Source organism: Quercus robur, chromosome 11 (genome assembly GCF_932294415.1).
Source record: "Quercus robur chromosome 11, dhQueRobu3.1, whole genome shotgun sequence".
Classification (NCBI taxonomy): Eukaryota; Viridiplantae; Streptophyta; class Magnoliopsida; order Fagales; family Fagaceae; genus Quercus; species Quercus robur.
In genome coordinates, this window is record NC_065544.1 from 11,058,742 (window position 1) to 11,202,920 (window position 144,179).

General features: G+C 34.6%; 5 protein-coding genes and 2 long non-coding RNA genes across 20 annotated transcripts; 1 reads left to right on the plus strand and 6 right to left on the minus strand.

Moving 5' to 3' along the window:
* Positions 1-6,219: 6,219 nt before the first annotated feature.
* On the minus strand, positions 6,220-7,879 carry LOC126705798 (homeobox-leucine zipper protein HOX17-like). Its single transcript, XM_050405009.1, has 3 exons — positions 7,418-7,879; positions 6,849-6,928; positions 6,220-6,762 (listed from the first exon to the last, which is right to left on the minus strand). The coding sequence occupies exons 1-3, from the start codon at positions 7,748-7,750 to the stop codon at positions 6,477-6,479; spliced, it is 699 nt and encodes a 232-aa protein (XP_050260966.1). The 5' UTR covers positions 7,751-7,879; the 3' UTR covers positions 6,220-6,476.
* A 10,373-nt stretch (positions 7,880-18,252) lies between these two features.
* Positions 18,253-28,812, minus strand: LOC126705796 (uncharacterized). The gene is made up of 4 exons (XM_050405006.1): positions 28,436-28,812; positions 28,009-28,245; positions 21,775-23,046; positions 18,253-18,865 (listed from the first exon to the last, which is right to left on the minus strand). Exons 1-4 carry the CDS (start codon positions 28,690-28,692, stop codon positions 18,262-18,264), a joined length of 2,370 nt encoding a protein of 789 aa, XP_050260963.1. The 5' UTR covers positions 28,693-28,812; the 3' UTR covers positions 18,253-18,261.
* An 886-nt stretch (positions 28,813-29,698) lies between these two features.
* LOC126706938 (uncharacterized) lies at positions 29,699-110,725 on the minus strand. Of its 3 annotated transcripts, XM_050406531.1 has the most exons (4): positions 110,607-110,725; positions 32,335-32,644; positions 32,068-32,215; positions 29,699-30,197 (listed from the first exon to the last, which is right to left on the minus strand). In XM_050406531.1, the coding sequence occupies exons 1-4, from the start codon at positions 110,690-110,692 to the stop codon at positions 29,971-29,973; spliced, it is 771 nt and encodes a 256-aa protein (XP_050262488.1). In that variant the 5' UTR covers positions 110,693-110,725; the 3' UTR covers positions 29,699-29,970. The 3 variants fall into 3 exon arrangements, with proteins under 3 accessions (XP_050262488.1, XP_050262487.1, XP_050262489.1); XM_050406530.1 differs by lacking the exon at positions 110,607-110,725 and having other exon boundaries at positions 32,335-32,873; XM_050406532.1 differs by lacking the exon at positions 110,607-110,725 and having other exon boundaries at positions 30,049-30,197; positions 32,064-32,215; positions 32,335-32,875.
* LOC126706936 (TMV resistance protein N-like) lies at positions 50,917-98,918 on the plus strand. Of its 12 annotated transcripts, none has more exons than XM_050406517.1 (9): positions 50,930-51,427; positions 65,785-66,009; positions 67,000-68,104; positions 68,202-68,486; positions 68,572-69,654; positions 69,731-70,672; positions 71,195-71,362; positions 74,262-74,427; positions 75,069-75,475. In XM_050406517.1, the coding sequence occupies exons 1-6, from the start codon at positions 51,171-51,173 to the stop codon at positions 70,460-70,462; spliced, it is 3,687 nt and encodes a 1,228-aa protein (XP_050262474.1). In that variant the 5' UTR covers positions 50,930-51,170; the 3' UTR covers positions 70,463-70,672; positions 71,195-71,362; positions 74,262-74,427; positions 75,069-75,475. The 12 variants fall into 12 exon arrangements, with proteins under 12 accessions (XP_050262486.1, XP_050262485.1, XP_050262484.1 ...); XM_050406520.1 differs by lacking the exon at positions 50,930-51,427 and adding an exon at positions 71,499-71,813 and having other exon boundaries at positions 65,287-66,009; XM_050406519.1 differs by lacking the exon at positions 50,930-51,427 and having other exon boundaries at positions 65,287-66,009; positions 71,189-71,362.
* Positions 88,338-90,612, minus strand: LOC126706939 (uncharacterized). The gene is made up of 3 exons (XR_007648770.1): positions 90,439-90,612; positions 89,781-89,855; positions 88,338-89,255 (listed from the first exon to the last, which is right to left on the minus strand). It is a non-coding gene; the product is annotated as an uncharacterized LOC126706939 (long non-coding RNA).
* On the minus strand, positions 106,778-110,562 carry LOC126706943 (uncharacterized; the record flags this gene model as incomplete). The annotated part of the gene is made up of 4 exons (XM_050406534.1): positions 106,778-106,781; positions 108,178-108,292; positions 110,036-110,183; positions 110,296-110,562. Coding segments are annotated over 4 exons (534 nt in total), but the record flags the coding sequence as incomplete, so codon positions are not given.
* Positions 110,726-125,469: 14,744 nt separating the features above from the next.
* LOC126707212 (uncharacterized) lies at positions 125,470-126,471 on the minus strand. Its single transcript, XR_007648864.1, has 2 exons — positions 126,153-126,471; positions 125,470-125,830 (listed from the first exon to the last, which is right to left on the minus strand). It is a non-coding gene; the product is annotated as an uncharacterized LOC126707212 (long non-coding RNA).
* Positions 126,472-144,179: the final 17,708 nt, after the last annotated feature.

Consider the following 144,179-nt stretch of genomic DNA (forward strand, 5'->3'; position numbering starts at 1 on the left):
TTTTGACATACCAGAATAAATCAAGCTAATAAATTTAAATTAAGTCCCATAATCTAAAATGAATCAAACTACGAATGAATCTATAATATATGCATTCGTTAATTATTAATAACCTAAGTTGGGTCGGATTAGTCGAATTGAAAAATTTGCCAAGTCAAACCCAAACCGAGTCCAACTTATAATAATATTAATAACAGTTCCCAACTCAACCCATCAACTCACAAAAGCTAACACAAGGCATCAGGTTAGACTATGTTAAATCGGTTTTAACAAGTTGGTAGGTTAAATGTATATCCACTAACGTAGTTTTTGGGTTTTGTTATCTGGTAGACTAATCTTTTGACCTTGTCTTAAGTCTCAACATATTTGCTCCCTCTTTTTTAAAAGAAAAACTTTTTTCCCCCACAAGTGTGAAAGGGAAATCAAAATCCAAAATTCTCCTCTTTAGAAAATTTGGGTGATGGAATTGAGCTCGAAAGCTCTTGACCTTCAACTCTATCCGTACCTCAAAAGATGATAAAATAATGCCTTTGCTTCGTCTATAAGATATTAAAACTTTCGCTTGAACCATTAAACACGGGTCCACCAGATAATCATGAGTGAAGAATTTATCTTGAACCGTTTAGTCAAACTCTTCAAAAACAAAATTAATTAATCAATTAAAAACGGTTTAGTCAAACTGACTTTTGAGTCATTGATAGGTATTTGTGCTTGTGGAAAGGTCCAAAAGTTAATTAAAAAAAATGATTATTATTGTTATTAATTGACTTGGTTTTGTTGCTATACGAGAATCCTGCAATTGCTGTAATTGTCCTATTGTTTCTATTTTAGGTGCAAGCTAAAATAGAATCAAAATAACAAAAGTATGAAATGAATACCAGGAGTTAATCATCACATCACATTTCCCACTCATTTTATATTATGGGTATGGTTAATGGGTGCTTTTACGGTATTTATTAATGGATAATTTTAAAAAAGTTTTAATACTAATTTAATGAAAAATATATACAAAAATTGTCCAAAATATTAGTTGTTTGTTTTTTTTTTTTTCCCTATAAAAGTCTCTAAAAATAATTGCTAAATTAAACTAATATCCTTAGATTATCTATCCCTAGCGAAGAGTCTTTTGTTAACTTTTTCCTTATCTTATCTATCCATCATAAAGAAATGAGTGAAAGATTCAAATATGATATAAGAGAGTTTAAAAACTGCAAAATGAATAGTCAAGAGCCTTATAAGTCAATGTCATAGTCTGGTATTTTCAATAGAAATGTCTAGGGTTTGAATCCCCTTCGTCCATGTGTACCTATTGCTTTGAAGCTCATAGAAAATTTAGGCCTAAGTGTACCCTTTCATATAATATAAACCCGTACACCTCAGAAAATTTTTTTTATACAAAATAACAAATCAAAAAGGAGAAAAAAGACAACAAAAGAAAATAAGGTATGGAAGAAGCTTCCTTGCACCACGAGGGTGGAAGGTTGTCCTCTCTTCTTTCTTGGTTGGAGCCTCAAAGCCTCCACTATGGAAAAGATTATGGATAGAAAAATAACAAAAAGTTTCACAATTTAGACCGTTCCCTTGTGTAATGATTACCGAGGCAATCATTTCTCTCACACACACACACACATATATATATATATATATATTTATTTATTTGTTTGGGTAAGTATATGTGCCATCGGATTTGGAAGAAAGCTTTGAAAAACTATCATTTTTAAACAGCAAAATATTGACTTAACTGTTCACTCATAAATGGTCAAATAAGATGTTGAAACTTGAAACTCCATCCATAACCTTATCCTTATTTCTAGAGAAGGGGGGGGGGGGGGAAGAAACATTTTCCATATTTTATTTTATTCATTAAAACTCTATTTACTATGAGTCTTATTAAGGCATGTTTAAATGTTTAACTCGGAGTTATAATTTACATTTTTTGAAAGAAAAAAACATTATACCACACAAAAAAAAAAATATTGAATTGACTTTAACCTTCAAATTAATGAACACTCATTAATAAAATCGTTTAATATTTTAAGCAGAAGATAGAAAGTTTAATGATATTCATTATGGTCGCCGTTATGATACCTACCACACTAATTACGCATAGACTTTGCATAATGCTTTGGAGTTTGGAGGCTACATTAAGCAATCAATCCTTTTTAGGACGGTTGAATTAATGCTCAAGTCAAATTTCACAATTTTTTTTTTAAAGAGACATCTGTGAGTCAAACCTATGGTGCATATGTTAATTTTGTTTTTACTATATGTCTTTCTCTAAGGATGCTTGGGGTTATTGCCTTCCATAAATTTGAATGATCACCGCCTCTATAACTGAAAATCTCTAACGGAGTACTTTTGACTATTTAACAAATGTATTCAAAGATAAATAATATTAATAGTGGGCCTAGATGAAAACCAATAAGAGGTTGAACACATCAATATATTGTAAAAATGTTACTCCTATAAAATAGTTTGTGACTATAATATTACTCTTAATAAAATCATTTAGTATTTAAAGCAGAAGATAGAAAGTTTAATGATATTCATTATGGTGGCCGTTATGATACCTACCACACTAATTACGTGTAGACTTTGCATAATGCTTTGGAGTTTGGAGGCTACATTAAGCAATCAATCCTAGCTTTCTAGGACAGTTGAATTAATGCTCAAGTCAAATTTCACAAGTTTTTTGTAAAGAGACATCTGTGAGTCAAACCTATATGGTGCATATATTAATTTTGTTTTTACTATTTGTCTTTCTCTAAGGGTGCTTGGGGTTATTGCCTCTATAACTGAAAATCTCTAACGGAGTACTTTGATTATTTAACAAATGTATTCAAAGATTTGAGTAAATTATATTTTATTTTTTCATTATAAGACCATTAATTACTAATTAGTAATATTTCTCTAAATTTTAAATTTGAGTAACCATTCTTTTGAAATTATAGAATTAGTTGCAATTTTTTTCACCATTGGGATGTGAAAAGTTCCAAGTCTACCAATACAAGATATTGTAAACCTTAACTAGTATAATGTCCTATTTCGAATTAGGGGTGTGCATGATGTATCCAACCCATCAACCCAACAAAACTGACCTAACTCTGACTTTGAAGCACCCTTAATTAATAATTTGTTTAAATTTCTTTAGCATCCATCATGTTTAACTTTAAATTAAATGTACTTGCCACGCAGCCATGGACAAAATAAAGGAAAAATAATTATAAAAATAGAAAATAAAAAGAAAGATTCTCATTTGTTTGTAAATTCACATTTTGTTTTGAGAATATGCAAGCGAAGAGTTCTTATTTCCTATATTATTTATCTTATTGTTTCTTTTTATTTTTCTATATGATCATTAGATAATTTTTCATCATAAATTGACACTATTTATCATCATAGATCGATTTCATAACTTGGGCCCTGATAAAAAAAAAAGGCATAAATTGAAAATTCCTTAATTAATTTTAATATTTTATTCTCTGAGTATAATTATATGCTTTTGTACCGAGTTGTCCTTTTGAAATTAGATAAGGGTCATACAAGGTCGTCCCTTCAAAACTTCCTTTGCTCAGAACCAAGACTATCATGAGTCAATTTAACAAATTCTGACTGTGGAGGTAATGCAGTTAGACAATTCACTCTTATTCTTTTGAACCTTATTGTGAATTGTTCAACAATTTTCTCTGGCCTTAGTTTCAATTTGCCTTATTTTCTAGAGAACTTGGAGAAATCTACGACCTTAAATCCTTTAGAAAGCTTGACTTCCCTACCCATTTAGGGTATGACACTGTTCTTAATTCCTCAAGGATTAGGAAACCATTCAAGACCAACTAATTGATTTGATTAAGCGAACACATGGTCAAGGGATAAGGAGAAGCACTGTTCTTCATTCCTCGATTATTGTTGCAGCTGTTACCCATGTTAATTTTTGGTTATTTGTAATTGTTTGGTTAACAAATACTTGGTTACCACGTAACATATGCATATATTTTATGTATGCTAGATTGACTCTTTGATTGTTGGACACGTGTTATGTCTTTTTTTTACCACACGTCACTTAGCAATAAAATTACCTATAAAACAATTCGGAAAATCGTATTACAAGCTTATTTTTGCATATTTTATACATAGTACTTTTTAAAATTGTGTTTTAAAACACAATTTCAATTAAAACTATAAAATTATGTTTTAAAAACACTATTTCAGTCTATGTGATAGCGTGCATATGGTGAGTGTGAAATAGTGAGCATATGTGGCTATCATTAGTCAAAATAATTAGTTGTACGTTATGCTATATAGATTAGATAATTGTGGTGGTCACTCACATCATTTTTGTTGAAATAAAGATATTAAGATAGCAAATAGCCTTGACTAGTAAGAGATGAATTTTTAAGAGTGGGTACTAATTGGATCAATATGTATCTTTCATCTTTGAAGAAGAAATATTGGATTGAATTCAGCCTAAAACCAAGGAAAGGAAGATTTAAGGGAACTAGGGAAGGGAGAGGGCCACCTCCTCTTGTTACATGACACAGCTTATTTAATGGATCTCAAATGGACTGAAGAAAAGACATTAAAAAAAAAAAATTGGTTAAAATGTCCTGGTCATATGCAATTAGGGTAAATTTTATTTTTGAAGTAACAAATTTGGATAATTTGAGAGCAATACAAATGATTGGTTAGGCTCAAAGTGAAGGAGCTAATATTATATGCATCAAGTGGAAGCCAAGAACAATCACTGAGAATCATATCACAAAATTATGGAGAAATATACGGGCCATATGGCTGGTGATTTCTTAAGAAATATGTTACTATAATTTGTTATGAAAAAAGATGACTGCACGGCCAAATTACAAGTAAATGGCTTGTGTAACCTAACCTTAAGTAAATTATATATATACACACACACATTCTTTAAAAATCTTCTGTCTCAATTATTGATATTTTATTTTAAAATATTTTTATAGATAATAGAATTGGTTTTTTTTATTTTATTTTATTATTTTTATAAAGAATTTGCATCATGATGATGATGACGATATTATAACTATTACAATAATGCAATAACAGCCACACAAGTACCGCCGGTGATAGCAAAGAACGAAAACTCCCTTAGCTCATTTCACTTTAATGAAAAAGACATTCACTTTGTGAAAATACATAAATGATATATATATATATATATATATAAAGTAAGAATATAATTGGTGCTATTTAAACAAAATAATAAATAAATATTTAAAATACTTTATTTTATGATTTGCGACATGATGACACCTTAATTTGTAAAATTTCTCTAATGAAATTTGTAATCCTTAACGTCACATATTTAATATATTCAAAGTTGATTTCACAAGTGACATATATTTTTGTGACTTTCTCATGACGACTTTGAGAATTAATGACACCTCAGTTTAGTTATACTAGTCAAACTTCTCTTATGTTAACGGAAATCATGGTCCAATCAATGGTGGAAAGAAATTGTTACTCGAATGTATCAAATGGGAATGATTGGAAAAAGAACAAATGACCAAACAAACCAAAAAATATATTTGCTTCTAGTTTAGCTTTCAACTTCAAAGTCCCCATGAAAGTATCTGATATTGTGCCTAACCATCCATTAAACTTTCAACAATTTATTCTACCCTAGTTTCTGATAAGTTAAAAACTTAGGGTAACTCTTGAGGTACCTAACCATTCAAGAAATACTTGGTTTTTTTAGAGAGTTTTAACCTATGACGTTCGCTCTTAATAATAGCTCTTTATCATCAGATCAAGACATCAACCAGTTTGTTGATATAGGCGGCGATTGAATCTTAGGTATCTTATTCAACTCTCAAAAACTTTACCAGTTGAGCTAACTGAAACCCGCAAGAAATACTTGGTTTGAATCTAAATGACTACATTTCATTCTGAGTATTCAAATTTATATTTCACCAAATAATAGTTGTTAGATGTCACTTTTTTTTTTTTTTTTTAATAAAGTAACCGATATTAAAATGGAAAAAAAATTAGACACATGACATCTTATAATTGGAGTACAATATGAAACACTCATAATAATGAGTATTCAACTTTATACTTTATCAATTACTGTTAGCTAAACGTCATTTTTTTAGTTTTCTTTAAAAGTAAACCAAAAAATAAAATGAGAGAAGAAAAATTAGTCAAATAACATTGTAGTTGATGAAACATAAAGTGAAACGCTGAAAATAATGAACTTTTAACTTTAAGCTTCATCAATTACTGTTTGACAAGCATCATTTTTTGTTTTCCTTAAAAAGTAGCCAAAATTTAAAATAAAAGAAGAAAAATCAGACACATGACATTGCAATGGGTGAAACATAAAGCAAAACGCTCATAAATTGATTTGTAACTGTCTGTATTACACATCGACAAGTATTGTTATGTTGTTGTTGTTGTTGGAGTCGCACCTATATGGCTATGGCTATGAATGAAGCAATTAGAATCTCTCAGTTTGAGCCATCCAAGCCGCTCTGCAATTTATTATTATTCTTCCGGACCACATCAAAGACGGCCTCATTACCCTTCACTTCATTAGCTTTTATGCTTTTCTCACACGATGTGCACATTGTAAGAGTTGCAGCCTTTTGGATCTGAATGTATAATGGTGATGGTCCAACTTTTAATGATCGTAGCTCCTGTAGTTCTTTCTTCAATCTTTTATTCTCTTCACTCAAACTTTCACAGCATTTCTTCAAGAATTCACAGTCTACTTCTGTTTGCTTCAGCTTGGTTCTGCAACATGAAATTGTCTTTCTTGTTACATAATTACAAAAAATAAAAAAAAAAATAAAAAAAAAACTTTTATGAAGCAAAATTACCTTGCTCTTCTGTTTTGAAACCAAACTTCCACTTGTCTAGGCTTCAGATTCAATTGCTGAGAAAGTGCCTGTTTCTGTGCCTGCATGTTTTTTCCAATACCCATTAATGCACTCTTGAACGCATAAATATATAAATGTAAATTAAATATATACAATAAATAACACATGATATGTGCACCCAAGGCAGAAAATTTCATGCAATGAACTCATTGTGCCTCTAGAAATTATGTTAAATCCTAACACAAACGAGAATCCATATGGGATTTTTGCAATGCCCGAGGAAATTTCTCTGTGCATCATTATATATATATATATATATATATATTTAAATATAATAGGATTGAAGCCTATAACATCAACAGTATAATAATTATTCTTTATAACCAGTCAAAACATCATTCGGTTTCTTTTCAGTTTAGTGAGATTTGAATCAAATCATTTTATTGATTGAATTAATTGAAATCCAGTGTGAATCAATATGTGGGCACTTAGATTAATTTTCTTTAAAAAAACATAAAAAAAGATTAATCTTTCAAAAGAAAAATGAAGAAATTCATTGAAAAAAGTACCGGAGTAAGGGTGCTGTGAATTTTGAAGCTATCTTCAAGCAAGGAAGATTGCTCTTTTGAGAGCCTCAGTTTCTTTCTCCCTCCATCCTTCTTGTTGTTATTGGAACCATTTTCCTTACTTGGGTATTCATGGTCTCTCTCCATTTTCTTGAAACTTGATCTATCTGCCTTATGATCAACGTTCATAGCTTCTTGTTTTGGGCGCATAGCAAACGCTAAGTCCAAGGAAACCACAGGCTTAGCCTTCTCATCATGTCTCTTTTTCCTCGGAACATAGTCACCCAAGCCAAGTCCAAGACGGAGCTTTGTGTTGCATGCTTCATCATCTTCCATGGTTGAAAGAGATAGATACAAAGAAAAAGAAAAAGAAAAAGAGAGAGAGAGAGAGAGAGTCAGAGGTGTGAATATAATTTTATCAAATGGGATAGTTGGAAGGAAATAAAAAGGAGAGGATTTGATAGAGATTTTAAAGAGGGAGGGTATTTAATATCAATCAGTTATTAGTGGGAATTTGATTTTATGAATATTTATGTAATATTAAGTAATTAGTACTAATGACAACTATGAGATGTGAAAAAGAGTGAAGGCATGCGTTAGAATTGTGACTCCTTTTAGGAAACCAAAACTACCTTAATGCCATGGCAGCGGCTTTGACTTTATACACGAATTCCACGAGATTTTTTTTTGGGCCAACTTTGTCTTTGAGTCCACCATACCATATCTTTCCAAACACCTTCCTATCATAGTGCTTTGTCATACATATATATCTAATTTATAACTTCTTTAAATAAATAAAAATATTAAAAATAGGATAGAATTTTAGTCTATTGCATAAGTTTTGTTATGATTGTTTTTTATCATTAGTCCAATATATTAATTAGTTTTTTTTTTTTTTTTTTTTTTTTTTTTTTTTTTTGTGTAGTTAGGGTTAAAACCTAGATATTTTATTTGATGACAAAATATTTTATTAGTTGAGCTTATTGGAATCTACTATCTAAGTAACAACTAATATTTTTCTCACCTAAATTCCATATTTTATAATAGGAAATAGTTAACCGATATCCTAGGAGTATTGGTTTAACAAATGCCCTAATTAAGGGCACTCGTTAACAAAACCCTTTTTTTTTTTTTAATATTTGGTTGTCAATCACATTTTCTTGATATTTTAGCTCATGAATTAGAGAGTATTTACAAATAATCCATAATCATTTCATAAATCGGATATATATTTTCTTCGATGATGGGTCGGTTCTATAGCTAAGTGAGACTCACATGGTGTAAAATGAGATATATATAGTCAATACATGAGATGCATTTTTCCAAACAGTCCTTTCAAAAACGAAAATGAATTAAAAAATTTATTAATATGGTGGTGTTTTAATTTAATCAAGGCTTTTGTTAATGGATACACTCATACATACGTTAAAGAAGCATTTAATGGGTCCCTCCCATATTGATAGGTAACAAAATGAACAAAAAAAATTAATAAAAATATAGACTATTATAATATTGAAAATGTACGAGGTTTGACTGTCCATAAAAAAATAACTCAATTGTAGTGTTTCCCATCCTTATCGTTAACTAGACCCTTTAATCAATAGTTTGGTTTTGGAGAATAATCTTAATGTATTGGAAAAAATGTGTAAAATTAGTGATGATTGTGCGTGAAGACTACTCTTTTTAGAATTCCTACGTGAATGCACGCGTAGTTCTTGTCCCTATTCATGCAGTTGTAGTTGGACCAAAGAAATAACGTTTTGTAGTAATTTTGAAGAAGATTCAACTAGAAACGGCAGAAGATGATGAATGATCATTTTGTGAACTGCCCAGTCTTCTCAGCATTCAATTCCATCTTCTCCTTTTTATTTTTATTTTTTTGAGAGTCCCTTCTACTCTTGAATATATCATTCTTGTTCCTCTTCTTTTTTTGGTCCTATATGGTATTTATTTATGGAGAGAAATTTATACAAAGTATCATCTTATTTATAACACCTCATGGTCCATTCTCATACTTCTCATTTACTAGTGAAATTTTGTAACAAGTATAGATATTTTGATAACTCAAAAATTTCTTATCACACCAATAGCTCTGTAGCCCAATTGATTGACATCTCTTAGTGTTTTCAATCGAAATATTTAATTTTTAAATTTCCTCTTCCCCAACTATATATCAATGTATAAAAAAACAAAAATTCCTATCATTGTTTGAGAAAAGTGCAAACTATATGTGTCTTATATCCCCAAAAATTATTCAAGTTATAAAAAAATAAAAAGTTCAATATTATTACTTACATAGCTCAAATCTACCTTTTATATGCCTGATATGTGACTCACAACACAAATTCAAGGGTGGATAAAAACTTAATCTTTGGATACTAAAATATTAAATATGAACAATATATCTTTTAAATTTTAAGAATAAAAACAATAATAAGATTCAAGGCCAACTCTTAGGCTAGGCCATTGCCTAAGAGCCCCAATCAAGGAATGGCCCAAAATTTTAGGTTAATAAATAGTTTTACTAAAAACATAAGAATAAAAAAAAAAAAAAAAAAAAAAAAAAAAAAAACGGCATAGATGAGTTCTGGCTTCTCTCCCCCACCCTAAGAAAGCCTTAAATTTATTGGTCAATAGAAATTCAACCCAATTAAAATCCTAAAATATTTCCAAAAGAAAAAAATTGTTATGTGTCCATGATAATTAGTTTCTTATAATAACTCGAGGATCACTAATTGTTGTAAACACGTCTACCACATTGTAAATTGTCAATAATGTTAGTCTCTCTTTGATCAACATCAAAATCAAAATTGAAAATCAGATTTGTGATTTCCTTCACCATGCATCACCTTATCCATCGTAAATTAAAACTCTTTTTTTAATAATAATAATAATAATAATAAAAGCTTCATCCTTTTCTATTAAAATTTATGCTCGACTATGACATTTAACTCTAGATATGAAATTAATATTTATTTATTTAGTATTAATTCATTGAATTATGTATTTTTTTAGGCATGTTAAGGTTGTTGAAGTGATTCCAATATTAAGTGAAATTCAACTAGTAACTTTAATAGGATATATTCTATTATTCTATGCTTTGAACTTTATTTTATTTTTGTCATATTATCTCAAAATAAATCAACACAACGATATAGTTACTACTTACAATGGGAAACCCTTGAGGAAAAAATCCAATAGGTAGTTTGAAACTTACCACCAAATTCTACAATATAATTCTGTATATAAACACAATCATAATAATAAACATATCATAATTATCGAATTTCATATTTAGACAAAAATAAAAATAAAAGTGAAAAGAAATTATATTATGTTAAACTTTCCTGTGCATTGCACCGATTACATGACTAGTTTTTTTTTTTTTTGAGAAAGGATTACATGACTAGTTAGTGTGTGTGTGTGAACACATAAGAGAGAGAGAAATGTGTTCTAACAAAAAGGCACACCAAAAACTCCATTTAAAGCTATGATAATATATAAAACTAGTTAAAGGTGTTTGACTTTAATTTGGTTGGTCTCATCATAATTTTATGTTACATAAACTTTTGAAGTCCCACAATTTTACACGTTATTATTCTAATATATTTTTTAATTTTTTAAATTTTATTTTATATTTGAACCCTCAGCCATCCATTAAAATTTTGGTAAATTATATTTTCTTTAAAACATGAAAATATATAATTTCATATACAAACATATATAATCATAATAAATGCCTAATGGTAAAATATATAGTTCCATGTACAATAGAAACGATACAAATACAATAAAAATAAATATCTATTATTAATAATTACCAATTTACCATAATTTTCAAATTTCATAGAAAAAAAGAGAAAAAAAAAATCATATCATGTTAAGCTATATGGTAAATAACCAAATTAATTTAAGAAATGTGTCAAGTATTTATATCTGCCACTCCAAAAGAGGAAAATTATTTAAACCTCTTAAAAATCCAAAGACATTTCAATTACAATAAAGTTAGAATGTGTGTTATATGGGTTTCCAAGTAAGGAAGCCGTATCAGCATTTATTATATTGCTTACAACAGATACTCTGTTCATACTAATAATTATTAGTATTAATGGAGAATCTGGAACTCTGTATATTAAACTTAATAAAACTCTCACATTTTTTTACAATACTTGGAGTCTTGGACAGTAAATTTTACCACTTTCTTCTATAGAATAAAATATTTTTTTAGAAAATTGAAACTAGAAGTGTGAATTTAAGAAAATAAATTAATAAGTGGACCGCAAGATTTGAAACTTGTGACCTCGAAGGTCCAATGGTGGAAACATAATATTTTTTTGTTTTTTTCTATATTCTTCAAATACTACTTTTTCTTACTATTTATTTTCAAAATTTGCAGTAAGTGCAGTGGTCATCTCTGCCATCAACAACACGTTTGAAGCTGATTGGGATTATTCCAATGTTATCATCACCATTAAACCGAACCTTTTCTCAGTTTGATTTTTGTGACTTTTTTATTTTATTTTATTCTGTTTGTAGAAGACAGGCCAACTCTTCGGCCCACTTTATTGCAATCTGGGTTATCTCTTGTAATACCGAAAGGCCCACCCTCTTCTGCCATTCTCTTCTTGTTATAGATGGGCTTGTCCCTTTGGGTATTTTCTGTTTTATTTTTATTTTTAAAAATATGATGAGATATTCTAAAATTACACCATTTCTCAGTTGTATGTCACTTTTTTCATGTGGACCCATTATTTTTTCTACATTATTCACAGTCAATCACATAAAAAAGTTTTTAAAAAAAGGTATGTGAAAAGGTGCAACCTTAGATTTATTGTAATATAATTTCATTCTTTTACTTAGGAAAAAAAAAAAAAAAAAGCCTCCTAAGCATTATAAAACCAATTTGGAAAACAAATCGCATAGGAAAAATACTTGTATGTTCGGGTCAATCTTTATGTAACATGTTTTTTACTTCATAGTTCTTACTTCTAGTGAAAAATTGAAACTTGTGCACATTAGTTAGTACTTAGTAGTGACTGGCTCTCTCAGAAAAAGAAAAAAAAAGATAGTAGTGACAGGAAAATAAATTAACTTATTTACTTATTTCTCAGAAGTGTGAATTTATGAAAATAAATTAATAAATAAGTAGAACTTTCATTTTCATAAAACATTAAAACTTGAAAAATAACAATATTCTATAATATATATTTATATATAAAATAGATTCATTGGAATTGCTCCAACTTATCTTTTGAAAATAGTAATATTATATACACAACATTTTTTAGGAGGTGGTATATTGATTTTATTTTTAATTTATTTTTTATCATTCACAATTTATCACTTTCATTGTTTTGAAAAAAAAAATGTGTACCTACGCTAATTGTTGAAAAATTAGTGTCTTCACACTCTTGCACCCATCCCAGAAATGGGCCACTTGAAATCTACTAGTTAAATTGTGTGAACATTGAGGTGCTCTGATGGAATCCGATGTATTACTGTTGGTATGATCGAACCCAAAAATATCAAGGTACTAAGATGTATATAAATGTAAGAGACAGAGCCTTCATAGGGTGCCAATTAGTGTTTGGCCCTATCTTCTTAAACTTTGTTGTAAAAACGCCCACAAATGTAGGTACGTTAAAAGTGTTATTTGATTGACAAGAAAGAATTTTGAAGTAGCTTTGTCTTTAAAGAATAAGTTAAATTATACTAAAACCAGATACAAGATACAAACGGTACAAACCACAACGCAAACACTCAGCAGAATGACTGCAGAACACAACCAACACAGACAAAAACAAAACATAGCACAAAATCCTAAAGACACAGAAAAAACTACTGTTCCTTCGACATAGAAAAGAAATATTCCACCAATGTTACTGAGGGAATTAAGAACTTTTTTTTTTTTTTTCCCAGGAGCAAACTCTATGATTTTAATGCAAAATGGCCTATCTGATAAGATTTTGCATTTAAACACCTTTGCATTTCTTGAATAGAAAGATGGTTACAGAAGCAACCTTGACTGGCTTACACGAAGAATTACGTAATTATAGAATAATTTATGAGACTCACTATTTATGGTGAGACTAAGTAAATTTATGGTGAGACTCACTATTTATGTGAGATAGGGAGTATGCCTTTATTGTACTCCCAAAATATTAGTATATAATTTTCCGAAGTATTAAAAAGCTCCTATGTAGGTTATTAACGTTTGTACTAAAATAAAATTACAAGTGTCATTATATGGACACAACACACATAGATAGGCCTAACTGCTTAAAAAGCTTGGAAAAAACAATTTTTAACCGATGACAATGTGTATTTTCTCTTCTCACATAATAGTGGATTTGACTAAGTAAATTTATGATAAGATTCAATTTTCATGTGAGATGAAGAGTATACATTCATTTTATTCCCAAAATTCTATAATTTTTCAAGAAATTAAAGATCCTATGTAAATTATTAATGTTAGTACTAAAATGAAATTACAAGTGTCATCATTCAAGGGAACACAACATGTGGAGAGAGGCCTAACTACTTAAAAGGCTCGAAATCATCATGGTTAACATGTGGCATTATTCTATGAAGGATGCAGGTAGCAAAGCAAAATTCAAACAAAGAAGTCAGCACCTAAATTGGATAGGAAGATAGGACGGCTGACAAGTTTCCTAATAGATTAAGGATGACATGCCCCATGGCCTAAGTAACGAGAAGATATTTGGCATCAAGTGATACCATGTTAACGATATTAAAATCTATTAAGTTTGAGACATGTCAGTAAAAAATAACGAACTCACTCATGTTAGTGGGTAGTTATTTTTGTACACATTTGACACAAAATATTTTTTTCTAAAAATAATTAAAGATAATCATCGAAACTTCAAGTATAAATGGAGACTCTCATTGCAAGCAAAAGACACAAGCACTCACATCTATACTCAGTACTCTTGTTATTCTTAGAATAGGATACTCTGTTATCTGATTGATGTGTTAATGCAAGTTATTTTATTTTAATTATTGTAGTTTAAATGCATCGATGGTAGTTGTTTTATTATAATTTTTGCCTCACAAAGTCACAATGTAACATCTTTAGTTTAATTTGTTGTCTTTAATTTTGTCTTACCTTTACTGCACTTTGCATCAACATACTTAATTTAGTAAAGTACGCTTCATTGAGGCAATTACCGACCTATAATTCTTTGTAAACGAAGTTAAATCGTGATATTAGAGTGAACTGAGACTAATCAAACTACGTGTTCAGCTCCTGACCATTATAGCTTCCTTTTACTTTTGCTTGCTTTGTATCCTTATGCCACGGGGAGGCTTTGGTTATTAGTCCTTGTCTTTTGTATACTTAATGGGGGTCTTTTTCAACCCCAATATTCAATTAAATTTCTATCTTCACAGTCAAAAAAAGAAAAAAAAAAAACTCGTTTGTTTGCTAATCTTAAACTAACCATGAGCTAACTTAAGGTTATAAAACTTACACTACAAAGTAAGGATTACCTGCAGTCTAAGATTAGGATTAGTTTTCTTGCACTCAAGGTAAAATTAATTTCAATGAACATATACTAGAATTATATAACAAATTTGAAAGCTTGCTAAAAACAAAATACTTGTTAGTTCAATCTGTCTTAAAGAGAGAATCCACAATTTTAGACTCTGTTGGGGGAGGATTTGCCTGCTTCAGCTATAGTTCAATAATATTTTCTCCCATCTCTCATGATGCCATATTATGTTCAATCTATCCGTAATTCCAGGCCACTATTGCTGACAGTGAAAATGCACAATGGGCCCTGGCATCGTTGAAAGAATATTGAAACCAGTCATTTGTACGGCTAGCACATAAGATTTTGCACACAACATAGGAAATCTCATACTCCTTTCATATGATATAACAACATTATTAGAAAGAGAAATTCTCAAAATATGTAAAGATTGATAATAATTGCCAAAAAAAAAAGTCCCGTTAACAAGTTTTAAAGTGCATTGGGGTTAAGGTTGAGTTTTATTATTGCATTTGAATCATTTGACCAACTTTTTTAAGGAGTTGAACCACTTTCAATTAAAGAAGTATTTGTTTATTAGTTTTTGTTACTTCTCAATGTAATGTGACCCATTAGATTCTTCGTTAATTAGTGCACTTTGCAAGATTGCCAAGGGTCAATGCTTGGATTGAAATGTAATATTCTATACATTGTCAGATTTATAAAATAAATTTTAAATATGAAATGAATTCATTTCAAATAAAATGGAGAGCACATGGAGAAAGAGAGAGAGGGAGGCTGCCAAAAGATGACATAACCCAGTGGAGTCCATATTGATGAGGACAAAACATTGATCAATGATTTAACAGTGACCGGTTTTGTTTGTCATGGAACATGCACATGAAATCAATTTTTTCAATTTACCTGGCCAAACAATGCCCAAAGGTGAATATGAATTGGTCCACTTTAATACATCAGGAGTCCCCCAAGAGAGTTGATTTGGAAAGAGCATGGGACATTGCTTGTGTTCAGTAGGGCTCAGAGTTTTGGGTTGGCCTTGTTTCTCTTTCATTTTCATTAGCATCAGAATCATAGGCATGGGCTCAGACATGTTTCCCCAGCCCCTTTAAGCAATAATAGACTCTCTCTCTCTCTCTCCCCCTCTCTCACATGTTTTGCTCTTCTATATATACTTGGCTAAGATTTCTGCCTATTTTACTCACTAAGTATTAGGAAGTTTATATTTTAGCTATATCAATAATGAAATCTTCTTCTTATATAATTTTCTTGTGTGTCCTTACCACCATTTTGTACCTCTTCCCTCTGACTATCAGCACCTCCTCTTCCACCATTTTACTCCAAGAAAGGCAGCCCGTGAGGAAACTGAGCATGTATATGACTCATGACAAGCACAAATACCACAAAATCAAGGCAAGTTATATATTCGCTCTTGATGTTTAGTGTTTCAAATGGTTTGTCAAAAGAAGCATGATGAAATTATTTGATGTAGATATGGTTCTAATTGTTTTCACAAACATGATCATTTCCACTTCAAAAGGAAATGGGTTCATTTTATGGTTAAGATTTTATTTATATAGAATGTCACATCATTTAAAGTTTAAATTGATAACACTCAATATAATTTTAGAAAAATTCAACATTGACAAGTTAATAATACCATTCAATTTAGCATAGTGGAGGATGATTTAGTACTAGTGGCTTTGAAACTATGAAAAGGAGAACCAAAATTCTGTTTAGATTCATTGGAATGGAAACATTGGAAGATAATGTTTCCTATTTTAATATTTAATTGAACTGAATTGAATGAAATATATAAAAAGTATTAATTTTTGAATTGATAAATTTATTGTCGGATTTCAACCTTACTAACGTATAGATTTGAATTATTTATGTGTCGTATGTTTCAGAGTCAACACAAATGATTTATTGAAACAATTCGTTTGTTTTTTTCTTATCAACATGATTTGGATCTAATGCTCCAATGTATTGGACCTAAACCTTGCCCTTTTCTTATTGCTCAAAAGAACCATGTATTAACAAGCAAATTATACTTAAAAATTGCTACTTAGATCCCTTGATTTTAAATTCTTACATCAAATGCAATCTTCAGCTTTTCATTCCACTACTCTACCTTGATTTGTTTACATTTGAATCATAGTACAAGAAGCCTTAATGGTCTGTGAAATGCAGAATGGTAAAGAGATGAAAGGATCTACCATCCAAGAAGGTTCCATGGCAAAGAAAAGTACAAGCAGCGGGTACAATTTAGATGAGCTTGTCTACCAAGTTGATTACCATGGGGTGACAACACATCCAACTCCAACTCCTAGACACCCTAAACCTTAAAAGACTGCTTATTCTCTTTTATGAGGAAGTTGTGTATTATGTTTGAATAGATTAAAAAAGTAGAGACAAAAGTATTTACTAGTGATATTGTTTTTTCCCCCACCTTGAAATAGGATATTGTTTTGTGCACTTTATCTATGCAAGTTTGTAAATTAAAGTCAGTGTTATGAATTTAAAATGACATCTTACATTGAATAATTTCTTATCTACATATTAATATCAATAAGGTTTGAACCCTTCCATGAAATTTATCAATGGAAAAAATTGTACTTTTGAGACTTTATTCAAAACCAATAAAACTGACTGATATTCAAATCCTTTTTCTTCAAAAGTTCAAATACTTCAATAGTTCTATTCAAACGAACCATTATGATATTTGAATATAGATTTAGATGAAAATCCCAAGTTCAAAAACCTACAAATTTTATGAAACAGCTGTATTATTAATCCAAACAAGGAAAATCAATATTGAAAATTCTCAAATGACAACTTTGAATATAATCTCACTTAAAAATCTTCTCATCCAAACATTGCACAAAGTGTCCTTGCAACAATATAACATTTTGCCCAAAACAGACAAACTTTAATATTTCATCTTCTTTAAGTTCAATGAAACAATGTACCGTTGCCATTTTTCTCAAGTGACAGAATTAGTGCAGCCATAAGTCAATGAATTTTGTGTCCAGTAGCTTACAAAAACAACTTTCAACATAATAAACGTCCTAATACCATTTTCAAAATTTCAATAGGGAAGTGTCCTATCAGAATAATCAGATATCAGATCATAAGAAGGTAATGAGGAGGGCAAGAACATTCTGTTTTTATTTTGGCCAGAGAGGTAATAAACTACCTTTGCCAACGGCATTGGCTGCCTTTGGACACACTCCTTTACCTAAGGAAAGCAGCGAAACCTGTTGAGAGAGAGGAAAAAAGAAGAAGAAAAAAGTGCACAACATCAAAGAAGAAAGTTTGAAACATAGGTAAAAGAAATCAAGATGTGCATTGCAGTGAAATCATTCCATTCATATATTGCTTTCTGGCCTTCCTGTACTTTTCAAGCAGCAATTTATAGCAATCTAATACATCCCCAAATGACACCTCATCACAAAACCTAGACTTTACATGCATAAATGCTTCCTCTGCCTTGTCTTTGTGTTCAACGCATAAAGGGAATAACTTAGAGGCCTCCATAAAAGAAAAATTCCAATCATGTCCAGTGGTTTCTCCATCTGCATTGAGAAGCTGGAGCCATCTGATCCGTTGAAAGGGATCTTCATTTTTCTGCATTGCAACTTCTATAGTCCTCAGAGAATCCAAAAACCCGGACTCTGTATCGATCTTATTAATCAAGTGACTGAAAATGGTTTTCTGATTCTGATCAAGCCTATAACTGGTGTCTGATGGCAAAGACATTGCACCAACCAAACAAGCCTTCCGGAAGGTAGGATCAGAATCTCCTATTTGCCCAATTGCAACATGCAAGAGATTCACAGAAATAACATCAAGAAATTCTAACACAGACTCAGAAGAAGGGGCATCGTGAGGTTGCCTTTGGTTCCAGCAACAAAGCGCAACATGAGCAAATCCTTCCCACCTAGGTTAAATAAAAGAATCAATATAGGGATGATAAAGCACAGTTATATTTTACAGCACATTCAAGTTCAATGTTAATAAACTACAATTTGTCCAAAAAGCTTAAGCCTATTGGAAAGGGTGCACACTTAACCATTATTCTAACACATCCCTGTGGGCTCAAAGTCCCCCTCAATAAGTGGGACCCAACACAGAATTTTTTAAGTTTTAAATAGGAGGTAGAGTGGAGATGGATTCAAAGCTCACAACCTCCCACTCAAATACCATAATAAACACCACTTGCTCCAAAACATTCAGCTGATAGGACAGGATGAATTAATTTTTAACCTTTATTCTAAGAAATGTAATCTTACAAACCCCTTAAATGTAAAATCAAATCCAGCTCTTAATCATATCAAGACCAACACTTTTATTTTGCTTCATGTGTTTAAATTTTTATTTTTAATAATTAGTAGCCGTAAGTCTGTTTTGATCTTAATCGTGGTTGAAAGTGATATCATAGCAAACTTTCTATGAACAAATCATTTGTGGGCACAAGTATAAATGATTTCACATTGTCAAGCACAGTTGACCTCTAAATTCACTTATGTCAATCCTTTAAATAATATAACCATAAGTGAATTAGCCTATACTAAAATAAATTCAAATCCTATCACTTTACACAAATAAACTCACACGTCACATGTACACAGGTAAAAACAGACAAATAATGCAGACCATTTCAATATACTATGTAAAGTAGATCACTATAACATCTTGGAGATGATTGGCATATGCTTGATTATTACCCTATTAAATTTTAAAGGCAGACCATAAATCAGCTTTCCAAAAACATTGGGTCCTAAACCCTGTCTCTATGTCTCATAGACATATAAATGTCTATATGACATAGCTTGGTCAAGGACATGTGTCAGCCCACATGCACTGTTCTCAGCTTTTTACTCTATCATTCTAATCATTAAGAAGATACCAAGATCCGTATAAAGAATTTGAGAAAAAAACATTGAAATGAATAATGATGTGCATCAATGAACATTCAAAAGCAACCTCTAGATGGATGCTTCTGAGGAGTAGTTGAATAATGAGATACTTATAAAGCAGAAAGTAAAATTAAAAATGGTCCCACAAACATACACTCAGCAAAGAGTTTTTTTTCTCCTTCTTTTTCCTTTTTTTTTCTTGGAAGAGATGGTGGGGGAGGGAGTGCATTTGGTAACGAGAACACTAAGAGTTGGGGGGCATTTTATTTAATTATAGGTAAGTAGTCCTTTAATATTGTCATTCATGAGAGTGTTGGTGGTTCATAGTGTTTGGATTGCAATAGATGGGCTAACCCATGTGTTAAAAAGAGCCTAGATCCATGAATTGACTGACGACCAATCCAATTGAATCCTTTTTTGTGGAGTGGACCAATGGACATGACAATGCTAATCAGTCAAAGATGACTGTTGATATCTAAATGGATAGGGATACCGACATCCAGGCTCAAGCAATTCAATCATTGATTGATTATTTTGGAATCCAAGCATGGTCACCAAACAGAGTGACCCAATATGACGTAATGACCAGAGATATCTAATGAATCATGTATAATGTCTACCAGGAGAAAAATATAAGCATGTGACCGTAGCAAAGTAACCAAGGGTCACTTTTGCCCCCACAACATCAATAGTTATTGAATCATAAATCACATAAGAGCATAAATTCCTGTTCATTGAAATCATTTATTGTCATATCATATATCATTTCGCCTTTTTTTCAATAAAAAATTAATTGATAGAACAGTATATAGAAAACAAAACACTAACTTTATTATGAAAGAGGCAGGAATTGTGTTTATTTACCCAAAAATAATGGGTAGACCATCATCTTTTTCATACTTTGCAGTTAGTAAATAAATTAGGATTTGTATAAGATATGCATTAATTGATATCAATAAGTAGATTGTTGTTTCTCAAAAGAAAAAAAAAAGTAGATTGTTGATAAAAAATTTGGATCTTTTCTTTCTGAAATGTCTATGAAAACGGAAAGAAGAACAAAAAAAATAAACAAATGAACAGAAAAATAATGTGTAGTTCCACAACTATATAACTGTTTCCTGTAATTAAGTGTGATGTGTTCCAAGCTCCTTTTAAATCAAGCTCAGAAAAGTATGGCATATACTTATGTCATATACATTTCAATCAAAAGTATTATCAGTGTGGTGTGATATGCTAAATACAACCATGATACTTGATTGGGTTACTTAGTGACAGGCCTATGCTGATTGCCTTATTGTTCTCAGTAAAGTTTTAAAATACTCAGGGAAAAGAAGTTAATGTTATTTGAATGGTTAAGAACACAATTATAAAAGAAGCATTGCATTGAAAATATTTATTTCATATTTATTTCAGGATGCAGTAGAGGACAAAAGAAATCCAGTATATATACTAGATGTGATGTTAATTACTGGTGTTCTTAAGGATTTAAATTGATATATCTGAGAAATTACCAATTATGTTAAGCTAGTGCATATTTATTTTTTTGATAAGTGTTAAGCTAGTGCATATTTATGTGTCACACCATTCAAATAATGTATCCATTTGTGTCCAAATATACTATGTTTCTTTCCCTTGCAGAATGATTTGTCTAGCTGAGGAATTAGAAAGGTTGTACAAAAATCCAACACAGAATTTTTTTTTTTTTTTTTTGATAAGTCCAACACAGAATTATTATCATCTGTCAAATCTAAAATCAGCCTCGTGATACTCAGCAACCCACCTAAACTTGAAAAGTAGAACATAAAGCAAAATATCCACAAGAAAAGCCACAGCTTCCCACATATAATGACTGAGAAACCATCACCAGTTAAATCATTAGAACCAAATTTGGAAGAGAACTAGAGAGGAAAAAAAATTAACTTTTACTTACTCAAAAGGAGGTTCAACCTCAATACCAAGTGTAAGATGTAAGGAACATGCAGCGGACTCATTGGGACCACCATTATCTGTACATGCCTCATGAAGAACACCTCTGGGAATATACAAAATATCACCTTCCTTCAGCAAAATTTTGCGGCACTTGGTCACTGAATTCTCAACCTCTGCATCATGTAGGTTATCAGGACCATAGAGGCGAGGTAACTGCACATTCGGCTGAGAAAAAACTGTCCATTGTTTAGTTCCAAAAAGTTGGAAAACAAACACACAATGGTCATCAAAGTGACGAGCCAACCCTTGAGAATTGGGTGGTGTCAAATACATATTGACACCTACAGATGGTTGACCAAAAATAGATGCTAATCCATTTGCAATAGCAGCAATACACTTGAAGCGAAATTCCACGCCACGAAGAGCAACTGTATAACCTTCTTTATATGCTTCTTCACATTTCAAAAAATCGTCAATGTTAAAAAATTGACAATCTTTTTTGCAGCAAGAGTCCAGACTCTCCTGAAAGAAATGCACTTCTCTTTTCGTTTTCCTTTCTGTTCTTAAAACTCGAATGTCCTGCTGATAGATTATAGGACAACCCAATATATTTCTCACTTCCTTTAAGAAACTAAGGACATCTAGTTCATCTGAAGCAATAGGAAAACAAGAAACTAAATTTCGAAGGATTGAAGAAAGAAAAGAAGGATCTGTTTCAATCAAACCTAGAGACTTTATAAATGAACTAAAAACATCATCTTTTTCATTTAAAGCCCTCGAAAGTTTTCTTATGAGAAAGGGTGATACCTCCCAATGACTTAACATGAAATTTTCAAAACTAGACTTAGTCAAACCAAAAATACTTCTTTTAACAACCTCAACAGGAAGAGTTGTTGCAACTTCACTACTATTGATAGAAAGCCTAAAGATGCTTTCTGCCAGATTATTAACTCTAATGTTACTCATAACATACTGTCCCTCTTGGCTAGACTTCATGGTGTTGGCAAGCAATATTTGATTATGCACTTCAGCCCATAGATTTTTCAAAAAGGCCAAGAAAGTTTCGGAGAGGTTTCTTGGGATCTTTCCCAATAGCTCAATGTTGCAGGAATTAATGAGAATTATAGATGCAGTAAGAAGTAACACTGGAAGTTCATCATCCTCAAACCCGATCTTGAGACAGGCAACACTTCCATCATCTACAGTTCCATCATCCAAAGTACATAGATATACTTGCATCACTGAAGATTTAGGAACCTGAAGGAATCCAGACCTAATGAAAACTGAAAGTTAAGTCAAATTATTCAATGCCTTAACTCAAATTACCAAATATACTATCAGTTTTTTTATTGGTATTATACATGCACTCCCACCCTCCACCTTGCTCATACAAGGGAAGGAGGCGTCATTTTAGAGCTCATTAGCCAAATATACCATCAGATATTAAACCTAAATTCATTCTGCTATATAGATAAGATGCTAAACCTGCAGAGAGGCCATTTATTTTTCAGCATGGTTTAAAATGGCACAAGAACCAATGTCAACACAAGCCTTTAATTTGTCAAGTCTCATGGCCCAGTAAATTCAGTGTCATGACAATTCATTACTCAAGTAATAAATCACTGGAAGAAAGAAATAATCATAAAGATCAAGAAAGTTACAGATGATTAATATGTCTAGGTGTTTCCTACACACCAAAAACAACTAATATTAGTGAGACATTATGGTGTGGCCATGAAAGATTGATTTGTTATTACTTCACAAATTTGCCCATTCAATATTTATTTTATGGGACCCATGTGTAAAGTCCAATTAAAGTAAAAGTTGCACATTTTAAAGGTCTAGTTATGCATGTCTTATAGTTAAAACAATTTTTTATTTGCAATTTTATTTGATAGGTAATGGTCAACTTTGTAGCAAGGGGAAAAATTGTGATTTTAACAATTCCTGTGAAGTAAGGGATTTTGGTAGTTGAGTCTAGAATTTTTTAGGAGATCCTAAGTATCTTAGGTTGTAATTTCTTTGAGAAAAATTTAATCTTTCATTAGGAGATCCTAATTACCTTAGGTTGTATTACCCTAAAAACCCTCATACTTTCTTCAACCAAATTGCAATCAAGTAACTCATGAAACCATCTTTTAATTCCTAATAAAACCCCATAACCCTTTCTTCAACAAGTTCTAAACTCTAGATCCAAAAGTCCTCATAACCCTAAACCCACCATAAGCACACATGGAAAAATATCCAAATTTTTCCTACATCAAATAAATAGCATCAAGGAAAACTAAAACCCAGAGTTCAACTAATACATGAGCAAACTCGTAACAAAATGCCAAGAAGTCATTTGCATGACTAATCACCAAAATCCCATTATTCACCAGTTGAACCTCTTCCAGACCAAGACCCTTTTATCTTTTAATTTGCAGATGATAATTAAAGGTGTTCAGCGGTGGTGGATGTTTAAGTTGCAGAAACTGGAGAGTTTTTCACCCATACCCACTTGAGGGAGAAAATAATGTGCTTTCAATGAATGCAAAAAATAAAATGAGGACTAAAGTTGTATATTTGTCATTTGGCAAAGAAATGTATTTGGGTTAAGACTCAATGGAGATATGCACTAATAAACTACCCTTTGAGAGGGTTTAACTGGTAGAAGGGAAATTTAAAATCTTTTTTGGGAACTCTTAATGCATATTTGGATATTTATCTGTTTGTTCAATATAAACCCTCAAGATATACCAACTACTAAGATATCAAGTTAAAGTCAACACAATAAATGAATGATTAGGCTTTTTCTTTCTTTTTTTCTTCTTCTCGGTGCACTGTTCACAGATTAATATTTACAGCAAGAGAACAATCCTGTAAACCTCTATTTTCTTCCCTTTTTAGTTTTTACCACCTGAAATGGTGCAGCCGAAAAGGCCACTGATTTTATTTGTATCAGAAAACCTAACAAACTCAAAACTGGTGAAAAAATAAAGTTGATGTATTGGCAGAAAATTGGGAGAACAATGAAAAGCGGTCCCAAATCTTGATTGAATAGCTTTCTGTTCAAAGATAAAGCCAAGCTTCTATAAAATAGAAACTTCATAGGGAACTAGGCCTCAGCCTTTTAAAAATAAAACTCAGACCAGAGTAAATATTTTAGGAACAGCCCTTTGAGACCCTTAAATAGACTGAAGAGTATCTCTGTAATTCAGAGTCTTATTCTCTGAGATAAAAGGGAAACACAAACATCAATACACTCTTTTACCAAAAAAGATGTGAGATTTCCTTGACTCATTTATTACTTAGACATTAACTTCATTGAATTCTTTTTTGACTGACACGAGACCTGAGAAGAATGGTCTCTTAGTTTTAGCAACAATTGTAGAGCTTGATGCATAATTCCTCTCAGGTTTGTGAAAAAATAGTCCTCAAGCTTCTATATTGTATGCATCTTCAAAGAATTCACTGATTCTTGCCCCTTTAAAACCCAAATTTTTTTAATGTGAGGCTTCTTGTAGTTCCTTGTCATCATAGTCTTCTGCTTGTTGAAATATTCTTCCTTTTTCACTTGCACATGTGGCACTGAAAAGTTAGATGTAACCTGCCCATACTTCTCCTAGAATTGGGATAGAACTAGCTGGATTCTTTAAAAATCTTTCTCAAGTAAATGAATATTGTCTCTACCATCATGTATCACATCTCTACCAAACTCCCTCAGTTGACAGAAAATCATATGGCATGTTTCTAAGGGAAGAACATCACATTTGATTATGTCAAGATATGCCTTAATCCTTACCAATTGAAAATTCAAGCAAACATGAAACACCTATTGGTGACCTTTAGCTCAATTCTCCTTTTAAAACAACTCATGAAATAAGGTTTAGGACAGCAAACCAACTCACAGAATAAGATTTAGGATATCCCCAATTTCAAGTTCAATGTTGTAACAAGGTCTTTGGAGATAAAATTACTTCCACTTCCTGAATTAATGATGCTGTTGCAATATTTACCTTTCACCTTTCCTCAAGTTCAGACAATTATGTCATTCTGTTTAAGATTAAGACCCTTCAAAATGTCAGTGCCCTTTACCAGTAAAGCCATGCTGGTGCCAGCGCAAGTGAGTTCCTAATTTTTACTCTCACTTTTTTCATTTTTCTTTTTTGATAAGTAATCAGAGAAATGATATAAATGAGGAAAAATACAAGTACAAGTAGTTCATGATGATGAACAACAAGAAACAGAAAAAACAAACAACAAAAACCAAAGCTAAGGATATTAGAAAGATAAACTAAGGGAAAACATAAACTCTGAAAGAGACGAAGAATCAGTAAAGCCCCAACAACGAGCCCACTCAAAAAGACTACGCTTGCATAAAATCTTTAACTCATCCAACGTCTTCTCCATGTTCTCAAAGGAGCGACGGTTACGTTCCAACCAAACAATCCACATTAAGCACCCTGGAATCAAATTCCAAATATTCGAGTTGTGCTTCCCAAGCCATTGATACCAGCAAGATAACAAACCCGCCGTCGTTCTTGGCATAACCCAATGCACACCAAAAGCCTGAAGCATGAAGGACCATAAAGAATGTGTAACAGGACAATGAAGCTTGTCATAACTTCTAACTCATCTTTCTCACTTGTCATAACTCTTTGTGGACTAATATGTGACTTATGACCTGGCTTTGGACACCCGAAACACTTCAAGCTTTCACCCTTTCCTTTTAGAAAAGCTTGTACTCTTTTACCCCCATGGCATAATTAATTGTTGCTTGCTCCTTGACATAATCTCTTGATTCTATATTGTATGTTCGCTAAAAAATCTCATTTTTCCAGCCTTTTTGACATCATTCTTACTCTTTCTTCAGGCCTTAAGCTAATTGGTAATATCATTAACTCAAACCATGAGAACAAACTTTCTCTTAAACATGTGAATTCAACCCTGTGATGTATCTTACAATCACCTGAATCTCCATTCCCATGAATTTGATTCATGAAAGCAACTCATAAATTCAGTTGTATGCTCTTCAACACTTCTCATGCCTTGGATTATACGATAAAACTAGAAAAGAAAATTCTGGGCATAGTCTGGTGGAAGGAATTTTTGGGGCATTCTTTCCCTCATCTTCTCCAAATTATCAACCCCCTTTCCCTTTCTTTCTCACACAGTCTGAAAACCCACCAGGTTATAGCATGTCCTTGAAGCCTGATTACAACATATTTGGCCTTCTTGTGATTAGGTAACTCCTTCCATCCACTAAATTGCTCAACCCAAGTAGCCCAATTCAAAAATTCATCTGGATGCATTGAACCATTAGATTCTGGAACTTCAACCTTTAACCCTCAATCATAAGTTCTTCTTTGTTTATTTATTAAATTTTATAATATGTGGGGAAGAGGGGGGGGGGGGGGTGTTCAAACCTTGGTTCTCCCTGTAAAGGAGACGGGATAATTCCACTGACCTACAAGGCTCTTGACAACCCTCAATCATAACTTTGACCTTCATTTCATGATGACGTAGAAGAAGGGTTGAAGAAGAAATTCTAGCAACAAACATGACATAAGTCTGCTTACATCTTCATGTAGGCCAGGCCTTCAGTATGATGTAGAAGAAGGGTTTAAGAAAAAAATTCTAGTAACAAACAAGATTAAAGCAAAGAAATCTTTGATAATTTATAAATTAGCAAATGACATGAATATGGATATCACCACCAAAACACCACAATGGAATTGAAATCTTTGAAAATTTATAAAATTAAAAAGAAAAAAAAAAATATACTTGCATATTTCATATTGATAATATAGAGAAACCATTGTAATTAATTTGTTTTAGCATACACTGAAATAACCCAAAAAAAAAACAATTTGAATTAATCCACTTGAGTCTTTCCTACTACTGAGAAACCAAAGACCAGATACCATAATTCTAAAAAACAGATCCTCATTTATTTTCCTCATTTATATCGCGGGTCATTCTATGGTACACACTTTCTTTTTCTGGTATGTACCATTTCTACTAAATTTTAACCATTCATCTAATTTTATAAAATAAATGTATATTAAAGGCAATATCCTCCTCACATTACCAACAACAAAAACAGTTTTTAGCAAATGGGTGTGATCAAAGAAATTCGTTTCCTCATTTATCAAGCAAACCAACCAGCAATATCATAATTTTCAATTAGAAGAAAGGAAACAACAACTACTCAACTAGTAAAAACATGATAAAACTTCAAATAGACACTCACATTAGACTCTCCAAAGCGAAAAACCTCAGCAGGCATTGCCTAGCAACTGGGGTTGTCGCCATATCCAAAACAGCATTGCAGGCAGCCATCAACACTCTCCTTTTCTTCCAACTCCCCAATGCCAAGACCAAACTTTTCACAATCTCACCATCCAAACCAACCTGTTCGTTCAACTCCAGCGAGTACAGAGACAATGCCCCCACAATTTCAGCACTGTAACACACTATTTCTGCACTTCTGCAACAAAAAAAAAAAAAAAAAAAAAAAAAAAAAAAAAAAACCTCAAACAATTAGCTAAAATTCAAAATGGGGTTGCTTTATTTAATCGAAAAGATCACTTCTGCAACAAAAAACTCGAAGAAATATCAAAATTTTGAAATGGGTTCGTGTTATTTAATCAAAAAGATGAAAGCTTTGAAGGGATTACTTGGAAGTGAGAAGGAATGGAAGCAAAGAGAGGATGGGGTTGGGGTTTGGGTTCTGTGAAAGAAAAGTGGGTTTGAGTTTGATGAGGCATTTCTTGATCAAAGAGAGGGAACTGGGTGTGTCAGAGTTGTGGATTGCTGCGAGCAATAGAGAGAAGATGGTGTAAGCATCGGCATGTTGAAGAAGTTGAAGGCTTTTGTTATTTTCGGGTTTTCTTTTCCTCTTTCGGTGTTCGCTCTTCTTCTCGCGCCTCTCCATTCTGTGCTTTCTGTCGATGCCCGATGGTGTGCTATGGCTTCGGGGCTATGTAGTTAAACGAGCAATCGTTTGGCTTGGCTTGCTTTCCTAGGTGTAGTCGTTTAGGAAATTTTGTGCCTTGTGACACAACTTGGTGATCAATACAACTTTTTCCACGACTCAAAACTTGTTTGAATAATTGCCCATAGATGGTGGATAATCACTCAATACTTTTTTTTTTTTTTTCACAGTCACTATATATATATATATATTTTTTTACAGTATTGACCACTTCATATAATTGTGACAAAAGTTGTGTTTTTATTGAATGTTATTATCGAGAGTAACCAAAATAATTTATGGGACTTTAATAGTATAATAAATAAATAGAACTTTTTAAAGATAAGTATAGTTTGTTGATTCAGGCTAGAAGACACCAAGAGCAATGGAAGAGAAACTCGTCATATAAGGATATGTTTGGAACAAAGAGAGATGGAGGAGAGGAGAAGGAAGGATAGACAAGATGAGGATAGTTCCTTCTTGATTACACAAAGGGGCTCATCTTGCTAAGACCACAAGATTAGAGTCTCTAATTACATGGTTTGCTGACCAAATTGCAAAGGAGTTAAGCATGTTCATAATGTCTTGTAATAAGTTGGTGGAAAACTTTGTCAAGGGCAATACCATGACTCCCTCCTGTCATCTTCAAAGCCATTAGCCTTCCTAGACTCCTTAGGTCTTGCCATAACTTTATGAAATAGCTTGCATTTATCACATATGGGCGGATTCGCAAGGATACTCAATGGTAGCTTCCGTGTATTTCTAATTCCCCAAATCCACAACAAATAGCGGAGCCTAAGTGCATAACCAATTCTTTGTTGGTTCTTAGTGATGGATCAGAATAAATGGGCTACCAACTCCGATATGTTGGATTTCAATATTCAATCCAAAGAAGAATAATCTTAATCCAAAATGGAATTTTAAAAAGAGAAAGCTTCAAGCTTATTTAAAATGGATGAGCAGAATATGATAGATTCCAATATTCAATCAAAAGAAGAGTGATCATTTATATACACTACTTTGTACACATTAATATGCACAATTGATATGAAAATGTTCGCATTTTAAAACATGAAAATGGATGTGAAATAACAGATGTGAGAGTATAAAATGTCCTAACTCTTAACTTATTGCAAGTGGGATCCAATCTTAAGCCCATTCAACCAACTAATATCTACAATAACTACATAATTGTTGTTATCAAAAAAAAAAAACTACATGATTGCTTTTAGCATAAATTCATCTATACTCGAAGGCTAGGAGGTGTTCTTTGGTTGCATTAAGGATCGGAAGCTTTACCCTTGGTGCCATATTGGTACCATAAGACCTCTGGGGGCAGAACATAATGTACACTATTTGATTAGGGTCACTTTGAAGACTATATAGATGTTGTCCAGCGCCGTAGCCCCCTAGAAGTTGGTATGATCTCTCTGATCGATCCATTGTAAGACAAAGATCATCAGTGCCTGTCAAAATCCAGGAAATATAATTAGCCATTTGCTTCATACCAATAAGATATTAGTGTTTGATTTATTACTACAAAATAACATAGATTGATTAGTTACAATGTTAGGAGAGTATCAATTGTAATATGTCAACATGCAATTCCAACAATGTGTCCTAGTTAGCCCAACCACAACAATCCACATCATTGGTGCTCTTCCTTTGTTGTAGGGATCAATCACTGAATAGCCATTGAATTTGGTCTATATACGATAATAGATACTTTTCTTATGGTACTTAAGCACTAATATATATCCACTATTTCACAAACATATCTATAATTGATGTGGGAATGTTTATATTTTAATACATAAAAGTGGATGTAAAAAAAATTAATTATATTCACTATTTCACAAACATATCCATAATTGATGTGGGAAATGTCCATACTTTAACACATAAAAGTGGATGTAAAAAAAAAAAAAAAAATTGTAAAATAGTAGATGTAAGATAATCAAAACCCTAATAAAAAAGAGCCTTTGAATTCATTATTGAGACTTGGAGGATGTGGAAAGGAGTTGAGGTTTGTACAATTAGGCTGTATGCAGGGTTCTCCATTGAGTTATGACTAAATAACATGGTAAGAACAAAATCCGATTTAGTTAGATGCTCTATAAATATATATATATATATATATATATATATTGTGTAATTATCTATTTCCTTCATATCATCTGTTAATGCTAATTACACAACATAAAATGGTTAATTACCAAGATCAACCATCTTTAACTCTCCATTTAAGCTCCAGTTTTATTTGAGTCCCATATCGAAGAAACCAAAGATTAGACACAGATTGACAAAGAAAAAGCCCAAATTGACTCAATACAATCGGAATTGCCCGTAGTAACCCTGGCCCATCTTACCATATACAGCCAACTTATTAAAGCCCAATCTTTTAATTTCTACTCGTTCTCATTCCACCCCACTCCCACCCACCCCCCTAAATTTTGAAAGACTTCTTCTTCATTTTTTTTAAAAAATTATTTATTTGAATCACCTTAATCTTTTTTTCTTTTTTTTTTCCTGTCCACCTTAATCTTTTTAGTTTGTTTGATAAATTCAATCTTCTGAGATTTTATTGTTTAAAAATATTGGTAATCACTTTCTCACTCTTAGTGAAACTTCCTCTTTACTACTCTTTCTGATCAATGGTTATCAAATTGATTTATTAACAAGGGTCTAGGTGAAATGCAAAATTTAATAAATGGTTTTTCCACTTTTGTCTGCTCTGTTACTGTTTAGATTAATAGAAATAGATAGAGGTCTTAAATTGAAATGATTTAATTCAAGTCTTTAATTGGCAAACATAAATACTTAATACCTACTATGAAACATTGTATAAAGTTCAGGTCTTTTATGTGGTTTCTGATAAATTAAGACAAACACACAATAATGAATTCAAGGCCAAGGTTTTCAAGGAAGACAACTAATTTGTGTATATTCATGTTCACTGCATTCCTCTTGATAAAGAAGGACCTTAAAGCTACAATTTCAACTGTATAAGGGACTTGGGTTTGAAACTTCGAATCTCATCTATACTAAGAATTAATTGATGTCTTAGTTTTATGATAAACAAAATTGATTATAGAGTGAATGTCATTGGTTAAAATCCTATTGTTTTTGAAAAAGATAAATAAATAAAAGAGCTAGAATTCCAAATGAATCCCAATTTCTAACCAACTAGTCACAAGACTCACAACCATACGATTATTATTTATGTTGTTGTTTATCTAATGGGAAGCCTGCTGCAATAATAACTTAAACCTAAACCATTGGAAATGGGATATATACTTATTAGCCAAAAAAAGAAATGGATATAGACTCACTCACAGGCAGCTAATTCAATCTGGGTCTGGTAAATAAAATCAAGAACTGCAGAAATCTCTTGCTCAAACTGATGAAATGGTCCACTCACAAAATTCATTTTTCTTAGCTTACAGAGTCCCTCTCCTAGCTCCATCATGGCTCCTTTATGGTTCTAATTGACCACAAACCATCAAAACCCAATAGCCAAATTTTGAAAAAAAAAGAAAAGAACAAAGAAAATAAAATAAACCAATGAATTAATAAAGCTAAACCTACAAATGAAGTACCAACCTGGTTAAAGAGGTGGTGAAATCCTACAGCACATTGTAGAATGCCATGAATAAGAGTTCTGGTAGGCTCTTGGGCCATATTCCAGAGAGCTTCAAGATAGTCATGGCATTTATAGTATTCTCTGTCATTGAAGAGCATGACAGCTTCGTCAAAACTACAGTTATCACTGGTGTCATCATCATCATATTCGTCTTCTACAGCAGAGAATCGATATGAAAGGCGAAAGGAGGAGTTGAAAGAGTTTTTTATGAGTTTGGAAGGCTTTTCAGAATGAGTCATGGGGACATATGGAGATGGTGATGAAGAAAAGGTGGAGGAATCATGATCAGGTTTAGGAGGAAAACAACGAGAGAACGATGAAAGAGGAAATATCTTCAGAGATGATGCACATGGGATCGCCATTGAGGATTAATGGTAGAAGAAATATATTCTGAGTTTGGTCATGTTTTCTTGATTTTGTTCGTGTGGTGGAGGCTCAGTGTTCTCAAAAATCTCCCTAAGAGCTAAGATATTGGACTAGCTAATTTATCACCTATCTTCGTGTGGTTTTGATATTGGCTTGCAATTTTTAGTAAACCAGGAAAGTTTTGATAACATTTTTAACGGAAAATATAAAAAGTTATCAATAAAATTAATTATCAATTTCTTATAAAATATTTTTAAAAATAAATTTTAAACTAATACTTTTAGAGTATTTATTAATATTTTCATTGTTAAATATAAAAGAAAATATTTTTAAATGGGATCTTTAAAAAAAATGTTCATTTTAATAGATACCTTTAGGACATTTGTTAATGGACCATTGCATGAAAAATATTAAAAAAAATGTCAAAAAGTCGATTATCCTTTTCTTTTCCATAAAAAGTTTTTAAAAATATGCTCAAAAGAAATTTAAAAAAATATTTCTTAAACTGATATCTTAATGCATCCGTTAACTTTTCTCTTAAAAAAATTCTATTACCTTTCTTAAAATAATATATAGGTGTATATATATTAGGAGAAATTACACTTTATTTACCTGTGATTTACTTGAAAAAAACTTTTTCTACCTGTTGTTTAAAAATTGATATTTTACCCACTTAAGGTTAACTTCATTTATCTCCCGTTACTCACCTCTATTAAAAACAGGAGTAAATTTGTATTTTGCTACCCCTTTACGTATCTCTCATCTCAAAATATAAAAAACTAAAAAATCAAAGGAAAAGAAAATCTAAAAGCTAAGTTTTGTAAAAATCAAAAATTAACTTTTACATCTTCTTTTATGTATCAACTTTTAGATCTTCTATTTTAAAACCTTCCCCCTCTTTATATAAAACTACTAATAGCCTTTAATAATTGTGGTGAATTTTGTCACATAAAATCTACTCTATGTTAAGAAGAAAATGCTGATTTTGTGTTAGCACTCTCGCGAAAAAGTGACGTGGAAGTGTGTCACAAACCTCAAGAGTTTGGTTACTTTTTTTTTCTTTCTTTCTTTTTATTTTTATTTTTTTATTATTTTTTTTTTTAATGTGGGTTTATAGGAAATCAAAAGGCTATTATTAACTTGTTAAAATGTGGCTGCTTTAATTTTTGTAGCACTTAGCGTGAGAGTTTTGGAATCCCATGCATTTTAAATGAGGAAATTTTGAGATAGGATTTGTAATAGTTTTTTTCCAGAGACATTATAAATTTAGGACAAATTACAGTAAACCTACATGTGGTTAGGTTCATTTTCATGTTACTATCTATGGTTCAAAACTTAACACTTTACCCACTTGAGATCTGAACTGTTAGAACTTTGTTACTCATATTTGTTAAAAATGAGAGTAAATAAATATTTTTACTTCTCTTTTATATCTCTCTCCTCTTAAGACAAAAAATTCATACAAAAACAAAAGCAAACAAGATCAAAAAATGTCATTTTTGTAAAAATGGTAAAAAGTTGCTAAATAACTTCAAAAACACAGAAACTTTAGGAACTGTTCAGTAGAGAGAGGCAATGTAATCATAGGCACACCATAACAAACTCCTTCCAACATAGAGTTCTGTCTTTGAAGGTCTTTTGAACAACCTAAATGAATGAATAGTTGGAAGCCTCAATAGTATGAGCAATCCCAACAAACTGTCCCAGCGCAAAATTGGGTTTGCTTCTAAAACTAATATAAAGAACCAAATTGGGCTATTTCTTAACCTTATTAGATGGCTCATCCGAATCTCTTGCTCTCGTAGGCCCGGGCCCAATAGGTAAAGTGTCACTATAGTCATGTCTAGATAGAAGATGCCAACTCAAGTCGCCCCCTTCTATCCATTTTTCTTCTAAAAAAAAAAAAAATCAGCCTTATAAGTAATATTTGTGTTATATGATGCTAGTCCTACAAGCAAAGCCTTCTTTCCCATCTTTCTGACATAGTCTGCATAAGTTAGCTCTAATTTGTAGAAACTATTAACCAAAAGCCCAAAACTTTTTCTTCGTCATTTGACATCTTTATCAAAATGGCCAGATTTGTCTCTCTCTATCGTCCTTCTCTCTCCCATCCATCAACAATCACCATAACCACCTTCAAAACCCAAACTCAATCACAAACCATAACACACAACCACTGCCAAAATCAAATCAACAACCACTACCATGCCAAAATCAGATCAACCCACAACCTATAAAGCCACACAAAAAAAGAAAAAGAAAAAAAAGAGAGACCCATAAAGCAAAAACAAAGTCATTGCAATCCGATTTGAGATCATCGTTGGCTATTGTTTGGGTGTGTGTGTGTGAGATGAAGAGAGAGAGAAGACAACAAAACTTAGTGAAGCTTTGGCCATGGGTTCCTTGGATGAGATCAAAGAGAGAGAAAGGTTGAAACTGAGATCAGCAGTGGATCAGCCATGGATCTAAGATTGTTGGTGGTGATGATTGTTTGTGTGTGAGTTTAGGATTTTTTTAATTTAAGGTTATTGTATGTATATAATTGTAGCTTGTGAATTGTTTTTTGGATTTGTGTGGATTGACTGGCTTAAGAATGTTCATACTAAGAGGTAGTGTGTTCTTTAACTAGAACTTTACCATTTTTACAAATTTGCTTTCAGATCTTATTTCCCTTTTTTTTTTTTAATGTATTATTTTGTTTTGGGAGGAGAGAGATATAAAAGGAAAGCAAAAATACATATTTATCCTTGTTTTGTACAAAAGTAGATAACAGAGTTCTAGCGAAGTGAATCTCAAGAGGACAAAGTGTTAAGTTTGGAACTATGGATAGGCAAAGTGAACAATGGGTCTAACCATAGATGGGTTTATTGTAATTTGCCCATTTTTTTATTAGTTTAATTTACTCTTAGAAATATTTTTGCACTTGACCTAAAACTCACACATTACATTACAATCACAAATTAGCTCATCCTAAAATCAAATAACACAAATCACAAATCACTCACAAACTCTCTCTCTCTCTCTCTCTATGGGCATTTCCAACTCTAAGATCAAAAGGTGAGTGTTTGTGAGTGCCTCTCCTATTTAATTATTATAAATTTATGTTATATATATATATATGTGTGTGTGTGGGTGTGTGTGTGTCTGATACTTATTATGTGCGTTATTATTATTTGGGCAAACTACAATAAACCCGCTTGTGATTTGGCCCGTTTGCACCTTGCCTACCCATAATTCAAAACTTAACACCTTGCCTACCTGAGATTACCTCAGTTAGTCTTCTGTTATCTGTCTTTGTTAAAAACAAGGGTAAATATGTATTTTTCTCACATTTTATATCTCTTTCCTCCCAAAACAAAATAATGCATAAAACAGTAAGAGAAATAAGGTCTAAAAATATTTTTTTTATTGTAAAAATTTGGTTGAAGAACACACTTCCTCTCTATATGAACATTCTTGAGCCAATCAATCCAAATAAATACAAATTCAAAAAAAGTTCACAAACTACACCTATATACATGATTAACCTTAAATTTAAAAAATCCTACACTTTCAGACACACACAAGTAGCAGCTTAGAGAGAGACAGATAGAGGGAAAGAGAGAGAGAAAGAGAGAGAGGATGGCAGATCCAAGACTTCATCGCCATCAGTTGATCCACTACCAACCTCGAAAACCACCATAACTGAAACCATGATGGATCAACCACCGGTCTCCAAGGATACTCAATGAAGCCCATGTATTTCCTAATCCTCAAATCCACAACAACTTCCTTAAGGAAATTCAGAATTTGCATCAACCTTAGCAAATAGCGAAGCATAAGTGCACAACCAATTCTTTGTTTTTTTTTTTTTTTTTGAGAAACAAACACACACACACACAAGGAAGAGGGAAAGAGGTTCTAACACAAAGGCACACCACAACTCCACTCAAAAGCCATGGCAACTTTTAAGGGAGGGTGGGGTAAGTTATACTATACACAACACACTCTTTTAAGCAACGTGGGACAATTACCCATTTTTTTTTTTTTTTAGAAACAAACACACACACACACACAAGTGATGGATCAGAATAAATGGGCCTCCCAACTCTGATATATTGGATTTCAATATTCAATTCAAAGAAGAGTAATCTTAATCTAAAATGTAATTTTTGAAAGAGAAAGCTTCAAGTACTACATACCTAGCTACCATTTGCAGAGTATGATGGGCCTATTGAAAAGGAATGGGTTAAGTACAATTGATTCCAATATTCAGTCTAAAGAAGAGTAATCATTTACCTACACTACTTTACATCAATATGCACAATTGATATGGAAATGTCCGCATTTTAAAATATTTTATTGATAAAGTCGATTTTCATTTCTTCTTTTCTTTTAAGAGTGGGGAGGGGAAGGTTTGGTGGTACCATATTTCTATATATTAAGAGGATTCAGAAAATTAATTATTGCATTTTTTACTTTCAAAAATATCATTTATTTAATTAACTTATCCTTATTCCAAAAATATAAGAAATGGGATTAAAATTGTAAATAAAAAAAAATTAAAAACAAAAAACCTACCCAACATTCAATTAAAAAAAAAAAAAAAAAACCTATACCATTCCCACATTCTATCCAAAAAAAAAAAACTACCCAAGTCACATTAAAAAAAAAACCTTCTTACTTCCCAGTTCCCATTACCTCGTGTTCTATAAATTAAAAAAAAAAAAAAAAAAAAAAAAAAAAAAAAAAAAAAAACATCCTATTCTCACACTATATATAAATAAATAAATAAAACTTCCATTAAATTTTTTTAAAAAAAAAAATTACAACTTCCTGGAAAAAAAAAATTTTTCCTTTCATTTCTTCCTCTCTTCTTCTTTCCAATGTTGTGGAATGCAAGAAGAAAAATTCTAATAACATTAGATCCCACAAACTCCCAAACCCACAATATTCCTTTAGTTTCTTTTTCATTCTATCCTTATATTTCTAACCGACACAATTTTTTTCTACACTTACTGTTTCATATACTGAATTCTCCTCTAAATTGGAAAGCATTTGAACAAAATTTATATACTACTTTCTCATTTTAATTATATTGCATATCGTACTCTCTCAATTACATATATTGTGAATCTGTAACTTTATGACATTCTGTAATGCGTGAACCATATGAAAGGTGTAATAGAAATTTTGGTTATGAATGAAAAATTAGGACACAAAACCCAAAAAAAAAAAAAAAACCTCATCGCATGTGTGAAATGCGTGTAATGAGACTAGTGTCAAAAAAAATTCATGTCTTTATTTTTATTTTTTAAAAGAGAAGAGTTAATAGAAGAGTATTAGTTTAGGAAATATTTATAGAAAGTTTTTATGGGAACAAAAAAATAATGGATTGTTTGGATATCTTTTAAATGAGAAATTATTGTGTATTCCTGGAGTACCATAAATTCGTACTTCCTTCTCTCACATGAATAGTGAGTCCCATCATGAATTTAATTAATGGGACCCATCATTCATGTGAGAGGAGAGAGTACGTATTTATAATACTCTGAGAGTACCTAATAAATTTCCCTTTTAAATTTCTCATGATAGTGATATCAAAACTTTCCTAAAATAATCCATTGACATATGCCCTAAGGACACTTGTTAACTGGATCCTTAAAATTTTTTGAACTTATTAGAAATATTACCACGTATATACCCTATCCATTTTTCTTGGGCTCTAATTGAGATCCTCACGTTTTCCTTGCACTTAAGATGGGCAAGGACAAAGCCAGAACTTGGAGTTAAGGAAGCCGACTCTTCTGCTAGTTACGTGCTACAACTTTGACCTTTGGCTTCCGTTGTTGTTTAGCTGCTGAAGGGGTTTTTTTGTTTTTGTCTTTGATGCTGTGTCTATTGTTGGATATGGACAAAAATCTTTTGTTTTGATTTTTAGGGATGGTTTGTTTGTTTTTGTTGAAATTGATTTATTGGGCTTAATTTTGTTTAGCTTTGCTATTGGTAATTTTTGTTGTTGGATTAATTTTTTGGGGTTTCTATATTTTGTTTTAGATCTTAGATCTATGAATTATTATATGGTATTTAAAAGGAGGAAAATACTATAATTAAAATTTCTTTTACAAATTGCTAATAAGATTAGTGGTTATTGGTAAGTAAAAAAATTATGTAAGTGGTGGGTCCAAATGTGAACCAATAAAAATTTGTTATCTTAGTAATTTGTAAAATTTTTGTAAAAAAATTTATGACTATAATATTACTCTAAAAAGAATGATATAATTAAAGAGACAAAATATAATTTTATAGACAAAAAATTACTAAAATTAGTATTACATATATAGTAATATTAAAAAAAAAAAAAAAAAATTGGGGTTGCCCCAAGAAGCCCATAAATGGCTTTGTCCCTGAAGACGTGGGAAATGCGATCCGGCTCATCTCCCCTAATGCAACTTTTTGGCTTGACTACTACAGGAAACATACTGCATACATCCTTCTTCTTTTTCTTCTTCTTTTTTTTTTTTTTTTTTTTTTTTTTTTTTTTTTTTTTAACATATTCTGAGGTTTGGAGTCTTTGGATTAATGCAAATTTGGTTTAAATTTTTTCAAAACTAGCCAATTTAGTTCCTAAATAGTTTAGTTATTTTTTCTCAACTGTTTTAGAGACTGAATTGACTTTAGAGACTAAATTAGTTAGTTTTAAAAAGTCATGAGTTTGGTTGGTATTAAATCAATCCTCAAGATGTGAATGAAATTCCAACCTTTAGAAATTTCCCAATGACATGCTTTCTTCTGAGAAATAAAAAACTGCCTGCTACACCAAACCTTGTTCAAAAGGAAAGAAAAAGTATTATTATGGTCAGTGGCAGCTATAAGAATTTTTTTTAAGGTGGTCACAATGAAATTTAAATTACCACAATATTTTTATTGGTATAATTTTTTTAAAGAAAAATGAAATTAGAAGTTATTTTTATTAAATAGGTTGAATGAGTTACAAATTTTATCTTTTTGTTTTATAATATGCTTTTTATAAAATAATTTTTTCACTTCTTGTTGTTTGGTCTTGTCTTGTTTTTGTTTGGTTTATGTTTGTTGTTATTTGAACTAATATTTATTGTTGTTATTTAAGCTTTTTTTTTTAAAAAAAAAAAAAAAAAAAAAGGGATTAAGAATTATGTTTGGAGGTAGAATTAATTTTGGAGTAAAGCTACATCCACAATATTTTTACAATAAATTTTATGCAAAAAGCTATTATTGGTGAGTAAAAATATAATATTAGTATTTGGTTCAAATTAGAATCAGTAACAACTTACTACATTAGATTTGTTGTAAAATTATTGTGAAAATATTGTGAATATAGTAGTAATACTCTTATTTTTGTTGAACCCAAATCTTTGTAATTCTCAAGTCAAGGTGATGAGGTGTAAACTCATCAGTCTCAGTAGGCAGATGGAACTCCCCGTCAGCACCTGTGTATCTTCTAAAAGGGGTCACCGGTGTGGTGCCTGCCACAACGCCTCTGATGCCAAAGTTAGAACAGTAAAGCAATTCACAAAACTGGAAAGTAATAGGTATTTTCTTAGAGTCTCAGTATCTATGTACCTTATGCAGCCAATGTGAGGACTTTATATATGTGAGCTTGACTGCTAGCCGTTGGGGTGTTAATGCCTCTCTTTTGTAACGCCTCCAGCCTAATTATGGGGCTTTTATTAGGCTCCAACGGTCTGTTTTGCTGGTTTCGTAACTGCCCAGGTTACTTGCTGGCACCATTGAATGACTTTCCTTACCTCGTCGGTGATGGCTTGTTCGTTGTCAAGGGTGACCTCGTCACTAGGTTGACCTCGTCAAGGTAATGTGTTCTCGTCACTCCCATCAGTTGCCCCCCAGGTTTTGTGGTCGTCAGTGACGTGTCATGAGGGCCACAGAAGGTGAAAGGTTTCTTTTCCTGAGTTGTTTGTGACGCTTGGGGTTTCGTTTCGAATTTAATGTGTGACGGCGGCGCAGTATGGAACGTGGCCATGTGGCACGTGCTGATTGAGGGTATTGATGGCATGACCCTTGGGTTTCCCGCTACTTTTCAGTTTCCTTGGGTTTTTGGTTTAAAAAACTTTTCTTTTTCCTTCATTATGGTTTTTCTTTCTTTTCCTGCTCTGAGTGTTTATCTCTTTTGCTTATTTCTACGATTATTCTGATTCTGCTCCGGTGACTTTGACCTTGCTCCGGTGACGAATTTCTCCGGCCTCGACTGTTCCGCTTTTCAAGGTATGCTACTTCTTCGATTTCTCTCAGATTTTTTTCTTCATGGCCCCCTTATAAATCCCTGATTTTTCCTTTGTCTTTTACTTTTGTTGTTTTTGTGTTTGATATGTGGGCATTTAGGATTGGGTATCCCTTTTCATGGTTAGTTCCTCTGAGGTTTGGTTAGCTTGCCCCTCAGTTTCTTTCTTTTTTGCTCGCTTAGGGGCGGCTTTGGGTGTTTCTGGGGACTTTTTTCCTTTGATTGGGGACTATCTCTTTGAAGGTAGTGGGCTGAGTGTGGTTCTAGGGGAGCTATCTCCAATTTTAGGCTGGTCATTGGCTTGGTTTGAGAGAGAGACGAGGAGGATGTCGGAGGTGAGATCCAGTGAGTTAGACACTGGGTTGTCGTCTAGCGGCAGCCCGGTCGAGGGTGATACAGCCGTTTCTACCCCTCGTCAGGTTAGGGCTTTTTACGCTCTTACCAAGGAGTGTGGGCTGGACGCTGACACAGTGGCTAGGTTTAAGGATAGGTTCCAGTTTCCTGCGCGGGTCCACGTTCATCGGCCTGGTCCTGAGGATCGGGCCTGCCACTTCTTTCCTGGTGAAGTATGCTTCTACGAGGCTGCTTTCACTTTTGGACTTAGGCTACCCGTCCATCCTTTGGTGATGGAGCTCCTGGATCATTTTGACATTGCCCTTGGGCAACTCATGCCTAACTCCTGGAGGATAGTTATCAATTGTATGGAGATTTGGCTGGCTGCCAATGAAGATATGATCAAAGTGAGTGAGCTCGTCCACATCTACCGTTTAAAGGAATCGAAAGAGTATGTGTACTATGAACTGGTCCCTTGGACGAGGGGGACTAGAATCATTAAGGGTTTAGCCTCGTCATTCAGGTACTGGAAGTCACGTTTCATTTTCGTGTCCGGGGATGACTTTGAGACCCCTTCTAGCGAGGCTTGGGGTGATATCCCAAGATTACTTCGTCGGTGGGGAACCCCAAACATAGGTGCGTCCATGTTTCTTCTCGTCTGTTTATTTTTGTCTTGCATGTTTGGTCGTCACTAACCACTCGTTCACTTTCTTTTGCAGTTAAGAAGCGCCCCAAATTGAAGAGCAAATATCAGGGTCGTGTTCAGAAGGCAATCGAATACGCAAAGTCGATTGAGAGTTGGGACGATCTCCTTGACCCACGGACCCTTGCTTTCTACTGCTTAGGCCCGGATCCATCTCCTTACATTTTGCGCAGCATTAACATCGAGGAGAAGAAGAGTAAGTGTTTTACCTCGTCAATACTGGCCTACACTTGCGTACTTTGGATTTCTTAGTTTTTTTTTTTTTTTTTTTTTTAGAGATGACGACCAAGTTCAACAAAGATATGTACACCAAGATGAGGTCCAAGAAGGACGAACCCTTATCTAATATTGGTAAAAAGGTAGTTTGTATTACGGGGAAGGGTTCGTCTGTCGTCCCCTCTGCGGATGCCACTCCCATCGTCTCGGGAGTTAAGGGTACACGGGTGGCTTCGCCGACAACTTCAGTTGAGGAGATCCCTACCCCATCATCAAAGAGGCTGAGACTGTCAGCCAAAGACAAAGAGAAGGAGAGAGTTGGCTCATTCGTCTTTGACGACGAAGGCATGGCTGTGGAGCGGGCATATAACGTTGTGAGGGCTGAAGACCTTAAGGTCTTTTCTGGAGTGCCTATCAATGTGGTTGCAAGTCAGCACGTTCATAAGATTGTGCAGGTAAGGCTGTTCATGTGTTTTCCTTGGTTTCTTCTTACATCAATTTCCCCATTTTTTTTTTTTTACTGATGCACTTATCTTGCTTCGTCAGGTGTTGGAGGAGAGCCTTCACCTTGCTTCTGAGTGTCTCACTCAAGAGGCTAAGGTGGCTTCTTTGACGTCCAGGATGGAGGCTCTAGAGAAGGAGAACTCGACGCTAAAAAAGGACCTCATAGAGTCGATGGACGAGGCTGCCACATTGAAGGAGAAAGTCAAGGATCTGAATTCTGACCTTAGGGTCGAGTGTCAGCTGAATCTAGAGAAGGACGACTAGCTTCAGGCGGCAAAGGAGAAGTTGAAGACGATCGCTGCTAGGTCCGTCGAGGCCTTTCAGCAAACTGAGGAGTATTCTACAGTACTCTTCAGCTAGTACTTCAAGGGCTTCGAGCTCCTTCGGAGGTACCTCGTCAAGCACCCTATAGGGGTTGATCTGCCGAATTTGGATCTAGAGGTGGTAGATCAAGAAATGGCTGCTGACGAGGCTGCCCAGTCTTCTACACCTGAAAGTGACGCCCCTGCTGCTGATGACGCCCCTGCTGCTGATGACGCCCCTACTGCTAAGAATGTTTTTGCTGCTACTGACGATCCCGTTACTGACACTCCAGACACCCGAACCTAATACTTAGGAAAATTTATCCTTTATATTTGCCCGTTGTGTTTTGGGCCTTTTTTGGAGATGTACATATATATATATATATAAATATATATATATATATATTTTTTATTTCTATTTTCAGAACAATGTCTCTTGACCCTCCGTTTTATGGGTCTGTAGGAAGAACAAGGATAATTGCCCTCTGTTTTTTGGGCTTTTTATGATTTAGTACTTACCTGCTTTTGTGGCTATGCTACTGTTTATGACCATGCATATGTTTGTGATTTAGCATAAACTTCTTAGCATACCTTGTACTTAGCTGGTACTTTGTGTAAATTTCTTTAGCCGTGATTTGCTCGTCGTTCTTTATTCTTGATGAGGGTTTTTGTCCTTCTTCTTTTTCTCCTTGTTCTTTCTCTTGCGGGTTCGTCAGTATCCTGAGTTCGTCGAGTGGGACTTTGCCATTTGCGTAGGCTTTAGGATTATGTCAGCACGTACTGGGGACATTCACTTTCTTTTGTGCCTTCGTGAGTGACTTACATCCGTCAGAGTGGAATCTTATCATTTGGCCACTTTTTGGTAATTTACATCCGGTTAAGGAATCTCGTCAGTGATTTACATCCGTCTTGGCGAAATCTTATCACTTAGCCACTTTTTGGTGATTTACATCCGGTTAAGTAATCTCGTCAGTGATTTACATCCGTCTTGGAGGAATCTTATTACTTGGCCACTTTTTGGTGACTTACATTCGGTTAAGGAATCTCGTCACTTCTGGATTCGTCAGTGATTTACATCTGTCTTGGCAGAATCTTATCACTTGGCTTTCACATATTTTGTACCTGTTATGAGGTCGTTAGTAACTTACATCCGTCAGGGCGGAGTCTTGTTACTTTAGTTTGCCTTATACCCGTTGGCGTTGTCGTCAGTAATTTACATCCGTCAAGGCGGAATCTTGTTACGTTAGTTCGTCTTACAATTGGCTAGACCTGTTGGCATAAAGACATCAAAGAACAAAGTTTTTTTTTTTTTTTTTTTTTTTTTTTTTTTTTTTTTAATTAAATTCAAGAGTGACTGTATTTGTCTATTACATCTACTGGTGGTACTTTTTTAAATGCTCGATGTTCCATGGTCGAGGGAGCCTTTGTCTGTCCATGGTTTCCAGGTGATAACTTCCTTGCCTTGAGTAATGAATGACTCGGTAAGGACCTTCCCACGTAGGACCCAGCTTTCCTTGGGTAGGGTCTTTAGTTGCTGTGGTGGTCCTGCGTAGGATGAGGTCTTCTATGTCCAGTTGTCTAAGTTTAACCTTCTTATCGTAGTATTCGGCCATCTTTTTCTGATACTTCGTCATCTTGCTGGATGCGTTGTCTCTTATTTCGTCTAGACAATCCAGGTTGAGTCGTAGTTCGTCGTCGTTGATCCCTTCGTTGAAAGTTCCTCATCTGATGCTTGTTACCCCCACTTCGACTGGGATTACTGCTTTTGTGCCATAGGTAAGCCTGAAGGGGGTTTTTCCTGTTGGGGTTCTGGCGGTAGTTCTGTAGGCCCACAGGACATTTGGTAGTTCATTTGGCCAGGTACCCTTCGCATCATCTAGTCTGGTCTTGATAATCTTGAGCAGAGTCCAGTTCGTCACTTCCGTCTGCCCGTTTGCTTGAGGATGCCCTGGGGACGAGAACTGATTCTTGATCCCAAGGTTTGAACAGAATTCCCTGAAGCCTTGGCTATCGAACTGCCTCCCATTATCTGATATGATCGTCAAGGGAATCCCGAACCTGCAGATTATGTTCTTCCACACAAAACTCCGGATCCAGGCCTCAGTGATCGTTGCTAGGACCTCTGCTTCAACCCATTTTGTGAAATAATCAATAGCAACAAGTAGGAACTTTACCTGACCTTTACCTTGGGGCAGAGGACCGACGATGTCAATTCCCAACTGTGCGAATGGCCATGGGGAAGCTATGGTCGTCATTCTCTCTGCTGGAAGCCGTTACACATTCCCGTATCGCTGGCATTTGTCGCACCTCTTAATGATCTCAACAGCGTCCACCTGCATGGTTGGCCAAAAATATCCTGCTCTTACCACCTTGTTCACCAGGGATCTAGAGCCGGCGTGGTCGCCACAAATTTCTCCGTGAACTTCTTCCAGGATGTATCTAGCCTCTTCCTCGTCGACGCACTTCAAGTAAGGCATAGAGAAATCTCTCTTGTACAAGGCGTCATTCAGAATCGTGAACCTAGTTGCTCTCTTCTTGATCTTTTTAGTTTTTTCTGTGTTTTGAGGGAGGCGCCCGTCCTGGAGGAAAGATATTATGGGCGTCATCCAGGTGTCTGTGCTCTGGATGGTGAATGTTGCAACCTCTTCGATACTAGGGTGTTTTTGGACCTTCATCGCCAGGTCTGTGCTAATCCCCCCTTCTTCTGATGACGCTAGCTTTGATACTTCGTCAGCCACCATATTTTGACTTCTTGGGATCTGCACGAACTCCACTATATCGAACTCCTGAGTTAGTTGTCTCGTTAGCTCGAGGTACTTCTGCATCCTTTCTTCCTTTGCCTCGTACTCTCCCCTGATCTGTCCAATCACTAGCTTTGAATCACTTTGGATCAACAAGTTTTTGGCACCAAAAGCTTTCCCAAGCCTCAGTCCCGTCAGTATTCCTTCGTATTCAGCTTTGTTGTTGGTGGCTGGGAACTTTAGTTGGACCCCATATTTCAGCACTTCTTCGTCAGGGGTGATTATGATGACCCCTACTCCCCCCTTCTTTTGGGCTGACGAACTATCAGTTTGTATTGTCCATTTATCTACCTCGTCAGTAACCCTATCTTCGTCTGGAAGAGTGAATTCTGCGATGAAGTCCACCAGAGCTTGCGCCTTGATCGCTGTTCTAGGATGGTAATCGATGTCAAATTGACTAAGTTCAATTGCCCACTGGACTATTCTTCCTGCTGCTTCAGGCTTGTTCATTGATTTCTTGATTGGTTGGTCCGTCATTACAAGAATGGGATTTGATTAGAAATATTGTCTGAGCTTACGCGAGGCTACTATTAGTGCAAACGCAATCTTTTCGATCCTTGGGTATCTGGACTCAGCTCATTGGAAGGCTTGGCTGACGTAGTAAACCAGGAGCTGCTTCTTGCCTTCTTCTCTAATCAAAGCTGCACTTACTGCCGAGGCTGACATTGCCAGGTATAAGTATAGGTTTTCTCCTTCTTTGGATGGGCTTAGGAGAGGTGGACTGCTCAGGTAATGCTTTAGCCCTTGGAACGCCGCTTCGCACTCGTCGGTCCAGGAAAAAGCCTGCTTCAAAGTCTTGAAAAAGGGCAGGCATTTGTCTGTAGCCCTAGAGACGAACTTGTTTAAAGCCGCTATCCTTCCTGTGAGTTTTTGAACATTCTTGACGGTTTTGGGTGAGGCCATGTCGATGATAGCTCGTACTTTCTCTGGGTTTGCTTCTATTCCTCTCTAGGACACCAAGAATCCCAGGAACTTCCCCGAGGCTACCCCAAAAACACACTTACTTGGATTCAACCTCATCTGGTGTTTTTTGAGGGTTGCAAAAGTTTTCTTCAAGTCGTCCAGATGTGTGAGCTCTTCCTTACTCTTGATGAGCATATCGTCCATGTACACCTCCATATTCCTGCCAATTTGTTGATTGAACATTTTGTTCACCAACCTCTGATACGTAGCTCCAGCATTTTTCAACCCAAAAGGCATTACCTTGTAACAGTAGAGTCCTTGGCTTGTGATGAAGGCGGTCTTCTCCTGGTCTTCTTCAGCCATCTTTATCTGGTTATACCTTGAGAAGGCGTCCATGAACGTCAGTAACTTGTGCCCGGCTGTGGAGTCCACGAGCTGATCTATTCTTGGTAGAGGGAAGCTGTCCTTTGGGCACGCCTTGTTCAGGTCGGTGAAGTCCACGCACATCCTCCATTTCCCGTTTGTTTTCTTTACCAGGACGACGTTTGCGAGCCATTCAGGATAATACACCTCTCAGATGAATCCAGCCGTCAAGAGTTTGGTAACTTCCTCTACAACTGCCTGATCTCGTTCTGGGGCGAAGGTTCTTCGTCGTTGCTGAACAGGTTTCCGTTTTGGGTCTACATTCAGCTTGTGTTGAATGACTTCTGGAGATATGCCCGGCATGTCCTCGTGACTCCATGCAAAGACATCTAGATTCTCTTTAAGGAACCCTATGAGTTTTGTTCTCATCTCGGGGCTCAACATCGTCCCTATCTTGGTCGTCTTGTTCGCATCTCCTTCTACCAATTCCATTGTTTCCAGGGCCTCTATCTTGTCTTCCTCTTTTTCTTCAATCATCCATGTGTGGTTCTCCTTCCCAGATAGGACAGCTTGATAGCATTCTTTTGCCAGGACTTGATCACCTTTCACTTCACCGACGCCATTATCTGTTGGGAATTTCACCTTCAAACAATAGGTTGACGTCGCCGCCTTCCACTTGTTGAGGGTGGGCCTCCCAATGATGACATTGTAGGATGAGGGACAATCTACCACCAGGAAGTCTACTTGTTTAGTCAACTATACTGGGTAGGTCCCTGCCGTCACCGTCAATGTCACTATGCCTCTGGGGTAGACCCTGTCTCCACTGAAACTGACGAGTGGAGAGTCAAAAGGGCGAAATCTTTTTGGATCTTATCTCAGCTGCTGGAAGGCTGGGAAGTAGATGATGTCCGCGGAGCTTCCGTTATCAACGAGGATCCTTTTGGTATTGAACCCTTCTATATTCAACATTATGACCAGAGGATCGTTGTGGGGTTGCTTCACTCCCATGACGTCTCCTTCACTGAAAAACATGTCCTGGCATGTTCGTCGGTGCTTGGACGGAGGTATGGCATGGACGCTGTTCACCTGTCTCTGATATGCCTTTTTGAGTGACTTAAACGATCCTCCTGAGAACGGTCCTCCTGTGATCGTGTTTATCTCCCCAATCACCTGGTGTGGAGGCTGGGACGGACGGTTGTCATCCCGGGAGAAGGATTCATGCTGGATTTTATTGTCGTCCCTGAACTTGCTATATTCTCCTTTCTTCACATACTTCTGTAACTTCCCTTTCCATATCAACTCCTCTATTTGCTCCTTTAGATCTCTACAATCCTCTGTGTGGTGGCCGTGGTCTTTGTGGAACCGGCAATACTTGTTCTTGTCACGGACATTGGGGGATGAGTGCAATGGCCTGGGCCACTTGAGATAATGCTCGTCCTTGATCTGCGTAAAAATTTTGTCAACAGGCATAACCAGAGGAGTAAATCTTACCGTCCGGGGATTTTTATCATCCTTCCTCCTGTTCCCGTCATTGTTCCGACGGTCTGGTCGATCTCTCTTTTGCCCCCTACGGTCGTCTTCCCTCTTGGCCTTGTCCCCTGGCTTCTTGGTATCTTTTATGGCAGCTAAAGCATCTTCAACATTCATGTATTTCTGTGCCTTTAGGAGCATTTCCGCCATCGTCTTTGGGGGGTTTTTAGCGAAGGAGGCCACGAGGTCTCTGGACCTCAACCCCGCTTTGAAGGTCGTCAGCTGCACCTTGTCATCAGCTTCGTCCACCTTCAGAGTCTCCCGGGTGAATCGTTTGATATACGACCTCAGCGTTTCCTTCTCTCCCTGCCTTATGGTAAGTAAGTAGTCTACTGGCCTCCTTGGACATTGCCCCCCTATGAAATGGCGCAAGAAGGCGCTACTTAACTGATCGAAGTTGTCTATGGACGAGTTTGGCAACTTCGTAAACCATTCTCTTGCAGCTCCTTTGAGAGTCGTTGGGAAGGAACGACACAGTATCTCGTCAGGTGGTTGTTGAAGACCTAGAGTCGTCTTGAAGGTATTAAGATGATCCTGTGGGTCTTTTAGTCCATCGAATGGCTCGAGTTGAGGTAAGCGAAACTTTGACAGTACAGGGCATTCAAGTACCGCGACGGTGAAGGGTGAATCTGTAGTCCTTACCATTTTATCTATGCTTCGGTCCGTCTTCTCCCTAATGGCGCTCCTTAGTTCATCCATTTCCTTCCTCATTTCTCGAAGGAAATCCGAGTTCTGCTCGTCTGGAGTAGTTAGCCTCTGAGGGGTCCCTCTCTGGTGACTATCTCCTTCTCCCTCTAGGTTACCCTTGGACCGGTTCTCTTCCTGTTGAGCCTGTTGAACCTGCTGGAGCCGTAGCTTCATTTCCACAATTTATCGCATACAATTTGTTATGAAACTATAATAAAGATATTGTGAACATAACTTTACTTGTGAAAAGTTATTTAATCTACCACTATGATACTAAAATGATACCAAAATGGTAGTTTAGAAAGCATGTCATTGCTTGAAAATTTCTAAATGGTTGGATACAGCTTTTTGACTTGACTACTAAATGGAAACATACATTCTCTTGGGGAAGGAAAAATAAAGCTGTATCCAACCATCTAGAAATTTCCAAGCAATGACATGCTTTCTAAACTACTATTTTAGTATCATTCAAGAAGATTAAATAGTTTTTTTCAAGTAATGCTACATTCACATTGTCTTTATTATAGTTTCATAATAAATTGTATGTGATAAATTATTACTAATTCGAATATGATTTTGCTAAAGGCCTTGTAGGTGAATTGACATCTCCCATGCATAAAGTATTTGGAGGTTTAAAGGGGAAATAATTCTAACTGCGGAGTTAGCAGCATGTTGTAATTATTTCTAAAAAAAAAATTTTCTAATATGGTTCCACTTGTGACATTATTTTAGAGACCTGAAATTGTTTAGAAAATATTGTTAACGTTGTATTATTATTATTATTATTTTAATTAATATTTTCAAAACCACTAACTTTATAATGTTAAAATTACACTTGTTCCTATGCATTGAAGACATGGGAAACATCATTCGGCTAATCCGACCCGATGCAAGTCTTTTTGACTTGACTACTAAAACGGAAACATACTTGATACTTTCTCTTGGGGAAGGAAAAGTAAAGCTGTATCCAACCATTTAGAAATTTCCAAGCAATGACTTGCTTTCTAAATGACTATTTTAGTATCATAGAGGTAGCTTAAATGATTATTCACAAATAATTATTTGCATGTGATAAATTGTTCACAATATCTTTATTATAGTTTTATAATAAATCGTATGTGATAAATTGTTACTAATCTAATCCCATTCTTAACCTTATTTTTTTTATTCACCAATAACTTGTATATGAAATTGTTTTGAAAATATTGTCAGTAGTATTATTTTTTTAATAAATATATTCAAAACCGTTAAATTTAGAATGTTAAAATTACATCATATTGAGGGTTTTGTTTTGTGTTTTTTGGTTTTGGATAAGGAGCTTTTTATTTATTTATTTTTTTATTTTTTTTTTATACTTATCACTTATCAGATATATCAACATTAATTGAGCATGAAATTTCCTGAAAAAATAAAAATAAAAATCGATCATGGACGGAAGATTCGAATAAAAACGCTACATAATGTTATAAGTACAAGATTAAAATTTTAATTTTAAAAAAGTTTCCAAAATTAAAATTTTTATATAAATGACTAAACTTTTAGTATGTGAATGGTTTTTTTTTTGGACTGAAGAAGGTAGAGTATGTGAATGGTTTTAGAGAAAGAAAAAAAAAAGAAAAAAAGCGCACCAACTCCGAAATCTCCTTTATTTTTGCTGTTTCACATTTTCCTTCTTCTCTCTCCTGCAATTTCATCCTGACGCTCTTCCCCCTTTATCTTTGTTCTTCCTCCCTTTCTTTGCAAACCCAATTCAATATCAATCTTTTTAATTTGGTGGTTTTTTTTACGGGCAAAGTGACTGAAACTTTTGGTCATTGATCCAATTGCTTCTATGGCCACTCAAACAGCTTCCTCTTCCTCTTCCTCTTATTTTCCGAAATACGACGTGTTCCTTAGTTTTTGCGGTGTTGACACCCGCAACAGTTTTACAGCCCATCTCTACGCTGCTTTGAAACGTAAGGGTATTATAACCTTCAGAGACAATGAGAAACTTGAGCGGGGAAAGTATATTTCTCAAGAGCTCTTAAAAGCAATAGAAGAGTCCAGGTTTGCAATCGTCGTTCTCTCAAAAAACTACGTTTATTCAAGGTGGTGCATGATTGAACTAGTAAAGATTGTTGAATGCAGGGAAGAGAAGAAGTTGACAATTTTGCCAGTCTTTTACAATGTGAGTCCCTCTGATGTACGGAAATGTAGGTTTAATTTTGATGTACGGAACCAGATGGGTACTATTGTTAACATAGATGACGTGCAAGCATGGAAAGCTGCTTTGAATGAAGTCGGCAATATAGCCGGATGGGATTTACGAAATCGGTAACAGTTTACATTTGTCTTTTGCAGACTACTTTTGTTCATATTATTATATCAATGTCATAATTTTCTACTCTTTAAAATTACTCCGACTTTCCCGTGGATTAACTTGACAAATTTTATTTACTCTTTTTTAGTCCAATAGAACCAGAGAAAATTTTAAATTTGGTCACTTTTATGTATATTATATGACTTATGAGATTATACGCTCAACTGCTCGAGTTGGACTTTGGTTGAAGAACTTTTTTTGAGGCATGGTAGTCTGTCTGTTACTGAATTAATCAATATAGACAATATTTTTTTGATAATCACTTAAACTTTTATTGATAAACAAACTTCAAGACCTGTAAACATCCAGTGCTGAAGCCAAGTCTTGAGAAATGGCGAGAAAAAAAAATGCAAAATTAAGCAGAGACCAGCGAGCTAGAGCATTTGCTGCTGATCTGTTGGCCTCTCTGCCTACCCAACAAAACATACAACTTGGTAATCTGCATTCTATAAGTGAATTGCCGAGTCAAGGAATCTTTTAGCCTCAATCATTGTCTCGCTAATTTACATTTCTTGTAGAATTTCTTTGATGGACAGTCAAAATATTCTGGACAAGTATACAGGCAATAAGCATAAATATATCATAAATAATTCAACTACTACATTTGTTCTTTTTCTTATTGTGAAGATTAAAGAAAAAGAAAAAAGGAGTATGAAAATTAAATCCAGGAATCATACAACAAATGACTTATTAAAATTAAGCACACTCTCAAGTCTCAACTCATTAAAATGTTAAAGTTAGAAGGAAAAATGTGGTTCTCACTTGACTGTATGACGTCAATTCAAACCTCAATTATGATGCTATATTATATACTTCTTGAATTCCCCTTTTGCTACTGAATGAATCTAAGATTGTGTTTTGAATGTTTTGTCTGATGTATTTATGCTATACTCTACAGTCATCAAATTTATTGTTATGCTATCTTCTTTGCAGAAGTGAAGCAATGATTATCGCAGATATCTATAAATATATATTTGATAGGCTTCAATTCTCAAGTAATATATCCAAGGAGCTTGTTGGAATAGAATCCCGTGTGAGGGAAATGTTGGTGGATTTACATTTAGATGAAAGTTCGGGTGTTCACTTTGTAGGAATTTGCGGGATGGGTGGAATCGGTAAAACGACTCTTGCACTAGAAATTTATGAAAGAATTTCAGATAGCTTTGAAGCTAGCAGCTATATTGCTGATGTAAGAGAAAAAACTAAAAATCAGCATCTAGTTTCTTTACAAGAACAACTTCTTTCTAACATCCTTATGAGAAGTGAAATAAAGATATGGAATGTTCGTCAGGGGACCAATATCATAGGGAATAGACTACATAGTAAGAAGGTTCTTATCATTCTTGATGATGTTGATGGAGAAGAACAATTAGAAGCATTAGCGGGGAACCGTGATTGGTTTGGTCCAGGGAGTAGAATCATTGTAACTAGCAGAGATAGCCATTTGTTGAGAAGATGTGGTGTGCATCACATATATGCAGCAAAGGGGTTGGATAAAGATGAAGCTTTGCAACTCTTTAGTTTGAGAGCTTTCAAGGAACCCCATCCTAAAGAAAATTATGTGGATTTTTCCATGTGTTTTGTGAATTACACTAATGGCCTTCCTTTAGCTCTTAAAGTTTTAGGTTCTTTGTTGTTTAACAAAAGCACAGATGAATGGAAATGTGTCATTGATAAACTAAAGGCAGAACCTAATAAAGAAATTTTGGATATTCTTCAAATAAGTTTTGACGGATTAATGGATTCCCAAAAAGAATTATTTTTAGATATTGCATGTTTTTTCAAAGGAGAGAATAAAGGTTGCATAAGAGATATATTACAAAGTTTTGGTTTCTATCCAGACTACAATATTGGTGTTCTTGTGGATAAATCTCTCATAACAATTAATGAAAATGGAACTTTGTGGATGCATGATTTGTTGCAAGAAATGGGTCAGGAAATAGTTCGTCGTGGATCCCCAAAAGAGGCTGGTGGACGTACTAGGTTATGGCTTTATGAGGATATCCTTCATGTACTGAAGAATAAAACTGTAAGTTGACTAGTCTAAACCTAAACTTAGAAATATATTCTTACAGATTCTTTTAAGGATTAACAATTATTCTAATTTCATTTGTCTTGGTTATTAGGGAACAAAGGAAGTTGAAGGCATAATCCTAAACATACCTATTCAAAAAGAGGAGCTTTTGGATGCTGGAGTCTTCTCAAAGATGAAAAAAATGAGATTGCTTAAAATGGGTGATATGGGTAAAGTGAAACTTCCACAAGGCCTTGATTATCTTTCTAATGAGTTACGCATTATAGAATGGCATGGATATCCTTTAAGTTCCATGCCAGCCAATTTCCAACCAAACAAGCTTGTTGAATTGAAAATGCATTGCAGCGGCATCAAACGACTATGGGATGGAATTATGGTTAGATTTTCACTTATTCAATTTTGTATTTTATTTATTTTCATTAAGGCTTGAGTTTATCTAATTATTTATTGGTTAATAACAGAATTTAGATGAGTTAAAACTCATTGACTTGCGTAACTCTCAAAACTTGATTGAGACCCCAAATCTAAGTGGAGTCCCAAAGCTTAAGCAATTGATTCTTCAAGGTTGTACAAGACTGTCTAAGATTCCATCTCTTGAAAATCTCAAACAGCTTGTTCAATTAGATCTGAATGGTTGCAAGCACCTTGAAAGCCTTCCACACAAGATCAACTTGGAATCTCTTAAAGTTTTTATTCTTTCCGGATGTTCAAAATTGAAGAAGTTTCCAGAGGTCGTGGGAAATATGTCATGTTTGTCTGAACTTTATTTAAATGAGACCGCTATAAAAGATCTACCATTATCAGTGGAGCTTTTAACTGGCCTTATTAAATTGGATCTAAGAGACTGCAAAAACCTTTCAAATCTTCCAAATGCTTGTTATAGTTCAATGTCTCTAAAAATTCTCACTTTATCTGGCTGCTCAAAGCTTGATGCACTACCAGAGAATTTGGGGAATCTCGAAGGCTTGGAGGAGTTAGATGTGAGTGGAACTGCAATAAAATACCTACCTACATCTCATCTTAAAAATCTCAGAGTACTGTCTCTTCGTGGATGTAAAGGGCTATCACCTAAACCTTCGAATAAACTCTTCAGTTTTCCTTCAATGCAACAGAGAAGCAGTCCAGATCCCACTGCCATGTTAGAGTTTTCTTTATCAGGCTTATGGTCTTTGACTGAACTAGATCTAAGTTATTGCAATCTTCAAGCAATTCCCAATGCTTTTGATTGCTTGTCGTCTTTATTGAAATTAAATCTAGAGGGAAATAATTTTGTTTCGCTTCCTAAAAGTATGATTCAACTATCTAATCTAAAAGATCTTGTTCTGAGTTGTTGCAAGAATCTTCGATCATTGCCTGAGCTTCCATTAAACATTAAGTATATCGATGCAACACAGTGTACCTCGCTAGAAACATTATCATCAGAACCAGAATATGATTTTCAGCCAGCACTTCGGCTTCTCAATTGCGTCAAATTGATTGAGAATCAAGGCTACAGTAACCTGTTAATAACAATTCTAAGATGTTATTTCATTAACGAAAAGGTCTCTCTCTCTATCTCTCTCTCTCTCTCTCTCTCACACTTGTGAAGTTCTAATCATCATTATTTGCATATTTCAGCATTACCGTGGGCAAGAAAGATTGGCACATTATATCGACATTCCTGGAGGTGAAATTCCGAACTGGTTTCGTGACCAAAATGTGGGGGCTTCAGTGAGTCTGCAAATGCCTTTAGGTTATTGTAACGAGTTGATGGGAGTTGCTGTGTGTGTTGTTTTTGTATTCCGCCAACATAATCCATTAGACCAACTTGATTTTAAGGATTGGGGACTTCATAGATTTACACATGAGCTTTCGTGTTCCATTGAATCCAAAAATAATCAAATTGACGTAGTGGCCCATGGTTTTTCTGAAAAATTTGGTAAGATTGAACGGCATCACCTTTGGCTGCAATATTTTCCCTCTCAATTCTTTAGAAAGGACTGGAAAGACGTGTTGAGTAACAGCTTTGCTAATGGATTCAGTGATATTGAGATTAAATTTAAAACCTGGGGTCTAGGATTGGAGGTTACAAAATGCGGGGCCCATTTGGTATTCAAGCAAGATGTTGAAGATCTCAAACAAACTATTTTTGGGTCTAGCAGAAGCTGCAGCATCACTCCCTATGAGGATGATTTTGACGTTTCAGCCAGAGATGCCATAATTAAGGAAAGCCATGACAACTATGATGGGGAAGGGGCTGGACCTAGTGGAGAAGGTACCTCTAATGACGTAGACGCACCACACCAAAAGTGGATACAGCATCCAAATGGGCCCAATCTAATTGAAAATTGGATTGGGAATTTCAATTAGTGCACACAATGACAAGGTAACTCGGATAAAGAGGCCATGCAATGCCAGCGGCAGAGATGATCGTCCTACTGCCGGTAGCACGGGGTTTGGTGCTACTACTGCTACCACCAGCACCACTGCACCGTCTTTGGGTGTCAGGACTTTATGCTGATGATGATGATGGAGTGGAGCTGGGTTTAGCAACTCAAAAACTGAAAGATTCCAGAAAGTATGTCATTTTCAAGTATGTACTTATTTTCTCATGTGGGTTTTCCTTTTCCCAGAAACTGTCTTTTTTTTTTGGCACACATTTGTTTCTTGTATGTGACTATGTCTCTGTTTGGCTGCAAGGAAACTTGAGGAAAATTAATGTAGAAAGGGTAAAAAACTTATGAATTCTATCTCATTTGATGTTTTAGTTTTGGGGAATTATAATGCTTGACTAATATGATCTGAAATAGTGGAGCTAGACTTGGTTCTTGAGTTCTCAACTTTCTGGGTTCCCTTTGAAACATATAAATTTTGTTTTCTTATCCCATATTTTTAATAGAATCTGAAAGATTGACAAAATGCTGGGGTTTTTTCTTATGGTTTTGTTGTCAGAACACATAAACACGGCTCAAGCAAGCCAGTTGTGTTTGGCTTTGCTGGCAATTTCTTTCCTTCACATAAAATGTAATTTTTTCCGCAAGAAAATAGGAGCTTATTATGGGTTACATTGTTTTGTATATATGTTTTCTGAAAGTACCAGTTGGAGCTAAGCCAGAAAGCTTTGGAGAGAATATAATTGTATATTTGGGAAAAGGTTGTGGGACGACCCACATTGCTGTACTGCTTATACACAAGCTGGCTCACTTGAAAAGGAAGCCCCAGAAGAACATATGCATCTTTTTTGCCCCTACGGTGGTTCTGTTTCTGCTGGTAAGTTACTATTTATCATGTTGGTTTTGTAATTTAATGTTCAGTTTTGGGTTTTATTTAAGAGTGAGTCAATTTTTCATTTGGAACATTGCACAATAACGAAGTGGTGTGCTTCTTGGCTTGGCTGAGGTGGTAGGTCTGTAGAATGTGAAAAGAGGGTTGGGCTGTTGGTTTTTAGTGCCTATGTATGCAATTTCTCACCAAGATTCTAGATTTTAAGAAGGGGCTTCCAGATTCTATGTGTTTCTAGTTCACCTTGAAAGGGAGCTTGGCATTTAATAAATAGAATGATGATTATACTATGAACACATTACTCCTTGAAATATATTAACAAAATCAAAATAAGCCCAGACTACCAGAAAATACATGAGGCTCAATTTTCTAGCATTGAGGATTCAGTTGCAGGAAATTGGCCAACCTTGATCGTGCGGAAGGGCTTACTCTTCTATCAGCATGGTGTTATGTAGAGTTTAAGCAAACAATAAGGCATTGGTGGCCTCTTTATTTGATAATTGAGGTTTCATTTGTCCATTAATGATTGATAATAGCTAATGAAAAATGCAAAACTGTAATTATAAGGCAAGATCTAGTAGAACTTGAGGCTCCAATGAGGAATTTCGCATTGAGAGGTTTAGACAATCCTTGATCCCATTCTTAAAGACGAGGGAAAAAAAGCTTTGGCCGAAATATATTGTTGGTCCCTAAAGTCACTAGTGAGTGCTTTTAATTTGAAAGTTTCAAATAGTGCTATTAGTCCCTAAAGTTTCACAAATGAGCCTGATTGATCCTCTGTCCACTTCCATTAATTTCTAGCCTATATGTCTAAAGGGACAATAAGGTGAAAATTTTTAAATGGCATGGTGTATATGTGTGTGTGTGTATATATATATATTTAAATGACATTGACACATGCATCTAAGGCCTGAAACCTTTTCTATAAAGATCTTTCCCCAAACAGAATGAAAACCTCTTTGCCAAACATTTGGTGTAACTAATTTTGGGCAGTAGAACTTCTTTGTTGGAACAAAAAACAAAATGCCCAACCATATACCAATGGTCGAATAGGAGAAAAGATTCAAGGTTTGGAGCACTAGACCCTTTTATGATTTTTTTTTTCAAATATTATGCAAAACCCAAAGTGAAGATAAGAAAAGTAAAAAAGGTTAATAATCAACATGCTGTATAAAAAGTTCTCTTCTGCTTCCATCCGGTGAACACATATTGTATGAATCGAGAAATTAAAGACAGACTTGCTCAACTGGTTGGGGCAAAATGATGCAGCCAGTAATGTTAAAGTAATTGTAAATTCTGTAATCAGCCATTTAAGTTGGAGTTGGTGCCAAGCCAGATCTGATGATCTGGTTAACATTCAAAGCAAATGCCTTGAAATTGTTTTTTATACTTCTCAATAAGACTCAGTTTCTAGAGAGGCCTCTAGATCTGTAGATTGTAAAATTGAAATGAACTATTCTATGAATGTGGCCTAATAGAAATATTTAGGAAAGACTTCTTCAACTCTGTTTTTTCAATAAAGGTGTTGCTGTGTTGGTCATTGGTATATGGTTGAGCACTAGACATCCTTTTTGGTGAAGAAGATTTTTCATTCAGTTTTGGGAAAAGTTCCAAATAGAAACGGGTTTGCTCTTAGTTGCATATGTGTTATTTTTTTTAATAAAAAAATTAGTTTCCATGTTATTATAAAGATGCTACTGTATTTCTTTGTTAGACGCATGCAAGAAAACTAATGGAGATGGACAGAGGGACCAATAGTGCTCATTTTTTAATATTTAGGGACTAATAATGCTCATTTGAAACCTGAAAAATTAAAACCGTTCGCTACAGTGTATTTTAGCCACAAGTTTTAAAATAATTTCTCCACTACTTGCACAGCTACCTTCATAGCTTCTTTGCTTTTTCTTCTTAAGTTACTTGTAAGCCATCCTCCGTCTAGTCTTCTGGTATAAAAACAATCTCGTTTTGTTCTTATTTTTCTTTGTGATTAGGTGAGAGATAATTATTATTATTTTTTTTTATTTTTTTTTCCGTGGATAACTTTGACTCACATTACCACTGCCTCATTTTTTTCAAAAATGAAACTTGTGTATTTGCTCTGTTTACTTTTTTTTCCAATCAAATTTCCCAAAGTTTAATACTATTCTACATGATCTGCCATGAACTGTTTGATCTCCTATTGCCAGTGATTTAATTTAACAAGAAACAATGCTTCCGAATGAATCAATATTTGAATTTTAGATTGATCTAAACAAGATGTTTATCATTAGATGAAATCCATTTCTAGGAACACTTTTTTGTGTGTTAACTTCTGTAATTACTTTTCCACTGGTTGCCTCCAGGGAGGAATGATGGGTGTAGTAGTTTTGGTGTCACTACAAAGAAAGTCGTTGGATCCATAGGAGGTTTCAATAGTCAGCTACTAGCCAGGATGTATGGTGCAGAAACGTGGACTCCCGTCTTGTAAAAAAGCAAGATGGACAACAGATTTGGCAAATTCAATCCACTGTAAGGCTTCGCTTTATGACAATTGGGACATCATTCGTGAAGATGTAGTGGAAAAACATTTTAGACCACTAAAATCATCCAAACACTCTGTATAAATACATGTTTTCCTCAAAGTGAAATTCCAGAATGGTTCAACCATCAATGCATGGGCCCTTCTCTGGCTATCCAGCTATCTCAAAATTTCAGTATTGATAGTGACTGTAGTATTTTACTATTTCCCTCCTAGCCTGCTAGAACATAAAGTTGCATGGTTTTGGTTAAATTCTTCCATACGGTTGGGAACCTTTGGTTGATGACTACTTGTTTGTGCCTCCCTCGCTATGCAGAAAACTAATATTTATATGCATTGGTTTAATGAGAAATTCTTGACCTCACTTTTAGTGTTGATGCTATCTTGCATGACGTGTTGTAGATTTATTGTGTTTCAACTATATATAATGCAGAATGCAGATTAACTGTACATTGGATGGTGTATTTTTTCTGCTATGGTTGTAGACTTGTAGGATTGCACGACAGATTCTCATGGATTTGGCTATGTGACATTTATATATCTTCTAATTAAATATAATGATCTGATATTCATGCTGTCAGAAAGTGCTTGCAGCTCAATATACCCTTATTGGAAGTACACTTAGGTTAAAGTTGTTACCCCAAAGTAAAGTTCTGTTCCTAGCTTCCTATGTTAAAAGAATTCTTCTCTTCTTGTTGGTGGATATACAATTTTTTGGATTTACAGCTTTCTGTTCCCATTTTCTTGTGATGTAATTGTATAAAGGAAAAAAAGACTACAAATAGACTGGCTATAAGTTTGGATGATTAGGCATGTCCGTATTTGCAGATGGTGGATTTGTTATCTGTCTTGACTCCTTAGTCATCAAAATGAGATTAATAATATCTGTTTAAGTTTTGCCCTTTTGGATCCAAATAAACATTGCATTTTCTGTGTGTTCTTCAAAAATTAATGTGCACATATAGATAGAATTCTTAGAGATTTGGCTTTCAATTCTAATAAGTTGTTGTATTTGTAAAATGTTTTGTTCCTCTCCATGCATAATTCCATTAGATGGCAATAAGAATTAATCTCCTTAAAACTTCCCCCATTTCTCCCCCCCTTTCGATCCCTTTTCAATGGTTTTTTCTGAGGGTCTCAATGTATTCGGTTTTCAAGGTGGTGGCTTTGTTCTTAAGCATTATATATGTGTAATGATTCAAGAATAAAGAGCACAAGGTGGCAAACAAATGATCTAATTCTATACTTTAAGACTTTGTGTTAATGAGTCACTAAAGAGCACTGGCATTGTGTTAAAATACTCAAAATGCTATTTTAGCACACCTAAAAGCAAAATTTGACCTCCATTGGATGTGCCAAATCATGTCTCCAAGAAGGATAGAAGCAATTATGTGATAACAGTGATATTCCATGCCTGTAAGCTTGCTTCAGCATTGAGCGATGATGAGAACAAATGGGAAAATTTCCCAGGGAAATACTCTCTCTCTCTCTCTCTCTATATATATATATATATATATATATGTAAAAGTTGAAGTGTAGTATTTATTATTGCTACGCTTAGTCATCTTATTGTCATGTTATTGGTCACATAATTAGTCTTTTTCGTATTTATTTTTTACCTTTAATTTTTTTACAATATTAAATATATAAATATATTGGCTTTACAAATTCATCTTAGGTGGATTAAACTTTACATATTCATCTACTTAGGGGTGTGCAGCCAACCCGTTGACCCATCAAAACCGACCCAACCCGAGGGCTTGGTGGGTTGGGTTGGGTTACAAAATTTTTTTTGATAGCAGTTCGGGTTGGTTTTGGGTTATAAAGTTCCAAACCCTTCAAACTTGACTCAACCCACCCATATATTTAATAACTAGCTCTTCCTCCTCTCCTATATAAAAACTAATATTAATGTATATTAGTTCATATATTAATGTATAACTGAGTTGGAATATTAGTTCATATATTAATATATATTTTGTTTATTAACTCAGGTGGCAGGTGTGATATATTTTTTTCTGCACAATCTAATAATAATAGTAACCAAAAAAAAAAAAAAAAAAAAACTGTCCAACCTATGGGTTCAACTCGACCCAACCTGATCCATGTGGGTTGGGTTGGACTTATGTGATGGGTTGAATTTTTTTTAACCCACAATGGTGGGTTGGGTCAAAAAATCCCCTTAATCAGACCTAACCCGACCCATGCACATCCCTAACTTTAATTTTGATGTTATAATCTATATAATAAATCATTGGAAAATCAAATAAAAGTATTGTCTATATATATATATATATATATATATATATATTCATCTTGAGTGGTTTTAACTTTACATACTATTTTGCCTCTTCATCTTCTTTTATTTTGACTCTTCTTATTCTCATCATCTTCTGTAACTTCCTTTCTTCACATACTTCTGTAACTTCCTTTTCCGTATCAACTCCTCTATTTGCTCCTTTGGATCTCTGCAATCCTCTGTGTGGTGGCCGTGGTCTTTGTGGAACCGGCAATACTTGTTCTTGTCACGGACATTGAGGGATGAGTGCAATGGCCTGGACCACTTGAGATAATGCTCGTCCTTGATCTGCGTAAAAATTTTGTCAACAGGCATAACCAGAGGAGTAAATCTTACCGTCCGGGGATTTTTATCATCCTTCCTCCTGTTCCCGTCATTGTTCCGACTGTTTGGTCGATCTCTCTTTTGCCCCCTACGGTCGTCTTCCCTCTTGGCCTTGTCCCCTGGCTTCTCGGTATCTTTTATGGCAGCTAAAGCATCTTCAGCATTCATGTATTTCTGTGCCTTTAGGAGCATTTCCGCCATCGTCTTTGGGGGGTTTTTAGCGAGGGAGGCCACGAGGTCTCTGGACCTCAACCCCGCTTTGAAGGTCGTCAGCTGCACCTTGTCATCAGCTTCGTCCACCTTCAGAGTCTCCCGGGTGAATCGTTTGACATACGATCTCAGCGTTTCCTTCTCTCCCTGCCTTATGGTAAGTAAGTAGTCTACTGGCCTCCTTGGACATTGCCCCCCTATGAAATGGCGCAAGAAGGCGCTACTTAACTTATCGAAGTTGTCTATGGACGAGTTTGGCAACTTCGTAAACCATTCTCTTGCAGCTCCTTTGAGAGTCGTTGGGAAGGAACGACACAGTATCTCGTCAGGTGGTTGTTGAAGACCTAGAGTCGTCTTGAAGGTATTAAGATGATCCTGTGGGTCTTTTAGTCCATCGAATGGCTCGAGTTGAGGTAAGCGAAACTTTGACAGTACAGGGCATTCAAGTACCGCGACGGTGAAGGGTGAATCCGTAGCCCTTACCATTTTATCTATGCTTCGGTCTGTCTTCTCCCTAATGGCGCTCCTTAGTTCGTCCATTTCCTTCCTCATTTCTCGAAGGAGATCCGAGTTTTGCTCGTCTGGAGTAGTTGGCCTTTGAGGGGTCCCTCTCTGGTGACTATCCCCTTCTCCCTCTAGGTTACCCTTGGACCGGTTCTCTTCCTGTTGAGCTTGTTGAACCTGCTGGAGCAGTAGCTTCATTTCTTGGTTCTGTTTGGTGAGTTCTTCAATGGTGGCTGCAAGGGCTTGGACTTGCTGGGCCAAGGTTGCTGAATCTGGGTTGGATTCCATCTGAATGTAGAGGGTTGACGGAAACTACGTTTTCAAATATGAATTTGAGAATGTCGTTCCCCACAGACGGCGCCAAACTGATGAGGTGTAAACTCGTTAGTCTTAGTAGGCAGATGGAACTTCCCGTCAGCACCTGTGTATCTTCTAAAAAGGGTCACCGGTGTGGTGCCTGCCACAACGCCTCCGATGCCAAAGTTAGAACAGTAAAGCAATTCACAAAACTGGAAAGTAATAGGTATTTTCTTAGAGTCTCAGTATCTATGTACCTTATGCGGCCAATGTGAGGACTTTATATATGTGAGCTTGACTGCTAGCCGTTGGGGTGTTAATGCCTCTCTTTTGTAACACCTCCAGCCCAATTATGGGGCTTTTATTAGGCTCCAACGGTCTGTTTTGCTGGTTTTGTAACTACCCAGGTTACTTGCTGGCATTATTGAATGACTTTCCTTACCTCGTCGGTGATGGCTTGTTCGTCGTCAGGGGTGACCTCGTCACTAGGTTGACCTTGTCAAGGTAATGTGTTCTCGTCACTCCCATCACAAGGTATTCAAAATTTTTATTAGGGTAGTCACAATAGCTTAGTTTAACATATAATATTTATTTGGCAAGTGTATATATACATTTTTTTGCAAGTTAGGGTGGTTTTGTGACCACCCTGGCTTGCATGCAGAGCTGCCACTGCATATACAAGTTATTGGTGGATAAAAAAAAAAAAATGTTAAGAGTGGACCAGATTAAAATCAGTCACAATTTATCGCATACAATTTGTTATGAAACTATAATAAAGATATTGTGAACATAACTTTACTTGTGAAAAGTTATTTAATCTACCACTATGATACTAAAATGATACCAAAATGGTAGTTTAGAAAGCATGTCATTGCTTGAAAATTTCTAAATGGTTGGATACAGCTTTTTGACTTGACTACTAAATGGAAACATACATTCTCTTGGGGAAGGAAAAATAAAGCTGTATCCAACCATCTAGAAATTTCCAAGCAATGACACGCTTTCTAAACTACTATTTTAGTATCATTCAAGAAGATTAAATAGTTTTTTCAAGTAATGCTACTTTCACATTGTCTTTATTATAGTTTCATAATAAATTGTATGTGATAAATTATTACTAATTCGAATATGATTCTGCTAAAGGCCTTGTAGGTGAATTGACATCTCCCATGCATAAAATATTTGGAGGTTTAAAGGGGAAATAATTTTAACTGCGGAGTTAGCAGCATGTTGTAATTATTTCTAAAAAAAAAATTTTCTAATATGGTTCCACTTGTAACATTATTTTAGAGACCTGAAATTGTTTAGAAAATATTGTTAACGATGTATTATTATTATTATTTTTTTAATTAATATTTTCAAAACCACTAACTTTATAATGTTAAAATTACACGTGTTCCTATGCATTGAAGACATGGGAAACATCATTCGGCTAATCCGACCCGATCAAGTCTTTTTGACTTGACTACTAAAACGGAAACATACTTGATACTTTCTCTTGGGGAAGGAAAAGTAAAGCTGTATCCAACCATTTAGAAATTTCCAAGCAATGACTTGCTTTCTAAATTACTATTTTAGTATCATAGAGGTAGCTTAAATGATTATTCACAAATAATTATTTGTATGTGATAAATTGTTCACAATATCTTTATTATAGTTTTATAATAAATTGTATGTGATAAATTGTTACTAATCTAGTCCCACTCTTAACCTTATTTTTTTTATTCACCAATAACTTGTATATGAAATTGTTTTGAAAATATTGTCAGTAGTATTATTTTTTTTAATAAATATTTTGAAAACCATTAAATTTAGAATGTCAAAATTACATCATATTGAGGGTTTTGTTTTGTGTTTTTTGGTTTTGGATAAGGAGCTTTTTTTATTTATTTTTTTATTTTTTATACTTATCACTTATCAGATATATCAACATTAATTGAGCATGAAATTTCCTGAAAAAATAAAAATAAAAATCGATCATGGACGGAAGATTCGAATAAAAACGCTACATAATGTTATAAGTACAAGATTAAAATTTTAATTTTAAAAAAGTTTCCAAAATTAAAATTTTTATATAAATGACTAAGCTTTTAGTATGTGAATGGTTTTTTTTTTGGACTGAAGAAGGGAGAGTATGTGAATGGTTTTAGAGAAAGAAAGAAAAGAAAAAAAGCGCACCAACTCCGAAATCTCCTTTATTTTTGCTGTTTCACATTTTCCTTCTTCTCTCTCCTGCAATTTCATCCTGATGCTTTTCCCCCTTTATCTTTGTTCTTCCTCCCTTTCTTTGCAAACCCAATTCAATATCAATCTTTTTAATTTGGTGGTTTTTTTTACGGGCAAAGTGACTGAAACTTTTGGTCATTGATCCAATTGCTTCTATGGCCACTCAAACAGCTTCCTCTTCCTCTTCCTCTTATTTTCCGAAATACGACGTGTTCCTTAGTTTTTGCGGTGTTGACACCCGCAAGAGTTTTACAGACCATCTCTACGCTGCTTTGAAACAAAGAGGTATTTTCACCTTCAGAGACGATGAGAATCTTGAGCGGGGAAAGTATATTTCTCAAGAGCTCTTAAAAGCAATAGAAGAGTCCAGATTTGCAATCGTCGTTTTCTCAAAAAACTACGTTTATTCAAGGTGGTGCATGATTGAACTAGTAAAGATTGTTGAATGCATGAAAGAGAAGAAGTTGAGAATTTTGCCAGTCTTTTACCATGTGGAACCGTCTGATGTACGGAACTGTAGGTTTAATTTTGATGTACGGAACCAGATGGGTACTATTGTTAACATAGATGACGTGCAAGCATGGAAAGCTGCTTTGAAAAATGTCGGCAGTATAGCCGGATTTCGTATACAAAATGGGTAACACTTTACATTTGTCTTTTGCAGACCACTTTTGTTCATATTATTATATCAATATCATAACTTTCTACTCTCTAAAATTACTCCGACTTTCCCGTGGATTAACTTGACAAATTTTATTTACTCTTTATTAGTCCAATAGAACCAGAGAAAATTTTAAATTTGGTCACTTTTATGTATATTATATGACTTATGAGATTATACGCTCAACTGCTCAAGTTGGACTTTGGTTGAAGAACTTTTTTTGAGGCATGGTAGTCTGTCTGTTACTGAATTAATCAATATAGACAATATTTTTTGATAATCACATAAACTTTTATTGATAAACAAACTTCAAGACCTGTAAACATCCAGTACAGAAGCCAAGTCTTGAGAAATGGTGAGAAAAAAAAAAAATGCAAAATTAAGCTGAGACCAGCGAGCTAGAGCATTTGCTGCTGATCTATTGGCTTCTCTGCCTACCCAACAGAACATACAACTTGGTAATCTGCATTCTATTAGTGAATTGCCGAGTTAAGGAATCTTTTAGCCTCAATCATTGTCTCGCTAATTTACATTTCTTGTAGAATTTCTTTGATGGACAGTTAAAATATTCTGGACAAGTATACAGGCAATAAGCATAAATATATCATAAATAATTCAATTGCTACATTTATTCTTTTTTTCTTATTGTGAAGATTAAAGAAAAAGAAAAAAAGGAGTATGAAAATTAAATCCAAGAATCATACAACAAATGCATATTAAAATTAAGCACACTCTCAAGTCTCAACTCATTAAAATGTTAAAGTTAGAAGGAAACATGTGGTTCTCACTTGACTGTATGACGTCAATCAAATCAAACCTCAATTACTATGCTATATTATATACTTCTTGAATTCCCCTTTTGCTACTGAATGAATCTAAGATTGTGTTTTGAATGTTTTGTCTGATGTATTTATGCTATACTCTACAGTCATCAAATTTTTTATTGTTATGCTATCTTCTTTGCAGGAGTGAAGCAATCCTTGTTCAAGAAATCTGTAGACATATATTTTCAAGGCTTCAATTCTCATGTAATATATCCAAGGAGCTTGTTGGAATAGAATACCGTGTGAGTGAAATGTTGAATAACTTGAATTTATATTTAGATAAAAGTTCGGATGGTGTTCGCTTTGTAGGAATTTGTGGGATGGGTGGAATCGGTAAAACGACTCTTGCACTAGAAATTTATGAAAGAATTTCAGGTAGCTTTGAAGCTAGCAGCTATATTGCTGATGTAAGAGAAAAAACTAAAAATCAACATCTAGTTTCTTTACAAGAACAACTTCTTTCTAACATCTTTATGGGAAGTGAAATAAAGATATGGAATGTTCATGAGGGGATCAAAATCATAGGGAATAGACTACGTGGTAAGAAGGTTCTTATTGTTCTTGATGATGTTGATGGAGAAAAACAATTAGAAGCATTAGCGGGGAACCATAATTGGTTTGGTCCAGGGAGTAGAATCATTGTAACAAGTAGAGATAGCCATTTGTTGCGAAGATGTGGTGTGCATTACATATATGCAGCAAAGGGGTTGGATAAAGATGAAGCTTTGCAACTCTTTAGTTTGAGAGCTTTCAAGAAACCCCATCCTGAAGAAAATTATGTGGATTTTTCTATGTGTTTTGTGAATTACACTAATGGCCTTCCTTTAGCTCTTAAAGTTTTAGGTTCTTTGTTGTTTAAAAAAAGCACAGATGAATGGAAATGTGTCATTGATAAACTAAAGGCAGAACCTAATAAAGAAATTTTGGATATTCTTCAAATAAGTTTTGATGGGTTAATGGATACCGAAAAGGAATTATTTCTAGATATTGCATGTTTTTTCAAAGGAGAGAACAAAGGTTGCATAAGAGATATATTACAAAGTTTTCGTTACTATCCAGACTACAATATTGGTGTTCTTGTGGATAAATCTCTCATAACAATTAATGAAAATGGAACTTTGTGGATGCATGATTTGCTACAAGAAATGGGTCAGGCAATAGTTCGTCGTGGATCCCCAAAAGAGGCTGGTGGACGTACTAGGTTATGGCTTTATGAGGATATCCTTCATGTACTGAAGAATAATACTGTAAGTTGACTAGTCTAAACCTAAACTTAGAAATATATTCTTACAGATTCTTTTAAGGATTAACAATTATTCTAATTTCATTTGTCTTGGTTATTAGGGAACAGAGGTAGTTGAAGGCATAATCCTAAACATACCTATTCAAAAAGAGGAGCTTTTGGATGCTGGAGTCTTCTCAAAGATGAAAAAAATGAGATTGCTTAAAATGGGTGATATGGGTAAAGTGAAACTTCCACAAGGCCTTGATTATCTTTCTAATGAGTTACGCATTATAGAATGGCATGGATATCCTTTAAGTTCCATGCCGGCCAATTTCCAACCAAACAAGCTTCTTGAATTGAGAATGCATTGCAGCGGCATCAAACGACTATGGGATGGAATTATGGTTAGATTTTCACTTATTCAATTTTGTATTTTATTCATTTTCATTAAGGCTTGAGTTTATCTAATTATTTATTGGTTAATAACAGAATTTAGATGAGTTAAAACTCATTGACTTGCGTAACTCTCAAAACTTGATTGAGACCCCAAATCTAAGTGGAGTCCCAAAGCTTAAGCAATTGATTCTTCAAGGTTGTACAGGACTGTCTAAGATTCATCCATCTCTTGAAAATCTCAAACAGCTTGTTCAATTAGATCTGAATGGTTGCAAGAACCTTGAAAGCCTTCCACACAAGATCAACTTGGAATCTCTTGAGGTTTTTATTCTTTCCGGATGTTCAAAATTGAAGAAGTTTCCAGAGGTTGTGGGAAATATGTCATGTTTGTCTGAACTTTATTTAAATGAGACCGCTATAAAAGATCTACCATTATCAGTGGACCTTTTAACTGGCCTTATTAAATTGGATCTAAGAGGCTGCAAAAACCTTTCAAGTCTTCCGAATGCTTGTTATAGTTCAATGTCTCTAAAAATTCTCACTTTATCTGGCTGCTCAAAGCTTGATGCACTACCAGAGAATTTGGGGAATCTCGAAGGCTTGGAGGAGTTAGATGTGAGTGGAACTGCAATAAAATACCTACCTACATCTCATCTTAGAAATCTCAGAGTACTGTCTCTTCGTGGATGTAAAGGGCTATCACCTAAACCTTCGAATAAACTCTTCAGTTTTCTTTCAATGCAACAGAGAAGAAGTCCAGATCCCACTGTCATGTTAGAGTTTTCTTTATCAGGCTTATGGTCTTTGACTGAACTAGATCTAAGTTTTTGCAATCTTCAAGCAATTCCCAATGCTTTTGACTGCTTGTCGTCTTTATTGAAATTAAATCTAGAGGGAAATAATTTTGTTTCGCTTCCTAAAAGTATGATTCAACTATCTAATCTACGAGATCTATTTCTGAGTTGTTGCACGAATCTTCAATCATTGCGTGAGCTTCCATTAAACATTAAGTATATCGATGCAACACAGTGTACCTCGCTAGAAACATTATCATCAGAATCAGAATATGATTTTCAGCCATCACTTCGGCTTTTCAATTGCGTCAAATTGATTGAGAATCAAGGCTACAGTAATATGTTATTAGCAATTCTAAGAAGTCATTTCATTAATGAAAAGGTATCTCTCTCTCTCTCTATCTCTCTATCTCTCTCACATTTGTGAAGTTCTAAGCATCATTATTTGCATATTTCAGCATTACTGTGGGCAAGAAAGATTGGCACATTATATTGACATTCCTGGAGGTGAAATTCCGAACTGGTTTTGCCACCGAAATGTGGGGGCTTCAGTAAGTCTGCAAATGCCTTCAGGTTATTGTAACAAGTTGATGGGAATTGCTGTGTGTGTTGTTTTTGTACTCCGCCAACATAATCCATTAGACCAACTTGAGTTTAAAGATTGGGGACTTCATAGATTTACACATGAGCTCTCATGTTCCATTGAATCCAAAAAAAATCAAATTGACATAGTGACCCATGGTTTTTCTGAAAAATTTGGTAAGATTGAACCGCATCACCTTTGGCTGCAATATTTTCCCTCTCAATTCTTTAGAAAGGACTGGAAAGACGTGTTGAGTAACAGCTTTGCTAATGGATTCAGTGATATTGAGATTAAATTTAAAACCTGGGGTCCAGGATTGGAGGTTACAAAATGCGGGGCCCATTTGGTATTCAAGCAAGACGTTGAAGATCTCAAACAAACTATTTTTGGGTCTAGCAGAAGCTGCAGCATCACTCCTTATGAGGATGATTTTGACGTTTCAGCCAGAGACGCCATAATTAAGGAAAGCCATGACAACTATGATGGGGAAGGGGCTGGACCTAGCGGAGAAGGTACCTCTAATGATGTAGACGCACCACACCAAAAGTGGATACAGCATCCAAATGGGCCCAATCTAATTGAAAATTGGATTGGGAATTTCAATTAGTGCACACAGTGACAAGGTAACTCGGATAAAGAGGCCATGCAATGCCAATGGCAGAGATGATTGTCCTACTGCCAGTTTGGTGCTACTACTACTACCGCCACCACCACTGCACTGTCTTTGGGTGTCTGGACTTTATGCTGATGATGATGACGGATTGGAGCTGGGTTCAGCAACTCAAAAACTGAAAGATTCCAGAAAGATCACCAGAAAGTATGTCATTTTCAAGTATCTACTTATTTTCTCATGTGGGTTTTCCTTTTCCTAGAAACTGTCTTTTTTTTTTTGGCACACATTTGTTTCTTGTATGTGACTATGTCTCTGTTTGGCTGCAAGGAAACTTGAGGAAAATTAATGTAGAAAGGGTAAAAAACTTTTGAATTCTATATCATTTGATGTTTTAGTTTTTGGGAATTGTAATGCTTGACTAATCTGAGCTGAAATAGTGGAGCCAGACTTAGGTCTTGAGTTCTCAACTATTTGGGTTCCCTTTGAAACATATAAATTTTGTTTTCTTATCCCATATTTTTAATAGAATCTGAAAGAGTGACAAAATGCTGGGGTTTTTTCTTACGGTTTTGTTTTCAGAACACATAAACACGGCTCAAGCAAGCCAGTTGTGTTTGGCTTTGCTGGCGATTTCTTTCTTTCACATAAAATGCAATTTTTCCACAAGAAAATGGGAGCTTATTATGGGTTACATTGTTTTGTATATATGTTTTTTGAAAGTACCAGTTGGAGCTAAGCCAGAAAGCTTTGGAGAGAATATAATTGTATATTTGGGAAAAGGTTGTGGGAGGACCCACATTGCTGTACTGTTTATACATGAGCTGGGTCGCTTGAAAAGGAAGCCCCAAAAGAACATATGTCTTTTTTGTCCCTACAGTGGTTCTGTTTCTGCTGGTAAGCTACTATTTATCATGTTGGTTTTGTAATTTAATATTCAGTTTTGAGTTTTATTTAAGAATGAGTCAATTTTTCATTTGGAACATTGCACAATAACGAAGTGGTGTGCTTCTTGGCTTGGCTGAGGTGGTAGGTCTGTAGAATGTGAAAAGAGGGCTGGGCTGTTGGTTTTTAGTGCTGTGAGGGATTTTACAATTCGCTCCAATACCAATGGGCTTGGTCTACGATCGAATGCTATAAAAGATTTGTGCACCCTTATCCTTCACCAGTTGGTCGTTGGATGGATCGGTAAGGCACATGATCCAACAAGTGGTATCAAAGCCCGGTCATAGGTTTGAGTCGTTGGAGCCGCATTGTGAGGGATTTCACAATTCGCTCCAATACCAATGGGCTTGGTCTGCGATCGAATGCTATAAAAGATTTGTGCCCCCTCATCCTTCACCAATTGGTAAGGCACACGGTCCGACAAGTGCCCATGTATGCAATTTCTCACCATGATTCTAGATTTTAAGATGGGGCTTTCAGATTCTATGTGTTCCTAGTTCACCTTGAAAGGGAGCTTGGCATTTAATAAATAGAATGATGATTATACTATGAACAAATTACTCCTTGAAATATATTAACCAAATCAAAATAAACCTAGACTACCAGAAAATACATGAGGGTCAATTTTCTAGCATTGAGGATTCAGTTGCAGGAAATTGGCCAACCCCGATAGTGCGGAAGGGCTTAACTCTTCTATCAACATGGTGTTATGTAGAGTTTAAGCAAACAATAAGGCTTTGGTGGCCTCTTTATTTGATAATTGAGGTCTCATTTGTCCATTAATGATTGATAATAGCTAATGAAAAATGCAAAACTGTAATTATAAGGCAAGACCTAGTAGAACTTGGGGCTCCAATGAGGGATTTCACATTGAGAGGTTGAAACAATCCTTGATCCCATTCTTAAAGATGAGGGAAAAAAAGCTTTGGCCGAAATATATTGTTGGTCCCTAAAGTCACTAGTGAGCGCTTTTAATTTGAAAGTTTCAAATAGCGCTGTTAGTCACTAAAGTTTCACAAATGAGCCTGATTAATCCTCCGTCCACTTCCATTAATTTCTTGCCTATATGTCTAAAGGGACAATAAGGTGAAAATTTTTAAATGGCATGGTGTATATGTGTGTGTGTATATATTTAAATGACATTGACACATGCATTTAAGGCCTGAACCCTTTTCTATAGAGATCTTTCCCCAAACAGAATGAAAACCTCTTCGCCAAACATTTGGTGTAACAAATTTGGGGCAGTAGAACTTCTTTATTGGAACAAAAAACAAAATGCCCAACCATGTACCAATGGTCGAATAGGAGAAAAGATTCAAGGTTTGGAGCACTAGATCCTTTTATGATTATTTTTTCAAATATTATGCAAAACCCAAAGTGAAGATAAAGAAAAGTAAAAAAGGGTTAATAATCAACATGCTGTATAAAAAGTTCTCTTCTGCTTACATCCGGTGAACACATATTGTATGAATCAAGAAATTAAAGACGGACTTGCTCAACTGGTTGGGGCAAAAATGATGCAGCCAGTAATGTTAAAGTAATTGTAGATTCTGTAATCAGTCATTTAAGTTGGAGTTGGCGCCAAGCCAGATCTGATGATCTGGTTAACATTCAAAGCAAATGCCTTGAAATTGTTTTTTATACTTCTCAATAAGACTCAGTTTCTAGAGAGAGGCCTCTAGATCTGAAGATTGTAAAATTGAAATGAACTATTCTATGAATGTGGCCTAATAGAAATATTTAGGAAAGACTTCTTCAACTCTATTTTTTCAATAAAGGTGTTGCTGTGTTGGTCATTGGTATATGGTTGAGCACTAGACATCCTTTTTGGTGAAGAAGATTTCATTCAGTTTTGGGAAAAGTTCCAAATAGAAACGGGTTTGCTCTTAGTTGCATATGTGTAATTTCTTTAACAAAAAAATTAGTTTCCATGTTATTATAAGGTTGCTACTGTATTGCTTTGTTAGACGCATGCAAGAAAACTAATGGAGATGGACAGAGGGACCAATAGTGCTCATTTTTTAATATTTTGGGACTAATAACGCTCATTTGAAACCTGAAAAATTAAAAGTGTTCGCTACAGTGTATTTTAGCCACAAGTTTTAAAATAACCTCTCCACAAGTTTTAAAATCTCGTTTTGTTCTTATTTTTCTTTGTGATTAGGTGAGAGATAACTTCCTTTTTTTTTTTTTTTTGGTGGATAACTTTGACTCACATTAGCACTGCCTCATTTTTTTTTTAAATGAAACTTGTGTATTTGCTCTGTTTAATTTTTTTGCCAATCTTTTTTTTGATAGGTAATCAGAGAACTGTTATAAATGAGAAAAAAAGAAAAATACAAGTAGTTCATGATGATGAACAACAAGAAACAGAAGAGCCAAACAGCAAAACAAAAGATAAGGAAATCAGAAAGATAATCTGAGGGAAAACATAAACTTTGAAAGAGACGAAGAAACAGTAAAGCCCCAACAATGAGCTCACTCAAAAAGACTATGCTGGCATAAAACCTTTAACTCCTCCAACGTCTTTTCCATGTTCTCAAAGGAGCGACGATTTCGTTCCAACCAAACAATCCACATTAAGCACCCTAGAATCAAATTCCAAATATTTGAGTTGTGCTTCCCAATCAAATTTCCCAAAGTTTAATACTATTCTACATGATCTGCCATGAACTGTTTGATCTCCTATGGCTAGTGATTTAATTTAACAAGAAACAATGCTTCTGAATGAATTAATATTTGAATTTTAGATTGATCTAAACAAGATGTTTATCATTAGATAAAATCCATTTCTAGGAACACTTTTTTGTGTGTTAACTTCTGTAATTACTTTTCCACTGGTTGCCTCCAGGGAGGAATGATGGGTGTAGTAGTTTTGGTGTCACTACAAAGAAAGTCATTGGATCCATAGGAGGTTTCAATAGTCAGCGACTAGCCAGGATGGATTGTGCAGAAACGTGGGCTCCTGTCTTGTAAAAGAACAAGATGGACAACAGATTTGGCAAATTCAATCCACTGTAAGGCTTCGCTTTATGACAATTGGGACATCATTCATGAAGATGTAGTGGAAAAACATTTTAGACCACTAATATCATCCAAACACTCTGTATAAATACATGTTTTCCTCAAAGTGAAATTCCAGAATGGTTCAACCATCAACCATCAATGCATGGGCCCTTCTCTGGCTATCCAGGTAGCTCAAAATTTCAGTATTGATAGTGACTGTAGTATTTTACTATTTCCCTCCTAGCCTGCTAGAACATAAGGTTGCATGGTTTTGGTTAAATTCTTCCATACGGTTGGGAACCTTTGGTTGATGACTACTTAAGTTTGTACCTCACTCGCTCTGCAGAAAACTAATATTTATATGCTTTGGTTTAATGAGGAATTCTTGGCCTCACTTTTAGTGTTGATGCTATCATATATGATGTTTTGTAGATTTATTGTCCTCACTCGCTACACAGAAAACTAATATTTATATGCATTGGTTTAATGAGCAATTCTTGACCTCACTTTTAGTGTTGATGCTATCATGCATGACGTGTTGTTGTAGATTTATTGTGTTTCAACTATATATACTGCAGAATGCAGATTAACTGTTCATTGGATGGTGTGTTTCTGCTGCTTGATGACTAATTGGTTTCTGCTATGGTTGTAGGATTGCACGACAGGACATTCTCATGGACTTGGCTATGTGACATTTATATATCTTCCAATTAAATGATCTGATATTCATGCTGTCAGAAAGTGCTTGCAGCTCAATATACCCTTAGTGGAAGTACACTTGAGGTTAAAGTTGTTACCCCAAAGTAAAGTTCTGTTCCTAGCTTCCTATGTTAAAAGAATTCTTCTCTTTATGTTGGTGGATATACAATTTTTTGGATTTACAGCTTTCTGTTCCCATTTTCTTGTGATTTAATTGTATAAAGGAAAAAAAGACTACAAATAGACTGGCTATAAATTTGGATGATTAGGCATGTCCGTATTTACAGATGATGGATTTGTTATCTGTCTTGACTCCTTAGTCATCAAAATGAGATTAATAATATCAGTTTAAGTTTTGCCCTTTTGGATCCAAATAAACATTGCATTTTCTGTGTGTTCTACAAAAATTAATCTGCACATATAGATAGAATTCTTAGAGATTTGGCTGTCAATTCTAATAAGTTGTATTTTTAAAATGTTATGTTCCTTTCCATGCATAATTCCATGAGATGGCAATAAGAATTAGTCTCCTTAAAACTTCCCCCATTTCTCCCCCTCTTTCGATCCCTTTTCAATAGTTATTTCTTAGGCATTATAAATTTAACGCTATGGAGTGAGGGTCTCAATGTATTCGGTTTTCAAGGTGGTGGCTTTGTTGTAAGCATCATATATGTGTAATGATTCAAGAATAAAGAGCACAAGGTGGCAAACAAATGATCTAATTCTATACTTTAGATTTCTATATATATAATAATAGGTGAAACTGAGAGAAACTCAAATTAAAATTCTAAATTAGAGTTCTAATTTTATGCCATGTGTTTCATATAATTTTTATGAATTTTTGTGCTAAATGAGTTATTGTATCAATTAAGTTTTCTTGATTTTGTTGCTAAATGTGAAAACCAAAGAGACTACGATAAGAACTTGGTTTGGATACAATGCATCCAGCATAAGAACTTTGCTTGGGTACAATGCATCCAGCCATTAAGATAGCGACACATGACTATTTTTATAGGGATGAAATCCACTGAGTTTGCTATTTATTTAAAAAAAAAAAAAAAAAAAAAAAAAAAGAGAATGAGAGATAGAGATAGAGAGAGGGTCCATAAGGTAGAGAGAGAGAGAGAGAGAGAAATAGGATATGCATATAAAGAACCAGATGCTACGTATTATTTTAGACATGGTACTAATTGCCATACCCCTTACTAATCAATGGAAAGTAAAGCGCTTCTATTTATTGTACAGTTTCTATGAATATTAATCTTAGGTTTTTATAGTTTCCAATGTATATAGTTGAAGTTTTAACTTACACACATGACCCTATCACACCATTAGCATACACAGTTATTCTCACATAAACTTGAAGAGTTGAACTGCTTGGGTCCTCTGGGGAAGGTTAAATTTTTATTCTAGGTCTTCTTCTTCGCCCTCTTCTGGTAAATCTTTCTCTCTCTTGTGTTTTCAAATTTTAATGTGACCATTTATAATGATTTTGAGAATACGTGGGTTCAAAGTTATGTTGAAGGATTTGGAATTGTTGGTCGAAGTCTGTCAACGAAACAGTACATCAAACAGAAATCTTATTTTGTTTAATAAAAATTTTGCAAACTTTTGAGCACGCTATTAGCTTATGGTTGTTCTTTTAAATGGTTATGCGTTTGAAGATTTTCTTTAATTTAATAGAATTTGTCCTTTTAATATGAAAAGATATAAGACATTAAACGCAATGGAAGGACCGATATAAGCCCAAACAGACTTTAGATCCTGGGAAAACAACACCATCGTCAACATTGGAGCCCATACATGGCCGAAAACCATCTTCAACTGCTCCATCCTTTGTGGGTTTAAATTGAGTTTATGAAATTTACTTTTTTATATTAAAGTATTGTTACTGGTGCTTTGTCCCCATTTTATTATTTTCCAAGGAGGCATTTCAAGATATTTTTTGCCATTACAATTGACTTTCTCTGCATATGTAGACATGGCAAAACGGGTCAGACCCGTTTTGACCCGACCCGTTTGACCTGCGACCCGTTTGACCTGCGACCCGTTTGACCCGTAACCCGATTGACCCGTTTAAAAATGACCCGTTTTGACCCATGACCCGTTTTGACCCGCGACCTGATTGACCCGACCCGAACCCGAACCCGACCCGCACATTTTGCCACGTTTACCAATGTTGAGTAGATTTAGATTGAGGTGTAATTTTTATAAAATATTTACTTATTCTTTTTTACTTAATATGTTATGTACTCCATTATAGTTTGTTATTTTTTACTTGCCACCTTTATTTTCTCTTCCTACTTTAAATAGATTGAAGATTATACCAAGATTAGTTTCTAGAAAGCTGGAACAGGAGTTGCACCAAATTTGGGTATCAATTTAAGTGTTTAGTGGTAATTGGTAACAATATCACTAGTGAGAATCTAATCACAATTAAGGAACTCATAAATAATTGACAGATTGCATCTATTTCCAAAAAAAAAAAAAAAAATTGTTTGAAAAATACGGGTCAACTCGACCCGACTCAACCCGCGACCCGTTTGACCCGCAACCCGATTGACCCGTTTTAAAAATGACCCGTTTTGACCAGTGACCCGTTTGACCCGCAAACCCGATTGACCCGACCCGACCCGCCCGTTTTGCCACGTCTATGCATATGTGTCTTTTGATATAATTATGTTTGGATATCTTCATCTAGACCCACTAAAATTAGGGGATTTAAATAGAGGAACAAAAACATCTGGATCTCTTTTGAGACCGTAAGATCCATAGGTCCCTTTTTTTGTTGATTAAGATTTGTTTTGTTTTTGCATTTTGGATATCTATGTACTTCAATTTAAAAAAAAAAAAAAAAGAAAAAAAAAAAGAAAAAAAGAAAAAAAAAAACTATGTACTTCAATTTGGCTTATGTGTCATCATTTTTTATTTAGGAAATTTGACATTAAATGGATTTCTATAAAAGCTGAAGTTTCCTTTACGAATGCTTGACTCTTGAGGAGATATCCTAATTTTACACGACTAGATCATTGTTAGTTTTTCTTCTGTTTCCTTTGAATTAACCACAAAAATATAAATGTCTTGTCTTAACAAATGCACAACTTAGCTGTTAGCAGAACATAGTTTGATGCAAAGGAGAAAGTATACTATGTTTCGGTAATACCAACTCAGTATCTGTTTTGGTATTTCCTACTCAATAAATGAGTGACATCTGTTTCAAAAAACCACATCGGACTACTTCAATAAATTAATCATAATCTTTTATACTATCGGGAAGATAAATTAATTATTTATGAGAGTAGTCTGATGTGGTTTTTTGAAACAGGTGTCACTCATTTATTGGGTAGAAAATACTAAAACAGATACTGAGTTGGTATTACCGAAACATGGTATACTTTCTCGATGCAAAGGGTGTAATGCCATTTATTGTTGATGGATTTGAGTTGGATTTACATATATGTGGTTATGAATTTCAGTGTCTTCTTATCCTTTTGACTCTACATGGGACTATGCTTTTGAAAGTAACTGTAAGGATCAAGTTTCAAAGAAAGGTATTTTGTGGACATGAAATTGACTTCAATGATATATTTCTATATCCATTCTACAATTATTACTTTGGATAGGGATTTATAGTAGTCACAGTATCTACTGTAACGCCCAAGAATCTTAAGCAATAAAAGCCTATTTAATCTGAATAATCTATAAAAATATATATATATATATATATATATATATATATTAAATGAAAGAAACCAGCAATCTAAAATCTCATCGCAAATGTCAGAGCTCTAATCACCAAATACGAAACATCCTCAAAATAATTCTCTAATACAATGTTTAATACTATAAAATAATAATAAAATCCTCAATTTCCACAAAATAGTTCGTAACTGCTATTTCTCAAGAATCTCTACTCCAAAAATCCCTCTAATGTATCTGTAATGGGAAATAAAGAGGGATGAGATAACTCAATAAGTGAAATTCACTAACATTGGGGTGTGGGAACAAACCTTCAAATAAATAATTTATAAAACATTTCATAACTTGTAACTCATCAATATTTATCATTAAATATTTCACGTAAAAGAAAAATATCCTTATATTGTGAGCCATTATAACATATATATCAATACCATCACATACACAGTTTCCTAGGCTTTGCTCATGGTCAACGTTTACGCCTCGTTGATAGGGTTATGCTGTCCCATTTTCTGGGATTGGAACCTCCTTTTCATCCCCTTTCTTAAGGATGGCTCCTTTGGAACCTAAAGGTGCACTCCCTTACTAAGGAGCTTCCTTTTTGGACCTCAATAGTATACTTCTTTGCTAAGGAGCTATTAAATGTGCACTGTCCCCTTTTCTGGGACCGTCCCTTGCTAAGGATTAGCTGCAGTATGATTGTCCCTTACTAAGGACTAATACAACACTGAGTTTTTAATCACGACTTGCCATAGGTTTTCAAAACATATACAAGATGCTCACAAAAATAATCCATTCATAATTCTTGAAAATATAAGGACATATTCACACATACAAATTTAAATAAATTTAGGTTGTCCCACAAATTTTTCATAAAACGAATAATTAATGTGCACATCAAGAAATTATAAAATATCCATTTATATGTATAGAATAACAATATATTTCTTTGATATATAATAGTTTAATAACCAACACTGTTTGGGAAAACTCCCAAAATTAGTAAACACCGCTTACCTCTTAGTTGCAAAAATAAAGGAAATCAACCTTCCTTGAATCACAACAATTTAGCAGAATTAGAACCTAGCAACACCAAAAATAGGTTCATCAATACATAATTTCCCACTTAAAAATCTATTTTCACACTTAAATGGTTTTATCCTAGACAATATTGATATATCCAAAATCCTCCATTTATTCATTTAACTATCTAATTCACTTTCAGCTTTGATTAGATATTTGGACTTAAAAAATATTGTTGCTGTAAGAACCAAATGCAAGACTTCTGGACCTTAGGTTACTTGGGCTCACAATTTATTTGTAGTGGGCTTAAGTATTTCCTACAATGGGTCGTTCTCGGCAGAGAGACTCAAGGTAACACCCAGTTAGTACCCTCTCCTTGACTGTTTTCTCTCAATTTTTCTGAACCCCTTCTTCTCCCAACTTTCTTCTATTTATAGCAAAGGTTAGTGGGGAGATCATGATTACAGTTACCGTTAGTGCTACTGAAGGTCCAGTATTATCTGGTTAAAGTGGTTGTTTAGGTGAAAGGGCGGTGCAGCATTTATGATCTTGGAACTTGGTTCCATTTTCACCGATTATGTTCGGCAACTCACGTTCCCGTGCATATCATGACCTTCCCGGATATGACTCATGCGCTCTACCGAGAAAGATTTACCGGTCAACTCTGGGAACTTAACACCCAAAACTTGTTTTTACTCTAAGGCAGTTTCAAGAAGGGCATAAGGTAACTGGAACTTTCTGCTAGGCCTGCGCCCAAGGCTGGTATGGGCTTGGGCCCGGGGCCTAGATGGGTCTGGGCCCAAGGCCAGTATGGGCTTTGGAAGCTCGGTGCCGTACAGTTGCCTAATCAGATTTTTCTATTAACGTAATCATAGGTATCCATGAAACTTCAATATCCATTCGTATTATTTATTCATATCCATTCACTCTAACATTACATCTATCCAATTTAATATTGGAAGCCATGTATTGCCTTAATTTGTTGCTTAGCACTCTCTCTTGATGCCACTGGATGCTATCTTGATGCTGCTGGACATCTATTGACCTTAATATTTTATATATATATATATATATTCAATCTAACATTGAAAGCCACGTACAAGCCTTACCATCAATCTAGTTGCCTATTGTTCCTTTAAAGCCTTTGGACAAGGATTTAGATAATAATAGAAGTGTGATGGTTGATCAGTCAACAATTGAGGCTATGTGTGAATGCAATAACCATAAGCACTCTTTTCACTTTAGCATGGTGACCAAGTCCAAGCCTATTACTCTATTTGGCTTAATATTAAAGACTGTGTTCCTTCCTGACATATTGACCAAATCTTTATCTAATATAATACAATTATAGGAGCTCTTTTCTATTAGTATAATGATAGTCTAGGTTCATATCAATTGCTAGTTATTGACTATTCAAACTTCTTAAATCTTGAGCATGAGAAAAATCATACTTGAAGTCTCCAACTCAACGCCATAGTGAAGAAAGGCAAAGTTCAGTAGCTGGCTGACGCAAAAAGGAAGCCTCCTTCAGTAAAATACATGTGTGACTAAAGAGGAAGAAGGCTAGGGTTTTCAATACCCATATATTTACTTATGTCACCTCACTTAGGCTTCATATCCCATAGTATTTATCTTATTTTTAATATCTTAGGTCCAAATCAATTTAATCCATTTAATTGTAAGCCTCCTTTATAATTTACATATAATAATTAAATTAGTATCAAAATTATAGGGTGTTACATCTATAGTAGTTATACCTATGATAATATATACATTTGGGGTATCCCTAACTCTAAAAATTTGAAATCTTCTATCATTTACTCTGCTACTTCAAGTGACTTGCATATACACATTGGAGATCTGCACTTGCACTCATTAGCATTTTAAAATATAATGGAAAATTGATTTCAGTATCATTTCTTTTCATTGCTAGATGCTATTTATTTATTTTTTTTTCCCGTTTTCTTGCACAATTTTCTAGAAGAAATATAAACATATATACTTAGATATTAAATTCGGTTCGGAGTTGGCGTAAAACACTGCTTTTATGTCAGTCAATGAAATCATGACACGTGGTTTCCCTTCAAATTATATAACATTCCTCTGCTTTCCTCTTATTTTTTTCTTTGGATTTTTTTTCTCTCTCTCTCCTTTCCCTCTGTAACTCTCTCTACTAGCGCTCTTTTTTATTTTTTATTTTTTTTTTCATACCAAATACGTTGCTTTCCTTCTATTGTGGAACTTATCTTCCCTGCTGATCCATGCATCAGCACAGTGGGCATTAAATCTGAAAGTTTTAGAGACAGAAACAATGCTTCAAGTTGAAGGAAAAGAAAAGTAACACCAAAATGTAAGCTTCGGCCTAATCCAACAATATTCAACTTGGGTCTTTTGCAAATCTTTCACAATATTCCTTAAACTAATCCAACAATGACAGAAACCCATATCTCAAATTTGCAACTTTTTACATAAACACGTCACATTTCACATCATAATCAAAAGAAAATTTACATCTAAAAGAGAAATCACAAATTCTACAAAGACTATCTTTTTCCAAACTAAAATTTCACAATAAAAAAAAAAAAAAGGGAAAAGGGGTTTTGTAACACATTACAGGGCTGTGATGATGCATTGAACCACCGGCCTCCTTTTGAACCCAATTGGCTTCGGTGCTCTTAGCTTTGCCACGGCCAGGTCCATGACGCATGTTTGGTTTTGGTAGGGTTGAGATGGCGGGAAAGATGTGATTATTTGCTTTTATTGAGCACAGAATGGAGGTGGAAGAATCAATGAAAGGGAAAGTTTGAGACTTTTTGAGTGTTTGATGATCTTTGATGATGATTATGAATACAAACTCTGCTTTGGGTTGGCTGACTTTTTGTGTGTGAGAGAAAATCAGTCACAGATACTCAGATAATAAAAGTTTTGTCTTTGAAAATTGAAAGAGTAAAGTACAGAGAGTTATAGAGGGAACGGAGAGAGAAAGAAAATCCAAAGATAAAAAAAGAGTAAAGTAGAGGAATGTATATCTTGAAGGAGAATCACGTGGCCTGTTTTCATTGGCGGGCGTAAAAGCAGTGTTTAACACCAGCTTCGGGACTAATTTAACCTCATATACTTAAGAGACATATAAGGTCCGTTTGGATTGAGCTTATTATTGCTAAAATTGAAAATTAAAAATACTGTAGTAAAATAATTTTTAAATGTGTAAATAGTACCGTGGGACTCATTTTTAATATTTTTTAATACGTAAACAGTATATGCACAGTGTGTAAACAGTACATACATTGTTCATAACAGTAAATACTGTCCCCCAAAGTCAACAAATGCGAAAAAAAAAAAGAGGAAAACTTAAAACTTTGAAAATGCAGACACCCGATTCAGTGGAATCCAAACAGCCTCATAATGTCATGGAATTGAAAAATGCGAGTGTTTGAGATAGAGATGGTGCATTTATTATGTACTTTGTTCTTATTTTATAAAATTTTGAGCTATTTTGGAAGAAGAAGAGAATAATTGCAATCTAATTATTTATGTAATGTTTTCCATTTACTCAATATTACATTTGTTGCAGATAAATTTATAAAAAAAAAAAAAAAAAACAACTTTTGAGTCCATTTCCTCACATTTTGAAGGCATGCCATTGTTAGTGTTCAATTGAGGACTCAAGAGTTAGAAAGTTACATTTTGTCTTTTTTTCTTGTTCCTTTTTATTCTTGGTTAAAATGTTAACATAATAAATTTGTATCTAATTTTTTATATCCACATTTACTTTTTCGGTTTTATGTTATTTTGGGTTGCTGAGAGTCACGGAATATGAAAAGAAGTTTGTAATATTTTTGAGAAAACATTGTGTTTTTTTTTTTTTTTGGGTCTCACTCTAGCATCCAAACATAGCATTTTGGTAACTTTCTTTTTACTTATTTGTATGTTGACGAGATAGATTTAAAAAATTGGTTTGGGTTGTGCTTCACCAGATTGCCAATGACACATCATATTCTTTCTCATCTTTTAACCTTGATGGGCTTCTGTTCATATATAAGTCTGTATCGTGCATAAGCTGTTAGTTTGTGTTAATGAGTGGCTAAAGAGCACTGGCATTGTGTTAAAATACTCAAAATGCTATTTTAGCACACCTAAAAGCAAAAATTGACCTCCATTGGATGTGCCAAATCAAGTCTCCAGGAGGGATAGAAGCAATTATGTGATATTTTATGCCTGTAAGCTTGCTTCAGCATTGGGTGATGATGAGAAGAAATGGGAAATGATCTATATATATATATATATATATATACACACAAAAGTTGAAGTGTAGTATTTATTATTGTTATGCTCTCGTTGAGTCATCTCATTGCCACATTATTGGCCACATAATTAGTCTTTTTCGTATTTATTTTTTACCATTAATTTTTTGACAATATTAAATATATAAATATATTGGCTTTACAAATTCATCTTAGGCGGTTTAAACTTTACATATTCATCTACTTTACATATTATTTTGCCTCTTCATCTTCCTTTATTTTGGCTCTTCTTATTCCCACCATCTTACTATAAATTTGCCACTCTATCCCATTCTATGTATATTTTTCCCATACAAAAAAGGTTATTTCTTTCTCTCTATCTCTCTCAATTTTTTTTTTTTTCATTTTTTGTTGGATTTTTTCCCCTATATCTCTACCTTAGATTGATGAATATTTGTTGTTTAGAATTCTACTTTTTAAAAATTTTCTATAAAAAAATATTCACTGCCCATAGGAGGATCTCTTATTAGAGGTTCGTTCCTTTATTGTCCTATTATTAACTAATTCATATATGTTCCTTGATGCAAGTATTTTTTTTTTTTAAATCATTTTATTTACATCACCAAATACTTTTAATGAATGGTGTTAGATGTTGATCTGAATTGGGGAAAAATCATATTATAATATGCTACATTTTGTGTTGTTGTCAGATTTTAATTTATTTGGAAAGCAACAGGATAATCTAGACAAGTTGATGAAGAACTGTTAGTGTAGTTGAAGACAATGGTCTTTGTGCAATTTCTTTTCACTGTTTGTAAATATTATGTTTGATATATTAGCGGCAAATTGCTATGTCTTTATTATATGATATTTTTAGATGTTTAAGTAATTGTTTTAAGCATTTACGAATATTTTATATTGTTTTTCTTCTTTATTTCATTAGTGTGTTCTTTGAGATTTTTAGGAAAATAAATTCTATTTTGTGTTTAAAATTATTTATTTATCTATTCATTTTTCATATGTTGGATTAGATGTTAGATTAGATTACAACAAGATTAACACAACACTTTTTTTTTTTTTTAATTCCCTACTTTTTCCCCTTTGGAATTGTACTCTTGGTTCTTATTTTTTAAGGAAAAAGAGTTGCAATCTTTTATTTATTTATTTTTTGAATTGTAGTTTTGTTGAGTTTTATTAATTTTTTTGATAAGTTTCTCGGTGTTTTTGATTGTATGGTAAAAAATTTCTTGTTTGAGAAAAGACAATTTCAAAGGGGAAAATAAAAGACAATTTCTCCTTTCTCTCCCTGCGTGTCTGTGTGTGTTTGAAGATAATGACACCAATAGGCAAGCAAGATTATGTGAGACGTATCATAGAGAGAGCTAGAGAATTTTTGGAATCAAGGAAAAAAAAACAAAGGAGAGTAGAAAATGAGAGAGTTGGAGAAAGAAAGAGAGAGGGGCATTCTAGAATTAAGTGGAAAGTAAAGAAAAAAAAAAAAAGGAGAGGATGGAATCCTATGGATATACGTGTGTGGTGGACAAAATGCAAGAGAAAAAAAGAAAAGAAAAAAAAAAAGGAAACATATGGATGAAAGAAAGGCAAAGAATAAGAAATCACAATTTAAAAATACTATCACAATATTTTCATAATAAATTTTAAGTTATTAGCTAATATTGATGAGTAAAAATATAATTTCAGTGGTGGGTTCAAATTAGAACCATTTGGAAACGTACTTTCTCTTGGGGAAGGAAAAATAAAGCCATACCCAACCATTTAGAAATTTCCAGGTAATGACAAGCTTTCTACACTACTATTTTAGTATCATAGAGGTAGATTAAATAATTTTTTTCAAGTAATGCTACGTTTACGATGTTTTTATTATAGTTTTATAATAAATTGTTACTAATTCTAATTTAGTCCTATTTTTATTATTATTTTATCTACCAATAACTTGTCATCTAAATGTAAAATTGTTTTGAAAATTTTATTAACAATTTTTTTTTTGAGAAGGAAAATTTTATTAACATGGTATTACTTTTTTTAATAAATATTTTCAAAACCACTACTTTTATAATGTTAAAATTACACACGTTCCTATGCATTGAAGACATGGCCACATGGTGAACATCATCCGGCTAATAATCTACCCCAATGCAAGTCTTTTTGACTTGACTATTAAATGGAAATGTAGTTTCTCTTGGGGAAGGAAAAATAAAGCTGTTTCCAACTATTTAGAAATTTTCAAGCAATAACATACTTTCTAAACTACTACTTTTTATTTTTTATTTTTTTATTTTATGGTTTCTAAACTCCTATTTTAGTATCATATAGGTGGATTAAATAAATTTTTTCAAGTAATGTTATGTTGACAATGTCTTTATTATAGTTTTATAGTAAATTATATGTGATAAATTGTTACTAATTTTAATTTGATCTCACTTTTAACATTACTTATTTTTATCCATCAATAATTTGTCATTTAAATGTGAAATTGATTAAAAATATTGTCGATGCATTTATATATATATATAAATATTTTTTAAACCAATAACTTTATAATGTTAAAATTACACGCGTTTCTATGCATTGAAGACACAGGAAACATCATTCTGTTAATCTAACCTGACACAAGTCTTTTTGACTTGACTACTAAATGGAAACATACTTTATCTTGGGGAAGGAAAAATAAAGCTGCATCCAACCATTTAGAAATTTCCAAGCAATGACTTGCTTTCCAAACTACTATTTTAGTATCATAAAGGGAGATGAAATAATTTTTCACAAGTAATATTACTGTTCACAATTTCTTTATTATAGTTTCATAACAAACTATATATAATAAATTGTTACTAATTTTAATTTGGTCTCACTATTAACATTATTATTTTTTATCTACCAATAACTTGTATGTGAAATTGTTTTAAAAATATTGTTAGTAGTATTACTTTTTTAATAAATATTTTCAAAACCACTAAATTTAGAATGTTAAAATTACATCATATTGAGGGTTTTGTTTTGTGTGTGTGTGTGTGTGTGTGTGTTTTTTTTTTTTTTTTTAATTTACTTATCACTTATCAGATATATCAACATTAATTGAGCATGGACTTTCCTGAAAAAATAAAAATAAAAATCGATCATGGACGGAAGATTCGAATAAAAACGCTACATAATGTTATAAGTACAAGATTAAAATTTTAATTTTAAAAAAGTTTCCAAAATTAAATTTTTTATATAAATGACTAAACTTTTAGTACGTGAATGGTTTTAGAAAAAGAAAAAATGAAAAAAGCGCACCAACTCTGAAATCTCTTTTATTTTTGTTGTTTCACTTTTACCTTCTCTCTCCTGCTCTCACTTTTACCTCCCTTCTTTGCAAACCCAATTCAATATCAATCTTTTTAATTTGGTGGTTTTTGTACGGGCAAAGTGACTGAAACTTTTGGTCATTGATCCATCTTCTTCTATGGCCACTCAAACAGCTTCCTCTTCCTCTTATTTTCCGAAATACGACGTGTTCCTTAGTTTTTATGGTGTTGACACCCGCAAGAATTTTACAGACCATCTCTACGCTGCTTTGAAACAAAGAGGTATTATCACCTTCTGAGACGATGAGAAACTTGAGCGGGGAAAGTATATTTCTCAAGAGCTCTTAAAAGTAATAGAAGAGTCCAGATTTGCAATCGTCGTTCTCTCAAAAAACTACGCTTCTTCAAGGTGGTGCTTGATTGAACTAGTAAAGATTGTTGAATGCATGAAAGAGAAGGAGTTGATAATTTTGCCGGTCTTTTACCATGTGGATCCCTCTGATGTACGGAACGGTAGATTTATTTTTGATGTACGGAACCAGATGGTACTATTGTTAACATAGATGATGTGCAAGCATGGAAAGCTGCTTTGAAAGAATTCGGTAATATAGCCGGATGACATGTACAAGATAGGTAACACTTTACATTTGTCTTTTGCAGACTACTTTTGTTCATATTATTATATCAGTGTCATAATTTTCTACTCTTTAAAATTACTACGTCTTTCCCGTGGATTAACTTGACAAATTTTATTTACTCTTTTTTTGTCACGCCCCAAACCCAAAGGGGTCCAAAGCATGAGAAATACATCCCAAATATATCTGTAGATTTTTCCTTTTTTGGAAAGCCAAACTATAGGAGATCTTTGTTTTCCTTTCATTTCCATAGGATAAGAATATATAACCATAATCTCCACATTACATGTTAGAGCTCTATAACATATTTACAAACAATAACTAAAAATTATGTGCCTCCACATAATACATGAATATATATTTCAAAGCTCTTGGATTATACAAAGTCACAATCTTATCAAGAATAAGGAATCTTAGTATCAAGTCTATGCCTACCATGCCTAAGGTTAACAAACCTCAAGTAACCAACCTCTAATAGAATTAATTAAGGTCTCGTTGAACATAACAAGATCGAGTCACCAACCATTTACAACAAGAGTCTCCAAATTTAAGATAGCACTCTAATCATCACCAGGGAAGTAAGCTCCATACCCAAGGTATAGCTAAGAAATCTGAAAAACTGTTAGAGGGTGGGATGAGCTAACGCCCAGTAAGTAGCATAATTAATGGGGGTGGGGGAAATGCAAGTTTTATGATAATGAACAGTTTACAAAACATGTTTTAGTTTGGGAAATTGCTAACTTAATACTGCAATATCATTTGTAATAATAATGTAACAAGAATGATTAAATGATGAAACACAAAGTTTCTCAAAATAATACCATAAAACTATATATCATAATTTGTGAGCATCAACAATATAATTTCCAAAGCCATAATATCTAACATAAGGTAAATTATCACAAATATACCACACTATCACATAGATTGGTCAGGGGATCCACCCATTCACAACTGGCATGATATTGTCCTCTCTGGTATGCAGACTCTTGGTCCCATGGACAACAGCCTCACCCATACTCTCAAGGTTTTTCTCTCCCCCCATGGGCAGCAGAGAGAGTGCGTCAAATAGGACTTCTCTTGCATGTGGTCTCTTGGCCCCATAGGTAGCAGTCTCACCCACACACAATCAATAAACCTCTTCCCCCTATGGGTAGCAGGGAAGAACGCGTCATCCAAGATTCCAAAGTGAAAGAGCACTGACCTGAATTTGATTCCATTGTCACAAAGACTATGGAAACCAAATCGGGTGATCATCGGGAAATCACACATGACATGGTGTTAAAACCACATAAACTCATAGGTTACATTACCTTGAAACACATAGTTCATATCTAGGTAGTTTCAGAAAAACCTTAAATAATCTAACTTCTACAAAATTTGTAAGGTTTTCAATTTCATTCTTGTCAAAAAAAATTTCTATCAATTTCCCATATAACAAGACAAAATAAGCATTTTTAAATTTTCTAATATACCATAAAATCCAAGATTTCCTTATCAAAGATTAAATAAAAGATGCTTATTTATCCATATCAACAAATTCATGCATTTCCCCAAATGCAATACCAAATATGATATAATGCACTTTCATATATAATCATATATATATATATATATATATATATTAAGGTTACGACACAATAGTTTTTAGGAAGATATAATTTCCATAGGTAGTTTCCAATAGTGTGTCTAACCCAAAAACATCATTTATGCAACATGTTTATTTTTCCAAAAATGCCATTAAAAAGCTACTTACCTTGCAACCCGCAAAAAGCCTAATTCTCCAAGCTCTAAAGGAGATTAGCTAGAATGTCAACAATATCAAGCAAACCTAACACAATAAGCATAAAGTTTAAAATTGTATTTAGCTACAATTTAGGAATTGCCAAATATGCACTTAATTAGGCAAGCCTAGTATTTGACCTCATTAATAATAATACATCTCACTTCCAAAGTTTCTCAACAATTTGATTCACAAGGCATAAACTCCAATTTATAAAGTTAACCCATTTAATATCATCTTTAACATTATGACTAGCTTCCAAAATTTTACACTGCATCATTAAGAGACCCATGAAAGCAAAATCAAAATATCCTCCAAGACAAAGAATTTAGAACTTTAACTAACTCCAAATAAACCCAATGGCAATGGAAAAATTAAATTTACCAACCATCACATGTTATAACTCAAAACCCCCAAATTTTCCACTATACATAAACCTTAGGTAATCATCATTAACGCAAACCATAAACCCACTCATCAAATACTTCCACCAATACAAAACCTATACATATAAACATATAAATATTACTTCCAATGCTCATAAATCACATGGATATCATTATTGAAGCTTAGATAAAAATAACCTCAAGCAAAAGTATATAAACCCACCAAAAAGATTAGAAACTTTTACCTCAAATAAAAGATGAAGATGCTTAGAGGTTCCTAAGAATTTTCTGGTGACATTGCCGGAAAAATGATGGTGAAGATGGTGGCATGGAGGTAGCGGTGGGAGAGGATGAGCAAGTGATAGAGAGGAGTGTATGAGAGAAAAGAACAGAAAAGAAAGAAAAGAAAATAAGAAGTGAGGGATGGCCGGCCAAGGATAAGAGCAAATGAGTGAGATGTGTGGTGGGGTTAATGTGTTAGGTGGGGCACGTGTGGTCCCAAAAAAATCTGACCGTTACTTTTTTTTTTTTTTTTTGACTTGCTGGGACGTTACATTTTTAGTCCAATAGAACAAGAGAAAATTTTAAATTTGGTCACTTTTATGTATATTATGACTTATGAGATTATTTATGCTCAACTGCTCAAGTTGGACTTTGGTTGAAGAACTTTTTTTGAGGCATGATAGTCTCTGTTACTGAATTAATCAATTTAGACAATATTTTTTGAAAATCACATAAACTTTTATTGATAAACAAACTTCAAGACCTGTAAACATCCAGTACAGAAACCAAGTCTTGAGAAATGGTGAGAAAAAAAAAATGCAAAATTAAGCAGAGACCAGCGAGCTAGAGCATTTGCTGCTGATCTATTGGCCTCTCTGCCTACCAACAGAACATACAACTTGGTAATCTGCATTCTATAAGTGAATTGCCGAGTCGAGGAATCTTTTAGCCTCAATCATTGTCTCGCTAATTTACATTTCTTGTAGAATTTCTTTGATGGACAGTCAAAATATTCTGGACAAGTATACAGGCAATAAGCATAAATATATCATAAATAATTCAACTACTACATTTGTTCTTTTTTCTTATTGTGAAGATTAAAGAAAAAGAAAAATGGAGTATGAAAATTAAATCCAGGAATCATACAACAAATGACTTATTAAAATTAAGCACACTCTCAAGTCTCAACTCATTAAAATGTTAAAGTTAGAAGGAAAAATGTGGTTCTCACTTGACTGTATGACGTCAGTCAAATCAAACCTCAATTACGATGCTATATTATATACTTCTTGAATTCCCCTTTTGCTACTGAATGAATCTAAGATTGTGTTTTGAATGTTTTGTCTAATGTATTTATACTATACTCTACAGTCATCAAATTTATTGTTATGCTGTCTTCTTTGCAGGCCTGAATCAGAATCTATCCAACTTATCTGTAATTTGATACTTAACAAACTCCGATCCTCAAGTAATATATCCCAGGAGCTTGTTGGAATAAAATCCCGTGTGGGAGAAGTGTTGAATTTCTTTTTAGATGGTTCGGGTGGTGTTTGCTTTGTAGGAATTTGCGGGATGGGTGGAATCGGTAAAACGACTCTTGCACTAGAAATTTATAATAGAATTTTATGTCATTTTGAAGCTAGCAGCTATATTGCTGATGTAAGAGAAAAAACTAAAAATCAACATCTAGTTTCTTTACAAGAACAACTTCTTTCTAACATCCTTATGGCAAGTGAAATAAAGATATGGAATGTTCATGAGGGGATCAATATCATAGGGAATGGACTACGTGGTAAGAAGGTTCTTATTGTTCTTGATGATGTTAATGGAGAAAAACAATTAGAAGCATTAGCAGGGAACCATGATTGGTTTGGTCCAGGGAGTATAATCATTGTAACAAGCAGAGATAGCCATTTGTTGAGAAGATGTGGTGTGCCTGACATATATGAAGCAAAGGGGTTGAATAAAGATGAAGCTTTGCAACTCTTTTGTTTGAGTGCTTTCAAGAAACCCCATCCTAAAGAAAATTATGAGGATTTTTCCATGTGTTTTGTGAATTACACTAATGGCCTTCCTTTAGCTCTTAAAGTTTTAGGCTCTTTGTTGTTTAACAAAAGCAGAGATGAATGGAAATGTGTCATTGATAAACTAAAGGTAGAACCTAATAAAGCAATTTTGGATATTCTTCAAATAAGTTTTGATGGGTTAACGGATACCCAAAAAGAATTATTTTTAGATATTACATGTTTTTTCAAAGGAGAGAACAAAGGTTGCATAAGAGATATATTACAAAGTTTTCGTTACTATCCAGACTACAATATTGGTGTTCTTGTGGATAAATCTCTCATAACAATTAATGAAAATGGAACTTTGTGGATGCATGATTTGCTACAAGAAATGGGTCAAGAAATAGTTCGTCGTGGATCTCCAAAAGAGGCTGGTGGACGGACTAGGTTATGGATTTATGAGGATATCCTTCATGTACTGAAGAATAATACTGTAAGTTGACTAGTCTAAACCTAAACTTAGAAATATATTCTTATAGATTCTTTTAAGGATTAGCAATTATTCTAAATTCATTTGTCTTGGTTATTAGGGAACAGAGGTAGTTGAAGGCATAATCCTAAACATACCTATTCAAAATGAGGAGCTTTTGGATGCTGGAGTCTTCTCAAAGATGAAAAAAATGAGATTGCTTAAAATGGGTGATATGTGTAATGTGAAACTACCACAAGGCCTCGATTATCTTTCTAATGAGTTACGCATTATAGAATGGCATGGATATCCTTTAAGTTCCATGCCAGCCAATTTCCAACCAAACAAGCTTGTTGAATTGAAAATGCATTGCAGCGGCATCAAACGACTATGGAATGGAATTATGGTTAGATTTTCACTTATTCAATTTTGTATTTTATTTATTTTCATTAAGGCTTGAGTTTATCTAATTATTTATTGGTTAATAACAGAATTTAGATGAGTTAAAACTCATTGACTTGCGTAACTCTCAAAACTTGATTGAGACCCCAAATCTAAGTGGAGTCCCAAAGCTTAAACAATTGATTCTTCAAGGTTGTACAGGACTGTCTAAGATTCATCCATCTCTTGAAAATCTCAAACAGCTTGCTCAATTAGATCTGAATGGTTGCAAGCACCTTGAAAGCCTTCCACACAAGATCAACTTGGAATCTCTTAAAGTTTTTATTCTTTCCGGATGTTCAAAACTAACGAAGTTTCCAGAGGTTGTGGGAAATATGTTATGTTTGTCTGAACTTTATTTAAATGAGACCGCTATAAAAGATCTACCATTATCAGTGGAGCTTTTAACTGGCCTTATTAAATTGGATATAAGAGATTGCAAAAACCTTTCAAGTCTTCCGAATGCTTGTTATAGTTCAATGTCTCTAAAATTTCTCACTTTATCTGGTTGCTCAAAGCTTGATGCACTACCAGAGAATTTGGGGGATTTTGAAGGCTTGGAGGAGTTAGATGTGAGTGGAACTGCAATAAAATACCTACCTACATCTCATCTTAAAAATCTCAGAGTACTGTCTCTTCGTGGATGTAAGGGGCTATCACCTAAACCTTCGAATAAACTCTTTAGTTTTCCTTCAATGCAACAGAGAGGAAGTCCAGATCCCACTGCCATGTTAGAGTTTTCTTTATCAGGCTTATGGTCTTTGACTGAACTAGATCTAAGTTATTGCAATCTTCAAGCAATTCCCAATGCTTTTGACTGCTTGTCATCTTTATTGAAATTAAATCTAGAGGGAAATAATTTTGTTTCGCTTCCTAAAAGTATGATTCAACTATCTAATCTAAAAGATCTTGTTCTGAGTTGTTGCAAGAATCTTCGATCATTGCCTGAGATTCCATTAAACATTAAGTATATCGATGCAACACAGTGTACCTCGCTAGAAACATTATCATCAGAATCAGAATATGATTTTCAGCCAGCAATTCGGCTTCTCAATTGCGTCAAATTGATTGAGAATCAAGGCTACAGTAACATGTTATTAACAATTCTAAGACGTTATTTCATTAACGAAAAGGTATCTCTCTCTCTCTCTCTCTATCTCTCTCTCACTTGTGAAGTTCTAATCATCATTATTTGCATATTTCAGCATTACCGTGGGCAAGAAAGATTGGCACATTATATCGACATTCCTGGAGGTGAAATTCCGAACTGGTTTTGCCACCGAAATGTGGGGGCTTCAGTGAGTCTACAAATGCCTTTAGGTTATTGTAACGAGTTAATGGGAATTGCTGTGTGTGTTGTTTTTGTATTCCGCCAACATAATCCATTAGACCAACTTGATTTTAAGGATTGGGGACTTCATAGATTTACACATGAGCTTTCATGTTCCATTGAATCCAAAAAAAATCAAATTGACGAAGTGGCCCATGGTTTTTCTGAAAAATTTGGTAAGATTGAACGGCATCACCTTTGGCTGCAATATTTTCCCTCTCAATTCTTCAAAAAGGACTGGAAAGACGTGTTGAGTAAAAGCTTTGCTAATGGATTCAGTGATATTGAGATTAAATTTAAAACTTGGGGTCCAGGATTGGAGGTTACAAAATGCGGAGCCCATTTGGTATTCAAGAAAGACGTTGAAGATCTCAAACAAACTATTGTTGGGTCTAGCAAAAGCTGCAGCATCACTCCTTATGAGGATGATTTTGACGATTCAGCCAGAGATGCCATAATTAAGGAAAGCCATGACAACTATGATGGGGAAGGGGCTGGATGTAGTGGAGAAGGTACCTCTAATGATGTAGATGCACCACAACAAAAGTGGATACAGCATCCAAATGGGCCCAATCTAATTGAAAATTGGTTTGGGAATTTCAATTAATGCACACAATGACAAGGTAACTCGGATAAAGAGGCCATGCAATGCCAGCGGCAGAGATGATCGTCCTACTGCCAGTAGCACGGGGTTTGGTGCTACTACTGCTACCACCAGCACCACTGCACCATCTTTGGGTGTCAGGACTTTATTCTGATGATGATGATGGAGTGGAGGTGGGTTCAGCAACTCAAAAACTGAAAGATTCCAGAAAGTATGTCATTTTCAAGTATCCACTTATTTTCTCATGTGGGTTTTCCTTTTCCCAGAAACTGTCTTTTTTTTTTGGCACACATTTGTTTCTTGTATGTGACTATGTCTCTGTTTGGCTGCAAGGAAACTTGAGGAAAATTAATGTAGAAAGGGTAAAAAACTTATGAATTCTATCTCATTTGATGTTTTAGTTTTGGGGAATTATAATGCTTGACTAATATGAGCTGAAATAGTGGAGCTAGACTTGGTTCTTGAGTTCTCAACTTTCTGGGTTCCCTTTGAAACATATAAATTTTGTTTTCTTATCCCATATTTTTAATAGAATCTGAAAGATTGACAAAATGCTGGGGTTTTTTCTTATGGTTTTGTTGTCTGAACACATAAACACGGCTCAAGCAAGCCAGTTGTGTTTGGCTTTGCTGGCAATTTCTTTCCTTCACATAAAATGCAATTTTTTCCGCAAGAAAATAGGAGCTTATTATGGGTTACATTGTTTTGTATATATGTTTTCTGAAAGTACCAGTTGGAGCTAAGCCAGAAAGCTTTGGAGAGAATATAATTGTATATTTGGGAAAAGGTTGTGGGACGACCCACATTGCTGTACTGCTTATACACAAGCTGGGTCACTTGAAAAGGAAGCCCCAGAAGAACATATGCATCTTTTTTGCCCCTAAAGTGATTCAGTTTCTGCTGGTAAGCTACTATTTATCATGTTGGTTTTGTAATTTAATGTTCAGTTTTGGGTTTTATTTAAGAGTGAGTCAATTTTTCATTCGGAGCATTGCACAATAACGAAGTGGTGTGCTTCTTGGCTTGGCTGAGGTGGTAGGTCTGTAGAATGTGAAAAGAGGGTTGGGCTGTTGGTTTTTAGTGCCTATGTATGCAATTTCTCACCAAGATTCTAGATTTTAAGAAGGGGCTTCCAGATTCTATGCGTTTCTAGTTCACCTTGAAAGGGAGCTTGGCATTTAATAAATAGAATGATGATTATAGTATGAACACATTACTCCTTGAAATATATTAACAAAATCAAAATAAGCCCAGACTACCAGAAAATACATGAGGCTCAATTTTCTAGCATTGAGGATTCAGTTGCAGGAAATTGGCCAACCTTGATCGTGCGGAAGGGCTTACTCTTCTATCAGCATGGTGTTATGTAGAGTTTAAGCAAACAATAAGGCATTGGTGGCCCCTTTATTTGATAATTGAGGTCTCATTTGTCCATTAATGATTGATAATAGCTAATGAAAAATGCAAAACTGTAATTATAAGGCAAGATCTAGTAGAACTTGAGGCTCCAATGAGGAATTTCGCATTGAGAGGTTGAGACAATCCTTGATCCCATTCTTAAAGACGAGGGAAAAAAAGCTTTGGCGGAAATATATTGTTGGTCCCTAAAGTCACTAGTGAGTGCTTTTAATTTGAAAGTTTCAAATAGTGCTATTAGTCCCTAAAGTTTCACAAATGAGCCTGATTGATCCTCCGTCCACTTCCATTAATTTCTAGCCTATATGTCTTAAGGGACAATAAGGTGAAAATTTTTAAATGGCATGGTGTATATGTGTGTGTGTGTATATATATTTAAATGACATTGACACATGCATCTAAGGCCTGAAACCTTTTCTATAAAGATCTTTCCCCAAACAGAATGAAAACCTCTTTGCCAAACATTTGGTTTAACTAATTTGGGGCAGTAGAACTTCTTTGTTGGAACAAAAAACAAAATGCCCAACCATATACCAATGGTCGAATAGGAGAAAAGATTCAAGGTTTGGAGCACTAGACCCTTTTATGATTTTTTTTTCAAATATTATGCAAAACCCAAAGTGAAGATAAGAAAAGTAAAAAAGGTTAATAATCAACATGCTGTATAAAAAGTTCTCTTCTGCTTCCATCCGGTGAACACATATTGTATGAATCGAGAAATTAAAGACAGACTTGCTCAACTGGTTGGGGCAAAATGATGCAGCCAGTAATGTTAAAGTAATTGTAAATTCTGTAATCAGCCATTTAAGTTGGAATTGGCGCCAAGCCAGATCTGATGATCTGGTTAACATTCAAAGCAAATGCCTTGAAATTGTTTTTTATACTTCTCAATAAGACTCAGTTTCTAGAGAGGCCTCTAGATCTGTAGATTGTAAAATTGAAATGAACTATTCTATGAATGTGGCCTAATAGAAATATTTAGGAAAGACTTCTTCAACTCTGTTTTTTCAATAAAGGTGTTGCTGTGTTGGTCATTGGTATATGGTTGAGCACTAGACATCCTTTTTGGTGAAGAAGATTTCATTCAGTTTTGGGAAAAGTTCCAAATAGAAACGGGTTTGCTCTTAGTTGCATGAGTTATTTTTTTTAATAAACAAATTAGTTTCCTTGTTATTATAAAGATGCTACTGTATTGCTTTGTTAGACGCATGCAAGAAAACTTATGGAGATGGACAGAGGGACCAATAGTGCTCATTTTTTAATATTTAGGGACTAATAACGCTCATTTGAAACCTGAAGAATTAAAAGCTTTCGCTACAGTGTATTTTAGCCACAAGTTTTAAAAAAATCTCTCCACTACTTGCATAGCTACCTTCATAGCTTCTTTGCTCTTTCTTCTTAAGTTACTTGTAAGCCATCCTCCCTCTAGTCTTCTGGTATAAAAAAAATCTCGTTTTGTTCTTATTTTTCTTTGTGATTAGGTGAGAGATAATAATTATTATTATTTATTTTTTTTTTCCGTGGATAACTTTGACTCACATTAGCACTGCCTCATTTTTTTCAAAAATGAAACTTGTGTATTTGCTCTGTTTACTTTTTTTTCCAATCAAATTTCCCAAAGTTTAATACTATTCTACATGATCTGCCATGAACTGTTTGATCTCCTATTGCCAGTGATTTAATTTAACAAGAAACAATGCTTCCGAATGAATCAATATTTGAATTTTAGATTGATCTAAACAAGATGTTTATCATTAGATGAAATTCATTTCTAGGAACACTTTTTTGTGTGTTAACTTCTGTAATTACTTTTCCACTGGTTGCCTCCAGGGAGGAATGATGGGTGTAGTAGTTTTGGTGTCACTACAAAGAAAGTCGTTGGATCCATAGGAGGTTTCAATAGTCAGCTACTAGTCAGGATGGATGGTGCAGAAACGTGGACTCCCGTCTTGTAAAAAAGCAAGATGAACAACAGATTTGGCAAATTCAATCCACTGTAAGGCTTCGCTTTATGACAATTGGGACATCATTCGTGAAGATGTAGTGGAAAAACATTTTAGACCACTAAAATCATCCAAACACTCTGTATAAATACATGTTTTCCTCAAAGTGAAATTCCAGAATGGTTCAACCATCAATGCATGGGCCCTTCTCTGGCTATCCAGCTATCTCAAAATTTCAGTATTGATAGTGACTGTAGTATTTTACTATTTCCCTCCTAGCCTGCTAGAACATAAAGTTGCATGGTTTTGGTTAAATTCTTCCATACGGTTGGGAACCTTTGGTTGATGACTACTTGTTTGTGCCTCCCTCGCTATGCAGAAAACTAATATTTATATGCATTGGTTTAATGAGAAATTCTTGACCTCACTTTTAGTGTTGATGCTATCTTGCATGACGTGTTGTAGATTTATTGTGTTTCAACTATATATAATGCAGAATGCAGATTAACTGTACATTGGATGGTGTATTTTTTCTGCTATGGTTGTAGACTTGTAGGATTGCACGACAGATTCTCATGGATTTGGCTATGTGACATTTATATATCTTCTAATTAAATGATCTGATATTCATGCTGTCAGAAAGTGCTTGCAGTTCAATATACCCTTATTGGAAGTACACTTAGGTTAAAGTTGTTACCCCAAAGTAAAGTTCTGTTCCTAGCTTCCTATGTTAAAAGAATTCTTCTCTTCTTGTTGGTGGATATACAATTTTTTGGATTTACAGCTTTCTGTTCCCATTTTCTTGTGATGTAATTGTATAAAGGAAAAAAAAGACTACAAATAGACTGGCTATAAATTTGGATGATTAGGCATGTCCGTATTTACAGATGGTGGATTTGTTATCTGTCTTGACTCCTTAGTCATCAAAATGAGATTAATAATATCTGTTTAAGTTTTGCCCTTTTGGATCCAAATAAACATTGCATTTTCTGTGTGTTCTTCAAAAATTAATGTGCACATATAGATAGAATTCTTAGAGATTTGGCTGTCAATTCTAATAAGTTGTTGTATTTGTAAAATGTTTTGTTCCTCTCCATGCATAATTCCATTAGATGGCAATAAGAATTAATCTCCTTAAAACTTCCCCCATTTCTCCCCCCCTTTCGATCCCTTTTCAATGGTTTTTTCTGAGGGTCTCAATGTATTCGGTTTTCAAGGTGGTGGCTTTGTTCTAAGCATTATATATGTGTAATGATTCAAGAATAAAGAGCACAAGGTGGCAAACAAATGATCTAATTCTATACTTTAAGACTTTGTGTTAATGAGTCACTAAAGAGCACTGGCATTGTGTTAAAATACTCAAAATGCTATTTTAGCACACCTAAAAGCAAAATTTGACCTCCATTGGATGTGCCAAATCATGTCTCCAAGAAGGATAGAAGCAATTATGTGATAACAGTGATATTCCATGCCTGTAAGCTTGCTTCAGCATTGGGCGATGATGAGAACAAATGGGAAAATTTCCCAGGGAAATACTCTCTCTCTCTCTCTCTCTCTCTCTCTCTATATATATATATATATATATATGTAAAAGTTGAAGTGTAGTATTTATTATTGCTACGCTTAGTCATCTTATTGTCATGTTATTGGTCACATAATTAGTCTTTTTCGTATTTATTTTTTACCTTTAATTTTTTTACAATATTAAATATATAAATATATTGGCTTTACAAATTCATCTTAGGTGGATTAAACTTTACATATTCATCTACTTAGGGGTGTGCAGCCAACCCGTTGACCCATCAAAACCGACCCAACCCGAGGGCTTGGTGGGTTGGGTTGGGTTACAAAATTTTTTTTGATAGCAGTTGGGTTGGTTTTGGGTTATAAAGTTCCAAACCCTTCAAACTTGACTCAACCCACCCATATATTTAATAACTAGCTCTTCCTCCTCTCCTATATAAAAACTAATATCAATGTATATTAGTTCATATATTAATGTATAACTGAGTTGGAATATTGGTTCATATATTAATGTATATTTTGTTTATTAACTCAGGTGGCAGTTGTGATATATTTTTTTCTGCACAATCTAATAATAATAGTAACCAAAAAAAAAAAAAAAAACTGTCCAACCTATGGGTTCAACTCGACCCAACCTGATCCATGTGGGTTGGGTTGGACTTATGTGATGGGTTGAATTTTTTTTAACCCACAAAGGTGGGTTGGGTCAAAAAATCCCCTTAATCAGACCTAACCCGACCCATGCACACCCCTAACTTTAATTTTGATGTTATAATCTATATAATAAATCATTGGAAAATCAAATAAAAGTATTGTCTATATATATATATATATATTCATCTTGAGTGGTTTTAACTTTACATACTATTTTGCCTCTTCATCTTCTTTTATTTTGACTCTTCTTATTCTCATCATCTTACTATAAATTTGCCACTCTCTCTCATTCTATGTATATTTTTCTCATACAAAAAAGGTTATTTCTCTCTTTCTCTCTCTCTCTCTCTCAATCAATTTTTTTTTTCATTTTTTGTTGGATTTTCTTTTTCCCTGTATCTCTACCTTAGATTGATGAATATTTGTTGTTTAGAATTCTACTTTTTAAAAATTTTCTATAAAAAAATATTCACTGCCCATATGAGGATCTCCTATTAGAGGTTCGTTCCCTTATTGTACTATTATTAACTAATTCATATATGTTCCTTGATGCAAGTATTTTTTTTTTTTTTTTATCATTTTATTTACATCACCAAATACTTTTAATGAATAGTGTTTGATGTTGATCTGAATTGGGGAAAAATCATATTATAGTATGTTATATTTTGTGTTGTTGTTAGATTTTAGTTTATTTGGAAAGCAACAGGATAATCTAAACAAGCTAATGAAGAACCGTTAGTGTAGTTGAAGATTGTCTTTGTGCAATTTCTTTTCATTGTTTGTAAATATTATGTTTGATATATTAGCGGAAAATTGTTATGTCTTTATTATATGATATTCTTAGATGTTTAAGTTACTGTTTTTAGCGTTTACGAATATTTTATATTGTTTTATATCTTCTTTATTTCATTAGTGTGTTCTTTGAGGTTTTTAAGAAAATAGATTCTATTTTGTGTTTAAAATTATTTATTTATCTTTTCATTTTTCATATGTTGGATTAGATGTTAGATTAGATTACGACAACATTAACACAATACTTAAAAAAAAAAAAAAAAAAAATTCTCTACATTTTCCCCTTTGGAATTGTACTCTTGGTTCTTATTTTTCAAGGAAAAAGAGTTGCAATCTTTTATTTTAATTTTTTTTTGAATTGTAGTTTTGTTGAGTTTTATTAATTTTTTTAGATAAGTTTCTCAGTGTTTCTGATTGTATGGTAAAAAAATTTTGGTTTGAGAAATTTTGTTTAAAACTAAAAGAATTTTTTTTTAGATTTTATATAATTTTTAATGATACACAAAATATTATAATTAAATTTTATTAAAAAATTAATATTTTCACTAACTTACCTTTTGAATTCTTGAGAAAAATTGTATTGTTTTGATTTGGTACGACAAAAATAATATATATATATATATTAAATTTGTGATTGTCCTTATAATAAATTAAAATATGATTATAAATTACATTACTATTTATTAAATTAGTCTAAAATGAAATAATAAATAAATTTAATAAGACCACTCTAAAAATTTATCAATCACAATGCCCAAGGTTCGCGACTAGTTAAAGATGTTTGGCTGGAAATGTTGGGTCATGCTGCTACTGCTAGCCAATGTAAAGGAAGACTTTTTGCTTAAGTAACTTTAGACGGGGAGGGGAGCTACTCGCTCATGTATGGCTTCTCATGGCAGATTTTGGTTTAACGGATCGCTTCCAAATACCACGTATAGTCGTGCAACCGTTGAAGTGATTTTAAGATAAAGTAAAAATCATATTAGTACCCCTGTTTGTATTTACTAGTGATGTGCAATATATTTCAAATATTTTAGGGAAAATTACATTTTATTCATGTGGTTTGCTTGAAAAACATTTTAACTAACTCTCTCTCTCTCAAAAAAAAAAAAAAAAAAAAAAACACTTTACCTACTTGTGGTTTAAAAATTGACCCTTTACCCAGTTGAGATTAGCTCCATTTGTCCCTTGTTATCCACTTCTGTTAAAACGTTACCCACCTCTGTAAAAAATATAGGTAAATTTGTATTTTTTACCCTTTTATGTCTCTCTCCTTTCAAAACATAAAAAACTAAAAAATCAAAAGAAGATCTAAAAGCTAGGTTTTGTGAAAATTAAAACCTAACTTTTACATCTTTTCATGTATCCACTTTTAGATCTTCTATTTTAACATATTGCCCTTAGAATTCTGTGGATGCATGATTTGGAGGAATGGAGAACAATGAATGGAAGAGAAAATTTTCCCTACCTAAGCACATTTAATATCACTGAGTGCCCAAAGTCAGTTGAAATTCCTATCATTCCTTCCATTATAGATTTGATTATGAGTAGAAACAATGAAATGTTAATTAGTTCAGTGATGAATCTCACTTCACTTTCTTCCATTGTGATTGAAGACATGGATGATGAATTGACAGTTCTTCTAGATGGACTGTTGCAAAATCATAAGATGCTTGAGATCTTAATGATTTCCAGGTTGCCCAATCTCAAGTCACTACTGACTAATCAGTTGGATAATCTTTCTGTGTTGAATGAATTTAGTCTTGAATGTTGTGACAAGATCGAAAGTCTTCCAGAAGGACTCCAGAACTCACATTCATTATGGAAACTGTACATATGGGAGTGTAATAATTTTTTGTCCTTACCAATGAATGGTTTGTAGGGCTTATCTTCACTACGGATTTTATCCATTTCGAGCTGCAACAAATTCTGCTCTTTGTTTGAGGGAATTCAATATTTAATTGCACTTGAGGATTTATATATTGAGGAGTGTCTGAAGTTAATTTCATTGCCACAAGGTATTCAACATCTAACTGCTCTCTGTTCTCTACAAATTAGTAGATGTGAAGATTTATCTTCTCTGCCGAAGCAGATTGGATGCCTCACATTGCTTTCATATTTGGGATTTTTGCACTACCCTAATGTAATGTCTATACCAAATGAGTTGCAGAATATTATGGCACTCAAAACATTGAGCATTGAAGGAAGTCCACATCTGGAGAAGGGGAGCAAGAAAGATGGGGGAGGATTGGAATAAGATTTTTAATGTGTTAAAATTGAAGATCTAAAAGTTGATACATGAAAAGAAGATGTAAAAGTTAGGTTTTAATTTTTACAAAACCTAGCTTTTAGATTTTCTTTTCCCTTTATTTATTTATTTTTTATTTTTTTATGTTTTGAGAGGAGAGAGACATAAAAGGGTAAGAAACAAAGCTAACTTTAGGTGGGTAAAGTGCTAATTTTTGAACAAGTAGGCAAAGTGTTTTTCAGGCAAACTACAGGTGGGCAAAGTGTAATTTTCCCATTTTTTTTCTTTCACAACTTGTTAAAGTAGTTAACTATAGTGATAGACAATTACTTTTACATGAATCACTATTTTTTTTACATTATTGTCCACTTTAAAAATTGTGACAAAAGTTGTGTCCCTATACTTATTGAATGCTATTATTGAGAATTGATGAGGGGGAAATTTATGCCTTTGAATAAAATATTGGGAAGCCAAGCCGAAACTCAACTATGGGCCCTTGAGATGGTGCCCAAGGGCTTTCGGTGTGATGACAAGCCTATCCAAGCAAGAAACAAAGGCTGCACTTGACAAAACAACAATAGAAGCATAGTGAAAAATATTTTACAATACTTAATTAACACGTTAATGGTCCTATTCTGATAGTTCAAGGGAAATGAATTCTCCAGCGGTAAGGGTGAAGTTACACTTAAATCCAACAATCAATGAGTAAATAAATTCAGGAAAAAATGTTAAGTCCCAGGGGTTCTTATATGTCTCAGTTAAGAGGAATTTATGGTACTTTCGGCCATCATTACATTAATGTGAGGGAAGAGTTCAATCATTATAAATACCTCATATCCTTCAATAGTAAAATAAAAGGTAAAAATTAAGGGTTCCATAGGAATGAAAAAGGAGGATTGATTGGCATGGTGTGAAGGGAGAGAAAGAGATCCCAGCTCAGTGTAGCAAGTATTAAACTAAGGTTTTGGTGAATGGGGTAGGCTTAATATTGAGATTAAGGCCTTTTTGTGGCTAGTTGGGAGACATTTTGAATTGTGATTCTATGAAAGGGAGAAAAGAAGTATCTGGGATTAGATGAATGTGGGCTGAGGAAAATGAGTGGTGAACTTGAGGAAAGTTAAACCACTAGCAAAGTGGAAAACGAATTCAAAGTTTCAAAGGGGCTAGCTATCTTGCTCTGGGCTGAGTTGTTTATTTTCTTATAATGGAGCTTTTTGAGAAGCATTAATTAACAAGAATCCAAAAACGTAGGACTAATCAGAGCTCGTGAATCAAGGTTAATCTTCTTGAGATTTTTGGTCAGAAGTAGGAGATTTACTTTGGGGGCTGCCTTGCTTCTTTGGGTAATGATGAGATTTTAGAGTGTTTTGCATTAAATGCCAGGATTTTTGGGGCTGAGCTTAATTAATGGGATTAAGGCGTGTATCAAGAACGAATCCTAATGCTGCAAACTGATATTCGGTTCCCTAAGAAGTAAGATTCAACACCCCAAGCTAGGTGTCAAACTAAATCTACTTTTGGGGGTTCAGCTGGAGATCCCTTTATGCCCTCCAAACCACATATTCCCAATATTTCCCCTTTAGGATTCATGGGCTTGGCACATGAATCATGTCTTTGAATGTTTTTTAACGTTTATAGCATCAATTTGTTGAGGTTTGGGATGATTTGGTTTCAGCTCCTCTTCTGCTGGAGGTGTAGTCTTGGGGAAGGTGATGGAACTGCATTGTCCTTGAGACTTCAGCTGATATGACAGCCCTTGGACACTGTTCACGTCAGGTAGAGGGTGGTAGAAAACTGATGGGACAACCCCCTAGTTTATCCTCAAAGGCTTGGTTCTCTTGTAGGGGTCTCCGGTTGTTCTTTGGTTAGGGATGAACAAGGGCTGGTTGTCCATTCCCAATCCTCTGCCTCCTGCTAGGGTCCTTTGGATTTGGGCGTGCTTACATGGGCTGGTTCTTTTGGGCTGGTTTGTGTGCATCTTATAAAATGGACAACAGATGTTGGCCATGGGTTTTTATTCCTCATGGACTTTTGTGAGTACATATTTTGTGGTTTTTCATAGACACTTGCAATGGGCCTTTGATTAATTAGTTGTAATTTTTGAAATAATAGGACAAGTTTCCAAAATGCCTTTGTGAATAACCTTTGCTATGATGAATTCTATATTGTGAACAATGTCTATGGTTTCTAATAATCGTATCATAATTTAAATGATGAGCTTGTGGGTTTGAATATTTACCATGGGTGTTGATGTTGTGACACAAATGGTGATCATGCACTTCATGGGTTTTTAACATGAGATCATAAGATAATTTCCAATGGGTTTTTTATAAGACGATTGCCATAGCAATATTTAAGCAGCAATTATACGATGATATATCTTTTTTCTTTACCAAGCATTAATACTTTTGGGCTCTTTGATAAGATGGCGTTGATGAAAAAATGGGCTTTGGATATTGCCAGTGGGAACTAGGCTTTTGACATTGCCAATGAAGATTGGGCTTTTGATATAGCCAATGAAAATTGGGCTTTTGATATTGCCATGGGTTTGAATGATGGGCTTTGATCATGGGGTTGAATCCCATTGGACAAGATAGTATTGCCATGAATTTGTATCATGGGTTTTTTCGAATATTTGCTATGTATAAAATTATTGGACCTTAGAAAGGGTTTAGATTTTATCTCACTTACTAAATAATTCGGGCTTTTACGAGAAAATATTAGGTTCCATGGTGTTTTGCATTTGTAGCTCAGTTTTGTGATAGAGAGGAGAAAGGTTGTGGGCTAGTATAGTGATAGTCAGAAAATATTTAGGCATGCCCAATAATTTGTTTGTGATATTTTGAAAAGAAACAAATAGGTGTTATTTAAATAATATTAGGTGTAAAGAAAAGTACCCCAACAAGAGTAACCAAGATAATTTATGTGACTTTAATAGTATAATAAATAGAATTTTTTAAAATAAGTATAGCTTGTGGATTCATGCTAGAAGGCACTAAGAGCAATGGAAGAGAAACTTGTCATATAATGATATGATTGGAATAGAGGGAGATGGAGGAGAGGAGAGGGAAGGATTGACAAGATGAGAATAATTCCTTTTTTTTTTTTTTTTTTTTTTTTTTTTTTTTGAGAAAGATGTATTGTTTTGACTTGATTAGCTGCATTGAAAAGAGTTTATATTAAACTCAAGGAAATTTGGGTCTAATTCCTTCTTGATTACACAAAAGAGCTCATCTTGCTAAGACCACAAAAATTAGAGTTTCTAATTTCATGGTTTGCTGACCAAATTGTAAAGGAGTTAAGCATGTTCATAATATCTTGTAAGGAAAACTTTGTCAAGGGCAATACTATGACTCCCTCCTATCATCTTCAAAACCATTAGCCTTCCTAGACTCCTTAGGTCTTGCCATAACCTTATGAAATAGCTTGCATTTATCACATATGGGTGGAGTCACTAGGATACTCAATGATAGCTTCCATGTATTTGCCATTCCCCAAATCCACATCAGATAGTGGAGCATAAGTGCATAACCAATTCTTTGTTGGTTCTTAGTGATGGATTAGAATAAATGGACCTACCAACTCCGATATGTTAGATTCCAATATTCAATTGAAAGAGGAGTAGTCTTATTCCAAAATGAAATTTTTGAAAGAGAAAGTGTCAAGCTTATTTAAAAGGGATGGGCGGAGTATGATGGATTCCAATATTCAATCGAAAGAAGAGTAATCATTTCTATACACTACTTTGTACACATCAATATGCACAATTGATGTGAAAATGACCACATTTTAAACCATGAAAATGGATGTGAAATAACATATGTGAGAGTATAAAATGCCCTAACTCTACCTTATTGTAAGTGGGATCTAATTTTAAGCCCATTCAACCAACCAATATCTACAATAACTACATAATTGTTGTTTATTAAAAAAAAAAATAAAAAAAAAAACACTACACAATTGCTTTTAGCATAAATTCATCTATACTCGAAGGCTAGGAGGTGTTCTTTGGTTGCATTAAGGATTGGAAGCTTTACCTTTGGTGCCATATTGGTACCATAAGACCTTTTGGGGTAGAACATGACAAAATTGCCTTATGCCCTTTTCACCCAAATTATATAGCCTTATGCCCTCCTTCCCAAACTAATTAGGGAAATGTCCCTCTTTTGAAACTCGACTTTCTCAAAATTGTGTTAAGCCCTATAGTGACGTTTTTAAGGATCTATAGTGACGTTTTTAAGGACCTATAGTAGCGTTTTGTAACTTGATTTCCATGAAATCGAGTTATAGACAATAAAATTGCCTATAACTCGATTTCATGGAGATCAAGTTACAAAATGTCACTATAGATCCTTAAAACGTCACTATAGGTCCTTAAAAACGTCACTATAGAGCTCCAATTTTTTTTTTTTTTTTTTTTTAAACTCAATTTTGAGAAAATCAAGTTACAAAAGAGGGGCATTTCCCTAATTAGTTTGGGAAGGGGGGCATAAGACTATATAATTTGGGTGAAAAGGGCATAAGGCCATTTTGTTTGGGTAGAACATAATGTACACTATTTGATTAAGGTCACTTTGAAGACTATATAGATGCTGTCCAGCGCCGTAGCCCCCGAGAAGTTGGTATGATCTCTCTGATCGATCCATTGTAAGACAAAGATCATTAGTGCCTGTCAAAATCCAGGAAATATAATCAGCCATTTCCTTCATACCAATAAGATCGAAGTGTTAGATTTATTACTACAATATAATACAGATTGACTAGTTACATGTTAGGAGCGTATCAATTGTAATATGTCAACATGCAATTCCAACAACGTGTCCTAGTTAGCCCAACCACAACAATCCACATCATTGGTGCTCTTCTTTTGTTGTAGGGGTCAATCACTGAATAGCCATTGAATTTGCTCTATATACGATAATAGATACTTTTCTTATAGTACTTAAGCATTAATATAGATATCCACTATTTCACAAACCTATTCATAATTGATGTGGGAATGTTTATATTTTAACACATAAAAGTGGATGTAAAAAAAATTATATATATATATATATATATATCCACTATTTCACAAACATATCCATAATTGATGCAGGAATGTCCATATTTTAACACATAAAAGTAAATATATAAAAAAAATTGTGAAATAGTAGACGTAAGATAATCAAAACCCTAATAAAAAAGAGCCTTCCAATTCATTATTGAGAATTTTATTTTTATTTTTTTGAGACTTGGAGGATGTGGAAAGGAGTTGAGGTTTGTACTGTTAGGTGTATGCAGGGTTTCTTAGCGAGTTATGACTAAATAACATGGTAAGAACAAAATCAGATTTAGTTAGATGCTATATAGAAGAAACCGAAAGACCAAAAATTAAACACAAATTGACAAAGAAAAAGCCCAAATTGACTCATTACAATCGGAATTACCCATAATAACCCTGGCCCATCTTACCACATACACCCAACTTATTAAAGCCTAAGATTTCTACTCGTTCTCATCCCCAACCCCCCCCCCCCCCCCCCAAAAAATGTTGAAAGACTTATTCTTCATTTATTTTATTTTATTTGAATCACCTTAATCTTTTTTTTTTTTCTGGGGTCCACCTTAACCTTTTTAGTTGTTTGATAAATTCAATCTTTTGAAATTTTATTGTTTAAAAATATTGGCAATCACTTTCTCACTTTAAGCGAAACTTTCTCATTACTGCTTTTTCTGTTCAATGGTTATCAAATTGATTTATTAACAAGGGCCTAGGTGAAATGCAAAATTTAATAAATGGGTTTTCCACTTTTATATGCTCTGTTATTGTTTAGATTAATAGAAATAGATAGAGGTCTTAAATTGAAATGATTTAATTCAAGTCTTTAATTGACAAATAAATACTTAATACCTACTATGAAACATTGTATAAAGTTCAGGTCTTTTATGTGGTTTCTGATAAATTAAGACAAACACACAATAATGAATTCAAGGCCAAGGTTTTCATGGAAGACAACTAATTTGTGTATATTTATGTCCACTGCATTCCTTGTGATAAAGAAGGCACCTTAAAGCTACAATTCCAACTGTATAATGGACTTGGATTCAAAACTTCGAATCTCATCTACACTAAGAATTAATTGGTGTTTTAGTTTTATGATAAACAAAATTGATTATAAAGCAGACGTCATTGGTAAAAATCCTATTGTTTCTGAAAAAGATAAATAAATAAAATAGCTAGAATTCCAATTGAATTCTAATTTCTAACCAACTAGTCAGTAGTCACAAGACTCACAACCATAGGATTATTATTTATGTTGTTTAGCTAATGGGATGCCTGCTGCAATAATAACTTAAACTTAAAAGCAATGCAAATGGGGTATATACTAATTAGAAAAAAGAAAAAAAAAAAGGATATAGACTCACTCACAGGCAGCTAACTCAATCTGGGTCTGGTAAATAAAATCCAGAACTGCAGAAATCTCTTGCTCAAATTGATGAAATGGTCCACTCACAAAACTCATCTTTCTTAGCTTACAGGGTCCCTCTCCTAGCTCCATCATGGCTCCTTTATGGTTCTAATTTACCACAAACCATCAAAAACCCAATAACAAAATTTTGAAAAAAAAAGGAAGTAAATAAAATAAACCAATAAATTAATAAAGCTAAACCTACAAAGGAAGTACCAACCGGGTTAAAGAGGTGATGAAATCCTACAGCACATTGAAGAATGCCATGAATAAGAGTTCTGGTAGGCTCTTGGGCCATGTTCCAGAGAGCTTCAAGATAGTCATGGCACTTATAGTATTCTCTGTCATTGAAGAGCATGACAGCTTCGTCAAAGCTGCAATTATCACTGGTATGATCATCATCATAGTCGTCTTCCACAGCAGAGAATCGATATGAAAGGCGAAAGGAGGAGTTGAAAGAGTGTTTTTTATGAGTTTGGAAGGCTTTTCAGAATGAGTCTTGGGGACATATGGAGATGGTGATGTAGAAAGAAGGTGAAATCATTTTGAGGAGGAAAACAACAAGAGAACGATGAAAGAGGAAATATCTTCAGAGATGATGCACATGGGAACGCCATTGAGGATTAATGGTAGAAGAAATATTTTCTGAGTTTGGTCATATTTTCCTGCTTTCGTTCGAGTAGTGTAGGTTCAGTGTTCTAAAAAATCTCCCTAGGACGTTGGACTCCCTCATTTATCACCTATCTATTTATTTATTTTTTGGTCTTAAATATAAAAGAAAAAAAAATTAAATGAGGGTTTTAAAATAAAGGCAAAAACATTATTTTAGTCCTTATATTTTGGCTTTTATATTTTAATAGCAGTTAATTTGAGGATTATTGTCACACATGAAGCTGACATGTCTAATGAAATGATAATAATAAGTTTTAATAATATTAAAAATGCCAAGTGGACCAATAATAAAATAACAACAAATGAAAATAAACACATCATCACCTAGCTTGCAATACGAGTGGTCTAATAAGCCGAGGGATTTTAAATGCCATATGTTAGCAATATTTAGCATCAAGCCTCAAAAATCCTCTACATCCGGCTTGCTAAACTTGTAAAATTCTAAAATTTTTTACAATATTGCTATAGTACTGTCTTAAAAGTAAGATGCAACTGTAGCAACTTGGATAAATATTTTATTATCTGTTGTCTCTCTCTCTCACACTCAGCTTTTAGTTTTTTTTTTTTTTTTATAATTTTGTTTTTTTTCATCCTCACTCCCTCTCTCACATCTCTCTGTCTTCTTCTTTTAAGCAAACTATCGGAGTTGGGTTGGAGGTCGGCGTGGACATTGGCGTACATTTAAGATTTCTCTCTCTCTCTCTCTCTCTCTCTCTCTCCTGATTCTATCTTTGTCTTCATCCTCACTCCCTCTCTCACATTTCTATCTTCTTCTTTTAAGCATGCCACTGGAGCTGGGTTGGAAGTCGGTGTGGGCATGACGTGGAGATCAGCGTGGGCGTGGCGTGGTGTGTGGCTTGGTGAGACCGGCGTCATGTGCCTCACGGTGGTGTGTGAATTCTGGGAGGGTTTTGGGTTTGATTTCCGGTGCCTCAAGGTGGTAATGGGTTTGATTTCTAGTGGGTTTTGATGTGAATTTTTCTTTAATTTTTTGTGGGTTTTTTGTCCATGGTGGTGGTGGGTGTGTTGTTACCGTGGATTTGCCGTGGTGGATTTTTCTTGGAATTTTTTATTTTATTTATTTTATTTTTGTGTTGTTGCTATGGTGGTTTATTTGACTTTTTGTGTTGTTGCTGTGTTGGTGGTGGATTTTTGTGTTGTTTTGTTTATGTAGTGGTGGATTATTTGTGTTGCTGTGGATGTTTTTTGTGTTGCTGTGGTGCTGGTGGATTATTTGATTTCTTTGATTTTTTTTTGTGTGTTTTTGTGGGTTTCTTATGGCAGAGGTGGTGGTGATGGGTGGTTGAAAGGGAGATAGTGAGGAAAAGATAAACAGATTGTTGGTGGAGAATGAAGTAAGAGAGATTATATTAGATTATTTTATTAGGTATTATATATTATTTTAATAAGTTGAATAGGATAATAAAAGTTGGGATGTTAAGTGTATTGTAAAATGGTATGGTATAATTGATAAAGTAGCTTTTTGGGATGGTAAAATAGGATTGGATAGCATTTTCGGATGTGAATGCTCTTAGAGCATTCACATTGGGAATGGTTTATGCCATATGTAGGGAAAATTTAGCATAAAAGCCCAAAACCCCCCCACACATCCGGACTTGTAAAAATCAACTATTGCAAAAAAAATTGCAATAGTGCTATAGTGCAATTCTAAAGGTAGAATTGCACTGTTGCTCAATTCTTAAAAAAAAAAAAAAAACTAATATTTTATTCACTTACTTTATCAATTCCTCTCTCTCTCTCTCTCCGGGTTTTTGGGTTTTGGGTTTTTGTTTTTATTTGGGTTTTGGGATATATTATTTTACTGTGTAGAAATATTATTTTAATGTGTTGTATTATAAAATAAAAGTTGGGATGTTGAGAGTATTGTAAAATGGTATGGTATAATTGATAAAGTAGCTTTTTGAGATGGTAAAATAGGATGAGATAGAATTTTGGGATGTAACTGCTCTTACTATTACATTTCACCACTTATCCAGACGAATCTCACATTACCCATGTAATCGAACAATCTTAAATCTTCACCAATAGTTAGATCTAGACGCCGTTGATCTACACACCTCCACCTTCACATTCAACCTAAAAGTGCCATGGCTACTTCAACCTCACTATCCATTCCAAATTTTCAACCTCAGCTGTGCCATGACCGGTTTGGGCATTCTTAATTAGATCTTGAGGCTTATTTAAAGTTTTGTTCATCAAAGGGCATTGGGCTTAATGAGATTGATAGAAATTTTATCTTTTTCTTTTTTAATTTGTAAAATAACATTAAATACAAATGGCACCAACAAATCGAAGAAAAAAAAAACCCAAAATCAAATACCAAGTTCCACTAGTTGCTGGTTGATATATCCCAGAATCAAAGTATTAATAAATTAAGGAAAAAAAACAATTATATAATTCAAGACTTTGTTGTTAATCGAATGAACTTCTGATGAAATTGCAGACACCTAAAAATATACTCCATTGAGGAAAGAAAAGGAAAAACTCCCACTTCTACTAAAATGGCTGTCGGGGGTGTTTATCATTACCAATATGATATGTAGGAAGCCAAAACCGACACTCTACTTTGGGCTTAAAATATGGCCCAAAGGCTGTTGGTGAAGTGTGAAAGACTCATTTTTGCTCAAGGTCCAGATTGTATCCAACAAAGGTTATGATAAGGCCTCAATAATACCTCTTGCAAAGATAGTTAAACAAAAGAAACAACTAGTGGTAGATGTCTGGAAAATTAACAAATGTGTTCACATATTGAAAATCATGCATTTCCTCCATTATTATTATCCCCTTAATAAAATATTTAAGGAGGCCAAATCAAATACTTAATGTTGGGCTTCAAGGCATGGCCCAAAGACTTTTGGTGTCATGTGATGGCATGGGTTCATCCTTAGCTCGGAATATATGTTTCATCTTAGAAAGAATAACAACAAAACCCAAAATGCATTTTCACAATAGTTGGTTAATATAAAAGTGAGTTCATCATAACAAGTAAACAAGAGGAAAATGACCAAATAGTGAATATGGAAGATCTCCAGAGGTAGACGTTTGATAGATTAATAATTGTGTTTACATAGTAAAAAAATCATATACTTTTTTCATTATTATTAAGTCAACATAAGAAAAAACTTCTATAGTATCCAAAACATTATAAACTTTATTGTAATAGTAGTAAACAAGAATTAAATGCTCCATAATTACAAATAAAAGAGGAAAACTTAGGATGGAATAAAGGGAGAGAAATAGTGTCCATCTAGTGCATCAAATGTTTAAACAATATCTCTATGTGCCATATCATGCCCTTAATAAAGAATATATGTATATAATAATAAGTGATGGGGGTGACTTTATGGAAAATATGAGTGAATATATGGAAGTATGGAAGAGAGATAGAATAATGTTTAGTCATTTTCAGCTATGATGTAGAAAAGGGACTATTTATGGCTATTTTAAGGTGCTAAGATTTTCTGATAAGATGGAATGGGTATTTATGGACTAAAAGCTAGTTTATGAACTAAGTGACTGACTTATAAGTTGAAAATAGCATGATGGGTGAGAAATTTTATGATAGGATCTAGTGTCTTTGATGAGTTGATGATAGTTCCTTTTATAGTGAAGCTTAAGGGACTGATTAGCAAAATTTAGAGAGGACTAGGTTTGACCAACAACAAAATCTTAGAATATCTCTCTTGAAATTTGGCTCAAAATGGTGAGACTTGCTTTTTAGAGTATTTTGCTTATTTGGGTAATGTAGTTGAAGGTTGAGATGCTCCTAATCTAGGCATTAAATGCTAGGATTTGAAGATTAATTTCGTCTAATAGGATTAGAGCTTATATGAGGACTAGAGATCTTACTTGCTACAACTAGGATCAGAGCTCAAGAGGGTTGGATGACACTCTAAGCCAGGTGTCAACTATTACTGCCTCTTGTGGGAGCTTCTATCGGACAGTCATTTATGTAAGGTTGAATTTAGTCAACCATGTGTTGGCTTTATTCCATGACAAATTTGCTTGTAATATAGCACTTAGAAACCTTGTATTTAGATGAGAATCATGTAAGGGTAGTGTGTGAGAGAGTGTGAAGAAATGCTCAAGACAGTGCAGTGAAGCAGAGACTCGCGGCTAGGACTCGCGGGTGGCTCGCGGCTTGCAAGCCGCCAAAAGTTGCTCACGTACAGAGCATGCAGGGGAGCTGAACAGTCACGCCACCTGGAGCACTACACGACAAAAATCCAGACTGGCCATTAAGTTAGCTCGCGACTTAAACTCGCGACTCAGTCAAGTCGCGAGGTCAAGTCGCCAGCCAGCCCTGTTTTTGGAAAAACTGACTCTTCGTATTCCATTCTCACACCAGTATAAATACCCCTCATTCCCACAAGATATGTGTGGCTATTCAGAAAGAAAAACCCTAAGAGAGGTTTCTTCAAAACACCCACCCAATTAGAGAGAGTTACTCATTCTTAGAGAGAAATCTTTGTAGTCTCTTCTCATTCCCTCTCTCATTGTCATTTCTATTGAGAGCAGGGATTTCTATCCAAACACTACCCACACCCATTCAGAGTGTTGAGTGTCTTTGGAGCTTTGGGAAGCATTGGAAGATGCCAAGGATGGCGGATGCTACGGTCTAGTAGCGGAATCCGGTAAGCTAGAAAAGAAAAAGGTTTGGCGCAACCTCGTTGGAGCAAGAAGCTTGGAGGGCTTAGGTACATCGGGTAGATTAGGCTTGGAGGGTCTATTGCTGTTCATGTATCCCAACTACATTTTCTAGTGGATTATTGACCGCTTGGAGGGCGGCGGAGAGGTTTTACGCCGAGGGCTTCGGTTTCCTCTTCGATAACACATCGTGTGTTGTCCTTGTGTTTGAATCTCTCTTCCCTTTATCTTTGCCTTTTATTTTCTGCTGTGGATGTGATTTATAATTGGCTTAGATAGTTTTTACCAATTCCATTTTATAGCTTATGTTCATTTTCCGCACACTAGTTGTTTGACATAAAGCTTGAATTGGTTAAGTTGTAATTTGGGGGTCTAAACGTTCAAAGGTGTTTATACACGTTTTTGAACTTTCAATTTATGCCCTCCAAACCAATTTTCCCTAAATTTCCTCTTTCGGGATTCATGGGCTTGGTTCATGAATCAATTACATACATTTTTAGTAAGAAAATAAGCTATTTAGTTGAGAATTTCATGAACTTGGATGTCTTGGTTATGGCTTCCCTTCTCCTTTGACCAAAACTTGGAGAAGAAGTAGAAAATAAGCTGACCTTAGCTCTTGTATGTCAGCTTTAGCCCTTTGGTCTTGTCATAATCAATAGGTTTCAGTTGCTAAAATTAAGAGACAACTAGCCCCAGCTATCTTAGCTTTTGGAGTACTTCCACTAGAGTATTTCTACTGGGTACTTCAACTAGGTACTTCCACTGGGCCTTCTTTTAGTGATTCTCCTCACTTGGGCTTACTCATTTGCTTCCACTCATTGAGTCCTACAAAGTGGACAAGGTTGCTATGTGTTGCCATGGTTTTCTATCCCACATAGGCTTTGGTTGTTAGTAAAATTGAATCTGTTTTAGGGTTTCAATACTTATAATATGTTTTGGGTACTAATTCCCATAATAGTTTGTATAGCTTAGTACTTGATATGAGTTTGATTACTTTAAAATACTTGATGGATTATATTTGTCACATTCTTATGGATTTTTGATAGATAATCATAATGGGCTTGTAGGATGAATAATTACCATGAGTTTTGGAGATAAATATTATAAATGTTGTGATTTAAGATAAATAGTGACCATGGGTTCTTATATAAATTCAATGGGTTTATAATATGGTATGACATAAATAAATGGCATGGGTCTAAGATAAATAATCATAACTTTTTGTGAGCTTTTATAAGATGATTGCCATTGGTTTTGAGAATAGATAATTGCCATAGATTCCATGGACTTGTAATATTATAGTAATAGGTTTAAGAACTTAAAATATTGTTCATCATTGAACTTTAAGTAAAATACTTATGATATAGTATCTATCAAGTATTAATAAACTTGGGCTTTTTTACTAAATAGTGCGAAGTAGCTAGCTTGGGCTTTTAATAGTGCTAACGTAAATTAGTCTTTTGATATTGCTAATGAGAATTGGACTTTTGATATTACCAATGAAAATTAAACTTTCAATATTGCCAATGAGAATTAGGTTTTTGATATTGCTAAAAAGAATTGGGCTTTTGATATTGCCAATATGAATTGGGCTTTAGATATTGCCAATGAATTAACTTTTGATATATTATCAATGTGAATCGGGCCTTTGATATTGCCAATGAAAATTGGGCTTTAATGGTGCCATGTAGCATTAGGCTTTGATGTTGCCATTAAAAATTGGGTTTTAATAAACAATTTGCCATGAGCTTGAACCATGGACTTTGAAATATTGTCAAGCATAAGTAGTTTTGGGCTTTAAAAAGAATGGGATGTGTGCATTGGGCTCATAGAGTTGGTTTTGAGTTTAGCTAAATAATGATAATGAAATTGGATAAGATATGAGTTTTGGGTTTTTTGTGATGGTTTATATCGTGGCCTAATTTAGATAATGAGATAAGAAATATTTGTGGGCCAATGGGATGAGAAATATTTATGGGTAACATTTGTTTTTATTTTTTGTGAATAAATAAATATGATTTCCGTTCCAATAAACATAGACATAGAACAATTGAAAGACTTAACACCTGCCAATATGAACAACCGATTAGCAGAAACAAACATATGACATAATCATGAATACGTAGTTTACTATAATTCCAATGACACCCTTTTATTAAAAAAAAAATATATATATATATTTGAAGATTACTTTTTATTCACCTTTACATGAGATTGTAATTTTATGTGCCATTTTTTATTGGCATGTACCCAAGGCTAGAAACTAAATTTGTTAGAGGAATAGCTTAGCACGAATGAATTTCTCTTTTGTTGAAATAGTTTTCATTTATAAATGTAGTTGAATTGATGAAATTAACTTAGGAAAAATCCAAACAATGGGAAATGTATAATTAAGGGGATCTTAGGAATTGCTCAGCATCATCGTGGGCTTTGGTTGAAAAGGCAAGAGTTGAAGAAAATTCTTTAAAATTGTTTGATGGAAGGATAGATTGGTGAGTCACCAGCCCTATAATTCATTCTATTTTTTTTCTCTAGAGTAATGGAGTAACGTGTGCAAGGTGAAAACTGAATCTAAAATAGGAGTAGATCGAATGAGATTATTTGGAATTGAAAAATGAGTAGAAGAGCAAGTAAAAGTGGGGGAGAAAGAGATATAAAAGTAGCAATTGATCCTAGGAGATTTTGATTTAGTGGGAAGTTAGTTGGGATGGTTGTGTATGGTGTTTGAAGAGTGGGAGTCAATTATTCAAGGAACAAATAGTTTGCAAAAATGGTTTTTTTAATTTTGCAAAAATTTAGGAGTTTTTAAATTAGAAAAATTACATATATAACCCTACTATTTAAATTTTACAAATTAGTAAATTTGAAAGCATTTTGGGAATCGAAATTGAGAAATTCAAACAGGGAAAACCTTTAAATAGTAGTATAGAATCTATAGATTACTAATAGTTTTCTTATGTTTTATTTCACTAGAACTCAACTATAATTCTATTATCTCTTTATTAATTTTGTCCATTAATATTTTACAAAAGCTTATTTTAGTCTTAAATTTAGAATTTTAGATAGTTTAAGTATTGATGTAATATTGTGATTTAACAGAAACGAAGAAAATGGATTTTCGGAATAGTTATGAAACGAAATAATATTACTCACTAGTCACTGATCAAGTTATGAATAAAAAGTATAAATAGAATAATACTACTCACTGATCAAGCTGTTCATATAAATACCTATGGAATTCTTATTTGTACAAAATGGTACTTTGAACTTAAAACGAGCATGATAAAATTAATGATACTTCTATTCTTTATTTTTTGAGTTGTTCAGCCGGAAAAACATGCATGCGGGTTTTTTATATATTGAAAGTCCATTTGCAATTTTCATTTTCAGATTTTTCTATGAATAAATTATATGACGTGTTTATCATTTGTCCATATTTCCCATAATTGTGGACAATATAATTCCTATACCTTGTACGTTATAACATTCACTGGAAGAGATTATATTTAGGATTTGCATGGAAGTCCCTCGAATAATTAAGCTATATAGCCAATGGATCAAGTTTTTTCAGTTATTTTATTTTGCACATGTTATAACAAACTAAATAGTTCTCCGGGGTTCCTTTTCACAAAAAAGAGAGAGAAAAAAGTAAAGTAAAGAAAAAAGAAAAGACGGTAGCATATTGAGTGCAAATTACAATACTGCGAATTAGAGGCATCACAAACCCCAAACCTTATATGATATATCACACAAGGATTACTTATTTATAGTCGCCAAACATCCTGAGAATAATTAAACAACCTATATATATATATATATATATATATATATATATATATGGTGCTTATAGCTGAACCATGATGCTTATTATCTCAAAGGGGTTTAAGGATGGCAACCTTCACGACTGTAGATGGTACAATTAGATTCTGGTGGCGGAATCTAGGGGAGACACGAAGTATATGGTGATCCACGACTGCATGAAATTGGGCTTCTGGTAGGATCAGTCACTGCTCTATATTCAGCTGAGATATAGATAGCATATATATGAAGTAATAAGAATATAACCAAATTGATGAACATAAAAAGGAAACCATGCTAATTGGGAACAAGAGAGTCCGATATATTGCAAAACTGAAAGTTAATAATGTATATATTTGTGGCTCTAGTTATCTCAATTGATAAAGTCTCTTATGATCAAATAAAAAATATAAAGTTCAATCAATTGCTTACAACGAAAACCAATTAGCGTTTTCATCCGATTATAAATATGGTCATTATGGAACAGATACCATAAGATAGATATAGCTATTGTATACCAAAAAAAAAAAAAAAAAAAAAAAAAAACCTAACTAACTAACTAACTAACTAACCAGTATTTGGGTAGAATTTATCAGATACACACTGTATGCTTTAGGAGGTACTTTATGCTTTCAAAATCATGAAACTCATTGCAATATGTTTAAAAAAAAAAAAAATTCTAAAAATAATCCATAGAAAATTACTTAAAATAAGCTATTTAAAACTATTATTCAACGTATGTAATGAGCAACTGACATGTAAACTCTTACTCAATAAACTGTTTTCTATAAACTATATCAAATGTTCAGTTCGATAGGCATGCATGCAGCAAAATAAATTAAAACACAACTGTCGACTTGAAAATAGTGCTCACACCGGATAATTCTCGTGCTGCATTTGAAGCAGGAATGAAAAATGTGGAAGCCAAGAGAAAGCAGACAATTATAATGGCTTTCATTTCGACAATTGATACTTGATAATGCTAATTAACCTACCCTGATCTTATTTATAGACCTCAAAAAATTGGGTATAATTGAAATGTGCTACATTCGTGAGGGGCTTACACAGTCCTATTGTCCAATTATAAAAGTTTGAGTAAAACGTTAAAATTCCAATACTTCTTTATGACCTTAAAAATTAGTATGTATATTTTGGTGGTTCCTCCACTACGAGACTATTTCAACGCAACTTTCTTTCAATTAACCTTATAGAAAAGGACAAAATGGGCTTTTGTCCTTTTCGGGCAAATTAATTAATTTTATACCCCCTTTCCCAAACTAAGTAGAGAAATGCCCCTCTTTTAAAACTCGATTTATGATAAATCGAGTTAGGCCATATAGTAGCGTTTTAAGGAGCCTATAGTGACATTTTTTAAGACTTATAGTGACATTTTTTAACTCGACCTCAATGAAATCGAGTTATAGGTAAAAAAATTGCCTATAACTCGATTTCATTGAAGTCGAGTTAAAAAACGTCACTATAGGTTTTAAAAACGTCACTATAGGCTCATTAAAATGCTATTATAGGGCTTAAATTTTTTTTTTTTAACTCGATTTATCATAAATCGAGTTTTAAAATAGGGGCATTTCCCTACTTAGTTTGGGAAAGGGAGTATAAAGCTAATTAATTTGTTTGAAAAGGGCAAAAACCCATTTTGTCCTAGAAAATGGTGAAGGTGATAGTTATAATCAATCCATCATGACTCATTTATTCATTACATTTTTATTTTAATATAATCATTCCACGATGAATTAAATGCATACTTTGTCACCTTCATTTATCAATTACATCTCAGATATTTTTCTTCTTAAACCAGAGAAAATTTGTCGCACTCCCACAAGTGGCACATAAAAATGGATTAAGATTTTCTCCAAACCGTGTTGAAGAAATCTAACTTAACTATTACTATTGTTAGAGATATATTGTAAAGATAGTGGGAGCATAAGAAAGAGAAAGAGAGAAGATAAAGATTTACATGGTTCGGTCAGATGATCTATGTCCATGGTGTAAAGTCCTTGTGGTAACATTTTTATAATATGATGAAGTGTAGATTACAATAACTCTAATAAGGTCTATATAATAGCAGTAGAGTTGAGGGTAGGACTAGACAAGCTTTACACTAGATTGGACTACCACTTGGGCCATTACACAACAACCATCATAATATTAACTCTAACACCCCACTCAAACACAAGGTTGAAGCTTTGATGGTTCATAATTGAAAGCTCAAATAGTGTAAAACACTATAACTAATTTAGACCCTCAAATTTAAATTACGGCTTAATTACTTTTCACTCTAACTTAACTAAGTGCGGAACAAGAGTAAATGAATCGTAATAAAGCTGGAACACTACTATAAAGCATAAGCATGTACAATAAACAATAAATGTAAAGCTTAAAGAGTAGGGAAGAGAGATGCAAACACAAGTTAACACCGAGATGTGTTATCAAAGAGGAAACCGAAGTACTCGACAAAAACCTCTTCGTGGCCCTTCAAGCCAAAATCGATCCACTAGTGAATAAAGTTGGAGTACATGAATATCAAAAAGACCCTCCAAAACTAATATACCTAATGTACTTGAACCCTCCAAGTTCCGATTCGGGTTTCACAGAGCCTTGTCTTCACTAGTTATCCAGATTTCGCAATTGGCTTCAAATTGCATCCGCTAATCAATGGCTTCTTCCAATGCTTCCCATATGCACCAAAACTTCTCTTAACACTCAGATTAGGTGAAGTATGTGTTTGGGCTAAGAACCTCTCAAGGATGTGTAGACGTCGAGGTAGGAGTAGAGAAATTTTTTAGAGAATCTCTTTCTTTCGATCCCCATAGCCGTAGTAGCGAGAATAAAGAAAGGAAAACCTTGGTAGCCGCGTAGTTTATGTTTAAATGAGTCCTGAGGAATACCATACAACAATCAATGGAGCTGCTAAAGCGGTTATAAATCCATTAATGTCCGACTAGCGCTTAGCCCCGTTCATCTTCGGCGCAAGAGCGCTCGATTAGTGAGCTATTATGCACTCTTTCAAGGGTGGTTGCTTCTAGGCAAACCTCCTGGCTGTCTCTGCACCCCTACCTCCTTTATCACTGAGCGGTCATTTAGGGGCCTTAGCTGGTGATCCGGGCTGTTTCCCTCTTAACAATGAAGCTTATCCCCCATCGTCTCACTGGCCAACCTTGACCCCTGTTATTTTGAGGTCATATCTAGTATTCAGAGTTTGCCTCGATTTGGTACCGCTCTCGCGGCCCGCACCGAAACAGTGCTTTGCCCCTAGATGTCCAGTCAACTGCTGCGCCTCAACACATTTTGAGGAGAATGGTGTAGATAATTGTGGGTATACAATTTCTAACTCTCAAGTGTGTAGCTAGGGTTTTCTTTCTCAAAAGTTTCTTAAAAAAAATCCTTACAATTTCGTGGGTAATTAGGGCTTATATAGTCTTAGTAAAGGTATGAGATGAACATACTTTAAAAATCCCTAGGCAGTAAGTTTCGCGGGTCACTCACGACTTGGATTGAGTCTCAAAGTGACTCGCAAAATCTAGCTTGGCATTAGACTCTTCAGATTTTAGCATGTGCTTCTCACATGGGCTTTCGTGGGTTGTCACTCGCAAGCCAGTCGCGAAATCTCCTTCACAGATCTTCACCAAACTCTCATACACAACCTCTATATTAAATCTCACAGAAAATACAAGGAAGTGATTGGCCTGAGTCTCAAAGTGACTCGCGAAATCTAGCTTGGCATGAGACTTTTCAGATTTCAGCATGTGCTTCTCACATGGGCTTTCGTGGGTTGTCACTCGCAAGCCAGTCGCGAAATTTCCTTCTTCACAGATCTTCACCAAACTCTCATACACAACCTCTACATTAAATCTCACAAAAAATATAGGGAAATGATTGAACAAATATACAATCAAATTTGACACAGAATTAAAAGCAACATAAAAATATAGTTATAAATCGCAACTTTATAATAATACTGCTCACATGTGTTAAATTACATGACTTATTAATCATTTAAATAAGTTAATTATATCATTGTTAAATAGTTCATATAACTAAAAATATATGTAAATTCCATCATTTGAGCTATCATGTAGTAGGTTGGATGAAATTTCTCCAAACTAGTTCGGAAGGAAAACTTTGTTACGTAAAGAAAATATATTGACTATTACTTCTTTATTAGTATAGGATTAACACATAGGTTTACATAATTACATTTGATCTCTTATTCAAAATAATTTTGTGATTTTCCGAGAGTCTTATAACTTAATTAACAACTCCCTATGGATAAAGTGCTTAGAGGTCTTCGGAGGAAAAGAGTTTGAGTTGCGAAATTAGCAGCATATTATAACTATCTTAAAAAAAAAAAAAATTGTGATATTTTATAATTAAGGGTTTAATTTGAGAACTTGAGATACAAAACTATTTAAGGAGGGCATTTTTATATTTATATTTATATTATATATAAATTAAAACCCATTTTTTTACTTGTTGAGACTTGAGGTACATAACTGCTAATTAAGTTTTTATATTAGATTTTGTTAATATTTACTTTTCAATAGATAGTATGTTTAATCAACTTAACGTTATTGTGACATAATTGATTTAAAAGAAAAAGAAAAAAAGGTTATTGGCTAAATTGATGCATAGTTAAGGGAAACTAAAATACAATTCTAATTTTGATTTTAATGTTGAAAGAGGAAGATTATTTGGTTAAAAACTGGTGAAAACTGGTCAAGAACTGGAAAAAAATGAGAACCAATTCTTTTTCTGGTTTTTTGACCGTTTTGGTTTTTATTGATTGGATATACTTAATTTCTTTTTTTTCAAATAATTTAAAAGAGCTGGTTTAGAATATTTAAGGTGTGTCTAGCTACGGTAAGAAATCTATGGTTATGATAAAGAGCTATTATCAGAAACAAATACCATAAATTGAAACTCTAAAATAAAAAAAAATAAAAAAAAGTGTTTCTAGCAATGGAGCCAGCATTATGTATGCTTCATCCACTACAACGGCAGTGATTTCCTTCAATTGCTTTAATGTTCTTTCTCAATCTTAATAGAATATTTTCTGGCTTTTTAATGACCTTCCCGGAATTTATTTATGTTTTCCATCTCCCTAACTAGCTTTTTTGGTCATTCTTGGTAGTTTTCCGACCAAACTTGGTATTTGTCAGACCATTCTTTGTTGGTTCGCAGTAAGTTTTATGTTGTTTCCAGCATTATTTTCCAATTTTGATGTTTTCCAATGATAGATTCGAAGGTGTTTTCCAATGATACATTATTGTGTCTGTTTTTCTCTCTAACCCATTGTTGGTGTTTCACGGTCTCTGGCCGTCATTCTCACCAGGCCTTCCCGTTGATCAAGGCCTCTATGAGCTTAATTACATGGAGCCTTTCAATTCTAATGCACAAGATTCCGTCTTATTCATCACAGTTCACACCCAGTCTCACAATCTGATTTTCTCGAGTCCCACTAGATAGTTTCTTTCTTAAAATGCAAGTATTAGAGGTTTTACTTTTCACAACATATTTTCCACGTTTTTTTGGAATTATTATTTTTATTGAATCAGTCATAGTTGATTTGTTGGTCTTATTAGTCATGGATTAGTTTGTTTACTTGGATTTTATTTTCTTGTGCTAATTCTTGTATATAAAAGAGAAGCTACACATGTAATTTACACACATAATAATACAATAAATCCATTTTCGTGCTCTCTATTTTCTAATACTGGTTCTTCATATCAAAAATTCATTTACAATTTAGGTTAATCTAAAAAGTTAATCAAGTATTTTTTAATATGTAAACTTTACTATGGGTTTATTGTAACAAGAGAACTTAATAGGACTTTTATACCATAGAGTTACGTAAAACTTTTTTTATACTTCTCTTATATTCTTCCATTCATTATTCAATCATCGCATATAATCACACTACTACACACTACTTAATTTTGTACATTAAAACCCAACAAGATTTATATTGTTATGGATTTGTCAACTTTGTACCAAATTAACAATGTTTTAACTTTTTATCATTTGTCCTTTTCCCCCCTTGCACCCATGACTGGGCCTCAAAAAAATTCCTTTACCTCTTTTATTGTCGAACAGTGGAAGAGATTATAATTGGAATTTGCATGGAAGTGCCACAAATACTCAATGGACTGACTTTAGTCAGCTCTTTTATTTTGCAAATCTTATACTGCAAACTACATGGTTCTCAGGGTTCATTGTAACAAAAGGGGCAAAAAAGAAGAAAGAAAAAGGTCGTAGCTTATTGAATGCAAATTATTACAACACTGCGAATTAGAGGCATCACAAACCCCAAACCATATATAATACATCAAACAAAGATGACTTATTTATAATAGCCATTATTTAAAAGTCAAAAGGGGTTTAAGGTGATGAGCAACCTTCGCGACCGTAGATGAAACAAGGTTTTGGTGGCTTTGGAATACATAAGTATATGGCTTTCCACGACCACACTCATGGGTAGGACTTGCTAGGTGGAGATGGCTTCCTGGGGCCGGGTAGACATTCACGATAAGGCTTTCCACGACCACACGTAATTACTGGCTTATGAGGATCCTGAGAAGGTACTGTTACTGCAGATAGATCTGAGATATGATATGAAGTAATTATCAGAACATAACTTAAAATCTGTAAAGGAAAACATGGGCTAGAACCATGCGATGCGATTTGGGAATGAGAGTTCCATATTTGTAAAACCGACAAAAGTAAAAATTTATAGTACGTAGCTAGTATTTGGTAATAATTTATCAGAAACGCACCAAATAATTCTAACATAATTGACCAACTGCTATGTAAACTCTTACTCATGAACTGTTTTTAATAAACAATATCAAAAGTTCAGTTTAATAAGTATGCTACAAAATAGATTAAAACACAACTATCTACTAGAAACTATAGTGTTCTCACCAGCTAAATCTCTAGCTGCATTTGAAGAAGGAATGAAAAATGTGGAAAGCAAGAGAAAACAGACCACTAGAATGGCTTTCATTTTGAGATTTGATACTTGATATGCTAAGTTTCTCTATCCTAATCATATTTATAGACCATCCAAGTAGGAGCATGTCTAATGGAATTATAAATTGAGAAGAACAAGTCAAAGTGTGAAGTAGGGTATAGTTGAAAAGTATTATTAAAGGGAGTACACATAAAACTTGAAAAAAAAAAAAAGTGGAAGAAGATTTTAGACAGCAAAGTTGACTAGATGTAGACTTAAAATTAATGAGGGATCATCCACTCTTCCCTCCTTTTTCTTTCGTCAAATATAAATATCTCTTCAAACCTGAATTTAACTGTGGAACCAGTATTTATTTTTTTTATTTTTAATATTTGCAATGAAGTGAATATCGGTATCTTCATTCAAATTTAAGTGTTTCTTTTTCTTTTATTTTTTCTTTTAAAGAAATTCCCAAATATAAGTCGAAAACTGATTTTTTTTTAATCTTTAATATTTTACATCTTTCTTTTTTCTTTTTTTTTAATATAAAAAAATATAAAATTCTTATGAAAAAGTCCTCAATTTTTTAATATAAAATAAAAAGACATTTTAGGTACAACATTTTTCTAGATAAAATTATTTTTAATGTACATACAGTCAATGCATGTAAATTGTTGCAGTGATGGTCACACTTTTTTTTTCCTTATATTTTATATCCATATTGATATTTTTCCAATCGACACATTTATAAATAAAAAATATTTACTGTGTTATAAATTATAGAAGATGGGATCTCTCTCTCTCTCTGTCCTCCCTCCTGGCCTTCTTATTGAGACTAAACCAAGATTGGTCCATACTTTGGGGCTTTATAGCTTCTTTCTCTCAACACAGAAGTTTAAGGTGGAGGGAAAAAATTGAATCACTATTTGAGAAGGGGAATAGAAAGAGTGTACCGAAGATCATTTTTTTCTTTTTGGTGAAACCAACCTAGAATTTTTACTTTCCCACAATTTTGAGGGACTCTTTCTACTTGGGTCCCTTAGGCAATTGTCTAAGTTGCTTACCCATAGAGTCAGACCCGATTTCCTTTGTTGTAATACCTTAATTATTTTTTGAAATTTAAATTTAAATCAAATGAGTAAACCTTGAGTGAATCTTTTTAAAGTCAATTGCACTCACGCTTGTGCAAATGTAGGGATATAGTTAATGGATTGTCGTAATCTAATTTTTACCGTGTTCACCTTTGAGGGTTTTCACTTTGGTGACCCACGAGATGTAATGTAAAGTGTGTGACACGTCCTACAATAGGGTGATGTGTATGTGTAAGTAAGTCTTTTATTTATCTTTCCATTTGTTAGGAATCGTTACCTACTTCTAATTAACCTATTAGCTAAGGGCTCTTCTTAATGGGTCCTAAATTGAAAAGGTAGGCAAATGTGTTGAACTAGAAGATGTGGACTCAAACGATCGGTTATTGGTGGAGAATATGTTATAAACCTCACAATGTTTATTCTAAAGGATAGTACATTGTCTAGAATTTAGTCTTAAAGATAATTGTTTAAATAATAACTAAAGAGTTTGGCATTGGGTTTGATTTTGTTTTTTTTTTTTTTAGTTTTGCTTGTGTGATCATGTATAAGTTAAACAAGTGCATGTCATGTGAAAGCTTGAATACATGGCATCAAAGTCTACCCTAGAATCACATGCGAATGCATGAGCATACAAAAATCCATGATAAGATGACATTCGAATGTGTGACATTTGAACATATCCTAGGATGACATATGAATGCATAAGTGTAGACACTGTATTTTGTGCCCCTTATTACTCGGGCCCCTGTTTTCCAATGATGTCGAAATTTTAAAGCCCAATGTTGGTTTAGGGTCCAATAAGATTGAAATTGACTTAAGAAAATTTTTTTAGGAAAAATATAACTTTTTTAATGAATAAAATAAGCAATTTTTGGAAAATAAAAACTAAGGAAACCCTAGGACATGCATATACATACACACGTATGCGCACATATGCTCAAGCTCTACGTACGCATGTTTTATGCATGCGTATGCATACATGGGCATGTGTACGCATGTTAGGATTTCAAAAACTATGAAAGACAAGTTTTTATCCATTAAAGATGGATTTTAGAATGAATCTCACATCGTTTAAGAGCCATTCAAAGTCGTTTTGGTTTGAATGGATGGGTCGAGTTTGATGGGTTGATGGACAGCTGTAATTAGAATGATTGTCGAATGTCGATTAAAAAAAAAAAAAAAAAAAGCTTTCCTACACTCCTACCTTTTCTTTCCCCCGAGGATGGATTTGTCGTTTTCAATGGAGGGCCCTCAGCATTATGTTGCAATTAATATTCCAAACGTGATGCCAACTAGTTTTTTGGAAATTGGTACACTATTAATTTTTTGAATTGAAATCTGACTTTACTGCCCATATATATTGATATTTAATCGTCATAGCAACTTGGTTCTGAAAAAACAAACAATTGGTTAGTGTATTAATATTGTAGGACAATATATAAGGGGAGGTCTTGTAGGATACTTTTTTCGTCAAATTGGTTTGATAATTAATCGTCATGGTAACTTGGTTCAAAAAAAAAAAAAAAAAATTTGGTTAGTGCGTTAATATTGTGGGACAATATATATGGGGAGGTCTTGTAGGATACTTTTTTCATTAAGTTGATTTGATAATTATCATCATGGCAACTTGGTTCAGAAAAACAAACAATTGGTTAGGGCATTAATATTGTAGGACAATATATATGGGGAGGTCTTGTAGGAAAATTATAAGGTACTCACGGAATATTATAAATGCGTGCTCCTTCCTCTCACATGAATGGTGGATCCCACCATGAATTTAATTAGTGGGACCCACCATTCAAGTGAGAGGAGGGAGTACGTATTTATGGTACTTCGGGAGTACACACTAATTTCCCGGTCTTGTAGGATACTTTTTTTGTCAAGTTGGTTTGATAATTAACCTTTATGGCAACTTGGTTCAGAAAAAACAAACAATTGGTTAGTGCATTAATATTGTGGGAAAATATATATGGAGAGGTCTTGTAGGATACTTTTTTTCGTCAAGTTAGTCTGGAAAACATTAATTTTTTTAAGAGTAAATTACGTATTTTTTGTTCCTATCTTATACATCATATTTCAATTTGATCCCTAACCTTTCAATTGTGTCAATATAGTCCCTAACTATTTAATAGCGTGTTAATTTAGCCACTGCCTTTATCTTTTGGATGAAAATTGATGATGTGTTTAATGGCAAAATAAAAAATTAACTTCCGTTGATGTGGTAATAAATTAAAATTTTATTTTGGTCGTTTGCCATCTCAGCAATTTTTATTCTAAATATAACGGCATGAACTAAATTGATACGACACTAAAAGGTTAGAAACCAAATTGACACAATTGAGTAAATTAGAAATGTGCGGTATAAGCTCAATATATTAATAAGAGATTAATGAGATAACAATAAATATAAGTTAATATGAAATTTTGAGTAATAGTAAAAAAATCATAATAAAAAGAGGTAAAAAAAACTAAATGCAAAATTAAATTGGCACATGATAGGACATTATGTAGTATTTGACCGGCAGTTGAGCTGTCAACATAATGAGATTTATACATCTTTTTAATAGGTAAAATGTTAAAAGATATTACAAATGTTACTGCATTTGATATATGAATTGTTTGTTTATAATTGGTGAGTTCGTTTGAACATTAGTCAACCCGATGAAACTTAGTCAAATATGGCATTGGTTATTTTGGCTCTTAATTTATGAAGTTGGACAATCTGACATCCAATCATGACCAATTAAATCAATCACCATGATCCGCATGATCCCAAGGTAAAAAATGTAAGTCTTGAAATTTTTTTGGATTCCAACACCTATAAGAAAGACAAACAAAATATGATACCACGTCAATCTTTTAATTGGAAAGTTAAATTCAATTAACGAATCAAAGCAGAATTAATAATAAATTAAAAATTAAAAAATTTACTTTGAGGGAATTCAAATCTTGACGTCTCCGAAGAGCCAACTGACCCAAGAATCATAGGCACGAATCAGAACAAATTCATGAATCGCTGACTAGTCAGGATATATCAATTTGGTTAACAAAAAGCACATGCATCTTAGCGCCTGTCTAGACTCTAGAGAGAAACATAACGTAGGGGGGAGGATAGAAATGAAAACAAACATAAATATAGGCATCATAAGGACTAGTTGCATAAATAATTGAGATTGAATAGTATATACCAGGCGACCTATCGATAATCCAAATTAACCTGTCTACTTTGATCCACCGTCCTGGCCTGCCACGTGTTTTCAACCACAAAAATAGGACAGCAACTCTTTGTAATTTTTCCTTGATAATTTCATAATGACCCACAAACTTTCCATGATCATAAGCATCTCTTTCTTATCAAACTAATAGTTCTACAACTTGGAACAAAGAAAAATAAATTCCACAAAGACAATTGAGTAAGTTGTTAATATCTCATATTCTTTTTCTATCGATCTAGCAAAGACAATTCTACAATCATCTTTTTTTTTTTTTTTTTTTTTTTTTTTTTTTTTTTTTTTTTTTTTTTTCTCTCTCTCTCTAAATTTTTTTTATGTGTTTATTGTAAACATAAAGAATTGTAATATCTAACGTGAAAGACCTCAAGAGAGTTGTATTAATTCCTATAGAGGATGTATTATTGCATTTGATGCTACCTTAAGAATTGAAAATAAAATTGAGACGATTTTGTAAATTATTTTATTATTATAATGAAATAGTAAATTGTCCGTGTAATGCACAAATAATTTTGTGATATTTTATATAAAATGTTTTTGAAAAATATTGTACATATATTATATATATAAAAAAAAAACTAAACTAATTTAGAATAAAAAAAAGTAAGTACATTTTTGAGATATTAAAAATAATTAGTTTAATAGTTTCACTAGTCACTGCACATTTGTAGACTTCTCAAGGTAAGATTATTATTATTATTATTATTATTTTTTAAATCATAAGACCCAAAATAAATGCAAAAGAATAACACGACCATGAAAATTAACTAATTTGTGTTGTGTTCACAAATTGTATACCATAAAATAAAAATATACCCAACTCTCTCACTATTTTCTACTCTTCAATAGTGCGATGTTAAGACATATTGTGGACAAGTGTGTATGCATGTGTCTAATAGATAATTTAAAACCACGATAGACTATGGCTTTACATTGCGTACCAAATATTCTCTCTACTTATATACGCAAAACAAAAACTATCCAACCAAATTACCCAAACCTAAATCATATTTAAGCCTCTATTTTAAAATTTAAAAAAAAAAAAAAAAAAACCCATAAGGGTTTCAACGACTTGATGGTGGTAGGAGACTAGTATGACGGAGGTGGCGGCCCCTCAGATTCCTCTTTCTCTCTCTTACAAATACTTTGTCAGTCTCAAGTATTTTATTTTAGTAATGGTGAAAGAGTACATTTCATTTAACAATCCACAACATTTTGGTAATAGTGAAATGGTGCGTTTCATTTAAAAATTCACAAAATTTTCGTGTCTCTCTATTTCTCTCCAACCTTATCTGGTTAGTTAGTCCTTTTTTTTTTTTTTTTTTTTTTTTTGCTTTTGTTTTTAATACCCAAATAGTGAGTATGCTAAAAAATATGAAGAAAAGAGAAATGTGTGGTGTAAGCTCAGTAAATTAATAAGAGATTAATGAGATAACAATAAAAATAAGTTAATATGAACTTTTGAGTAATAGTAAAAAAATCTTAATAAAAAGAGGTTAAAAAAACTAAATGCAAATTAAATTGGCACATGATAGGACATTATGTAGTATTTGACCGGCAATTGAGCTGTCAACATAATGAGATTTATACATCTTTTTAATAGGTAAAATGTTAAAGATACTAAAAATGTTACTGCATTTGATATATGAATTGTTTGTTTATAATTGGTGAGTTCGTTTGACCATTAGTCAACCCGATGAAACTTAGTCAAATATGGCATTGGTTATTTTGGCTCTTAATTTATGAAGTTGGATAATTTGACATCCAATCATGACCAATTAAATCAATCACCATGATCTGCATGATCCCAAGGTAAAAAATGTAATTCTTGAAATTTTTTGGATTCAATTTTGGATTTCAACACCTATAAGGAAGACAAACAAAATATGATACCACGTCAATCTTTTAATTGGAAAGTTAAATTCAATTAACGAATCAAAGCAGAATTATTAATAAATTAAAAATTTTAAAAATTTACTTTGAGGAGGGAATTCAAATCTTGACGTCTCCGAAGAACCAACTGACCCAAGAATCATAGGCACGAATCAGAACAAATTCATGAATTGCTAGCTAGTCAGGATATATCAATTTGGTTAACAAAAAGCACATGCATCTTAGCTCCTATCTAGGAAAATTACAGAGTGCGGCAGTACAGTTTTCTCTCTCTCAAAAACAACATCAAAAAACCCTAATCTTCAAAACAACAATTTTTATATCCTGCACACAAGATTCACAATAGGCTACAAAAACGGGCCAAAAATTTTTCTATTTCTTGGGCCGATCCACTCTATGGACTAAGTCTCAGAAAATCTCCCATAAAAAATTGTAACAACATTATTTCGGGTCGGGTCATAATTCGAATCAAACACAACTAGGCTCCACAAAACCTAACACCAAGAACTCCCCTCCTGACCTAGGTGATGCTCCTACTGACCCTATTGGAGCCCCTACCTATATTAAGGCCTTTATGGTGGACAAGGAGCCTCTCCCTACCACCGACATAGTTAGGCCTTGGAGGGAAGGTCGTGAGGGGCAAAGTTGCTAAGTGCGTGGGAAAGGCCCTCTTACTTCCCGAGGACATGAGCCATTGGGCGAAGTGGGATGATGAATCCCTTCTACTGAACATGAAGAGGGAGGTCATCATGGTAATATATCACCCTTTTGAATTTCTTCTTTCCCTCTTATTTTTATACTTACGTACTTTTTCATTTATTTTCTTGTAGGGGTATCAATGCTACTTTTACTCACTTAACTATTTATTATTTTCATACACATACATCAGCCTCAATACATTATAAATATAGAAATTTAATGTAGTGAGGACAGAGGCTCACTAAATGTAGAGATGAATCTATCCTCTTAAAAATTTTTAGTTAATTTAGTGAAACTGATGCACGCTTGTTTGGTTGAGTTTAAATAAATTTTTGCTGAAATATTAAATTGGTGAGACTAATATGAATATGAAGATAACAAAAGTGCAAAACAAAGCTCGCTTTAAAAATCAGAATGATTGTTTTATTGGTAGTTGTTGGGGCATTTTAATATTAAATAATTAAAATGAATAAATGTTACAATATAAATGTAAAATGTGGGAGTGAATATGGAAGATGAGGAGTTGTGAAAATGTTTAATCCCACATTGAAAAGGAGAGAGACTATTTTATTCTTTTTAATTGTGGTGATTAATGGGCTAACATGAATTGTCTCAAATATTGGGCTAAATACATGCGCAAAAGGGAGGTGAAGAGTGGAGAGATTATTGAGCCTATAAATAGACTCATTCAGACCCAATCCAAGTTACTGCGATACACAATACACACTCAAAAAAATAGAGAGATTATTGGCAAGGAAGGGTGTTCTTTTTAGTGGAGTTTTGGACTTGAACACTTTGTGCAGAAGTTGTTCTAGCCATACGACACTTGTTGGGCTGTTGTATCTTGGAGGAGACAAGTCAGAGAAGGTCTGCATCGGTTATAAAATTTAGCCAACCAAGGGCTTGAATATCCTTAAAGAGAGTGAGTGCCGCGTTTCAGTCTAAATAGTGTTGTGTAATTTTTTTCATTGAATTAATAATATTCAGAAGTACTATTCAGTTTCTCTTTATGTGTTATTTTCATTATTATCGTGTTTGCACCAACAGTAGCTTTATTAGTGCTCAACACTTTTGGAAAGCAACCACAAATAATTCCATATTTACGTAATCACCTTAACATGGTGGTAGATTATTTTAACGTCATTTGGGCCCAACTCCCTCTGGCCTGGTCCACCAGGTGGGTCTCCTCTTCATATTAGATAACGGTTATTGGAAGGGGGGGTTAGGTGAGGTATGGCTAGAAGTGTTAGCACACGAGTGTTAATGAATTTTATTGCGGATAGGGATGTTTGATTAAAAGACAAAATATGAGGGACAGGACCAAATCTTTTTACCAAAAAAGCAAAAGCCCAAGGGCCACTTAGGTCATATTTGGTTGCCAAGAAAATACAGATCAAAATGATAAGATTTTAGGTTGTTTTATTGAATTTCTTAGAGACTAAACAAGAACTGAATACACTCCAATATGAAAATTAAGTAAACATTAGCACAATGCTGGTAAATCCATTACGAATAAGAAAACTAAACCCCCAGATACTTTTGCTTGATTGGGACACACAATTCATAACATCCACTAGCATCTAATTATAACTTAGGTGCGTAATAGTAATATAAAAATAAACGAATAATGCTACCAAATGAACTAATTTTTTAAGTGCTGAGTCTTGTTAAAAACTAAAAATGAAAACAAAATATACCCCTTTTTTTAAAAATCTAAACCAAACAACCCCTAAGATTTGCACGATCTAAATCAATTTTACTTCACGTGGTTTCAAAAGTAAGGTTCAAAAAGTGAACAGAAATGACATAAAGCTTGACTGCTTTATTAAAGCTCACAAATAATAGGAAGAAATGATACAAAATGAAACACGCCAAGATTGACTGCTTAATTGGTTTTGCTTTATTCATTGGGTGGGGCTCTGCTCATGACTTTTGCTTCCATTTCATATGGAATCCAATGCTCTCCTCATGACTTTTGAAATCTAGCCAAAGGAACTCAAATTTAATGTCGGTAGGAATTTTCAGATGATTACAATATACTTTTGTGGAAAGTGGCATCTAAAACAAAGATTCAAATGCTCCGATTTAATGGTCCTCTTATGTGGAACTGGTCTTGCTAAAAACTAAAAATGAAAACAAAATATACCATTTTTTTAAAAAATCTAAACCAAACAAGTGAAACAACCCCTAAGATTTGCACGATCTAAATCAATTTTACTTCACGTGGTTTCAAAAGTTAGGTTCAAAAAGTGAATAGAAATGACATAAAGCTTGACTGCTTTATTAAGCTCACAAATAATAGGAAGAAATGATACAAAGTTAGAGCATCCGCAGCCGAAAATCCCATCCTATTCTATTTTACCATTCCAAAAAGCAACTTTATCAATTATACCATACAATTTTACAACATTCCCAACATTCCAACTTCTATTTTCCTATTCTACACTTTAAAATAATATATCTACCCAATAAAATAATATATCCCAAATCCATATCTATTCTCTCCCTTCTCTCTCCTCTCTTTGATTTTTAATTCTCTTCTTCCGTCTCTCTTTCACTGAAACCACCACCACCTCCACCGTCCAAAAAGGCCTCTGTCTCTCTTCCATTGAAACCACCACCACCTCCACCGTCTAAAAAGGCTACAAAACTCAAACAAACTGCCCCTGCTTCACTGCCCATCACCCCACCACCGCCAAAACCCCACCCATAAATGACCAACAAAAACCTAGCAAAATCAGACCCATAAATGAACAACTCACACCATAAATGAACAAACCCATAAACCGATCTCTGTGCCGATCTCCACACCCAACGCCCAACGCCAATCTCCACATCCCACGACCTCCATGCCCAACGGCAATGTCCACATCCCACGCCCAACGATGATCTCCATGCCCAACGGCAATGTCCACATCCCACGCCCAACGCCTATCTCTACGGCCAACGACGATCTCCACACCACACCCAAACATCGATCACTGCGCCAAACCCCAAACCCCAAACGCCGATCTCCACACCACCACACTGATCTGCAATGAGAGGGAGAAGAGAAATAATGACTAGGTGGTGGCTTGCCATGGCCGGTGACAGTGGGTCAGGCCATGGTGTGGTGGCTATGGGGTTGAGTCTGAAGAGAGGAAAGCTGAATGAGAGAGAAGGAAGATAGAGAAAAGAAAAGGAAATAATGAGAGAGAGAGAGAGGAGAGAGACAATTAAAAAATAATTTTTAGAAATAAGATTGTGCTACAGTAGCATCTTACTAATAAGATTCTATTGTAGCACAATTGTAAAAATTTTTACAATTCTGAATGTTTACAAGTCCAAATGCTGGGTGTTTTTGGGGTTTTTATGCTAAACCCATCTTACATTTGACATATCCATGCCCAGGTGCGGATGCTCTTAGAAAAGATACAAAATGAAACACGCCAAACTGCTTAATTGGTTTGCTTATGATAGATCAAGAATGTATTGACTCATGTGATGAATTAATTGATTAATTAATCAAATTAACATGCAAAATTTATGGTAGCACAAACAAATCACCAATTAAACTAAAGTGCAACGGAAATTAAGTTGACACGGTGATTTGTTTACGAATGAGGAAAACTTACACGGCAAAAATCCCACCGAGTGATTTTAAGGTCAACACTCTCGAGAATCCACTATTATCAAAACAAGCTGTTTCAAGTAAAGGGATTCCAGCACTTTATACCAACCTACAATTGAATTCTTACCCTAATATCTAATTGGACTTGTTTTGTAGTGACAATCTCTCATTTTCAATGCACGGCTCCCAGTATGTGACTAACCAATAGATGCGCGGATCCTAGTACGCGACTTGATCACCAACTTAAGAAGGATGTTGACTGCAAAGTTCTTCAACTCATCACACAATAAAGATCACAAGACTCCTTGGTCACAAAACCCTACGGTGTACAAACATTGCAGCTTCTTCAAGAGAAAGATGAACTCAGGTAAATTTTGTCTCTGATCACAATTTGCATAAACACAACTTTGCTTCACACTTATGCAATCTTTGACGGCCCTTAAAATAATCTTTATATATGTTTAGGGTTGTGAGAAAAGAAGACCTAAACACATACTCACAGATTGGATGAAAAACAGTTTTGAAAAACTGAGTTTCATAAACCTCGATAGATAGCCATCTATCGAGGAAGCTGTCGAGCCACTAGCTGAAACAACTTTTAAATCTCGATAAATGCTAGTTGTTGAGCTTTAAAATCCAGCACTTCTTCACTTGTTTCTGGGACAGACTTGCATGGTTTTAACACTTGAACTTGAAACCTTGTTCCTTGAAGTATGAAACTCATCTTAGATCTACCAAATTACAAGTAAAGTGCGTTTTGTCAAAATATTAGCCAATTATATAAAATTTTAACATATATTTCTAACATCAAATCACATATGTCCTAACAACTTTATTCATTAGGTGGGGCTCTGCTCATGACTTTTGCTTCCATTTCATATGGAATCTGTAGGGTCTCGATTCGGGGTCCAGGCCTAAAAATTATGTGGTTCCGGCCCCAAGGAGCCCTAGACAATGAATTTGTAGATGGTGGGTTACAGAATTGGGCCCTAACGAAGTGCGTGTTGATTAACTTTGGGCCATACAACAATCTAAAATATGAAAATCTCCTTCAAGTCCATTGAATATACTGTCCGAGGAGACGTTTGGGGAGTATCTCTGTCTTTAGTCCGGAGATGTGTTTCTTCTCTCCTTCCGCTGTTCTAAGTTCCTCTTTTTTTCCAGTCCCCTTCTTCATGGGGACTCCCTTCTCTTATATAGCCCCCTTGAAGTCATCAGAACCTTACACTTGTTGATCATTTGGACCTTCACTTGAGTGCCCGTCCCATCGGACATCTCCCCCATCTTTCTGTGAGTTGTAGTAGCCAAGGTAACACTGTTCGTCAGTCCTCTCCACATTAATGCGGCTAGAAAAGTAGCTGTCATGCATTTAATGTGGCAGCTGTGGTTTCTCCTTTGACATCCTATACTCTCTTCCCTCTCACAAGCTTGTGGGACTCATCCTTGCTACTAATACTCGTTGGAGTGATTATTTATTGCTGGTAGGGTGCATGTTTGAGCCATACTTGGTACTTTTGAGGAGACATTTCTCCTTGGACTGCCTGTTAAACAAGTTTGGGCCCATAGGAATTGGGCTGGGAGCCCTTTTGGCCCCCACACCTTCTCCTCAGACGTGGTCGAATTTCATATAGGGCCCAAGGCCCATTGTTTAATCTGGGGACTTTACCCCTACAATAGCCCCTCAAAATTCCGGTTCTTTCCCTCTTATCCGAGGAGAAAAGGCGGGATTTTGACACTTATAGGGTAACTTATTGTAAATCCTTGTCTTACACGTGTGGGGGTACAGCCCCACGTGCCTCATTACTGCTGATGGCGTTTCGTAGCCCACGAGGCGCTAATTATTGTGTTAGGCGGCTTTATGTCCCTCTAATCCAACGATGGGGCGCTTGATCAATGGTTGATATTTTTCTCATTTCTCTAGGCGGGAGTAAGACCGTTTAGTTTCTCCCTGCTATATAAGATTTCCAAGGAGACTTACTTCCATTTTTTGAAAAAGCACTCAAGCGTCCTAGAGCACTCCGGCATTTTCTTTTGCAAAGCATTCAAAACTCCACATACACTCCCTTGAAGATTCTCGGCGAGTTCTTCACCCGTAAGTGCTCATTCCCCTTCCGTTGCCTTTCCTGGCTTTCTTCCTTAAGTAATCATTCTTCGTGTCGCCTAGGGTTAGTGGGATGGGTAAGCTTGAGAAACTGGTAGACTCTCCGACCGGTATGGAAGGCTTCAGGGCCAAATACTGTATCCTACCGGGAGTAGGTCTAGAGTATTGCTCCTTGGAAGAGGTCTTAATCCAGAGAAAGATGGGGTAGGTCGCCATTCCAATGATATCCTTTATGGAGGGAGGAATGACGATCACTATGGGGAGAATAACTAGGGATTATTTGCGTGGTCATAGGTTGGCCCCCCACCAGTGCGCCGCGAACATGTTCCGGATCCTGGGGTGCATAGACGCTCTGAACGAACAAATGAACCTCGGTCTCTCATGGCACGACGCAGTTCACCTATATGAATGTCATTGCCTCAATGAGTCGTATTACCTGAAATCTAGGTCCGACGAGGTGAGGCTGATATCCTACCTTCCCAAGTCCAACAAAGGCTTGAAGGACGATCTTTTGATCGTCTCCGGAGCATGGCACGATGGTATTCACTGCCCAGTTAGGGCAGGAACACTAGATGGGGCACAGTAGGGTCAGATTCCTTGGAGGGGATCTTAGCCTCGAGTTTTCTTTTCCTTGTTTCAGTTTTAGCTTTGATTATTTGCCTCATCGGATTAACGTAACCCTTCCTTTGGGTTTTGCAGATAAGGAACGAACAACTCCTCGGCTAACTTTGGTCAACGTCCAGGCTTTCAACTTCCTCCTAAGGTTTGAAATCTTTGTGAGCGAGGACGGGTAACTGTATGCTGCTCCTCTTATTTTGGACTACGAGCCCTTTTCACGCGCTTTAGTGGACGCCGGTCAAGCCATCGGGGCTGGAAGTCCCCGATTAGCTCGCATTGACGTCTCTATACCAGGCTTTCTTGCTCGGAGAGACTTACCTCCCGTCCAATTGCCTGTTCAGTGTGTTCTTCCGGAGGTAGTTGTCCCAGGAGAAGGAGCTGACCAATTCCACTTCACCGAGGAAGGAGAGGTATCGGCCAGGCCTGTAGAGCTCTCCGACTCTGACTCTGACATAGACTGTTCCTCGGCGGCCCCCACCCTTGGCTTGGTAATTGCACAAGTTGACACTAGTTAAGAGGTCGAAGAAGAAGGCATGGACTTGAAGCCAAGTTCTGGTCTTAGGGGCCTCTTGTCCGATAGAAATAAAGGGCAGTCTTCTAGGGATGCCCCTAAGGAACAGGCTACATCCAAGCTTCCTCCTTCTCTTCCACCCACAACTGGCCCAGCGCTACAACCTTTTCCCAATTTGAGGTGGAAGAGACCAATGGAAGAGCTAGAGAAGGGAGAGGTCAGCCCCGAGAATGCCAAGCAACAGAAGAAGGGTAAGGAGCCCAAGGAAAAAAGAACAAAATCCGTTGATAGCCGAGACGAGGCGGCTATGAGGAGGGAGCAACGGACCTGGTCCCCACACCTAGAGTTGGATGACGCCTCAATCTCGTGGGACGCGACTCTGTGGGAGTCCCAACGAGGACAGGCGTCTTATCTGGCTGAGACTTTGCAGCAGCCCCTTCTCCTGCCTCGTGACATGAAAGGGCTCTGGGCTACTCAGCAACTGGATCTCTTTATGTCACTGAAGAGAGACATGGCCATGGTAAACCAAGACTCTTCCTTATTCAGTTTATTTATTCCGCACCTGTCTATTTGTTATTTTATTTTAATCAATTTTCCATTATTCCCACGCAGGTCACTCAACAAATTTTCATAGCTGAGGAGTCGGCCAAGAAGGCTCGCGAAGACCTGCATACTAAGGCTCAGTCCCGCATCGCTGCGGAGAAGGCTACCGGCACCCTCAGGCTTGAAAAGGATCACCTAAATAAGGAAGTAAAGGATGCGCTGAAGGCCCACGACAGTGCCAAGGCTGGACTTAAGACAACCACCCAGCAGGCTGAGGACATGCGCAAACAGCTTCACATGTCCGAAATAAACCTCGCGACCGAGAAGCAGATGGTCTCAGACCTTAAGGCCGAGCTATCGAAGGCAAAAGAGGCGGCTCGCCTGGCCAAGGAGGTGGCTGAGGCTGCGGTGGCAGCCTTCTACGAACATGGAGTGGCGGATACCGAGGCCAGACTGACCGAGGAGGTGGCTACAGTATGTAGGGACTACATCACTATGTCCTGGGGGGTAGCCTTAGACCGAGCGGCAGTTCCTGCGAACTCCGAACTTAGGAAGATTGAGAATATCTTCTTCCCTGAAGATATTCGTGAGATTCCGGGTTCAGTTCCTCCTGAGGAGCCCCTCTCTGCTAAGGTCACTACCTCGGATTCCCTCATGCCTAAAGCCGGGGAGGTGCAGCCACTTGCAAAGGACAAGTCACCTGAGGATACCCTTACCATAAGGGATGTTGTTGTACAAGACAAGGAGGCCGTCCCCGAGCCCAAGGCAGGAGGTGATCAATCTGAAGTAGAGGTCCCTACAAAGAGTTCTGCCTAGGATAAAGCTGAGAACATTAGTGTAGGACTTCATTTGTAGTTATCTTCTTTTGTCTTTTATCTCCTTATTTTGCCAATGTTTGTAAGAGAATGCATTTTTGAGCCCAATGAATGATATTATTTCTCCTTTGAATCTTGTTTCACTGCTTCCTTTTCTGCCTTTGTTATGGATGAGTTTCTGTTATGCTATTAACTGCTGAGAGTCGAATGTTACTCGAAATTTAAGCAATACGGTTAAGCATGACTAAATGTATGAGAAAAATGATAGTTGACACTTAAATAAAATTGCATCGAGGTTAATTTCACCCAAGCCTATGGTCCGAGGAGTCAGACAGGACTTAGGTTCTGTTTAACACTTGGAAGAAATTGCATAATAGTTAATTTCCCCCAATCCTGTGGTCTGAGGAGCCAGGCAGGACTTGGGTTTTGTTTAACACTTAGATGAAATTGCATAGTAGTTAATTTCCCCCAAGCTTGTGGTCCGTGGAGCCAGGCAGGACTTGGGTTCTGTTTAACACTTAGATAAAATTGCACAGTAATTAATTTCCCCCAATCTTGTGGTCCGAGGAGCCAGGCAGAACTTAAGTTCTGTTTAACACTTGGAAGAAATTGCACAGTAGTTAATTTTCCCCAATCTCGTGGTCCGAGGAGCCAGGTAGGACTTAGGTTTTGTTTAACACTTAGAAGAAATTGTATTTTGGTTAATTTCCCCCAAGCTTGTGGTCCGTGGAGTCAAGCAAGACTTGGGTTCTATTTAACACTTAGATGAAATTGCACAGTAGTTAATTTCTCCCAAGCTTGTGGTCTGAGGAGCCAGGTAGGACTTAGGTTCTGTTTAACACTTGGAAGAAATTGCACAGTAGTTAATTTCCTCCAATCCTGTGGTCCGAGGAGCCAGGCAGGACTTAGGTTCTGTTTAAGACTTGGAAGAAATTGCACAGTAGTTAATTTCCCCCAATCCTATGGTCCGAGGAGCCAAACAGGACTTAGGTTCTGTTTAACACTTAGAAGAAATTGTATTCTGGTTAATTTCCTCCAAGCCTGTGGTCCGTAATGCCAGGCAGGACTTAGGTTTTGTTTAACACTTGGAAGAAATTGCACAGTAGTGTGGCGCCAAGAATTACAACTTTCATTAATAATAGTACATTTTCAAGTTATTTACATTCCAAGGGCATGGCATTACACGTTCATCCAAATCTTCTAAAAAGTAGGCCCTTACGTCGGCCACAGAGGTGATATGATATGGGCCTTCCCAATTTGGTCCGAGTTTTCCCCAGGCAGGATTTCTTGCAGTGCCTAGGACCTTCCTCAATACCAAATCCCCGGGTGCCAGGGGCCTTAGCTTCACCTTGGCATCATAATCTTGCTTGAGCTTTTGCTGGTAGTAGGCAAGTTGGACCATTGCACTCTCCCTTCTTTCCTTGATGAGGTCTAAGCTCTTTTCTAGTAGTCCGTTGTTAGTATTGGGGCAGAATGTACTGGTCTTCTGTGTTGGGAAATTTATCTCTAGAGGAATAACAGCCTTGGCCCTATAGGTCGTCGAAAAGAGGGTTTCCCCTGTGGACCTGCATGGCGTGGTACGGTATGTCCACAAGACATGGGGCAGTTCTTCTACCCACCTTTCCTTCGCGTCATTTAACCTCTTTTTCAACCCATTCACTATGGTTTTATTGATGGCTTCAACCTGCCCATTACCCTGCAGGTAAGCCGGTGTGGAGTACCTATTGGCGATTCCCAACTCGCTACAATATCTTCTGAAAGCTTCACTATCAAATTAGAGACCGTTGTCCGAGATCTGGGTGTGAGGGATTCTGAACCTAGTGATGATATTTTCCCAAACAAATTTCTTGGCGTCAACGTCTCTAATGTTTGCCAGCGGTTCAACTTCGACCCATTTTGTGAAACAATCCGTGCTGACAAGTAGAAACCTTTTGTTCCCCGTTGCTTTAGGAAATGGTCCTAGGATGTCTAGGCCCCACTATGCGAATGGCCAAGGGCTGGATAGCGGATTAAGGGTTCCACCTGGCTGATGTATATTCGGGGTGAACCTTTGGCACTGGTCGCATTTCTTTACATATTCTTGCACCTCTTTCTGCATTCTCGGCCACCAATAACCTTGCGTTATGGCCTTATGGGATAGGGACCTACCCCCCGTATGACTTCTGCAAATCCCTTCGTGTAATTCCTCTAGGATAAGTTCAATGGCATTTGGGTGCATGCATAGCAAGTACGGTCTTGAGAATGAGCGCTTATACAGTTTGGAGTCCTCGGATAGCCAGAATCAAGAAGCCTTTCTCCTAATCTTGTCGGCCTCGTTCTTATCTTCTGGTAAGGTGTCGTGCTTTAAGAATAGTACTAGAGGATCCATCCAGCTAGGCCTTGCCCTGATGTTGTGAACCTGTACTAAGTTGGTTCTCGCCATCATTGGGCTGTAGAGATCTTCTACGAGAATAACACGAGGAAGTGGCTGAGCCGAGGAGGTGGCGAGCGTTGCAAGAGAGTCAGCATGGGTGTTCCCACTCCTGGACATGTGCACTAGATTGAAGTGATTGAAATGTGCCCGCAAGCACTTGACTTGGACTAGGTACTCTTGCATTCTTTCATCCCTCACCTCCAATTCCCCATTTACTTGTCCCACAACAAGTCTTGAGTCCGAGAACATGTTTAAGGATTTTCCACTCAGTTTCTGGATCATTGACATTCCTTCCAATAATGCCTCATACTCTGCTTCATTATTTGTGGTGAAGAAGCCCAACCTCAACGATTTTTCGATGGTAATCCTCTCGGGGGAAATTAGGACGAGCCCCACCCCTGAGCCTCTTTGGTTGGCTGCGCTATCAACGTGTGCTTTCCAACAAGTGGGCTCTTGCTGAGAGACTGTGCCGATC

Bases quoted from the DNA above. Each gene is read 5' to 3' on its own strand.
- LOC126705798 (XM_050405009.1), bottom strand. From the start codon at position 7,750: ATGGAAGATGATGAAGCATGCAACACAAAGCTCCGTCTTGGACTTGGC. The intron at 6,929-7,417 runs GTACTTTTTTCA...AAAAACATGCAG, and splicing joins TTCACAGCACCCTTACTCCG to GCACAGAAACAGGCACTTTC. The intron at 6,763-6,848 runs GTAATTTTGCTT...TTCATGTTGCAG, and splicing joins TTTCAAAACAGAAGAGCAAG to AACCAAGCTGAAGCAAACAG.
- LOC126705796 (XM_050405006.1), bottom strand. From the start codon at position 28,692: ATGGAGAGGCGCGAGAAGAAGAGCGAACACCGAAAGAGGAAAAGAAAA. The intron at 23,047-28,008 runs GTGAGTGTCTAT...AGTTTTCATTAG, and splicing joins TTCGCTTTGGAGAGTCTAAT to GTCTGGATTCCTTCAGGTTC. The intron at 18,866-21,774 runs GTAAGTAAAAGT...TATTTAACCTAG, and splicing joins GAGGTTGAACCTCCTTTTGA to GTGGGAAGGATTTGCTCATG.
- LOC126706938 (XM_050406530.1), bottom strand. From the start codon at position 32,736: ATGGCGATCCCATGTGCATCATCTCTGAAGATATTTCCTCTTTCATCG. The intron at 32,216-32,334 runs GTTGGTACTTCA...GTGGTCAATTAG, and splicing joins TTCACCACCTCTTTAACCAG to AACCATAAAGGAGCCATGAT. The intron at 30,198-32,067 runs GTGAGTGAGTCT...GGATTTTGACAG, and splicing joins CCAGATTGAATTAGCTGCCT to GCACTGATGATCTTTGTCTT.
- LOC126706936 (XM_050406517.1), top strand. From the start codon at position 51,171: ATGGCCACTCAAACAGCTTCCTCTTCCTCTTCCTCTTATTTTCCGAAA. The intron at 68,105-68,201 runs GTAAGTTGACTA...CTTGGTTATTAG, and splicing joins ATGTACTGAAGAATAATACT to GGAACAGAGGTAGTTGAAGG. The intron at 68,487-68,571 runs GTTAGATTTTCA...GGTTAATAACAG, and splicing joins GACTATGGGATGGAATTATG to AATTTAGATGAGTTAAAACT.